Source organism: Henckelia pumila, chromosome 4 (assembly GCF_033568475.1).
Source record: "Henckelia pumila isolate YLH828 chromosome 4, ASM3356847v2, whole genome shotgun sequence".
Lineage (NCBI taxonomy): Eukaryota > Viridiplantae > Streptophyta > Magnoliopsida > Lamiales > Gesneriaceae > Henckelia > Henckelia pumila.
Window position 1 is genome coordinate 13,992,974 of NC_133123.1, and position 121,586 is coordinate 14,114,559.

At 36.7% G+C, this 121,586-nt stretch overlaps 6 protein-coding genes and 1 pseudogene across 8 annotated transcripts; 3 read left to right on the forward strand and 4 right to left on the reverse strand.

Moving 5' to 3' along the window:
• The first annotated feature begins 47,269 nt into the window (after positions 1–47,269).
• Positions 47,270–48,597, forward strand: LOC140864653 (uncharacterized). Its single transcript, XM_073268945.1, has 4 exons — positions 47,270–47,642; positions 47,763–48,014; positions 48,104–48,263; positions 48,349–48,597. Exons 1-4 carry the CDS (start codon positions 47,391–47,393, stop codon positions 48,525–48,527), a joined length of 843 nt encoding a protein of 280 aa, XP_073125046.1. The 5' UTR covers positions 47,270–47,390; the 3' UTR covers positions 48,528–48,597.
• A 143-nt stretch (positions 48,598–48,740) lies between these two features.
• On the forward strand, positions 48,741–52,374 carry LOC140864652 (conserved oligomeric Golgi complex subunit 4). The gene is made up of 2 exons (XM_073268944.1): positions 48,741–50,731; positions 51,651–52,374. The coding sequence occupies exons 1-2, from the start codon at positions 49,121–49,123 to the stop codon at positions 52,278–52,280; spliced, it is 2,241 nt and encodes a 746-aa protein (XP_073125045.1). The 5' UTR covers positions 48,741–49,120; the 3' UTR covers positions 52,281–52,374.
• Positions 52,375–65,032: 12,658 nt separating this feature from the next.
• Positions 65,033–66,172, reverse strand: LOC140860520 (uncharacterized; annotated as a pseudogene).
• A 13,153-nt stretch (positions 66,173–79,325) lies between these two features.
• LOC140860521 (putative UDP-glucuronate:xylan alpha-glucuronosyltransferase 4) lies at positions 79,326–80,928 on the reverse strand. Its single transcript, XM_073263529.1, has 2 exons — positions 80,478–80,928; positions 79,326–80,224 (listed from the first exon to the last, which is right to left on the reverse strand). Exons 1-2 carry the CDS (start codon positions 80,926–80,928, stop codon positions 79,326–79,328), a joined length of 1,350 nt encoding a protein of 449 aa, XP_073119630.1.
• A 1,335-nt stretch (positions 80,929–82,263) lies between these two features.
• LOC140862957 (mitochondrial Rho GTPase 1) lies at positions 82,264–98,841 on the reverse strand. 2 transcript variants are annotated; one of them, XM_073265991.1, is made up of 15 exons: positions 98,676–98,841; positions 98,255–98,551; positions 97,702–97,834; positions 97,435–97,584; positions 97,078–97,254; positions 96,688–96,939; positions 95,407–95,475; positions 94,065–94,120; positions 93,272–93,353; positions 92,341–92,552; positions 92,164–92,233; positions 86,462–86,574; positions 84,086–84,236; positions 83,448–83,634; positions 82,264–82,565 (listed from the first exon to the last, which is right to left on the reverse strand). In XM_073265991.1, the coding sequence occupies exons 2-15, from the start codon at positions 98,470–98,472 to the stop codon at positions 82,492–82,494; spliced, it is 1,944 nt and encodes a 647-aa protein (XP_073122092.1). In that variant the 5' UTR covers positions 98,473–98,551; positions 98,676–98,841; the 3' UTR covers positions 82,264–82,491. The 2 variants fall into 2 exon arrangements, with proteins under 2 accessions (XP_073122092.1, XP_073122091.1); XM_073265990.1 differs by having other exon boundaries at positions 98,255–98,479; positions 98,676–98,840.
• Positions 98,842–106,819: 7,978 nt separating this feature from the next.
• On the forward strand, positions 106,820–111,251 carry LOC140863708 (uncharacterized). The gene is made up of 6 exons (XM_073267316.1): positions 106,820–106,973; positions 107,090–107,114; positions 107,226–107,306; positions 108,250–108,436; positions 110,008–110,275; positions 110,817–111,251. Exons 1-6 carry the CDS (start codon positions 106,917–106,919, stop codon positions 111,021–111,023), a joined length of 825 nt encoding a protein of 274 aa, XP_073123417.1. The 5' UTR covers positions 106,820–106,916; the 3' UTR covers positions 111,024–111,251.
• A 1,921-nt stretch (positions 111,252–113,172) lies between these two features.
• On the reverse strand, positions 113,173–119,442 carry LOC140863081 (uncharacterized). Of its 2 annotated transcripts, none has more exons than XM_073266230.1 (8): positions 118,483–119,442; positions 117,845–118,195; positions 116,759–117,247; positions 116,536–116,592; positions 115,761–115,916; positions 115,194–115,410; positions 114,645–114,977; positions 113,173–114,132 (listed from the first exon to the last, which is right to left on the reverse strand). In XM_073266230.1, exons 1-8 carry the CDS (start codon positions 119,362–119,364, stop codon positions 114,017–114,019), a joined length of 2,601 nt encoding a protein of 866 aa, XP_073122331.1. In that variant the 5' UTR covers positions 119,365–119,442; the 3' UTR covers positions 113,173–114,016. The 2 variants fall into 2 exon arrangements, with proteins under 2 accessions (XP_073122331.1, XP_073122330.1); XM_073266229.1 differs by having other exon boundaries at positions 117,842–118,195.
• Positions 119,443–121,586: the final 2,144 nt, after the last annotated feature.

A 121,586-nucleotide genomic window follows, 5' to 3' on the forward strand; every position in this document is an offset into this window, starting at 1 on the left:
TGATATATCTTCCAACATGTTATTTTCGATGCATAGAGTCGATAAATCATTCAGTATCTCTGACTCATTGTGGTTCTCTCCGGCGTGAATTTGGACGTTGTGTGATCACGTGATTATTCTGTGTCCTGTGATTACGTGTATGTGTGTATTGAAATTGACAATTGACAATTCAATTCATTCGCCGCAGTAAGTTTTATGTTTTGCTTTCATTATTTATATTTATATTTATAATATAAAATAATTATTTGAGATCTATATATAATAATTATGATTAAATATATAATCATTTTTTAAAAAAATATTTGGGGCTCCATCCTTGACAATTGACAATTCAATTCATTCACCGCAGTAAATTTTATGTTTTGCTTTCATTATTTATATTTATATTTATATTTATAATATAAAATAATTATTTGAGCTCCCTTATATATAATAATTATGATTTAAATATATAATAATTTTTTTAAAAAAATATTTGGAGGCCCACCCAAATGTGGGGCCCTGGGCGTGTTCTCTGCCCGCCCTGGGCTAGGACCGCCCCTGACAGTTATCAACAAACTTGTGATTGCCAATATTGAGGTTCAGGAGGGAGGAGAAAGGAGTTTTGGAGTAACCATGACCAATGAATGATAGATATATACTTAGCCATTGTGGATCTTTCAATAATATCCTGGTACAAATCCATATTGTCTTAGGTACTTACACTTTAACAGCATCCTAATATAAAACAATTCGATTACTGCATTTTTTTTTTTACTGTAGTTCTCTTTCGAGCATACATTCTGAATGTATTCTCACAAACTCTACAAATGATATATCTGAAAGGAATATTGATTCTTGATAATCTTTACCTAAGTTTAAAAAGATTGTATATTTGAATTTTATCTTCTAGACAAAGATATGATATGATAGGTTTAATATTATGATATTATCGAAATTCTATGAGATAAATATTTACCTAGATTGATTATTATCTTGATAAGGAATTCATGAATTTTATGGTTATTAAATATTATCAAGATATATGTGTTTATGTGTAATAGAGTTATGTTCCTAATAAACAATTGTTTCTTTATTTGTGTATTACTCTACAAGGAATTCTTTCCACGCTTGAACTCTCATCTATAAAGAGGATTCATGCGCAAACAACCACAACACTTCAGACGAGCATTCACAAAGTATTCAGAAGGGAATCACGTTCGAGAATTCAAAGGTTACTGAAGAAAGTTTTTGCAGCCGATCGTTGTTGCTTTCCGCGTGTTGTCGTTGGTGATGAAGACATGAGAGACAATACTTATTGCATAGTGTTGATCGACGATTTTGCTGTTCTTCAGGTTTTGACATACGAGAGAGCTGCATATGAATTTTTTGATATTCTAATAGTTTTGGATGCAATTTGATTTCTCAACCTGTTGAGAAATTTAGTATTTACTGTTTTTCATAAAATCACAAGTATTGATTTGTAAGTCTAATATATATTTTTTTAGTGATTATTTGGCCCCAAAGAACCCGTACAAGTACTAGTTACTTGTACATAATTATCTCTAGTCTTATTTATTTTACTTGTTATTATTTTTATATTATTATTTTCTGCTGCATGTTGGTTCTGGTGTTATAACACCGTGTACAAAACGAACTCTACACGAAAAACTGGGCATATTTATACCTTACAATATCCCTAAAAAACTCAATATTATATATATATATATATATATATATATATATATATATATATATATATATAGAGAGAGAGAGAGAGAGAGACACACACACAAACATAAACACATATAATTAATTAACCGACAATTTAGTTACTATTGATTTCCCAAAAGTTTTCTCTAGTTTCACCCTACTATATAAATTATTAACATCTGGCTTGACTCCTCAAAATGGATTATAAATATTTGGGTTAACTCCTTTTAATGGATCATACCTATACATGCATTACCCCCATGATAGATCTAAGAGTTATAGTTTATCAATACATGCGGGGTCCATTAAAAAAATCATGGACCCCATATTTATTGATAAATATCAACCATTAGATGCATGTGAAGGCAGCGCCTGTATAGGTAGGATCTCACTTACCCAATAATGGATCATAAGTATCTGGTTTAACTCCTCATAAGGGTGTTCAAACTTCGGATAAAACCAAAAAAATCAAAAATCCAAACCGAAAAACTGAACAACGAACCGTGCCAAAAACCAGAATTTGAAATTCGTATATAAATGTTAAAACCAAAATTTGTTTGGTTTTGTTTTGGATTATATATGTCAAAATCGAATCGATCGAAAAAACCAAAATTTTATTAAATTAATAATTTTATTTATTTATATATTTATTTATTTATATTATATATTTTATTAGATGATATCTAGTGAATAAAAAATCAGTTTTAATAATTTTTAGTTGATTGTTGTTTATTTAAGTCATTTCGACTTTGAATTTAAAAATTTTGCAAAGAAATCATGTAAAATATTAACATATTTTATTTTACATATATTTATAATATTAATTAAAATAATAATATCAAAATCGAATTAATCGACCGAAATAATCGAACCGTTTTAGTAGAAAATCGAACCGAACCGAACCGAAGGAAACAACTTAGATATTGGATATATATTTCTAAACCAAAAACCGAAAAAACCAAAATAAAAATCAAAAACTGAACCGAACCGACCGATTAACACATTGAACTGCCCACATTGGATCATAAAAAATATCAAGATGTCATCAATATATTTGTTGGATTAATCTCATGAAGTACAACATGCATGGCTTAACTTTTATTTAATACTATAAAAGCACACTATGAAAATACCATGAAGAGTCCACTTATCATCTTGATCTTCTACTAGCATTGCAGTAGAGGTAGACTACACAGCCTTCGAGTTGTTCCTTCGCGTGCTTTCAATAAGAATTTTGGAGTGGAAATACTTTGTACTAATAGAATGACATTAATAATATGCTTTTTAGAATAAAATATTTCATTTATGTTTTTAAATAAATATATTTTTATAAATATTGAATAAAATGGGCTAATTGCATTCACACCCCCTGTGAAAAGTCTAAAAGGCATAAAACACCATGTGTAAAATTAATAACATGTTAGACCCTATGTTTTAAAAAAATAGCATAAAAACTCCTATGAGAGGGAATAAATATGTCCGAGTTTGTATAACATAGGGGTGAAATGTGCTACATTTTAAAAAATTGAGGGATGCATTAGCCTATTAATATTTCTTAGGGGGTTTTATGCCTTTTAGACTTTTCACAGGGGGTGTGAATGCAATTAGTTCATAAAATCGTCATGAATATGAATATAACATAGTAATTGATACTGAACTTTATTTTGTATTATATTATATTAATTATTATAATTATAATATTTTATTAGGTTCTTTAGGACTTGAAAATGAAAATTTTGATAATCCTGTTATTTTCTTTCTTGTTTGAATGCAAATAATTAAAATTATAATAAAACTTAAAAAAATTTTTTGTACGTTTAGTTAAATGTATAATCTCACTTATAAAGCTTGAAAAGTTTTAAGCTTAACCTCTATATTTTGATGCACTTTGCGCTTTCACCTTAACTTTTCTACGGTGTAGAACCTTTCACAAAAAAAGAAAAAGAAGACTCACTAATATAACAATTAACAAATAATAAGCTTTCTCAATTGAAAATTTTTTTAGTTATTATTGGAATATATTCTATATCTTGGAATATATTCTATATTATCTTCTGTATATTTTATATTTTGTATTTTCTTTTTATCTTTTAGGTTTTCTAGTTGTATATAAACTAGTCTTGTATTCATTCTTGAAAATATATCAAAACAATATTATTCCATCAGTTTCTACATGGTATCACGAGCCTCTGGCATACGCCACTAAAATATCCTTAACCCTAGCTGCCGCCGCCCTCACTGTTCGCCGAGCCGCCGCTGCCGTTTTCCATGGCCGCCGCCACCACTCCAGCTGCTGCCCCTACCACTCCGATCTCCTTCAATGCTGCTGCTCATGCGCCTTTGAAGCTCACCTCCTCCAACTTTCTTTCATGGCGTCTGCAGTTCACGACCCTTCTTACTGGTCATGATCTGCTTGGATTTGTTGATGGTTCTCATCTCTGTCCGGCCAAATTAGATACAACCGATACCACTTCAACGCTGAATCCTGCGTAAACCGCCTGGATCCACCAGAATCAACTGATATTGAATATTATCATTGGATCACTATCTCCGTCATTGATTTCGTTTATTGCTACTGCCAACACATCCGCAGATGCTTGGAACACCCTTGCCCTCACTTATGGCAAGCCCTCCCGTGGCCGCATAACCCAGTTAAAGACGCAACTTTGCAATCCAATCAAGGGCAACCAGTCCATCACCGAATTCATGCAGTTCATCAAATCCAAAGCTGATGAACTGGCTCTCATGAATGCACCTGTCGACATCGAGGATCTCACCATCAAAGTTCTTCATGGTCTGGATGATGATTATAAAGAACTTTCTCATGCTATTCAAGCCCGTGATTCTGCAATATCGTTTGAGGAGTTACATGATAAACTCCTAAATCATGAAGCTCATCTGGCTGCTCGCAGGGACCCCAGATTACACTTCCGGTCACCGCCAATCCGTCTGCCAGATTGACTGGGGGCTTCCGCCGTTCACCGCCCGTCGCGACTAACGCCCCCGTCGCGCACCACCAACCAATCCGCCACCCTGGCGGCTGGGCTTCCCGGCAGCCGCAGCAATCATCTCCGTCAGCAAACAGACAGCGTGTCCCTCGACCCTATCTTGGGCGTTGTCAGCTCTGCGGTTGTCAGGGGAATTCTGCCAAACGCTGCCCGGATTTTTAGTATCTACCAGCTTCTGCGGCACCTTCTGGGAAGTCTTATTCCGCCTCTGGTCCTTCTGCTTCCCCAGAGGCTTACTCGCTTGCACCGTCTTCTCCGTCTGACTGGATTTTTGACTCCGGTGCCACTCATCACGTGGCATCTGATCTTGCCAATTTCTCAATGCATGACCCTTATGTGGGTTCTGATGGTGTAATTGTTGGTGACGGTACTTGTAGCGACCCTACCCGGATCCACTACCTAATCAGAGTGATTAACGCAAGCAACAATAATTAAAGCGTTAAATAGTGGATAATTCCAAAGTACAACAAATCCAATCGGCAGAATACAACCGACGATAGAAACAGTGTATAATTCTTTATACAACCAAATCGAAATTAGGGTATCAGAATTCCTAACAAACTATCTCTGCACGATAGCAACCTCAACCGTGCTGGGAACCATCGAGACCGTCCAGCCTCAGACCTGACCCGCCACAAGGTGTCCCAAAATACGAAACATAAAGGGCGTGAGCGACTACGCTCAATACGGAAGCAATGATATAAATACAAATATGAGCATGCACATGACTTTAGAAATCAGGGTTAAATCACTTTACTCATGGAGCCTGGAATACACAGTACCGGGCTAGAGAGCGACTCCGCGTGGTACTCGTATATTCCCAAGACACGAATCCTCAGGAAGAATCACCTCGACTGATGGAAACTGTCATGACTCACATCATCCCGATGCAGTCTCCGTAAAAATATATGCATGTGCTAAAAACAGTAAAACATAGCCAATGCATCACATACATCATGCATCACACACATATGTATAAATATCATGCCGGCTATCTCGGTCAGTACTTACGTACCTTTAACACTGCAGGTCAACTTCTAGCACACCCGTCTAGGTCCAAAGCCTACAAGTCTGCTCTACTGCGTCTACACATGCAAAAGTCCATGCATCACTATAAACGCTCTAAAAGCCTTAACTAAGCTATTGCATACTCCTAAATATTTTTAGGAAGCCAAATTATACCTTCGTCTGTCGTCAGCCCACTGGTGTAGAATCGCCTCAAAACTTAGGCACACCTATGCTACAACGCCGGTATCTCTAGGCAACTTCCGGATTCCCAATAGGATGCCTAGAACTCTGTAGATCTAAGTAAGAAGGTTCAAAAACCAAAGGAAAAGAGGGGAAATCGGTGCACAGAATGAGGGCTCGGACCCCTTATTTATAGACGGCGATCGGAACGTCCGATCCCTCATTGGAACGTCCGATCGTGAACGGAGCGTCCGATCGTGACATCGGAACGTCCGATGTCACCTCACGTGCGTAAGCAGTGACGTCATCTTGCTGACATCGGTGATGACGCCAGCCCTAGCCAGAACGGAACGTCCGATCCTCCAATGGAACGTCCGATCCAGATCGGAGCTTCCGATCTGTGCTTCGGAGATTCCGATCCACTTCGGATAATTTTAGGCAAAAACCTTGATTAATTGCGGGTCACTACATTCTCCCCCACTTAAGAAATTTCGTCCTCGAAATTACATTTTAAGGAAAACATAGTACGCAAAAATCAATGCTCTTATTACAACTGAACAATATACATTCGATACAACAGAGTACAAAATCTTAAAACAACTCGGGGTCCGGCTAACATCCGACTCTCCAACTCCCAAGTAGCTTCCTCTGTACCTCTGCGTTGCCACTGTACCATAACCAATGGTATTCGCTTGTTACGAAGTACCTTGTCCTTCCTGTCAAGAATCCGCATGGGTTTCTCCACATACGATAGATCCCGATCTACCTTTACCTCGGTCGGATGCAAAATATGCGACTCGTCCGCCACATACTACCTCAACAAGGACACGTGGAACACATCGTGGATCTCTGAAAGATTGGGTGGCAAGGCCAGACGATAAGCAACATCCCCAACCTTCTCGAGAATCTCGAAAGGACCAATAAATCTTGGGGACAACTTACCTTTGAGACTGAACCTCATCACCTTCCGGAAAGGTGATACTCGCAAGAATACATACTCTCCTTCTTCAAAATGAAGTGACCTGCGGTGAGTGTTCGCGTAGCTAGCCTGTCGATCCTGGGATGCCTTAATCCTGCATCGGATCAATTCTACTGCATCATTCATCTGCTGAATCATCTGAGGACCCTCCACCTGCCGCTCACCAACCTCGTCCCAAAACAAAGGTGTACGACAACGACGTCCATAAAGAGCCTCAAATGGTGCCATGCCAATGCTGCTATGGTAGCTATTGTTATAAACGAACTCTAACAATGGCAAATGATCGTGCCATGCTGGGCCAAAATCCATTACGGTAGCTCGAAGCATGTCCTCGAGAGTACGGATAGTCCTCTCCGATTGTCCATCAGTCTCTGGATGATACGCTGTGCTCAAACTCAAAGTGATACCAAGAGCACGCTGAAAACTCCCCCAAAATCTTGAGGTGAAACGAGGATCTCTGTCGCTCACAATACTTAGTGAAATACCATGCAAACGGACAATTTCTTGCACATACAGCCGTGCCATCCTGTCGAAGGTGAAATTCCGGTTATATGGTAAGAAATACGCGGATTTCTACAATCGGTCAACAACAACCCAAATCGCGTCGCAATTCCTGGAAGATATAGGCAAGTGTGTAACACCCGATATTTTAAATACGTAAATTCGCATGCATAATTAGAAATTTTATTCATTTAGAATTTTAGATTTTTATGGGTTAAATAATTATGTGAAATTATTTGTGCATGTTTTAAGTTATTTTAAGCATTTAACCCATAATTAGTGATTTTCACGATTTATGGAAATTAATTGTTTTTGATCGCGTAGACGGGACCGTGGACGGACGAGATGACAACTTTCTATCCAAATTATTTTATGAGTCTTTTTAGAGCCCAAAAATATTATTTTGAGTTTTATTTCCTCAATATTTTTAGTATTTAATTTTATATAATTTTAGGAGTCCGTTTTATTCAAAATAAGCCAAAATAGTGACTTTTAATTATTTTTAAAATTTCCTTAATTATATATTTCGGGATTTTAATTTTAGTTATCAGATTTTACATCTTAATTAGAGTTTTTAAGTTATATATTTTACATTAAAAAAACCCTTATTAATATTTTAATTATCCTAAAAACCTACTTTTAATTAAATTAAAAACCTAAACCTATCCTACCCAAATCCCTCACCCGATCACTCTCACAGCCGCCACCCCTCTCCTTCATTTCTTCTTCGACCGATCAGCAGCCTCCAAGAAGGCTCCATAGACATTTTTCTTCGAAGCTTTAAGGTTGTTCGTCTTTCCGTCGTCCCGGATTCGTTCTACACGCTCCTAACTCTTCTTTTAACGGTGCAAGGCATGTTTTCTTTCGTTTTTAATGTGTCATATCAGTTTTTATGTGTGTGTGTGTGCGTGAGCATCAGATTTCTCCAACAATTTTCAGAAAAAACGAGAACAGTGCGGGTTTTATGCGTGTGTTCTTGCGTTTCTTGATCATATTCATGTTTTTTCTTAACCATGATTCGTACTATTGCTGGTCAAGGGAATTTAGGATGCGTGAGGGAGGCCTAGACTCCAATGGATCGAGTGGCTCGAGCCAAACGAGCCCAGGAAACCACCAAGTGTAGATCGGCCTCCATGGATGCGCAGCTAGGGTTCGAGGGAAGTGGGGTTCGGGCTTGGTTTAGGGCGTGCATGGGGTCAGGGCTAGGGCCAGGTCGGGACCGCCCAGACGTGGGCTACGTCTGGGCGGCGGGGCTCCGGCCAGGGGCGATCGGAGCTGGCCGGGAAGGCCTGCTGCTCTCGGCCGAGAGGAAGCAAGGGAGGGGGTCACGGGTTGGGGCTGGTTTCGGGGTCTGGGCCGGGTCTGAGTGGTCCGGGTCGGGTCAGTAGGGTAGTGGGTTGGGTTAAGTTGGTCCGGGTCCGGGTTGGTGGGCCATGCTCGAGTCTTTTTAATTTTAAAGTATTTGATGATTTAATTGGTTTTTGGGTCAATTAATTAGAAATAAAATGATTTGGGTTCCATTTAATTATTTGGGTTAAATTTAATTATTATTGGGCTTAATTAAATTAATTTAAATTAATCACTTAATTTTTATGGGCCTTGGGGCCCATGAGAGTTATTGGGCCAGTCTTTGGGCTTTTGGGCCCATTGGGCCAGAATAGGTCGTTATTGGGCCAGGAAGGTTTTTAATGGGCTTTAATTATTTAATTGGGCTTAGAATAATTTTTATTGGGCTTAAGTATGTTAATGAGCCAGATTTAAGTAAATGAGCTTGAGTGTTAGGGCCAGCAGTTCAGTACAATCCATGAGAAATTTGCATGTGTCCTGAATATATATTTAATTATTTTTATGCATTGAAGTTATTTTTAATATTTATATGTTAGTATGAAATTAAATTAAATATATATGAAGGACACACATTTTATTTAAGTACATGCATTCATGAAATAATTTTTATGCATGATTTAATGTTTAAGGTTGAGCAAAAGAAAATATTTTATGTTGGAAGTTGAAGTAGTGTGACAATTTAAGGGAGACTCGTCCCCATATGTGAACTATTGAAGGGCAGTTTACTGCCAATTTAAGAGGTGATTCGTCACCGCCACGTACGTTGGTTTCCACGCTGATCAGTATTTGATGTATGATTTAAGGTTACACTATGGATACAACCATACGATGTTAGAAAATAATTTGCTCAACAATGTTTATGTATTATGTATGATTATGATATTTAAGTTAATTTAAATTAGGTTATGTCATGATATTATTTTAAGCATGCTCATTCATGTATATGTTATGTATTAGTATTAAAGTGATTTAAATTATTTTAAATCCTTGTTATGTTAGCATGTTGGGCCTCTAGGCTCACTACACTGGTATAGTGCAGGTGAGTACGTAGAAGACGTAGTACCTACCGAAGGCGAGGACGTATGAGCAGACTGGCAGTGATCCCCGTGACCGTTGTCTGAGTCTTTATGCATGTCTCGAATTTTTAGCATGTTATATTTTAATTATTTTCAGTGGTTGTGATTTGGGATATTTTATTTTAAGTAATTTTTCAGTGCATGAAAAACTTTAATTTATTTCACTTTTGTCAGTATTTTATTTAACGCATGACTCAGATATTTATATTATGAAATGTTAAGTTTTCGAGTTGTTGCATTATTTTTATTCAAGTTATTTATTTTTAAATCTATTTATTCTGTGCATATATGTATGAGCATGTATGTACATATTTTTATTTAGAAAAAAAAAAAAATTTCCGCATATTTATTTATTAATTATAGAGTTAGGGTCGTTTCAGTTGGTATCAGAGCACGGTCCTTGGAGGGGTCATTACTGCTATGCGAGCTCAGAAATCCATGCTACCGGTCTGTAAGTTTTAAGTGTTTATAGTATGATTTACTTTTAAGGATTTAAGTTAGAATTAATTTTAAACCACTTAGTTATGCATGGCGATTTACGTAAAAAAATATGTGGTGGTGCAGAATGCCTCCCAGACCGATGAACAGACGTGGGGGATCTCCACCTCCACCTACACCTCCACCTCCACCTCCGCAGAACTCACTTGCAGCATTGGAGCAGGCCAATGCTACTTTTATGGCAGGAGTTACTGCTCTGTTAGAGCAGCAGGCTTCACGTCCCAGAATGTCCCATGAGGAGGACGTAGCTGAGCGGTTCCAGAAGAAGGGGCCGAAGGAGTTCCTTGGTACCACCGATCCATTGGTGGCTGAGGGGTGGATTCGTTCTTTGGAGTCCATCTTTGCATATATGGGGATCACAGATGCGGACAGGGTGAACTGTGCGACATATATGTTGAAGGGAGACGCAGCTCTTTGGTGGGAGGGTGCTGCCAGGGGAGTACACCTCTCTACACTGTCTTGGGCGGAGTTCAGGCGTGTCTTCTACGCCAAGTATTTCACGGAGGATGTGAGGAGTCGCATGATCCGGGAGTTTATGAGTCTCCGGCAGGGGGACAGGTCAGTGGTGGAGTACGTGAGCCAGTTCGAGAGGGGCTGTCATTTTGTGCCTCTGATTGCAGACAGTCCACCGGAGAAGATGAGGCAGTTTGTGGAAGGATTGAGAGCGGATATTAAGCACGACGTACGTATGATGGACGTCGCTACATATGAGGTGGCAGTTAGTAGAGCACTGAGGTCAGAGGAGGGTAGGAAAGAGATGCAGCGAGAGCAGCAGGGGAAGAGACAGTTTCAGTCGGGGTATCAGCGACCATCTTCGCAGCCTCCTGCGAAGAAGCAGTTTACTGGGCTGGCTAAGGGCCCGAATCCGCAGCAGCAGAGGTCACAGCAGCAGAGGGGCGGGGCCCCTAATGCTATAGGTTTTCCTACTTGCCTGAAGTGTCAGAAGATGCATTCGGGACCTTGTCTGTTGGGAGCAGGAGTTTGTTACCACTGCAGAGAGCCAGGGCATCAGATAGCTAACTGCCCGAGGAAGAAGAACACGGCTGGTAGAGTGTTCGTCATGCAGGCGGAGGAGGCAGACCCAGACACCTCCTTGATCACCGATATATCTTATCCCTAGAATTTTATAATTTTCCCTTTAGTTAAGAATCTCGTTTTCTTGAGAAATTGTTGTTATTTGGGTTATCTATCTGCATGTTAGAATAAGAAGCATGTTTTACTTGTGATTAGAATTAAGGGTTATTAGTGTCTTGTTGGGGAAAAGTTTAGTAGTGGCATGAAATTGTTGGGATTCTTCTGCGTGCAAGGAGAATTCTAGTTGGAGGTAACTCCACGTTTGCGTTGCTAGATTCAGGGGCTATGCATTCGTTTATCTCCCTAGAGTTCATCAGACGGATAGGCATCACACCGAAGATTGCCAACAGTGGTTATGATATCACTATGCCGTCAGGACAGATTATTACTACCTCTAGTGTCATCCGAGAGCTGGAGTTAGAGCTACAAGGACACTCCATTCGCGCAGATGTAGTGGTTTTGCCGTTAAGCGGCTTTGATTTGATATTGGGTATGGACTGATTGACAGTCAATGGAGCTTTGATTGATTTTCGTCGGAGGTCAGTGTCAGTGAAACCGTCAGGAGGCGACCCGTTTACTTTCCATGCATCTCAGAGCAGTGATTTTCCTCAGGTGATATCTCTTATTCAGGCGAGGAAGTTGTTGAGACGGGGTTGCCAGGAGTTTCTAGCGAGTATTGTCACGGCCTCAGAACCATCTAGCATATCATTATCAGAGATAGAGGTGGTTCGTGACTTTCCAGATGTCTTTCCGGAGGATGTTGCAGGAATTCCACCAGTGAGAGATGTGGAGTTCAGCATTGAGTTAGTGCCAGACACCGTGCCTATCTCTAAGGCACCATACAGACTTGCTCCTACCGAGATGAAAGAGTTGAAGGAGCAGATACAAGAATTATTAGAGAAAGGCTTTGTTCGTCCTAGCTTTTCTCCATGGGGAGCTCCAGTGTTATTCGTGAAGAAGAAGGATGACAGTATGAGACTGTGCATCGATTATCGAGAGCTCAATAGGGTCACAGTGAAGAATAAGTATCCACTGCCGAGGATAGAGGATTTATTTGATCAGTTGCAGGGAGCTTCAGTGTTCTCCAAGATCGACCTGCGATCTGGTTATCATCAGCTGCGGGTTAGAGATGCAGATGTGTCCAAGACTGCTTTCCGGACACGGTATGGGCATTACGAGTTCCTAGTGATGCCATTTGGGATGACCAATGCTCCAGCAGTTTTCATGGATCTCATGAACTGATTTTTTCAGCCGTATCTAGATCAGTTCATCATAGTCTTCATTGATGATATCTTGATCTACTCTAGGAGCATTGAGGAGCATAGACAGCATCTACAGACAGCCTTGCAGACTTTGAGGGAGCATCGTTTGTATGCCAAGTTCAACAAGTGCGAGTTTTGGCTCGAGCAGGTGGCATTTCTTGGCCACATTATTTCGAGAGATGGGATTGCAGTTGATCAGTCGAAGGTTGAGGCAGTGAAGAATTGGGGTATTCCGAAGAATGCTTCGGAGATTCGCAGTTTCTTGGGTTTGGCAGGATATTATAGGAAGTTCATCAAGGGTTTTTCCTCTATTGCAGTACCCTTGACTTCCTTAACCAAGAAGAACACGAAGTTTATCTGGATTTCAGACTGTGAGAGGAGCTTCGATCAGGTGAAGGAAGCACTCACTACTGCACCAGTGTTAGCGGTGACAGTACCACACGAGGAGCTAGTGGTGTACACCGACGCGTCTAAGCTGGGTTTAGGCGCAGTACTTATGCAGTGTGGCAAGGTTATTGCGTATGCATCGAGGAAGCTGAAGGTTCATGAGCAGAATTACCCGACGCATGACTTGGAGTTAGCAGCAGTGGTTTTCGCATTGAAAATCTGGAGGCACTATCTGTATGGCGAGAAGTGCAAGATTTTCACTGATTACAAGAGCCTCAAGTACTTCTTCACCCAGAAGGAGTTGAACATGAGGCAACGAAGATGGTTGGAGTTGGTGAAGGATTATGACTGTGACATTAGCTACCATCCGGATAAAGCTAATGTAGTAGCAGATGCTTTGAGTCGGAAGTCGTCAGTGGTATCATGTTTGACCGTACAGTTACCACTACAGAGCGAGATTCAGATATTTGACTTGGAGTGTTATTCGAGTGGTCATGCACCGAGCTTGTCAGTGTTGACGGTGCAGCCAGTTCTGCGAGATCGGATCAGGGATGGACAGTCTACTGATGAGGAGTTGCAGCGATGGAGACAGAGAGATGAGACCAAGGGTAATCTCCTGTATACAGTTGTGGATGACATTGTTCAGTACCGTGGTAGGATGTGGGTACCGAACGTCGATCAGTTGAGAGCTGAGATTTTAGCAGAGGCTCACACATCTCCGTACTCCATTCACCCCGGAAGTACGAAGATGTACAGAGATTTGCAGCTATTGTATTGGTGGCCCGGGATGAAGAGAGACATCGGGAGAGTGGTGTCAGAGTGCTTGACTTGTCAGCAAGTCAAGGCAGAGCATCAGCGTCCAGCAGGACTTCTTAGACCTCTTCCTATTCCGGAATGGAAATGGGAGAATATTACGATGGACTTTGTGGTTGGCTTACCGAGGAGTGCCAGAGGTTGCACAGCGATTTGGGTGATTGTGGATAGACTCACCAAGTCAGCTCATTTCTTGCCGGTGAGAACTACTTACTCATTGACACAGTATGCAGAGCTTTACATCAAGGAGATTGTTAGGTTGCATGGCATACCAGTGTCGATTGTGTCAGACAGAGATCCGAGATTCACATCCGCGTTTTGGAAGAGTCTGCACACAGCTTTGGGGACTAGACTTTTGTTCAGCACCGCATTCCATCCCCAGATAGATGGTCAGTCTGAGAGAGTGATCCAGGTTCTTGAGGATCTTCTGAAAGCTTGTGTCATCGATTTTCAGGGCTCGTGGGAGACTAGACTGCCATTAGTGGAGTTTACCTATAAAAACAGTTTTCAGTCGTCTATAGGTATGGCTCCTTATGCAGCATTGTATGGGAGGAGATGCAGATCTCCTGTGCATTGGGATGAGGTTGGTGAGAGGATTTTACTTGGTCCTGAGATTGTGCAGCAGACAGCTGACATTGTGACTCAGATTCGGGATCTCATGAGGACTACTCAGAGTCGTCAGAAGAGTTATGCAGATACTCGACGACGAGATTTGGAGTTCGCTGTAGGTGATCACGTATTCCTGAAGGTGTTACCTATGAAGGGAGTAGTGCGATTTGGCCGGAGAGGCAAGCTTAATCCGAGGTATATAGGGCCATTCGAGATCTTGGAGAGAGTTGGCACGTTGGCCTACCGTTTAGATTTACCACCAGGGCTAGCGGCAGTGCACAACGTTTTCCATGTATCCATGCTTCGGAGATATGTCTCCAACCCGTCGCATGTGTTGGATTTTGAGCCTCTTCAGTTGACACAGGAGTTAGCATTTGAGGAGAGGCCTATACGGATCTTGGCTAGGGAGGAGCGGAGGCTTAGGACGCGTGTCATACCGATGGTCAGAGTCCAGTGGCTGAATCACTCGGAGGAGGAAGCTACTTGGGAGACCGAGGCAGATATGAGGACTCGCTACCCGGAGTTGTTCGGGTAAGTACTTTAATTTCGAGGACGAAATCTAATTTAAGGGGGGGAGAATTGTAACACCCGGTATTTTAAATACGTAAATTCGCATGCATAATTAGGAATTTTATTCATTTAGAATTTTAGATTTTTATGGGTTAAATAATTATGTGAAATTATTTGTGCATGTTTTAAGTTATTTTAAGCATTTAACCCATAATTAGTGATTTTCACGATTTATGGAAATTAATTGTTTTTGATCGCGTAGACGGGACCGTGGACGGACGAGATGACAACTTTCTATCCAAATTATTTTATGAGTCTTTTTAGAGCCCAAAAATATTATTTTGAGTTTTATTTCCTCAATATTTTTAGTATTTAATTTTATATAATTTTAGGAGTCCGTTTTATTCAAAATAAGTCAAAATAGTGACTTTTAATTATTTTTAAAATTCCCTTAATTATATATTTCGGGATTTTAATTTTAGTTATCAGATTTTACATCTTAATTAGAGTTTTTAAGTTATATATTTTACATTTAAAAAACCCTTATTAATATTTTAATTATCCTAAAAACCTACTTTTAATTAAATTAAAAACCTAAACCTATCCTACCCAAATCCCTCACCCGATCACTCTCACAGCCGCCACCCCTCTCCTTCATTTCTTCTTCGACCGATCAGCAGCCTCCAAGAAGTCTCCATAGACGTTTTCTTCGAAGCTTCAAGGTTGTTCGTCTTCCCGTCGTCCCGGATTCGTTCTACATGCTCCTACCTCCTTTTTTAACGGTGCAAGGCATGTTTTCTTTTGTTTTTAATGTGTCATATCAGTGTTTATGTGTGTGTGTGCGTGAGCATCAGATTTCTCCAACAATTTTCAGAAAAAACGAGAACAGTGCGGGTTTTATGCGTGTGTTCTTGCGTTTCTTGATCATATTCATGTTTTTTCTTAACCATGATTCGTACTACTGCTGGTCAAGGGGATTTAGGATGCGTGAGGGAGGCCTAGACTCCAATGGCTCGAGTGGCTCGAGCCAAACGAGCCCAGGAAACCACCAAGTGCAGATCGGCCTCCATGGATGCGCAGCTAGGGTTCGAGGGAAGTGGGGTTCGGGCTTGGTTTAGGGCGTGCATGGGGTCAGGGCTAGGGCCAGGTCGGGACCGCCCAGACGTGGGCTACGTCTGGGCAGTGGGGCTCCAGCCAGGGGCGGCCGGAGCTGGCCGGCAGCAGGCCGGGAAGGCCTGCTGCTCTCGGCCGAGAGGAAGCAAGGGAGGGGGTCACGGGTTGGGGCTGGTTTCGGGGTTTGGGCCGGGTCTGAGTGGTCCGGATTGGGTCAGTAGGGTAGTGGTTCGGGTTAAGTTGGTCCGAGTCCGGGTTGGTGGGCCGGGCTCGAGTCTTTTTAATTTTAAAGTATTTGATGATTTAATTGATTTTTGGGCCAATTAATTAGAAATAAAATGATTTGGGTTCCATTTAATTATTTGGGTTAAATTTAATTATTATTGGGCTTAATTAAATTAATTTAAGTTAATCACTTAATTTTTATGGGACTTGGGGCCCATGAGAGTTATTGGGCCAGTCTTTGGGCTTTTGGGCCCATTGGGCCAGAATAGGTCGTTATTGGGCCAGGAAGGTTTTTAATGGGCTTTAATTATTTAATTGGGCTTAGAATAATTTTTATTGGGCTTAAGTATGTTAATGGGCCAGATTTAAGTAAATGGGCTTGAGTGTTAGGGCCAGCAGTTCAGTACAATCCATGAGAAATTTGCATGTGTCCTGAATATATATTTAATTATTTTTATGCATGGAAGTTATTTTTAATATTTATATGTTAGTATGAAATTAAATTAAATATATATGAAGGACACACATTTTATTTAAGTACATGCATTCATGAAATAATTTTTATGCATGATTTAATGTTTAAGGTTGAGCAAAAGAAAATATTTTATGTTGGAAGTTGAAGTAGTGTGACAATTTAAGGGAGACTCGTCCCCATATGTGAACTATTGAAGGGCAGTTTACTGCCAATTTAAGAGGTGATTCGTCACCGCCACGTACGTTGGTTTCCACGCTGATCAGTATTTGATGTATGATTTAAGGTTACACTATGGATACAACCATACGATGTTAGAAAATAATTTGCTCAACAATGTTTATGTATTATGTATGATTATGATATTTAAGTTAATTTAAATTAGGTTATGTCATGATATTATTTTAAGCATGCTCATTCATGTATATGTTATGTATTAGTATTAAAGTGATTTAAATTATTTTAAATCCTTGTTATGTTAGCATGTTGGGACTCTTAAGCTCACTACACTGGTATGGTGCAGGTGAGTACGTAGAGGACGTAGTACCCACCGGAGGCGAGGACGTATGAGCAGACTGGCAGTGATCCCCGTGACCGTTGTCTGAGTCTTTATGCATGTCTCGAATTTTTAGCATGTTATATTTTAATTATTTTCAGTGGTTGTGATTTGGGATATTTTATTTTAAGTAATTTTTCAGTGCATGTAAAACTTTAATTTATTTCACTTTTGTCAGCATTTTATTTAACGCATGACTCAGATATTTATATTATGAAATGTTAAGTTTTCGAGTTGTTGCATTATTTTTATTCAAGTTATTTATTTTTAAATCTATTTATTCTGTGCATATATGTATGGGCATGTATGTACATATTTTTATTTAGAAAAAAAAAAAAATTTCCGCATATTTATTTATTAATTATAGAGTTAGGGTCGTTTCAAAGTGGGTGACAAAGTCCATCGTCACATGCTCCCACTTCCACTCAGGAATATCGAGATTGTGAAGTAGACCTCCGGGTCGACGATACTCTGCCTTGACCTGCTGACACACAAGGCATCGAGACACGAACTGATAAACGCTGCGCTTCATTCCTTTCCACCAAAATCGAGTACGTAGATCCTTGTACATCTTCATGCTGCCAGGATGTACTGAGAACCTACTATGATGAGCTTGCGATAAGATCTCGTCTCTAAGTGTGGAATCATCAGGCACAACCACACGGCCAGAAAGATACAACAAACCATCTGCCTGAAAATGGAAACCAGCTGAATTCTCACCCTCAGTGAATCGGGCTAATCTCTGCATCTTGGGATCAACACCCAGTGCCTCACGAATACGTCTATACAAGGCTGGCTCGGCAAGCACAGACGCAACACGAACTCCCTGTTGTTCCTTCTTATGACAGAAAGTGAAACCCAAGGAACAACACTCTTCGACCATTTGTGACACTGCACTGGTACGAAGGGAACTCAAATAAATCTTGCGACTAAGCGCATCAGCAATCGGATTAGAATATCCTGGATGGTAATTGATTTCGCAATCATAGTCCTTCAGCAAGTCCATCCAACGACGCTGTCTAATGTTCAACTCTGCCTGAGTGAACAGGTACTTCAAACTCTTATGATCAGTAAAAATCTGGAATCGTTCACCGTACAAATAATGACGCCATATCTTCAGAGCAAAGACAATGGCTGCAAGCTCTAGATCATGTACGGGATAATTACCCTCGTGAGTCTTTAGTTGCCTGGAGGCATAAGCAATCATATGCCCATTTTGAGTCAACACACACCCCAAACCCTGAAGAGAAGCATCGGTGTGGACTACGAAACCACCAGATCCAGTCGGCAAGGATAGCACTGAAGCAGTCGTCAATCGACGTCTCAACTCACGAAAACTGTCTTCGCACGCGGAAGACCACTCAAAAGAAACATCCTTTCGCGTCAACTTTGTCAAAGGCCTGGCTATCTGAGAGAAATTCTCCATGAATCGACGGTAGTATCCGGCCAAACCCAAGAAACTACGAATCTCAGATGTTGTCGTTGGGCGCGACCAATTAAGAATATCCTCTGTCTTGCTAGGATCCACTGATACTCCATCTCTAGAAATGACATGACCAAGGAACACAACTCGATCAATCCAGAAGTCACACTTGCTGAGCTTAGCATACAACTGATGCTCTCGCAAGGTCTGTAAAACAGTACGAAGATGAAATGCATGCTCATCCATGCTACGAGAATACACAAGGATGTCATCGATGAATACTACAACGAACTTATCCAAGAGCTCTCGGAAAACCCTGTTCATCAAATCCATAAAAACAGCTGGAGCATTCGTCAGACCAAATGGCATCACTAAGAACTCATAGTGCCCATATCGAGTACGAAATGCTGTCTTCGAAACATCCTCGTCTCTAACTCGCAACTGATGATACCCAGAACGCAAGTCGATCTTGGAATAGACAGAAGTACCCTGCAATTGATCAAACAGATCGTAAATCCGCGGGAGAGGATACTTGTTCTTTACTGTCACCTTGTTCAACTGACGATAGTCCATGCACAAATGCATCGAACCATCCTTCTTCTTGACGAATAGAATCGGGGCTCCCCAAGGTGAAACACTGGGTCGAATGTAGCCCTTATCAAGAAGATCCTGCAACTGCTGCTGCAACTCTCGCATCTCAGATGAAGCTAATCGGTACGGTGCTCGGGAAATCGGCGCTGTCCCTGGCAACAAGTCAATGCCAAACTCGATCTCTCGCACAGGTGGTAACCCTGGAATCTCGTCGGGAAACACATCCGGGAACTCACTGACTACTGGTATCTCCTCCATGTCCGGACCCTCTAAGGATGCATCAATCGCATAGATCAGGTAGCCTTTCCCGCCAGACTCTAAAGCACGTCGGGCTTTCAGAGCAGAAACCACTGGAATCGGGGGTCGCGCTCCCTCACCATAGAAATACCAAGCATCCTCAGCCTCGGGGCGAAACTGGACAAATCTCTGGTAGCAATCCACTACCGCTCGATACGAAGTCAAAAGATCAATCCCGATGCTACCATCAAAGTCATCCATCGCTAAAACCGCCAGGTTAGCGCTCAACAGATGTCCCTCAAATCCCAAAATACAACCCAAAACAATATGCTTAGCTAAGACTTCCTGACCCATCGGAGTCGAAACCGCTAACAAGAAGTCTAAGGAAACAAAAGGTAATCTATGCCTCTTAACAAACCGAGCTGATATGAATGAATGCGAGCACCGGTATCGATCAAAAGATAAGCAGGAAAACCGCACAAACTAAAAGTACCTGCAATCATGTTCTCACTGTCTGCCTGAGCCTGCTCCTGGTTCAGCGCAAACACCTGCCCCTGAGCACGCGGGCGCGATGACTGTCCTCTCGAAGAAGACTGAGAATGATGTCGCTGCGATGGCTGCGACTGCTGACGCTGCTGCTGCGAAGGCTGCTGCTGATACTGCGGTGGCTGATAGATAGTGGTCTGAGAACCACCAACACTCCCCGAACCACTCACTGTACCGGCCAAAGTGGGACAATCCCTCTTCATGTGACCCTGCTGGACGCACTGAAAACAAACACCAGTGATATGAGGACACGGTCCTGGGTGATGCTTCCGTTTGCACTGACGACAACGTCGTGAATCACCAAAACGATGAACACCGCCAGATCCGGAAGAAGAAGAAGAAGTACCACCCTGTCTCTTAAAAGACTGTGCCCTTGGACCCAAAGAGCTAGATGGTCTGAATGCAGAAGATCCGAAAGTCCTGTTCCTCTGCAGACTGTCCTCTGCCTGGTGACAATTGTTCACCAAATTCTCGAAGTTCCTCTCTTTGCCCACGACAACCAACTGATGAATGTCAGGGTTAAGGCCCTGAAGAAATAGATCGTGCATCGTCTCTGAGCTACTCGCAATATGAGGACTGAAAGAAAGAAGCTCAAAGAATTTCTGCTGGTACTCATCAATGGTCATAGTACCCTGTCGCAAACTCAGCAACTCGCTCGCCTACGTCTGACGCAAAGCTGGAGGAAAGTAATGCTTCTCGAAGGAAGACTTAAACTCAGCCCAAGTAGCGGTACCCCTGGCGGCAATAAACGGAGTAGAAGTAGCTCTCCACCACCTCTTCGCATTTCCCTCTAGAACAAAAGCTAAAGTCTCCATCTTCTGGGCTTCAGTACACTGATACTCCCGAAAATAACTCTCCATATGCTCCAACCAGTCCTCAGCAACTACAGGAGCCTCGCCACCCACCAATGGCTTAGGAGCCATCTAAAGAAAACGATTCATACTAAAACGCCTATGATCCTCATGATGATGTCTATGGTGATGTCTCCTTGGTGGATCACCCCAACGACCACCGCTAGCCTGACTCTCGTAATCATGATCTGCCATCTGTCAATAAAAACAGATAACTCTTAAAATCCGCTTTACTAATTCCCAGTTGCAATGCGCTCTGATACCAATAAATGTAGCGACCCTACCCGGATCCACTACCTAATCAGAGTGATTAGCGCAAGCAACAATAATTAAAGCGTTAAATAGCGGATAATTCCAAAGTAAAACAAATCCAATCGGCAGAATACAACCGACGATAGAAATAGTGTATAATTCTTTATACAACCAAATCGAAATTAGGGTATCAGAATTCCTAACAAACTACCTCTGCACGGTAGCAACCTCAACCTTGCTGGGAACCACCGGGACCGTCCAGCCTCAGACCTGACCCGCCACAAGGTGTCCCAAAACACGAAACATAAAGGGCGTGAGCGACTACGCTCAATACGGAAGCAATGATATAAATACAAATATGAGCATGCACATGACTTTAGAAATCAGGGTTAAATCACTTTACTCATGGTGCCTGAAATACACAGTACCGAGCTAGAGAGCTACTCCGCGTGGTACTCGTATATTCCCAAGACACGAATCCTCAGGAAGAATCGCCTCGACTGATGGAAACTGTCATGACTCACATCATCCCGATGCAGTCTCCGTAAAAACATATGCATGTGCTAAAAACAGTAAAACATAGCCAATACAGCACATACATCATGCATCACACACATATGTATAAATATCATGCCGGCTATCTCGGTCAGTACTTACGTACCTCTAACACTGCAGGTCAACTCCTAGCACACCCATCTAGGTCCAAAGCCTACAAGTCTGCTCTGCTGCGTCTACACATGCAAAAGTCCATGCATCACTATAAACGCTCTAAAAGCCTTAACTAAGCTATTGCATACTCCTAAATATTTTTAGGAAGTCAAATTATACCTTCGTCCGTCGTCAACCCGCTGGTGTAGAATCGCCTCAAAACTTAGGCACACCTCCGCTACGACGCCGGGATCGCTAGGCAACTTCCGGATTCCCAATAGGATGCCTAGAACTCCGTAGATCTAAGTAAGAAGGTTCGAAAACCAGAGGAAAGGAGGGGAAATCGGTGCACAGAATGAGGGCTCGGACCCCTTATTTATAGACGGCGATCGGAACGTCCGATCTTTCATCGGAACGTCCGATCGCGAACGGAGCATTTGATCGTGACATCGGAACGTCCGATGTCACCTCACGTGCGTAAGCAGTGACGTCATCTTGCTGACGTCGGTGATGACGCCACCCCTAGCCAGAACGGAACGTCCGATCCTCCAACGGAACGTCCGATCCAGATCGGAGCTTCCGATCTGTGCTTCGGAGCTTCCGATCCACTTCGGATAATTTTAGGCAAAAACCTTGATTAATTGCGGGTCACTACAGCACTGGTCTTCCCATCACCCACATAGGTTGTCTCTCACCACCCATTAATCCTGCTTCTCATCAATTTCCTTATGCCTTGTGTGTGCCCTCAATTCAGAAGAATCTTTTATCAGTTTCACAACTGTGTAAATCTAATGACGTCCTGGTTGTTCTCTATTCCTCTGCTTTTCAGGTGAAGGACCGTCGCACCGGGGCAATTCTCCATCAGGGTCCACTTAAATATGGTGTCTACTCCTGGTCTGCGCCCACACCGTCTTCACCACTGGAATTTACCTCCTTTTTTGTGTCTCAGCCCGTCTGGAATTATCGTCTAGGTCATCCATCTGATCGAGTCCTACGTCAATTAGTAGTGTCTAAGTCATTGTCGTCCTTTAATTCTCCGTTGCGTCGTTTTAATTGTAACTCTTGACAGTGCAATAAAAGTCATAAATTACCTTTTCATGATTCTTCATTATCCTCTCAATTTCCTCTTGAACTTATTTTTTCTGATGTCTGGACCTCCCCTGTTCTTTCTAGTGATGGCTATAAATATTATGTTATCTTTGTTGATCACTACAGCAAATATATTTGGCTTTATCCCTTAAAACATAAGTCAGACGTTCTCCCAGTTTTTCGGTGTTTCAAGTCACTTGTGGAAAAACGTTTTGGTCGTCTCATTCTCACCCTATACACTGATAATGGTGGTGAATTCCTTGCTCTCAAAGACTTTCTTAGTCTGCATGGGATTTCTTATCTGACCACCCCTCCCCATACTCCTGAACACAATGGCTTCGCTGAACGTCGTCATCGTCATGTTGTTGAAACTAGTCTAGCACTTCTCCATCATGCGTCTGTCCCTACCAAATTTTGGCCTTTTGCCTTTGCCACAACAGTTTACCTCATCAATAGACTTCCTAAACGCAATTTGTCCTACAAGTCGTCCTTCGAACGCCTGCTCGGTGTCCCCCCAAATCTCTCTAAACTTCGTATCTTTGGTTGTCTTTGCTACCCATGGCTTCGCCCATATTCTTCCCACAAGATTATCCAACGCTCATCACCTTGTGTCTTCCTTGGTTAATCCCTCACACAGAGTGCCTACCTGTCTTTTGAGTTCTCATCTGGCAAAATCTTCGTCTCGCGTCATGTTGTCTTTGTCGAGTCTGAATTTCCCTTTGCCAGTGGTGGTTCTGGTGCAGGTTCATCTCCGGGAGTGCCGTATGATGTGCCGATGGAGGATTCCCTGGCTGCTGATCCTTCACTACCTTGTCCACTTGAGCCGTGTCTTGTGCCAAACACCTACACCTCTGCTACACCACCCCCAAACCCGCCTCCTATCACGACCGAACCTTCACCTCCACCCAACCAAACGGATGTCCCCCCTACCCAACCATCCAGCACCCATCATATGGTTACTCGCTCCAGAAACAATATCTTCAAACCCAACCCTCGTTTTGGCCTCACCGTTGTTCCTGACTTCACTACATCTGAACCAACCACACATAATTCCGCTCTCAAGGACCCTCGCTGGCGTGCAGCCATGTCTGAGGAGTTTGATGCTCTTCTTCGTAATCACACATGGGATCTTGTTCCCTTTGACGTCTCTCAGAATATGGTTGGCTGCAAATGGGTTTTTCGGCTTAAACGGAAACCGGATGGCTCTGTTGATCGCTACAAGGCTCTCCTTGTTGCAAAGGGATTTCATCAGCGTCCAGGTCTTGATTACTCTGATATTTCAGTCCTGTGGCGAAGCCCACTACTGTTCGCATTTTGTTGTCTATGGTTGTCTCTAATGAGTGGTCTCTTCGTCAAATGGATGTGAATAATGCTTTCCTGCAAGGTCAATTGGATGACTGTGTCTATATGGCTCAACCACCTGGTTTTGTTGATGATTCGCTACCCTCCTATGTTTGTAAACTGAAAAAGGCAATCTATGGTCTCAAATAGGAACCGCGCGCTTGGTACACTGCGCTTCGTCAGTTTGTCATTAGTGTTGGCTTTACTTGCTCTCTCGCTGACACGTCTCTATTTATTTATCATTCTGGCGATATTACTATGTATCTCCTTGTCTATGTTGATGATCTCATTCTCACAGGAAATAATTCTAGTGCTCTCCAGGGCTTCATCGATCTCCTAAGCCGTTGTTTTTCTGTCAAAGATCTGGGTTCCTTATCGTATTTTTTAGGTGTGGAGGTTGCTTCATATGCAGGGGGCCTTTGTCTATCGCAGAAAAAATATCTTCTTGATGTTCTCACCCGGATGAACATGACTGACTCCAAACCAGTTCAAACTCCGCTTGCCACGACTGCAGCTCTGCACCTGCAGGATGGCTCTTCCCCTGCTGATGCCACCCTGTATCGTCAAACGGTAGGGAGTCTGCAATATCTGTCTTTTACTCGGCCTGACATTGACTTTGCTGTTAACAAATTATCTCAGTTCATGCACTCTCCTTCTTCCCTACACTAGGGTGCAGTCAAACGACTCCTGCACTACTTAAATGGTACACGCTCCTATGGTCTTCTTCTTCAAAGGCATTCTTCTCCGACCTTGCATGCCTACTGTGATGCAGATTGGGCTGGTGATCCTGATGATCGCACCTCCACTGGTGCCTATATTGTGTTCTTAGGTTGAACTACCATTTCGTGGAGCTCCAAAAAGCAGGGGACTGTTTCTCGCTCGTCTACTGAGGCAGAATATCGTGCCATTGCATCTACAGCTGCTGAAATACAATGGGTTCGATCACTTCTTGTCTAACTTGGGGTTGCTGATGGCCTCTCTCCAGTCTCCATCTACTGTGACAACATTGGGGCCACTTATCTCTGTGCTAATCCTGTTTTTCATTCTCGCATGAAACATATTGCCCTGGATTATCACTTTGTTCATAAGCTGGTTCAGAGTAAACAAATTCGAGTTTCTCATGTATCGTCAGCTGGCTGATGCTCTGACAAAGCCGCTTCCTAGTGCTCGTCTACGTCTCCTATGTTCCAAGATTGGTGTCTCTATGAGCTCACCATCTTAAGGGGGCCTATTGGAATATATTCTATATCTTGGAATATATTCTGTAACGCCCACTGTATCAAAACGGGTCTTTTCAGCGTGCTTATGTCCTCACTCACACGCACCCTGGAAAACTTTCCAGGGGGTCACCCATCCTATAATTGCCCCAAGTCAAGCACGCTTAACTTTGGAGTTCTTATGTGATGAGCTTCCGAAAAGAAGATGCATCTTCTTGATATGAATAGTACATATGAAATCTTTTAAGCCCTCCTCGACCATGTAGTCCCATACCTACACAGTCTCAGAATCCCTCTCATTCCGGTACGGGATCGGTTCATTCATGTCTCCCTCCGCCTAGAAGCCTACCAGGAGCCGCTCATTGTCCGTGCAACCTCTTGGCACCCACGATCACTCCTTGCCTCTTCAGCCCCGGGTGTCACATGCCCACCAGCTTCCGCTTGGTTCGTCCCCGAACCATACCGTACTAAGAGAGGTCGGCTTTGATACCATTTGTATCACCTCACTGTATCAAGACGGGTCTTTTCAGTGTGTTTATGTCCTCACTCACACGCACCCTGGAAAACTTCACAGGGGGTCACCCATCCTATAATTGCCCCAAGTCAAGCACGCTTAACTTTGGAGTTCTTATGTGATGAGCTTCCGAAAAGAAGATGCACCTTCTTGATATGAATAGTACATATGAAATATTTTAAGCCCTCCTCAACCATGTAGTCCCATACCTACACAGTCTCAGAATCCCTCTCATTCCGGTACGGGATCGGTTCATTCATGTCTCCCTCCGCCTAGAAGCCTACCAGGAGCCGCTCATTGTCCGTGCAACCTCTTGGCACCGGCGATCACTCCCTGCCTCTTCAGCCCCGGGTGTCACATATTCTATATTATCTTCTGTATATTTTGTATTTTGTTTTTTTTTTTTATCTCTTAGGTTTTCTAGTTGTATATAAACTAGTCTTGTATTCATTCTTGAGAATATATCAAAATAATATTATTCCATCAGTTTCTACAGTTATATTTGGAGTGTCCTTATATGACATGACTAAAATTTTAACCTTTGAGATTCTCAATGCATGATATCAAATTTTATTAAAATATGAAGAACTCATATGATTTAAGGATGTGAAGATAGGATAAGAAATAATTGACATAAACATATATATATAAAAGCTCGTCTACTTGGATATCAGCATCCAAATCTGATTCTATATATCGGCCAATATTGTATAAGAAATAATTGACATAAACATATATATAGAAGCTCGTCTACTTGGATATCAGCATCCAAATCTGATTCTTTATATCGGCCAATATTGTAGGGGTGAACTGAAGATTTGATGACTCTTGAAACTTTATTATTTCATAATGAGTCTATACACTTTACTTTAATTAGAACTCTATATATATATATATATATATATATATATATATATATATATATATATATATATTCTATTTTTATTAGGATTCTATATTGATTATGTTATATAAATAGATGATGATAGGTTCAGAACATGACGTCTAACCCGTACGTTGAGGCCAACAACCCAGAATACAAATTAATGTGATGAACATATCTAATTAATAAAATGCATCCAAATACATCAATTCCACCGAATCTAGCCACCAGTGTTTCATCGTCAATACCCTAAGAAAGCAGGAACCAGTTGATAAACTCAAGGCTAACTCAGTTGAATTCCCCAACCACTCCTGTTGGGTCAGGAAACTACAAGGGCCCCCTTTGGATCAAAGCATTGAACAACTGAATGATCATGTTACTGCAGTGAGCGGGGTTAATCTCAGGGAGGAGGAAGTACAACTTTTTTCTGGCTACAAGGAAGACAGCCGGGGGGTTGTTCAAGTGTTGAAGGACACTAGGATTGAAGTTAATTTTTTATGTTATATATGTATCTGAACTTAATCTGAACCTTTTGAGTGTTACTCAGCTGTTGGAGAAAGGTCGATATAACGTGGATGAATGAAGAACAAGCTGCCGTACACAAAGTATGAAAATTTGAAACATAAAAATTGGGGCATTTTCAACATGTTGCTGTATTTTCAATGAATAAGAACACTATGGTGAAAGGTTTACCACGATTGAAAGAAAAACTTCCTACGTGTGTTTAGGGGTGCAAACGAACCGAATAGAGTCGAATAATGGTAAAATTTTAAGGCTCGAATTCGGCTCGATAAGAGTATATTCGAGTTCGAGCTCGATTCGAAGTTCGATAATTTCAAATATTTGGGTTCGAGCTCAGCTCGAAATGAAGTTCGAGTTCGAGTTCGGTTCGAAATATTCGAACCTATTTGTAAACTATTCGAATATTATGGTACGAAAAGTTTGAAATATATATATTTATTATATAATTATATTATATTAATTAAATATTAAGGTTCGCGAACTATTCACGAACTATTCGCGAACTATCGAACAGAGTAATTTTGGCTCGAGCTCGGCTCGAAAAAAAGTTCGAACATGTTCGAATTTGGCTCGAGTTCGATAAGCTCGAATACGAATCAAATATTTATCGAGCGGGCTCGTAAAGCTCACGAACATGTTCAGTTCGTTTGCACCCCTACGTGTGTTGCTTGTCAGTTTGGGAAACAAATGAGGCTTCCTTTTCAACAAAGTAAAGCCTGGAGGGCTGCACATAAGCTACAGTTAATCCACACAGATGTAGGAGGACCAATGAAAACACCATCTTTAAATGGCATTTCGTATTACATCGCTTTTATGTGTTGGATCTATTTCATGAAGTTTAAATCTCAAGTATCTGATATCTCTGGGAAGTTTAAGGCTTGGATTGAAACTCAAAGCAGTTGCAAAATGTTAATGATCAGATCTGACAATGGGACTGAATATATCTTGGTTTAATCAAAAAAAAGAGTTCCACCATATAGCAGCCCAGGTTTCCTGGTTAAAAATCAAGGTGAAATAAAGAAAGGAAACCCAGGCTAGTTATTAATTACCAAGGTATTAATAAAATCCTGTAATTTGATGGGTACTTCATACTAGTAGAGAACATATAATTAGCTGGGTAAAAAATGCTAAAGTGTTCTCAAAGTTTGATTGTAAGTCTGGATTTTATCAAATTCGGATGGAAAAAGGCAGTAAGAAATTCACAGTCTTCTCTACACCACAAGGACACTATATTTGAGAAGTTATGCCTATGAGATTGGCTAAAGAACCCCAGATATTTCAAAGAAATATGGATAATATTTTTAAAGATTATTTTAACTTCATGTTTTTTTATATTGATGATATTCTTATAACATCAAAAAATATAGATGAACATGTTAAACATTTAGAGATTTTCTCTAAAATTTGCAAACAAGGACTAGTTTTATCCGAAAAAAAAGCAGTCATAGCGACAAAAAAAATTGAATTCCTTGGCATCGAGATTGATGAATCTGGAATAATTCTACAACCCCATATTGTGGACAAGATACAAAATTTTTCAGATAAACTCAAATATGTAAAACAATTCTAAAGTTTTCTAGAAGTAGTTAATTTTGCAAGGATATTCATAAATAACCTGAAAATGCACAGGAAGGTGTTCAGTCCTTTATTGAAAAAGAATGTAAGTTTTATATGAACCGAAGAACATACTAAAAGGGTGAACCAACTAAAAGAGATACGTAAGAATCTTCCAAAAATGGCTATACTCGTGATGAGGATGATCTGGTGTTGTTTACGGACGCCAGCGACGAATGGTGGGCAGTTGTCCTTAGGGTGTTCATTCCGGCGGTTTGGCCCGGTTCTCCGAAAAGCCAAATCGAAAACCGAACCGAATTGAGCGGTTCGGTTCGGTTTTTAACCGAAATTATTTCGGTTTTTTGGTTAACCAGTTTTTTTTAAAAAATCATTTTTTTTAAAAAAATAAAATAAAATTTTAAACTAAAACTTTTTTTTAAAAAAAAAACTAAATATTTTTAGTTATTCGAATAATTTTTTGGAAAAAATTAATGGTTAATTCAAATATTTGTGATTTAATTCTTCGAAAAATATATTTGAAAATAACTGCACTGAGAACAAAAAAATTGCTAACGTTTTTAATATAAATAATAATAATTTATGAATTTATAAAAATAATATAATATATAATGCAAATATGTGTATATATAATATAATAAAATAACTTTATTAATTTTTAAGTATTTCTATTTGAAAAATCAATATTATTTAAAATTATTAAATCAATACATTTTCCTAGTTGAATCCACAATTCAAGTCATGTATGTTTGGCTAATTAGATAAATAATTAAATCAATTATGTTTTTTTAAAAGAACGAATTATGGCTTTTGTTCTTTCAGTTTTTCCATGAAATTAATTTTCTGAGCACACATTGATGTACATATTAATTGATTAGTAAAGAAATTCAAATTCAAATACCAATACAAAAAAAACGGTTTTCGGTACGATTCGGTTCGGTTCGGTTAACCACAGGAAAAAACCGAACGGAACCGAAAAACCGAAAATCCAAAAATCCGAAAACCGTACCGAATTATCGGTTTGGTTTTCGGTTCAAACCAAATTTTCGATTTTGGTTCGGATCGGGCGGTTATCCGAATCCTGAACACCCCTAGCTGTCCTTACTAAGCTCACTCCAAATGGAGAAATATCATGCAGATATTGTAGCGGTATTTTTACAGAATCTGAGGGTATCAGATGACATGTCAATGAAAATGAATTTTATGCAGTTAAAAAGACTTTTGAAAAATGACCATTATTTTTATTTGCTAAAAAATTTACCTTAAAAGTTGATAACACCCAGGTAAAATCTTTCCTAAGGAATAAGATTGAATCTAAACCTTGAAAGCCAGGTTATTAAGATGACAAACATTATGTCAAAATTATATTTTTGATATTGTTATTATTAAATCTCATGAAAATATTCTTGCAGATTTCTTAACAAGAGATGGAAGGCAGTGACGTGGATTCTATCATGAAAATGCAGAGGCATCTCAGGGAACAACGTGGGTTGCTTCAAACCGAGTTCAACCAACTTGACATAAATGTTAATATGGCCGGCAGGTTACAACAAGCTGATCGGATCAAAGTATCCAATCGAATCACATGATGTTTACAAGCTCAAACTCAACTATGGACTGCTGTTCAAGGGCCAATTATGCGGGCTATAGAGAAACCATTGGTATCTAAGAAGCAAGAAATGATAAAATCATTGGTTTTACAAGAAAAAAAAAATACATTCACTGGTTTTAGAACAAGCTATTGGGGATTCTAATACCCAAGAAATAAGTGTTAATATATCATCAGCTTTTGATGAATTGAACGAAGCAACAATTGATGAACATAGCTCATCAAGTAAACCCTCCGCCTCTGGGATAAAAGAGGAAGAGATCTGAAATGACCCGATATTACTACTAATTTTTTTTTAAATACTTTATTTTATTTCCTTACTTAAAAATATTAATAATATATATATATATATATATATATATATATATATATATATATATATATATATATGCCCATACATATATATAATATACTTAAAATAATTTTCTACAAAATAATAAACATAATATATACATAACATGCACTTTAATAAAATTAAATACTTAATCATATTTAAAATCCATGCATGAAAACTTCATAAAATAATTACGTAAAAATAATAATTCATCTTAAAATCTCATGCATACTTTTAAAATCCCAAAACCATGAAAATCCTTAAAAATAAATAATATTCATGTGAGGAATAAAATAATAATGTATAAAAATCTCTTAATAAATATCGTATCATAAGCGTGCGATGGTCACAGGTAAGCTAGCTGCACTGGATACTCAGACGTCCTCACCGCCAATAGGGATCACATCATCAACTATAAAATCATTTTCACCTATACACCATTTAAATCTAGTGAGCCTAGAGACTCAGCATATTCCATCCAGTAATAACAAATATTAAATAATAAAATCGCACACAAGCACATATCATATAAAAATATTATTTTAAAAATGTCTTATGCATGCATGATCTTAAAAACATATGCATATATACATATACTGCTTAATCATAAATATCATCAGCATAAACTTTATACTTAATACTTAACATAATATGACACGTCTTACATTCTTTAAACATCATAGGTTGTATCCATGTCGGTGGCTTTAATTTATAACGATTGATCAATCATAAAACCAACGTAAGTGGTGGTGAGGTTTCCACCTCTATGTTTCCACTTCACCAACACTCAATGTTGGATCCATAAGCTCATTTTATTCTTAAACAAAAAGATCACCAAGTCTGGGTATCCCGACCTCTAACCACATCACTTTTCACATTCACTTCAACTTCCTTAAAAAATTATTTTTTAACACTTAGGCCCATAATTAAATTACCGGAGCCCGAACTAAACTAACCCGGACCCAAACCAACATGACTTCACCCAAATAACATCAAACCAGACACGGGAAGACCCTGCCCGAGCCCTGACCAGACTGCCCGAAACCACCCTAACCTAGCCCTTCACAACGCGCAGCTTGAGCAGCTGTGGCGTTTCTGGTCGTTCTCCAACCTACATGAATATAACGAACCCAAATTCTCCAACTTACCTTCTGCTTGCGCGCACCCGTAGCAACCTCACCAATCACATTCGTTTTCCTTGCTCCGGCCACATTTGGACGGAGCTCCATTGCCCAGACTTAGCCAACATCTGGGTGGTCCTAACCTGACCAACTTGAGCCCAAACCATGCCCTATAAGAAGAGAACGAACCATTCTACCAGAACCCTAGACCTGCGCGCACACCATCCCATCTTCTACCCTTCCTGATCGACCTGACCATTAACAGCCCTTAGAGACTGAACCAAATCATTCTATAGACCCCTAAGGACCCTACCTTGACTCATGAACCCTTGGATCAGCCCTATTGACAGCCATGATAAAAAACTTGAATAAAAGTTGGCCATACAACATGAAAACGTGAAAACATGAATGAAGTTCATCTTTTTCTTGTTCTAAACCACATACAATTCATCAAACCATATTTTTATCATAAAATAACGTATATACGATTTAAACAGTGTGAAAGAATGGATTGAAACATGCCTTTGCGTTTAAAAACCTCAAAAAACCTTAATCGAATACGTAGAATGTTGCCCGTGACGAACAAAATGCCAAATCTCTTAATTTTTCTTCAAATCATGTGAAAGTGTGTGTAAAGTATGTGATGGCTGTGTTCTTGCTTCCTCTCCAAGTTTGAACGTGAAAATAAAGATTAATGAAGGTGGAAACTTAATTCTAGGTATTTATTTGCATAAAACATGAACTTAGACTTTTATTAAAATTCTAATAAACTTAGCCCATTAATAATCAACTTAAAATATGTTAATTTATGATTAAAAAGTATTAATTTTTGTAATAATAATATACTGGGTTTTTAAAATACTGAAAAAAACCCATAAAATAGCTTAATTAGGTGAAAATGGGATTTTAAAACTAAACATACATAAAGCCCATGCTTATCTTTAAAATAAGTCTTAAAATAATTATTTAAAACTTCCTAAAAATCCTACTCAAGAATTTTGATGAAAAACTTTTATCTCGTTCGTCTACGGTCCCGTCTACGCAATCGTAAATCAATTTTTTTTAAAAATCCATAATCCTCAACATACTTGAATTAAATATCATAATTAACTTTAAAACATATAAACACATTACATATTTCACATAAAAAATCATTTAACCCATTTTAATATATTTTTAAGATAATTAATTCCCTATTTATACATGCGGGTTTACGTAAACAAATTTCCGGGCGTTACAAGATCAATCTTAGACCCAACACGGACAAGGGCAAATGTAAGATTGATACTAATCCAGTTGTCATTTCTCCATTTCAGGTTTATCAACAAAAATAGGAGAAATTAAGTACAAGAAGAGAAATTAACTCGACTACTTGCAGGGTTGATGTTGCAGGAATATATCCAATGGTTTGGCTAAAAAATAATATCAATCCTAAGGATGTAAAGCTATGGTATGAATTTGGGGATTTAGCCTCAGTTTATGCAACATCACTAAGCTTCCCGGAGATTTCACAATTCCCGAAATGGATTCAGGAAGCAGTAAAAAAAACATGGACAAATAATGATCATTTGTCCAGATGAGATATTTTGGAGTTATATTTCTTCAGTGTAGCTCCAGAACCCACGGGGAAAGATTCACACGAAGCCTTTCATTTCATCAAGCTGAGAAAATCGGATTTAAACAATCAAATATTTATCAAAGATCCTATGGCTGAAGAAATACCACTGGTTTCTACGTTTGGAGAAGATGAAATCTCCACCCGAAGAGCATGAGGTATTTGTGTAAGTCCCGAGATTATTTAATTTTAATCCGAAAATATTTAACTTTTGAATATTTATAGTTTAGAATTAAATTCTAATATTCTTAAATTATTTAAGATTGAAATTGAATCAAATTGATTTTTCGGGGACTGATTTGCAATTATGCCAAAGTTCTGGGACTAAACTGCAATTTGGCTAATATATATCAATTTATCCACTTGTTTAGCATCATCACCATCGTGCAAATCATAAATAAGAAGAAGAAATCAGAACCTTCAGTACTCCACGCCATTTTCATAGTTTTCAACCTCCGATTTTTTGTGTTCCGGCCGTCAGAATTCAGTATTGAATATATATTCGCGATCAACTCGTCGAGAGCTACGTTTTGGTATAAGTTTACTTCAATTTTATCATATTTTATTTTGAAGTGAAAGATGTAATTTAGTTATTATTGATTATACATGTTCATGAGTTAGCCAAGATTATGTATTCGAAGACGGATCGAAAAAAGAATGTCGTTCGGATTTTTTATGAATTTTTGAAGCTATATTTGAACACTTTCAATTCTAAATGTTTGGTTTGGGCTTGTATAAGCTGAGGTGAATATGAATATGTATTTTTGTGCATTGGTATATTGAATTCGATATCATTCTGGTTACCAATTTTGTACCGTTATGCCGTCGGTTCAAGATTTTGATCAAGTTTGAGTTTAGATTGTTTGAGCTGGATAAGATATGAGTTGATTGCGGATACATGCAGCATATTTACACTTCATTTCAGATTGTATTGGAGTGTTCAAGATGAGAATTCATATTTCGTTTCGGTGAAACTTTGAACAAGATTTGAAGCCATTTTGAGTTGAAAGATTGCCATCATTTGGAATAGCTTTTGATATGAGTTCATTGAAGTTATGTTTTAGATTTGAAGCATCTCAAGAATCAAAAGAAAAGGTATAAATTTACAGCAATCCAGATGGGATAAAACACTCGAGATAGATATGATTCTCGAGTATTCCCTTTTGAAATCACATACGTATTTGCTCTTGCTTGCATGTTTATGTGACTTTATTTGATTTAAACGATCATTGTTGCTTTGACTGATTATGTGACTTTCTATTCAAGATGTTTTACAGATTTGTATTATTAAATGCATCAATATTATGTTGCATTCATCTTGAACACTAACTTGAAAAGCATAAAGGGTCGAATGACCTAGATTGCGAATGACGTTTGGAGAGGTGTAATTGAGTAGCACGGAAGATAGATTTACTTCCAGAGCTAGATGACTCAGCTTATTCATTAGTTATTATTGATTATACATGTTCATGAGTTAGCCAAGATTATGTATTCGAAGACGGATCGGAAAAAGAATGTCGTTCGGATTTTTTATGAATTTTTGAAGCTATATTTGAACACTTTCAATTCTAAATGTTTGGTTTGGGCTTGTATAAGCTGAGGTGAATATGAATATGTATTTTTGTGGATTGGTATATTGAATTCGATATCATTTTGGTTACCGATTTTGTACCGTTATGCCGTCGGTTCAAGATTTTGATCAAGTTTGAGTTTAGATTGTTTGAGCTGGATAAGATATGAGTTGATTGCGGATACATGCAGCATATTTACACTTCATTTCAGATTGTATTGTAGTGTTCAAGATGAGAATTCAGATTTCGTTTCGGTGAAACTTTGAACAAGATTTGAAGCCATTTTGAGTTGAAAGATTGCCATCATTTGGAATAGCTTTTGATATGAGTTCATTGAAGTTATGTTTCAGATATGAAGCATCTCAAGAATCAAAAGAAAAGGTATAAATTTACAGCAATCCAGATGGGATAAAACACTCGAGATAGATATGATTCTCGAGTATTCCCTTTTGAAATCACATACGTATTTGCTCTTGCTTGCATGTTTATGTGACTTTATTTGATTTAAACGATCATTGTTGCTTTGACTGATTATGTGACTTTCTGTTCAAGATGTTTTACAGATTTGTATTATTAAATGCATCAAGATTATGTTGCATTCATCTTGAACACTAACTTGAAAAGCATAGAGGGTCGAATGACCTAGATTGCGAATGAAGTTTGGAGAGGTGTAATTGAGTAGCACGGAAGATAGATTTACTTCCAGAGCTAGATGACTCATTATAATTTCACCAAAGTCAGGGGAATTACGATACTTGACGTCACCTCGATTGGGAGAGTTGGTGGTTTGATTGAGATTTTATTCCTCGGGATCCCAAGAACCAAGATTTTATTTTTATCAGACTTGATAGCCTATTTTAGAAACATGCATTGCATACATGTTTATATCTTGAATGTTATGTTGTTTATATTGGGAATTATATTCTCACTGGAGTTATCCGGCTATTGCTGTGTTTTGTATGTGTGCATGACAATAGGTGGGGCAGGATCGAGTCAAAGACGACCGAGATAGATCGAGATGAAGATTAGACGTGGTGACTCGGGTTTAAGCAGATGGCATGTTGTTATAGACTTTGAGAATTTGTTTAACATGTTAGAAAACAAAGAACTTTGTATATGTTTGTTTGTTGAATACTCGTTTATGATTGAGATTTCATGTATTCTAGATAACTAGATTGGGGTTTGAATGCATGTACATTATGTAGAATTATGTTGAAAAGTTTATATGATAGATTGTATCATTTTTCAGATTTGAAATGTTCTTAGTTTTAATTTTTATAACCGGGCACGAACCCTTTGCATGCCCTGTGAATGGGTCCGTGTACTCTAGTGATTTTGAAAGTGTACAGAAAATGAAGGGCACGGACCCCGTGCCAACTTCCGTGCACGGGTCCAAGTGGTTGAGATAAAAAACATTAACTTCGGAAATTTGGAACCTTGGGCACGGACCTGGGCACAGAAGGTGCACGAGGTCCGTGTAGAAAACAGAAACTTGGGATTTTAGTGTATCGATTAGCACGGACCCGAACATAGAGGTGGCACGGGGTCCGTGTACTTTGCAGCCTCAGATTTGGCACTACAGGTTAATGAACGGACCCATGCATGGAGTCCGTGTATATTAAAAAAATTAAAAATTTTGTTGTCTTGATTTTATTATCCCACATTAAATCATGATCAATGATTAATTGTAGCGACCCTACCCGGATCCACTACCTAATCAGAGTGATTAGCGCAAGCAACAATAATTAAAGCGTTAAATAGCGGATAATTCCAAAGTACAACAAATCCAATCGGCATAATACAATCGACGATAGAAACAGTGTATAATTCTTTATACAACCAAATCGAAATTAGGGTATCAGAATCCCTAACAAACTACCTCTGCACGGTAGCAACCTCAACCCTGCTGGGAACCACCGGACCGTCCAGCCTCAGACCTGACCCACCACAAGGTGTCCCAAAACACGAAACATAAATGGCATGAGCGACTACGCTCAATACGGAAGCAATGATATAAATACAAATATGAGCATGCACATGACTTTAAAAATCAGGGTTAAATCACTTTACTCATGGCGCCTGGAATACACAGTACCGGGCAAGAGAGCGACTCCGCGTGGTACTCGTATATTCCCAAGACACGAATCCTCATAAAGAATCGCCTCGACTGATGGAAACTGTCATGACTCACATCATACCCGATGCAGTCTCCGTAAAAACATATGCATGTGCAAAAACAGTAAAACATAGCCAATACAGCACATACATCATGCATCACACACATATGTATAAATATCATGCCGGTTATCTCGGTCAGTACTTACGTACCTCTAACACTGTAGGTCAACTCCTAGCACACCCGTCTAGGTCCAAAGCCTACAAGTCTGCTCTACTGCGTCTACACATGCAAAAGTCCATGCATCACTATAAACGCTCTAAAAGCCTTAACTAAGCTATTGCATACTCCTAAATATTTTTAGGAAGCCAAATTATACCTTCGTCCGTCGTCAGCCCGCTGGTGTAGAATCGCCTCAAAACTTAGGCACACCTCCGCTACGACGCCGGGATTGCTAGGCAACTTCCGGATTCCCAATAGGATGCCTAGAACTCCGTAGATCTAAGTAAGAAGGTTCGAAAACCAGAGAAAAAGAGAGAAATTGGTGCACAGAATGAGGGCTCGGACCCCTTATTTATAAACGGCGATCGGAACGTCCGATCCCTCATCGGAACGTCCGATCGCGAACGGAGCGTCCGATCGTGACATCGGAACGTCCGATGTCACCTCACGTGCATAAGCAGTAACGTCATCTTGCTGACGTCGGTGATGACGCCAACCCTGGCCAGAACGGAACGTCCGATCCAGATCGGAGCTTCCGATCTGTGCTTCGGAGCTTCCGATCCACTTCGAATAATTTTAGGCAAAAACCTTGATTAATTGCGGGTCACTACATTCTCCCCCACTTAAGAAATTTCGTCCTCAAAATTACATTTTAAGGAAAACATAGAACGCAAAATCAATGCTCTTATTACAACTGAACAATATACATTCGATACAACAGAGTACAAAATCTTAAAACAACTCAGGGTGCTCGGCTAACATCCGACTCTCCAACTCCCAAGTAGCTTCCTCTGTACCTCTGCGTTGCCACTGTACCATAACCAATGGTATTCGCTTGTTACGAAGTACCTTGTCCTTCCTGTCAAGAATCCGCATGGGTTTCTCCACATATGATAGATCCCGATCTACCTTTACCTCGGTCGGATGCAAAATATGCGACTCGTCCGCCACATACTGCCTCAACAAGGACACGTGGAACACATCGTGGATCTCCGAAAGATTTGGTGGCAAGGTTAGACGATAAGCCACGTCTCCAACTTTCTCGAGAATCTCGAAAGGAACAATAAATCTTGGTGACAACTTACCCTTGAGACCAAACCTCATCACCTTTCGGAAAGGTGATACACGCAAGAATACATACTCTCCTTCTTCAAAATGAAGTGGCCTGCGGTGAGTGTTCGCGTAGCTAGCCTGTCGATCCTGGGATGCCTTAATCCTGCGTCGGATCAATTCTACTGCATCAGTCATCTGCTGAATCATCTGAGGACCCTCCACCTGCCGCTCACCAACCTCGTCCCAAAACAAAGGTGTACGACAACGACGTCCATAAAGAGCCTCAAATGGTGCCATGCCAATGCTGCTATGGTAGCTATTGTTATAAGCGAACTCCACCAATGGCAAATGATCGTGCCATGCTAGGCCAAAATCCATTACGGTAGCTCGAAGCATGTCCTCGAGAGTACGGATAGTCCTCTCCGATTGTCCATCAGTCTCTGGATGATACGCTGTGCTCAAACTCAAAGTGGTACCAAGAGCACGCTGAAAACTCCCCCAAAATCTTGAGGTGAAACGAGGATCTCTGTCGCTCACAATACTCAGTGGAATACCATGCAAACGGACAATTTCTTGCACATACAGCCGTGCCATCCTGTCAAAGGTGAAATCCCAGTTATATGGTAAGAAATGCGCGGATTTCTACAATCGGTCAACAACAACCCAAATCGCGTCGCAATTCCTGGAAGACATAGGCAAGTGGGTGACAAAGTCCATCGTCACATGCTCCCACTTCCACTCAGGAATATCGAGATTGTGAAGTAGACCTCTGGGTCGACGATACTCTGCCTTGACCTGCTGACACACAAGGCATCGGGACACGAACTGATAAACGCTGCGCTTCATTCCTTTTCACCAAAATCGAGTACGTAGATCCTTGTACATCTTCATGCTGCCAGGATGTACTGAGAACCTACTATGATGAGCTTGCGATAAGATCTCGTCTCTAAGTGTGGAATCATTAGGCACAACCACATGGCCAGAAAGACACAACAAACCATCCGCCTGAAAATGGAAACCAGCTGAATTCTTACCCTCAGTAAATCGGGCCAATCTCTGCATCTTGGGATCAACACCCTGTGCCTCACGAATACGTCTATACAAGGCTGGCTCGGCAAGCACAGACGCAACACGAACTCCCTGTTGTTCCTTCTTATGACGGAAAGTGAAACCCAAGGAACAACACTCTTCGACCATTCGTGACACTGCACTGGTACGAAGGGAACTCAAATAAATCTTGCGACTAAGCGCATCAGCAACCGGATTAGAAGATCCTGGATGGTAATTGATTTCGCAATCATAGTCCTTCAGCAAGTCCATCCAACGGTGCTGTCGCATGTTCAACTCTGCCTGAGTGAACAGGTACTTCAAACTCTTATGATCAGTAAAAATCTGGAATCGTTCACCGTACAAATAATGACGCCATATCTTCAGAGCAAAGACAATGGCTGCAAGCTCTAGATCATGTACGGGATAATTCCCCTCGTGAGTCTTTAGTTGCCTGGAGGCATAGGCAATCACATGCCCATTTTGAGTCAACACACACCCCAAACCCTGAAGAGAAGCATCGGTGTGGACTATGAAACCACCAGATCCAGTCGGCAAGGATAGCACTGGAGTAGTCGTCAATCTACATCTCAACTCACGAAAACTGTCTTCGCACGCGGAAGACCACTCAAAAGAAACATCCTTTCGTGTCAACTGTGTCAAAGGCCTGGCTATCTGAGAGAAATTCTCCACGAATCGACGGTAGTATCCGGCCAATCACAAGAAACTACAAATCTCAGATGCTGTCGTCGGGCGCGACCAATTAAGAATAGCATCTGTCTTGCTAGGATCCACTGATACTCCATCTCTAGAAATGACATGACCAAGGAACACAACTCGGTCAATCCAGAAGTCACACTTGCTGAGCTTAGCATACAACTGATGTTCTCGCAAGGTCTGTAAAACAGTACGAAGATGAAAGGCATGCCCATCCATGCTACGAGAATACACAAGGATGTCATCGATGAACACTACAATGAACTTATCCAAGAGCTCTCGGAAAACCCTGTTCATCAAATCCATGAAAACAGCTGGAGCATTTGTCAGACCAAATGGTATCACTAAGAACTCATAGTGCCCATATCGAGTACGAAATGCTGTCTTCGAAACATCCTCGTCTCTAACTCGCAACTGATGATACCCAGAACGCAAGTCGATCTTGGAATAGACAGAAGTACCCTGCAATTGATCAAACAGATCGTCAATCCGCGGGAGAGGATACTTGTTCTTTACTGTCACTTTGTTCAACTGACGATAGTCAATGCACAAACGCATCGAACCATCCTTCTTCTTGACGAATAGAACCGGGGCTCCCCAAGGTGAAACACTGGGTCGAATTTAGCCCTTATCAAGAAGATCCTGCAACTGCTGCTGCAACTCTCTTATCTCAGATGGAGCTAATCGGTACGGTGCTCGGGAAATCGGCGCTGTCCCTGGAAACAAGTCAATGCCAAACTCGATCTCTCGCACAGGTGGTAACCCTGGAATCTCGTCGGGAAACACATCCGGAAACTCACTGACTACTGGTATCTCCTCCATGTCCGAACCCTCTAAGGATGCATCAATCGCATAGATCAGGTAGCCTTCCCCGCCAGACTCTAAAGCACGTCGGGCTTTCAGAGCAGAAACCACTGGCATCAGGGGTCGCTCTCCCTCACCATAGAAATACCAAGCATCCTCAGCCTCGGGGCGAAACTGGACAAATCTCTGGTAGCAATCCACTACCGCTCGATACGAAGTCAAAAGATCAATCCCGATTGTAAGGCCAGGGATTAATTAGAAATTAATCCGAATTTATTTAATTTTAATCCGAGTATATTTAATTTGGGAATATTTGGAGTTTTGGATTTAAATTCTAATATTCTTAAATTATTTAGGGTTGAAATTGAAGTAAAATAAGGGCCGAGGACCAAATTGCAATTATTGAAGAGTTGATGGACCAAATTGCAATTATCTTATAACTTATCAGATTTTAAGTTTATTAGTCAGCATGAAACGTGTACTTCATTAGATAATTCAGAATTATGAACAGAGGAATCGATTTCTTCTATTTTCTTTGAGTTCTTGATCTTCAAACCCTTATAACTTTTGCTCCGGGTATCCGATTTCGATTCCGAAAAGTGTTTTGGAATCCTTACAACGAGGGCTTCGATCTCGTATACGTTTTATGTTATGTTTTATGGATTTCGAAATTGATATGTGGCAAAGATCAGATTCTGAAATTTTGGAATTGTGCTTGGTGTTCTATCGTTTGAATATGCAACACCGGAATTGATGAGCTTATGTTATTGTGTCCAAATATGATCTCCAGCTTATGATTGTAGATTATAGCTATTTCAATGAAGATTTGAATGAGTTATATCAGCTGGTTTGTGAAATATATCTATAAGTTTGAATGATATTGAAAAGAGAAATGATTTCGAAGTCGGGATTACGTCGGTTACCGAATTAAAATCGCTATGTTGTTTAATCGAGTTTTGGAACTATTTTGATAGCCGAATTCTGAGTTGAAGTTGTTATTGAGATGTTATCAATGTTATAGTATTTTTTTTATTCAGTTTCAGTCAAGTTTGGAAGGCCAACAACACGAGACGCCGACTTTGAACTGAATAAAGTTGATTGAGGTTTGAAGTGCTTTTGATTGATGAAATCTTGATGGTTTTGACTCGTTTCTGAAATGATAGGTTGATATGAAGTTTGATATATGTGTTTTGATTATATCTTACAGATTTGAAGAGTTCAGAACCTCGATAAACGAAGGTATAATGACGACATCGCGAAGTAGGGACTTTGAAACTCAAGAACGATTATCTTTGAGTTGGCCTGCAAAAATCACATACTTGTTTATGTTTTTTTTTGATTGTGGTGTTGTCGATCCATCTCAGGTAGTGGATCTTTATATTCGAGTTAAAATGATGCTATATCGAATTGATTCTAAGCCAAGGTTGTGGTTAACCTTATTTACGAGTCGTTTACGAATTCGTTAGATGGATATCCATGTCAAGATCATTTATGATTCTTGATGGCTTCGAAGTTATATGAATCAATTCGTAGTTAAAGCGTTTGAGTACTCTATTTGTTGAATTGAGTTTTAAATAGAGTCGATATGATTTATTTAACGCTTTCAATATGTTGGTTATACTGAGAATTGTATCTCATCGGAGTTTATCCAGCTGTTGTTTTTTTTTTTTTGTATGTGTGCATGACAACAGAGAGGGCAGGAGCTGATCATCGACGTCATTGACAGCTGGGAGAGAGTCTAGCATGTGAGGACTCGGGTTGTAGAAAACGTAGTGAACTCTAGAAGCATGAAACTTTGGTTTAGATCATATGTATGAAGTTGGAATACTTGATGTCGTTTATCGAACTTTAGCGACTTGTTGTTGTAATAAAATGCATGTATAAATGCTTGAGGTTTTGTTTATAAGTTTATGCATATTTTGAAATTGATATATCATTTTTTGGAATGATTTTTGAGTATTGAATTGGAAGGAATCGATTTTGACAGAAAAATGTGTTCTGCAGAATTTCTGAAAAACAGGGGCCGCTCGATCCGTAGGAATTGACGGATCGAGCGAGCATGGTATTTTGACAAACAGAGAATTCGAAGTTGTGGCTCGCTCGATCCACAGAAGTTGACGGATCGAGCGAGGCCAAAATGTTTTCCATCCGAGAGCTGAGCAATTGTGCTCGCTCGATCGGGCATTTTTCACCGATCGAGCGAGGCACTGTTTATTAAAAAAAAAAAAAATTTTTTTTTTACTTGGCTCTTGGTTTCTTTAGTTGATGTTTAATGAATGATTATCTATTCATTACTTGCCCTAATTGAGATTAGCAACCCGAGGTCCCCACACCGATGATACCATCAAAGTCATCCATTGCTAAAACCATCAGGTTAGCGCTCAACAGATGTCCCTCAAATCCCAAAAACCCAAAACAAGACGCTTAGCTAAGACTTCCTGACCCATCGGAGTCGAAACCGCTAACAAGACGTCTAAGAAAACAAAAGGTAATCTATGCCTCTTAACAATCTCTCTTCATGTGACCCTCCTGGCCGCACTGAAAACAAACACCAGTGATATGAGGATACGGTCCTGGGTAATGCTTCCGTTTGCACTGACGACAACATCGTGAATCACCAAAACGATGAACACCGCCAGATCCGGAAGAAGAAGAAGAAGTACCACCCTGTCTCTTAAAAGACTGGGCCCTTGGACCCAAAGAGCTAGATGGTCTGGATGCAGAAGATCCGAAAGTCCTGTTCCTCTGCAGACTGTCCTCTGCCTGGTGACAATTGTTCACCAAATTCTCGAAGTTCCTCTCTCTGCCCACGACAACCAACTGATGAATGTCAGGGTTAAGGCCCTGAAGAAATAGATCGTGCATCGTCTCTGAGCTACTCGCAATATGGGGACTGAAAGAAAGAAGCTCAAAGAATTTCTGCTGGTACTCATCATGGTCATAGTACCCTGTCGCAAACTTAGCAACTCGCTCGCCTTCGTCTGACGCAAAGCTGGAGGAAAGTAATGCTTCTCGAAGGAAGACTTAAACTCAGCCCAAGTAGCGGTACCCCTGGCGGCAATAAACGGAGTAGAAGTAGCTCTCCACCACCTCTTCGCATTTCCCTCTAGAACAAAAGCTAAAGTCTCCATCTTCTGGGCTTCAGTACACTGATACTCCCGAAAACAACTCTTCATACGCTCCAACCAGTCCTCAGCAACTGCAGGAGCCTCGCCACCCACCAATGGCTTAGGAGCCATCTGAAGAAAACGGTTCATACTAAGACGTCTATGATCCTCATGATGATGTCTATGGTGATGTCTCCTTGGTGGATCACCCCAACGACCACCGCTAGCCTGACTCTCGTAATCATCATCTGCCATCTGTCAATAACAACAGACAACTCTTAAAATCCGCTTTACTAATTCCCAGTTGCAATGCGCTCTGATACCAATAAATGTAGCGACCCTACCCGGATCCACTACCTAATCAGAGTGATTAGCGCAAGCAACAATAATTAAAGCGTTAAATAGCAGATAATTCCAAAGTACAACAAATCCAATCGGCAGAATACAACCGACGATAGAAACAGTGTATAATTCTTTATACAACCAAATCGAAATTAGGGTATCAGAATCCCTAACAAACTACCTCTGCACGGTAGCAACCTCAACCCTGCTGGGAACCACCGGGACCGTCCAGCCTCAGACCTGACCCGCCACAAGGTGTCCCAAAACACGAAACATAAAGGGCGTGAGCGACTACGCTCAATACGGAAGCAATGATATAAATACAAATATGAGCATGCACATGACTTTAAAAATCAGGGTTAAATCACTTTACTCATGGCGCCTGGAATACACAGTACCGGGCAAGTGAGCGACTCCGCGTGGTACTCGTATATTTCCAAGACACGAATCCTCAGGAAGAATCGCCTTGGCTGATGGAAACTGTCATGACTCACATCATGCCCGATGCAGTCTCCGTAAAAACATATGCATGTGCTAAAAACAGTAAAACATAGCCAATACAGCACATACATCATACATCACACACATATGTATAAATATCATGGCGGCTATCTCGGTCAGTACTTACGTACCTCTAACACTGCAGGTCAACTCCTAGCACACCCGTCTAGGTCCAAAGCCTACAAGTCTGCTCTACTGCGTCTACACATGCAAAAGTCCATGCATCACTATAAACGCTCTAAAAGCCTTAACTAAGCTATTGCATACTCCTAAATATTTTTAGGATGCCAAATTATACCTTCGTCCGTCGTTAGCCCGCTAGTGTAGAATCGCCTCAAAACTTAGGCACACCTCCGCTACGACGCCGGGATCGCTAGGCAACTTTCGGATTCCCAATAGGATGCCTAGAACTCCTTAGATCTAAGTAAGAAGGTTCGAAAACCAGAGAAAAGGAGGGAAATTGGTGCACAGAATGAGGGCTCGGACCCCTTATTTATAAACGGCGATCGGAACGTCTGATCCCTCATCGGAACGTCCGATCGCGAACGGAGCGTCCGATCGTGACATCGGAACGTCCGATGTCACCTCACGTGCGTAAGCAGTGACATCATCTTGCTGACGTCGGTGATGACGCCAGCCCTAGCCAGAACGGAACGTCCGATCCTCCAACGGAACGTCCGATCCAGATCGGAGCTTCCGATCTGTGCTTCGGAGCTTCCGATCTACTTTGGATAATTTTAGGCAAAAACCTTGATTAATTGCGGGTCACTACATTAATTTGCCATAAAATAAGATTAGTAACCCGAGATCCCCACAATTTGGGTCTGTCTTACTGAGATGGATAAAGTTAACCATGACAATAAACTACTGCATTTGCGAAAGAACTCTTCGAAAAGATGAGAAATCTTCTTTGGAACAACAAGCTTCCAGGGAGTAAAGAAACTCGCCGAAAGTTCTGCAACATGGCTCATGTGGGAAGATGGTCAGAGGTTATCTGCCCAGAATGCCCAAACTAAAAGGAGTCTGAATTTGGAAAAAGCTTCCGACCCCAAACAGATCGAAAAGAATTTTTCGAGGCAAGCAAAGGTGGTCAGGGACCATCAAAGATGCGTTTTTCCCGGGGACCATTGCAAAAGCAAAAGATGCCCCGACAACAATAAAGCAGACGTGTGAGGAAAATAAAGCCAAAAGGAAAAGGAAGGCACGTGACTCCTCCATTAGCAAAAGATGCCATCAATAATAGTATAAAAAAGACAAGAAAGATAGTTATAAGATTCCCTGAAGTTTCTCGGTGAAACGAGTGGAACCACGACTATAAATACAGACATTCAAGGAAGCTGAAAACATCAATCATTCCTTTCAGTTTTCTTACAAATAAATTGTTGTAATATTTTTTTCTAAGTTTGTAATAAATATTTCAAGTTTTTATGTATTTCAAGAACAAGACTACCATGAGTAGCTAAAACAAGTTATCTCCTCCTCTTAAAAGGAGTTGATTTATGTAATAATATAATGTCTGAATAAATTTCTCTAAAGCTCTTGTTCTTCTATGCTTATATTTTATAATTAAGCTTTTATACCCTAGGACTTAAGGTAGAAAACGAATTAAGACTGTGTAGGGTGTCGTTGAAGGAACTTGCGTCAGAAACCATCTGTTGCGACAGCGTGGTGTGAGGAGCACTTCGCAAAACTCGACATGTATGACCCGAAGACATTTTGGTCAAAAAGGTATTCAAGATTAATTCATTATACGAAAGCATGTTGGACCCTAATACATAGTATATCGGATGAAAACCTTGCGTAACCGTTAGTCATGCATGGCCTGTACTGGTTCGATATGTAAAACAATGTCACGTACAAATGATTAGTTACTAATTAAATTATTACTTCAAAATTAGGAACATAGAGTGAAAACAAAGAAATTGGTGTGTAAGAAGTTAAGAAAAACAAAAAATGTTTGATAAAAAAAGAATTTTAAATAATTTGCCCCTAAAAAAAAATAACCAATCAATATTTACATTTTCAAATAATCGCTCGATTCATGGTGATGTTCACGCTCGCTAATTACTGTGTAAATCCGAGGAACCCTCGAGAGAACACACGTACTGGTCTAAATCCCCACCAATCTACGACAGCCAAACTTGTCCTCATCTTCCTTATCCTTAATCGCCTACCCATTCCACCACTGCGTCTGCCACGCACACCCCCCCCCTCTGTGTAATCCTCCGGCCAACAATGGCGGCAGCTACCCTCAGCCTTCCGAAGCTAATCCCCACCCACCCCATCACCAGAAGGCTACCACAAATCCATCCCAAATCACTGCCTACTCCAACCCTCGACACCAATCCACAATCGCAAAACCAAACCCACTCCAAAGATTTATGCTTGAACCCCGAAATACTCCCCCATCAGTCATTCTTGTTTCAACTCAAATCGGCTTCTCTCCCCCTCACAGCACTCGCATTGCCTTTCCTTTTAGAACCCCAGGCATGAATGTCGTGTTCTTGAATATGCACAGTGTGTGTGTGTGTTTGTGTGTATAATTTTTCTTTTTCTTTGTAAATGCGTATAATAATGTACATGTATATGCATCAAATAATTAAACAGGATGCGGCTGCTGTTGGAGGGGAATTCGGGATTCTTGAAGGGAGATCGTTTGCTCTGATTCATCCTATCGTGATGAGTGGGCTGTTTCTGTATACTCTGTATGCTGGATATCTCGGGTGGCAATGGAGGAGAGTTCGCACCATTCAAGATGAGATTAATGTGCTGAAGAAGCAAGTGATCAAGCCTGAGGATGGAGACCAAGCACCCCCCGAGCCATCGCCTCTCGAGGCCAAGATCCAGCAACTCACTGAGGTTTGGTTAATTGATCAAGACACCAATTCCTCAATGTACATGTTGTTTTGGAATTTGGTTAAATTGATGAATTAGTACCGATAATCCAGGAAAGGAAGGAGCTGATTAAAGGGTCATACAGAGACAAACACTTCAATGCTGGCTCCATATTGCTGGGATTTGGAGTGTTTGAAGCAATCTTTGGAGGGGTCAACACCTGGTTCAGGACTGGAAAGCTCTTCCCCGGACCTCATTTATTCGCCGGAGCAGGTGCGATCTAGAGACGTACACTTGAGCTCTTACCTCTTGTCCTTACCCTGTTTGTTGTTCTTGTGTTGTTTATGAATATGATCAGCTATAACGGTTCTATGGGCGGCGGCGGCATCGTTGGTGGCTCCGATGCAGAAAGGGAATGAAACGGCCAGAAGTCTTCACATTGCTTTGAATTCTTTGAATGTACTCCTCTTCGTCTCCCAGATTCCCACTGGAATCGACATCGTCTTCAAAGTTTTCGAATTCACCACTTGGCCCTGAATTAATATTTTGTGTGTTCACAATCAAATCTTGTTGCAGATTAATGTTCAATCTTCGATTATTTGATTTAGCCATCTCTCGTCGATTTATATATATATATATATAGAACAGCGACTCGGCACACCCAACACATGTGTATCTAAAATATGAATAAGAATGAAATGCGTGGTTGTGGAATGAAAGTAAGATGCAAATTTTGGTGACGGGTCGTAGAGTATGATCAGATATAAGTAGTGAAGATTATGAAATTTATTTTGCAAAGAGAAATTATGTTTAAATATTTTTAAACAGTACACGGTGGAAGCAAGATATAAAATTGCGGAGACATGAAATGTCGGTTATGACTCATGGCATCAAGAACACGAAATAATTTCATTTAAAAGACAATTCTTTTAAGAACATTTTTTTTGGACCAAAATTTTAGGAACAATTTAAAAGATATTTTGTAAATTATGATATATCACTATTTTATCTTTAAAAATTTACTATTTTTGGAATTTTTTAAAATGTATATGTAGTATCTGTGCTTGATTTTGCTTTCAGAAGAACTTTGTTCCGAAGAGTCTACGAGTCGTCTACTTGCGATACGACTCATGGCATCTACACCGATGAGTGAGGCGGACGCCGACGCTTCTAGCGGCGGCGTCGCCACCATCAATTCGTTGTCAGTAGAATTCGGCACGGCGGAAGCGCTTGAACACGTGCGGAAACTGACGGACGTGGGAGCCATGACGCGTCTCCTTCACCAATGCATTGCCTATCAGCGAGCCCTAGATCTGGAGCTTGAATCTCTACTTTCTCAGCGCTCCGATTTGGATCTCCAGCTCTCGAATCTCCACAAATCGACCGAGGTTTTGGAGATAGTGAAGGCTGACTCTGAGTACATGCTCTCCAACGTCTCCTTCACCTCCGCGCTCGCCGATCAGGTGTCCGCCAAAGTCCGCCAGCTCGACCTCGCTCAATCGAGAGTTCAAGACACGCTCTTCAGAATCGATGCCATCGTCGACCGATCCAACTGCCTGGACGGCGTTCACAAATCTCTCCTCGCCGAGGATTTCGAATCCGCGGCATCGTTCATCCAGACATTCCTCCAAATTGATTCCAAATTCAAAGACTCCTCAACCGCGGATCAGCGCGAGCAGCTCCTCTCCTACAAGAAGCAATTGGAAGGCATCGCCAAGAAGAAGCTTTCCTATGCGGTAGATCAACGGGATCATCCCACTATTCTCCGCTTTATCAGGCTCTACAGGCCTCTCGGTCTCGAAGAGGAAGGCTTACAGATTTATGTTCAATACCTGAGAAAGGTAATTTCCGTGAGATCGAGAATGGAATTTGAGCAATTGGTTGAACTTATGGAGCAATCGAATAATAACAGTAACGTGAATTTCGTTTCTTGTTTGACGAATTTGTTTAAAGACATTGTGTTGGCTATTGAGGAAAATAATTCAATTTTGAGTGATTTGTGTGGTGAGGATGGTATTGTTTATGCCATTTGCGAGCTCCAGGAGGAATGTGATTCGCGGGGTTCTGTCATTTTGAAGAAGTATATGGAGTATAGGAAATTGGCCAAATTGACATCTGAGATTAATTCATATAAGAACAGTTTGCTCTCTGCTGGGGTGGAAGGGCCAGAACCTAGAGAAGTTGAGCTGTACCTGGAAGAGATACTGTCATTGACCCAATTGGGTGAAGATTACACAGATTACATGGTTTCAAAAATAAGGAGTTTGACCTCTGTGGATCCAGAGTTAGGACCTCGAGCTACAAAAGCTTTTAGGAGTGGGAATTTCAGTAAAGTTTCGCAGGACATAACTGGTTATTATGTGATCCTGGAAGGATTCTTTATGGTGGAGAATGTGAGGAAAGCAATTGAAATCAATGAGCAGGTGCTCGATAGTCTTACCACATCTATGGTCGATGATGTGTTTTATGTGCTGCAGAGTTGCTGCCGAAGGGCTATTTCTACCTCCAATATTAACTCAGTGATTGCCGTGCTGAGCAGTGCTGTGAGTTTACTTGGGGGCGAATATTGTGAGGCCTTGCAACAAAAGATGAAGGAGCCTAATCTTGGGGCAAAGCTTTTTTTGGGTGGTGTTGGAGTGCAGAAGACAGGAACAGAGATTTCCACTGCCTTGAACAACATGGATGTCAGTAGTGAGTATGCCTTGAAACTTCGCCACGAGATCGAAGAGCAATGCGCTGAGGTACACACAGACTTTGTTTTCCTTTTACTTGTGCTTTTTTATTTTAAATGCCTGGAGTTTTTAAGAAGTTTGGATTTGTTATGCTATATGCTCCATATTTCTGATTTCTGAAGTTATATGGGAGACTATTACAGAAAACTACAGTCAGTGATAAATGTTGGTTGATATACTCGATTTGACTATAAATACCTCACTTGCATTTGGCCTGCAGATTTCTGCTGCTAGCATTATCTTTCAGAATATAGTTTTCAGTAACTTGATGGCCAGAGTGTGAGCAACAATGTATAGGAATGCCTTTAAGGTTTTCAATTTTGTTTGTGGTTAGGATCTTTGCCGGTCATGCTACTCTATCTTGAATAGCTAAATAGATTGTATTTCAATTAAAGAAATTGCTACGTTTTTTTGAAGTACTTTGTTTTGAATCCATGCTTTTGAACATGGAGAAAATGGTTCAAATTTGTAGATGATTAATAGTTGTGATTAGAAACTTCCGTAGAAATCATCATACTTTATTGTTTTTTAAGTTGTATTCAAATTTGAATGCATGGGCAAGATTTTCGGCCCAGACACAGCAAGAATTTCTCGTGTAGCGATTTGTGGCAGGGTAGCATCAATATGACAATATCCTCTTATTTTGACTGTCCAATGTTCATGATTTTTGTTGTAGATGAAATATTTTTTGTTGTTTATACTGAATGTATGCTTTCAAACCCTGGTGGGGTGGCCAACTCCCACTCCCCAGTATACCTTCCTAATGTTAAATAATTATGATGTTCTCAGGGGACATGTGTGAATGCTTTTTTTGGCCAAAATGTATGCCTTAAAAATCATAGCCCATAGGATTCCTGTTCTGTGTTTTCTCCACCATCTTATTCTTGGAAATATGTTGAAAGGACTAACTTCAGTTCCCTTGCATCAGGCATTCTCTGCACCTGCAGATAGAGAGAGAGTTAAATCTTGCTTATCTGAATTAAATGAAATGAGCAACAATTTCAAGCAGGCGCTTACGGTAGGAATGGAGCAACTTGTGTCATCCGTGACACCCCGAATCAGGCCAGTATTAGACAATGTGGCAACAATTAGCTATGAGCTTTCCGAGGCAGAATATGCTGACAACGAGGTGAACGATCCCTGGGTGCAAAGGCTTCTACATGCTGTTGAAACCAACGTGGCATGGCTTCAGCAATTGATGACGACCAACAATTATGACTCGTTTGTACATCTTGTCATCGACTTCATTGTGAAAAGGCTCGAAGTCATCATGATGCAAAAACGATTCAGTCAACTAGGTGGCCTTCAGCTCGATAGAGATACCAGGACCCTAGTCAGTCATTTCTCGAGTATAACCCAGAGGACTGTTCGAGACAAGTTTTCTCGTCTCACGCAGATGGCTACCATCCTAAACTTGGAAAAGGTCTCCGAGATTCTGGATTTCTGGGGAGAGAACTCAGGTCCCATGACCTGGAGACTGACTCCGGCCGAGGTTAGACGAGTATTGAGTCTAAGAGTGGATTTCAAAGCTGAAGCCATAGCAGCTCTCAAATTGTAGCCCCAGCCCTTTGGCTTTCTTTCATCTTCTTTGTATTCTGTACAAGTGTAGCGATTAAGTTTTCAATCAATACTAATCATGATCTTCTTGTTTCTTTTTAACTTTTTGGAGATATATATAAAAAATACGTTATAGCGATTATGAATTTTATTTGATATCTTTTAACCATTTTACTTTTTTTAGATGAAAAAATTGCGTGGCATTAACATAGGAGTGACTTGGTTGAGTTTTTCTTTTTTCAAGTAAACCTTGGTTGAGTATTTGAGTTCCTAAGGATACACATTATGTTGAAGTTAAATAATTTTTCTAATATTTTATAGTTAAAAACTGTACCATAATTAATGAGAAACACTGTCATGTAAAAAAACAAAAACTCTTGTTTGACCTTTTTTCCGGACAAATTGAGATATTGTGTGGGAGGAAACATGTTTTTTTTTTGTCATATTTAAATTTAATTGAAAATATTTGGATTTGCTATTATATCTATTAAATATCTAAATGTATGAATAAAATTTATTATTACTACTAGTAGAAAGATGCACACACACTAAAACAATGATCAAATCAAATAATTTTTACAGAAGAAAATGACGTGAAAGAGAAAGGTAATCGGTTTTTTCAATTTTGAATTTTGAATTTTAAATTTGAAGTTGAACGTGATTACGTGGAAGGATGTGTATTATTCTGACCATTTTGTCTAGATATAATATGAAGTAGAGTGTGATTTTTTAGGGTATACTGGTAATTTGATTTTGGTGTAAGCAAATCGAACCAAATCGATTTCTATGTGGGGCTGAAGTTTATAAGATTATTATTATTATTATTATTATTATTATTATTATTATTATTATTATTATTATTATTATTATTATTATTATTATTATTATTATTATTATTATTTATTTATTTATTTATTTATTTATTTATTTATTTATTACCTATCTAAATGTAAGAATAAAAAGACAAAGTTTTACAATTGTGAATTTACAACTTTGTCTTTTTATTCTACAAAATTTTATGTAAAAGTAAATACATATAATGATATAAATGTAAAAGTTAAATATTGGGTGAGATTTATTTTCATTTAATTTACTAAATAAATAAAATAAACTAAATAAATAACTAAATAAATAAAATAAAAAGAAATATTTTTGTGTGGGATTTATTTTCATTTAATTAACTAAATAAATGAAATAAAAGGAAATATTTTTGTAAAGAAATCAATTTTGGAAAAAGAAAAACAAAATCTATTATTTATCACATATCTAAAAGTGTGAGTAAAAAGGCAAAGTTGTAAATTCACACCTCTCTAAAAGTGAATAAAAGGGCAAAGTTTTAAAATTGTAAATTAACAACTTTGACCTTTTAGTCTACACAATTTTATGTAAAAGTAAATACATATAATGTATAAATGTAAAAGTTAAATATTGGTTAAGACATAAAAGTAAATGTATAAGTTTTTATATAAATAAATGCAAAATACACGACTTACTAATTATTACACATTAAATGCATTCATTAATGAGTATTAGTGGGTTGGTTAGAATAAATAAATCAAAAAAATGTTATAATATAATGTGTCTAAAATAAATTTCCATTTGATAGGATCGAAAACGGTGTGTAGAGGGGGGGTGAATATACACTTTTAAAATATTTTGAGCTACAATATTTTGGTTCTTGAAATATTAAGCACCAATGAATTATATCGAGTTTGGTTTCAAAATCAAGCGAAAAATACTCACAATAATCATTCGTAGAAACCGATTAAACATTTTGTAAGACATTTTGAAACAATGCAAGTTGAAATAATGAAAACGATTTGGTTGAAGTATTTTATCAAACACTTTGTATGCTATGAAGAACACATAAAATGTTTCAACAATGCATCTTGAAAGTCTTTAGCATAAGTAAAATAAATGTGATAAATAGACCCGAATGTGTTTATGGATGTTCGGAGATTATAACAACTCCTATGTCACCACTTATTCCTCCTCGGAAGGATATCGCTAGAAGACTTTGATTTATACAACTCATTTGTACAAAACCACTCAGGTTTAGGACTTACCCTGTCAGTTGTCACGCCCCGAGCTCAGACCCGCGCTTGCGCAACTGCACAATGGGCCCCTATAGCAACTACTTCGTATTCTCCTCGCTTTACGAAAATGATTAACCCAAGTTGATATAGAAGTCAATTGTAGCCCATTTTCAACTCATTTTAAACATTTAATTTTTTCTATTTTGGACAGAGGTCTCACAATCACCCCTCATTCAGAATGTGACGTCCTCGTCGCGTCGCGGCCTGACCTTCGAACCATCAGCACCGGGAATCTAGAGGTGGCTCCTATGGGTTCAAGAGATGGCTCCTGTCATGTAGCACTTTGCTTCGCATTTTCAAGAGGTGGCTCCAATATACGCAACACTTTATCCCGCATAGAACTTATTTCTTGGGGTTTCTGCTGGTGACCGTCTCTGATACCATTCTGTCATGCCCCAGGCTCAGGAGCGCTCTTGTGCGACTGCACAATGGGCCCATATAGTAACTACTTCGTATTCGTTCTCGCTTTACGAAAATGATTAACTCAAGTTGCTATAGAAGTCCATTGTAGCCCATTTTAAACTCATTTTAAACATTTAATTTTTCTCATGTGGGACAAGGGTCTCACATACCCGCTGACTAAACAAGAACTCCTAGCCACTCAATTGATTGTAGGCCGCAACCTCATAATTCGCAAAATGTTTAACGTTTTTATGCCAAGACTACAAACACAATCTTTAACGTCTTTGTTTTAAAACTCTCACTCAACTATTCAATGAAATACATCTCTCTTGTATATGTGAGTGAGTTGGGTATGAAGAACTACACTGTTAAAGCTCAAGAAATCTGCCGATTTTTTCTTCACACCAAGGGCAATGCTCTCAACTAGCTGATTTCTTCAAGTCAGCTACCCAGGCTTTGAATCTCCTTGCAAAATCTTGTGTTAGATCTTCAAGATGTTGTATTTATAAGCTCCAAAAATGATATAGTCGTTAGACATGAAAATAGAGCCGTTAGAATGCTTTTGTACTGTTTCTGGAGCGTTAAAATGAATTCCACTAAACTGGTCTTGATAAACTGAAATTGGTGCGAAACGGATACTGTAGCAGTTTGGATACTGTAGAAATTGCGGTAGTAGTTGAGCAAACATCAGTTTGGATAGGTAGACTGCTCTTGGCCAAATTCAGTTTAGTTCGGTAGACTGATCTTGGAGCGAAACTGATCTTGCTAAATTGAAATTTGGTGCAAAACAGAATTTGGAGCAGTTTAGGTGTTGTAGCAGTTGAGAAAACTCAGTTTCGTAGTAGTTGAGCAAGCTTGAGTTTCGTTGTAGTTTAGCGAGGTAATCTGGATTGTTAATCTAGATATTGTTTTGAATGATCCATTGGTATTTGGGAAAAGTGATAAAAACAAAATTTGTAGCCGTTGATCTTAGCTTTCCAACGTCACCATAATCAATCAATTTGAAGTTCATATGCAAAATTTATGCTTGAAATGTCAAAGCTGCTCAAAATTCAGTTGAACAAAAAATCAGTTAAGTGCATATGGTTAGTTTAGTATCATATCTCTTGATTCGTTGATTTTTTGGCAAAGTGATAAACATAAAAGTTGTAGACATTTCTCTTGTATTTTCATAGAATCATGAATCACTAGATTTGGATTTCATATGAGAGAGTTGTGCTTGAAATACTAGACTGTGCCAGAAATTTTGCTTTCCAGCATTTCAGTTCCAAACCCACAATATCAATGCAGTTTAACAGCTTCTTAGGATCCGATTCCGTCTTCGACTTGTGAATATGATTTGTAGATGGTCTTATCTTTCTAAATCAGGGTGAATCGTTCCATTCGGGTAAACGAGCTGTAAGATATGACCAAAATACCAGAACTGCTTGAAGAAAACTGATTTTGTTTTTCTTCTAAACTGATCCAATTTAGTTTGGTATTGCGATGTCAGTTTGACCAAGATAACATTTGTTTTTGCTCAACTGACGTGAAATAAGATATGTTTCAAATTGAGTTTTCTATGCATTCGTTTTAGCGGCTAAACTTTTACATCATTGAGCTGTGAGATATCTGTGAAATACTAGAGCTCGCCAGAAAATCAGTTTGGCTAATTTCGAGTTTAGACTTTCATCTTGAGTCTAACAACTTCACACTAGAGTAAATATGTTAAAAACACAATAACAAGCTTTGTTATCATCAAAATCAAGATTACTTGTATTCCAAAACCCAACACCATCATTTCAGGTTTTTGGGTGGGATTTATTTTCATTTAACTAAAAATAAATAAAAGGAAATAAAAGAAAATACTTTTGTAAAGAACAATTTTGAAAAAATAAAAACAAAAGGTTATAACTTCCCACAGTAATTTAAAAAAAATAAAATTAAATTAAAACTTAAAAATCATATATATATATATATATATATATATATATATATAGATGAGCCTTTTATATTTATGTATAGATTTGAAGAGGTTCTACAAACTTAATATTTACATCATCCTAATATTAGTCATTTTTTAATTGGCTAAAAATAAATATTGTTTGCATCTATGAATAATGTAGCATGCCTTTTTTTCAACCAAAATCAATTAAAATAAATATTTGTGTAAATAATTTCAATAGAGAAAAACAAAAAGTTAAAACTTCCAATTTTAATTTAAAAAAAGGCCAAAATTAAAAAAATATATTTTTGACACCTTGATATTTTTGTATAGATAGATACAAAGAAGAAAAAAATATTAAATAATAATAATTATACAAACATAATAATTATATCGATCTAATATTACTCACTTTTTATTGTCTAAAATAAATATTTTCAAATACATAAACAATATAAAATGTAATTTTCCTACAAAAATAAAAATTTTCAAATTGTAAATGAAATGGCAAAATTTTCAAATTATGAAATAACAACTTTTACATTTTTATTCTATAGTTTGTATATATAATTCATATTTTAATTAATTACTAATATAATTGATCCAGTATTTCATTCAAACTAATATCTCAATTTTACATTTTTATTCTATAGTATTTTGTATTGGGTTGAAAAATAGTTTGTGATATAAATGTAAAATTGAGATATTAGTTTGAATGAAATACTGGATCAATTATATTAGTAATTAATTAAAATATGAATTATATATACAATGATATTTTTAAATTATTAAATGCTAAAAATAATAAACAATGCTATGTTTAAATTATAATAATAACAATAATCATAAAACGGAGAAGAAATGATATTTTAATAGTAAAAAAAATTATCAAATAAAACCAAATTTAGGATAACTATTCCTAATTTTTTTTAAAATAAAATTAATTGAATGATTAATGGTCTCTATTGAACTCTCATAACTACAACATTAATTGAATATATATTTCATCCCTATACATAATTTACAATATTTTTTTCTCCCATAATTATTCTTTCTTTGACATCTAATCCATTTTATTTTGTGGTTGTCATGGACGTTTTTTACTTAAAAGAATTGACTTATATTAATTTCTTGAATAAGGTGGGTAAAAACCATAAATTAGTTCTATAATTGGCTTCTAAGCTTAAAAAATGGTATTTTATTTATTTTTCCATCGACTACCATCGTTACTTAACATGAAGGTTTAATTTAATTTATTTTCAAAAAAAATTATTTACGGTATGCAATTTATGAAGATGTGTAAGTGATAATGAAATGATAATCAGTCTTAAAATTGACATGTTTAGTTTTTTTAATGACTAAAATTATTCAGAAAAAATTATGAAAAAAAATCTGAGATACACAATTAATAATAAATTTTAAAATTAAATTCTAAAATTTTACACATGATTTTTTGAGTTCCATAAAAGAACTACTTCAAAAGTTTAATCAAGATTTACAGCTATAAAAGATGTGTTAAAAAAATAATACGAATAGTGAACATCATCATACATCATATTAGGACTAAATTTTATAATTTAGGTAACATTTATATTTTGTATGAAATATTGAACATTTTTTCAAACTAAAATATTATGATATATATTAAAGAGGTGGATTTTAATTCCAGGAAATAAATCCTAAAGAAAATGATTATAACTTTAAGTAAATGACCCACAAATTATAAATAGATTATATGTACTCACGTGCGACACATGTACTTTTCACTAGTAGTAATAAATGTGATTGAAGTGTTTGAATCCTAGTCCTCAAATAAGTAGATGTGTTAAAATGGGCTAGATTCGTCGGGTTGGTCCGTCTCGTCATACAAAATAGTTGGGTTGGGTTAGAAATTTCTCAACCCATCTAAAAAGTGGGCCGTCCCGCCCCGTTCCATCTAATAGTGGGTTGTGAGTTGACTCGCTCTGCACCTATAATTATATGTTGGTTGAGTTGATGTTTTTTTTCCAAACCGCATTAAAGATGGGCTGGCCAGTCTCGTCTAATGATGGGTAGGGATGTAAACAAACCGAACGGTTCGCGAGCTATTCGTAGCTCGGCTCGGCAAAAAGCTCGTTCGATAAGCTTATCGAGCCGAGCCCGAGCTTGATTTTGAGCTCGACAATTTTCACGAGCCGAGATTGAGCTTAAAGATGTTTGGCTGGTAAGCTCGCGAACATGTTTGTTAATAGGCTCGGGATCCCGAGCTCGGGCTCAGTAAAAGCTTTTTTGATTCTTTTTATTGGCGAATTTCCTTCAAAGAAGATAGTATTTCTAAATAGGAAACTCGTTTAGGAGGCTCGCTAGTATGGGCTCGAGCTCAGCTCGTTTAGGAAGCTCGCTAGTATGGGCTCGAGCTCGGCTCGTTTAGGAGTCTCGAGGTCTCCAGCTTGGGCTTGGCTCGTTTTGGAGGCTCACGAATATGTTCATTTAATTTATGTGGTTTTATCTAGTTTGAGTTTGAGTGGACAAATAAAAATATTAATATTAATGCAAATGACAAGATTAAAACATAATACTTTGTTGAAATAAAGATGAGTTTATAATATATAGGATGTAGCCACAATTTGTATTTTTTATTTTAACTTTAAAATCATTGTATTAAAATTCTCTTAAAAACACAATAAATAAAATATTTATATGTGTATATTACTAATGAATGACAATTTAATCAATACATTTTTAAAGAGCTGAAATAAAAATTTTATTTAAAATGTCTTACGAGAATTAGAACTATATGTGATAGATGAATGATATTAAAAATTTTAGTTAAAAGAAGTTGTGAAATTATCTAAATTAAATTTGTTGAGTTATAACTTGTTAACTCAATATATGTATATATATGCACAACATTTTAAAAAAAATATATAATATTATTAAATAAAATATTTCATATATAGGTAGATCGTATCACAAGTAATGCTCATTATAAAAAATAATAATGTGGTGATTTTTTAAAAACATTTTAAAATACTATGTAGCATAGGATAGTGCACATTGAACTTGTATAGATTGAAAGCAGTCGAAGGATTGTGGGTAAAATTTGCATCTAGAATTTGATCTATAATAAATTCGAAAATTTCAAGATATATCATGAATTGAGCAGTTAGTAATGATGATTTAAATCCATAAAGATCGAAAACTTTGATAAATGAAATTGGTGGAGTTTTCGAATTGGGCTGTGTTGGAGGTTGAAGTTTTGGATCATGGTAAACTTATAAATCAAGTTATAGTCAATTTGATCGAAAAATTATAATCGAAAAAAAATCAAACTCGAGCTCTGTTATATATATGTCTGAGCCAGAAAACGAGCCTGAAAGCGAGCTCGCTAATAAGCCTGCTTAACGAGCTCACTTAATGAGCCTAAGCTTCCTTAACGAGTCTGAGCTTCCTTAACGAGCCTGCTAACGAGCCTTGCTTAACGAGTCCGAAAACGAGCTCACTAACGAGCCTGAAAACGAGCTCTTTAACGAGCCTGAAAATGAGCCAAACTTAATCCAAGCTCGTTTAATATGATAAACGAGCCGAGCTTGAGCTCTTTTATATATACTGAACGAGCCGAGAAAGCTCGGATCGAGATCGAGCCGAGCTCGAGCCCTTATTTCTGTCAAACGAGCCGAGCTCGAGCCCGAGCCTGATACTGTTCGGCTCGACTCGGCTTATTTACATCCTAAATTGATGGGTTGGACGAGTTGTGTGCCGATGCGGCCCACCGGCCCATTTTGAGACGTCTACAAAAGCATGCAAGTTTCTCAAAAATTGCAGTATATATTTGTATGTCATGCTTTTTAAATACGAAAAATAAGTTGTTGCATTTTGGGATCATTACCTATACCTATTGCCCATTGATCTAGATTTAGTGTTGAGTAAAATTATAAATTTCTAATGATGTTCTTTTTTTCCGGTTAATTTTAAATGACAGATGCTCAAGATGTTCATGTGAAAATGATTTTTTAGTCTGCTAAACAAGTCCTTTTTTGTTGGTTTGGCCCAATAACTTTATTATTATATTATTTTAATTTGGTCTAACCGTTGGTGTGACATCAGACTACAACTGTAGCGACCCAACCTGGATCAACTACTTACTCAGAGTTAGAACATAATTAAGCATGCATTTAAAATAAATTATTGCCGAAGACTTAAATATAAGCAGACCGACAGAATAAAACCAATATACAACTCAATCGAATTAATAAGCCTAAAGGGCAAAAACCTACAGCTAATGCTGCTGTCTTCACTGGTCACTGGCTACTCCAAGCTCCTAATGCTCAACCCTGCACCTACACCTGCCCCATCGAATGGGGTGTCCAGACATACAGAAAATACTGGACGTGAGCTCTAAGCTCAATACAAAATCAATGATATATACAATATATGCTGTAGTGACCCTGCATGGTATCACCTACTAACTGGCAACTAATAGCATGCATTAAACTTAATACAACAAAATAACTTAACAGAGTAAGACATGCAGAAACAAAACCATTATATACATATCAGCTTAGTAACATAATTCAGGCTTAATACTATAGTGATACAACCAAATCGAAATCTTAAACAGTAAACATTATACAGCTATATCGAATCCTGCTGTATAATAAAATCCTCAAGGCTCCTGCTCCCTAGTCCTGCCTTGAACTACCAGCTCCGTCCATCCTGCGACCTGCCCCATGGAATAGGGTGTCCAAGATAACAACTAGGACGTGAGCGCTACGCCCAGTACATAGACATGAGTAAACATATGTATATAATGCATGCAACATGATGTCTGGTAAAAGATCATCTGAAAAGTCATGCTCAGAACCGGCGCCACATGAGTGCTGCCACCGCACGGATCAACCTCTGGGTGCAACCACACTCGTCTAGTACACCAGAGTAGACAGACATAAATGCCCCCGCCATCGCGGTACTCTCAGTGACAGACTATCGAGTATAGAGCTGAGCGGCTCTATAATCAGGTATAACAAGGTATAGGCTCAACGTGTATATGCACATGACATATGAATATAGAAAACGGTAAATCATATCTCATGCCATATAATAATGCCAAATAAATGCAACATATAAACATGTATACTCGCTGGCAATCTCAGTCAATGTGTACGTACCTCTAGGCTAGTTCAAGTATAATAGGATCCTAGGTTCCAAGCCTATATTCAAAAGTTCACCGTATCACTACATAAATTCTATAAGCCTTAACTAAGCTAATAAGTACTCCCAAAACTTAAATAGATTCCCGGACCATACCTTCGTCCGTAGTTAGCCCTTTGGAGTTGCTAGTCCCGGATGACTATAACCACACCTTGGTTATTCCAGAACCTCTATTATAACCGATAGGGCCCTCAAGTGTATATCTCACACTATATAACTGTAGAAGGAAACTCGGGAATTCGTATTTGAAAATGAACTCTGAACGGCCCTATTTATAGCCAAATTTCTCGGCCAGGATCGGAACTTCCGATTTCAGGATCGGAGCTTCCGATCCAGCTCATTGCGTGCATGTCTGCCGATCTACGATCGGAGCTTCCAATCTGCTCTATGATCGACACTTGTCAAAACTCGCGACTGAGTCATCGATCATTTCTGGCAGCTGGGGATCGGAACTTCCGTTCCAGGATCGGAGCTTCCGTTCCGATCGGAGCTTACTATCTAGGATCGGAGCTTACTATCCGGGATCGGAGCTTACTATCCGGGATCAGAACTTACTATCCGGCCCAAAATTAAAAGGCTCAAATTTTACTTCTGAAGTCCAATAACACTCCGAAATTGGTTAAATACCAACCCTTAATCATGTTTAACATATTATTATCTTAAAATGGTATCTGGGTTACTACATATGCAGCACATAAGTGTATTTAAAACGAGGGTAAAAACAGTACTCAGAGGCGCCATGAATATACAGGGCAATATCGAATAGCAAGTCCGCGGTGCCGCTCCTATATTCACCTATCAACTACAGCGTTTGCCCCACTGTCGTGGTCGCTCCTAGTGATAGCAAAACCCAGGGGCTGAGTGTCCCCAGACATGAATCCATAAGGAGTAACTCATCACCGATGAAAACTGTCATGACTCACATCATACCAGATGCAGTCTACCGTAAAATCATGCATGTGCTAAAGCAATAAAACATGGAAAAACACATAGCACATGCTCATGCAACACATATATCATATATCATGCTGGTCATCTCAGTCAGTACTTACGTACCTTACTACAGGTAGTCCTAGCAGTCCCGCTCTAGGTTTCAAGCCTATCATTGACTCTACAATGCAAATACCCATGCATAATTCATTATGCTCTAAAAGCCTTAACTAAGCTATTGCATACTCCTAAATAATTTAAGGAGACCAAAGCTATACCTACGTCTGTCATCAGCCCGCTGATGGCGACCATCCCGTAACTAGTGGCACACCCCTGCTGCAGCTCCATAGCCTTGAGCACGGCTCCACTACACGAGCACTGCTCCGCTACTATGTCAGACACTGTCTGACTATGCTAAAATATATTTCCTACTCCAACTCTAAAATAAAAGTACCCAAAGCCCTAAAATAGAGCCACGTGGGCGAAGGAGAGGAAAATGGTGCGAGTTGGAAATGAGCTCCTCGGCCTCATTTTATAGACGAGGGTTCGAACCGTCCGAACCTGCCTTCGGTCCGTCCGAACTCTGCATGCGTGACAAGTGTCACCTGAAATCACTTCGGACCGTCCGATCGGGAATTCGGATCGTCCGATCCCGATATTACATCATCCACGATGTCACTCCTCTGGACACCTGGCGAAGCTACAGTTCGGACCGTCCGATACAATACTTCGGATTGTCCGAATTCCACCTCCAGCCAATCAAATAATTTCCTTATCTTATCTTATCCGAGGGAAATTGGAGCGTCCGACCACTCTTCAGATCGTCCGAAATTCACCCTCCAGAACATCTTCATGCCCTCTGAACTTGGACACTTCGGATCATCCGATCCCAGGTTCGGAGCCTCCGATCCTGCCTAAGACTCGGAACTTTCCCGGCTATTTTGAGTGTCCAGGATCCATTTCTGGACTCCGTTACTCCGTTTGAAATCTCCTTAATCATGATTTACTTAATATAAACATGATCACTTGATTAATTGCTCATTAATTGTACAACAACAGTACGATGAAAATAAAATCGAAAGACAAAACAATTCAAATTTAATGTATCAAAACAAAAAAAAATTAAAAATATTATGTTGTTGGGTTCAAATATCTCTACAGTATATAACATATAATCTATGATAATGATAATATTTTATTAGAAAAAAACATCAGTTATTTTCTATATAAAAAAAATGAAACTATTCCTATGAAAAATATGTATTAGTTAAATCATGGGAAAAATGCTTCAAATGCAAAATAGTTTGGAACTATGGAAGACAACGCTAAAATGGCTGCAAATGCAAAATAGTTCGAAACTAGGGAAGACAAACGCTCCACAGAACATGTACGTACTCAGAGTCGGCCTTCACTATCTCCAAAACCTAGCTCGGTCGATTTGTGGAGATTCGAGAGCTGGAGATCCAAATCAGAGCGCTGAGAAAGTAGAGATTCAACCTCCAGATCGCTGATAGGCAATGCATCGGTGAAGAAGGCACGTCATGGCTCCCACGTCCGTCAGTTTCCGCCGTGCCGAATTCAACTGACAACGAATTAATGGTGGCGACACCGCCGCTAGATCCACCTCACTCATCGGTGTAGATGCCAGGAATCGTATCGCAAGTAGACGACTCGTAGGCTCTTCGATTGGAACAACTAACTTCTTCTGAAACCAAAATCAACCACAGATTTTCACGTACTACATATAAATAAATTTTAAAGTATTCCAAAAATAGTAAATTTTTAAAGATTCATGAAATAGTGATATATATATCATAATTTACAAAATATCTTTTAGATTGTTCCTAAAATTTGGTCCAACAAAAATGAAAGTATTTTTGTTATTGATGCCGCGCGTAACCGACATTTCATGTCTACACAATTTTATATCTTTCACTGTGGTACGTACTGTTTACAAATATTTAAAAATAATTTAATTAGTTTTTCTTTGCAAAATAAATTTCATAATCTTCACTACTTATATATATCTTGTCATATTAATTCTTCGACCCGTCGCCAAACTTTGCATCTTACTTTCATTCCACAACCAAATTGTGCCCTCTAAAAAAATGTTGCATGCACGTCATTCTTATTCATATTTTAGATACACATGTGACGTCGAATCACTGTTCGATATTGAAATAATCGAAGATTGAAAATTAATCTGCAACAAGATTTGATTGTGACACACAATTAATATTCAGGGCCAAGTAGTGGATTCGAAAACTTTGCAGACAAAGTTGATCCCAGTGGGAATCTGGGAGACGAAGAGGAGTAGGTTCAAAGAATTCAAAGCAATGTGAAGACTTCTGGCCGTTTGATTCCCTTTCTGCATCGGAGCAACCAACGCCGCCGCCGCCACCCACAGAACCTGATCATATTCATTAACAACACAAGAACAACAAACAGGGCAAGGACAAGAGGTAAGCTAAAGTACTGTATGTCTAGCATGCTCTACATGGCACCTGCTCCGGCGAATAAATAAGGTCCGGGTGAGAGCTTTCCAGTTCTTAACCAGATGTTGGTCCCTCCAAAGATTGCTTCAAACACCCCAAATCCCAGTAATATATATGGACCCAGCATTCAAGTGTTTGTCTCTGTACGATACTTTAATCAGCTCCTTCCTTTCCTGGATTATCGATAGCTACTTCAGTTTAACCAAATTCCAACACAACATGTACATTGACGAATTGGTGGATATATATATTGACGAATTAATTAACCAAAATTACCTCAGTGAGTTGCTGGATCTTGGCCTCTAGCTGGGAGTGTTCTTGGTCGTCTCCATCTGCAGGCTTCATCACTTGTTTCTTCAGCACATTAATCTCATCTTGAATGGTTCATGCGAACTCTCCTCCATTGCAACCCGATCGAGATATCCAGCATACAGAGTATACAGAAACAGCCCACTCATCACGATCGGATGAATCAGAGCAAATGATCTCCCTTCAAGAATCCTCAATTCCCCTCCAACAGCACCCGCATCATGTTTAATTAATTATTTGCATGCATGCATATACATGTACATTATTATACGCACGCATTTACAAAGAAAAAGAAAAATTGTACGTACAAACACACAAAAAAATTAAACACTGTGCATGCATATTCAAGAACACGATCGACATTCATCATTCATGCCTGGGGTTCTAAAAGGAAAGGCAATGCGAGTGCTGTGAGGGGGAGAGAAGTCGATTTGAGTCGGAACAAGACCGAGCGCGCCTTCTACAGTCCGAAAAGTTGCGTCTTTTTCTGGGCTTTTTCTGTCATGGGTTGCATCCTTACGCCATAAATCGTGTATTTTGGAGTCATAGTATATATATATGACTGTTATAACGCAGAGATATAATCCAAAAACATCTGAGAACATCAAATGATTGAATATCAGATTTCTCTGCAAATTCTTCCCTCTCTCTCTCACAAAAGAAAAAGTTGATACATATTTTAGTTCGACGAAGATCGAGATATTTGTTGTTCTGCTATATCTCGATTGAATAGTTGTTGTATCTTAGAGACGATTGCCGTCAACGTTGAGCACTGTTAACGAGAAATTTTGTCTTGCGGATAAAGAGATTATCTCGCCTCGACTAGTTGCTGCTTTTATTGCTTTTGTTGTACAAGTTTCTTCAGAATTCAGAGTACATCCTCATAACAATCGCAAGAAAAAATTTTGTATTTCTCGGATTCTGAAGATGTCTACTGTTTCATTCACTCCGCTCGCTTCCGCCCCTACACATGAAGAAAAGCCGCCAAAGTTTTTTGGTGCCGACTTCAAACGTTGGAAGTAGAAAATGCTGTTCTATTTGACAACATTGAATCTGTCCAGATTTCTCAAGGAGGATCCCCCTGTCGTCATTGATGGTGATTCTGACACCCAAATGAGGACCGCAGTTGATGCATGGAACCACAACAATTTTCTGTGCAGAAACTATATTCTGAATGGCCTTGATGACACTCTCTATAGTGTCTACTCCTCAGTCAAGACGGCCAAGGAACTCTGGGATTCCTTGGAAAAGAAATACAAAACTGAAGACGCCGGTATAAAGAAGTTCGTGGTTGGAAAATTTTTGAACTTCAAAATGATAGACTCAAAAACTGTGATGAGTCAAGTGCAAGAGATACAAACCATCTTGCATGACTTATTGGCCGAAGGGATGAAAATCAATGAACCATTCCAAGTCGCGTCTATCATTGAGAAGTTGCCTCCGATGTGGAAAGACTTCAAGAACTACCTTAAGCAGAAACGTAAGGAGTTGAAACTTGAAGATCTAACTGTGAGACTTCGCATCGAGGGGGACAACAGGAATACTGAGGCCAAGTCAAATAAAAAGATGATGAAAACCGAGGCCAAAACAAATCTGGCGGAATCTAGTACGAGTCACAAGAGGAAGCGCCTCCATGATGGAAAGTAAAGATGAGGCAATCGAAGCTTTCAAGAAATATAAGACTGAGATTGAAAATCAACAAAGTTCAAAGATTAAAATGATTCGAAGTGATCGAGATGGAGAGTATGTGGCTCATTTTGAAGAATTTTCCTCAACTTCGGGCATCATTCATCAAACGACAGCCCCTTACTCACCTCAATCTAATGGCGTTGCATAACGCAAGAATCGAACATTGATGATGCCTCTATATTTTTAGATCACTACGTGTGTTTTCTCGAGTGTTCCTATTTACACGTGTAAACATTACACTGAATTGAGCGATTATTTATCTATTATCTATTACTTTTTTTAAAAAAAAAACATTCTTTTTTAAAACACTATTATCTATTAATATTAGGAAAAACTGAAACTTTGGTTTGTATGTTTGTCACTTTTCGATTTTAGTCCTCTATATTTTTATATTTCACTTTTAGTCCTGCATGCTTCGATTTTTTGCAATTTTGGTTCTTTTTATTCGAAAATGCTTACGTGACACTGTACACATCAGCTCCACATCAGCATTGAATTGGTGCCACGTTAGCGCCACGTCGGAAAAAGGACTAAAATTGCCAAAAAATAAAGATAACGGACTAAAACTAAAATATGAAAATATAAAGGACTGAAATCGCAAAGTGACAAACATATAGGACCAAAAAAACAATTTTTCAATTATTATTATTATGTAAAAGACCTTTGGTTGGTCTCTTGGTATGCATACAAAAATATATAATAAATATTAAAAAAAAATACACACACCATAAACCGCTTATCTCCGCTATTTCAATTTTTTCATTTAGCTATTTCTCTCATTTTTCATCTCAATTTTTGTATTTAATATATATTACATTCGTTTTATTTGATAATTTTAATTGAAATATAATTTTATTATAAAAATAAATTGTTTAGGACGCTTGCTTGCTCTAATAAAAATAAAGGTTTTTTCGGAACTGGTTCCTCTAATGTGCCTATTAAAACAGCACACGGTATTGTGCCATTAAACGACACCGCGTGCTATTATTTATTTATTTCTTTTTCATTTCCTTTGTTTGCATTGTACACATTCCTTCGCAAATCTCAACAAATTTTCATGCCAAACTTTAATTTTCTCTTCCCCTGATTTAATCGAATATCTCACATGGAATCCAATTCAATTAGGAATCTCCAAGAAAACCCTTCCACAAGCTCGCTTCCTCATCTGGTTCTAATCCCAGTCAAACTTTGAAACCCCCCATCTAGATTTTGAAAACCAATTCTGGTTTCAGAGGCCAGAAAGTTGGCCTCGATTCGTCCCTCACCTTAAGGGAGTGTTTGCAATCACTAAAAAAAGTGATTGTTAGCTTTTGGCTTAAAAAAATCATTTTTGTGTGTTTTTTAAACCTAGATTGTGTGTTAGCTTATGCTTAACTTAATTGAAATTCAAAATCTAGTCATGTGGTGATTTTGATTCTTCAAAAGTGATTCTAATAAGAAGGTAATTGTTAAAATCACTCTAATCACTTATTTATCAAACACTACCCAACTTTGATTTTTAGATTTTCAAATATGTTTTCAAACACTACCAACTTTTGATTTTTCTTAACTTTTTTATAATCTATAAATTAATCACTTCTATAAAAAGCACAATCTATTGCAAACACTCCCTAAATGACGTGATGATTTACTTGTTAATTGTTGAATGCTGATCTAAAATCGTTTTCTCTATATTAAGGGAGTGTTTGCAATAGATTGTGCTTTTGTAGAAGTGATTAATTTATAAATTATAAAAAAAGTTAAGAACAATCAAAAGTTGGTAGTGTTTGGAAAACAAATGTGAAAATCTAAAAATCAAAGTTTGGTAGTGTTTGATAAATAAGTGATTAGAGTGATTTTAACAATGATCTTCTTATTAGAATCACTTTTGAAGAATTATAATCACCACATGACTAGCTTTTGGATTTCAATTAAGTTAAGCATAAGCTTACACATAATCTAAGTTTAAGAAACACACAAAAATAATATTTTTTAAGTCAAAAGCTAACAATCACTTTTCTTTAGTGATTGCAAACACTCTTTAAGTTTTTCATGAAATTAAGATTCCAGAATTTCAATGAATCCAGTCATTTGGGTTCAAACTTGCCTACGAGATTTGGGTAATTATTTTAATTGAAACACAAAAAAGTAAAAAGAAAAAGAAAAAAAGAAAGAGAAAACAAGATATGGTGTCGTTTGATGGTACAGTACCGTGTGTTGTTTTAATAGGCACAGTAGAGGATCTGGTTCTGGTATGTTTGGACATTGACATGTATTTATAAAACCACATTGAAATGTATTTATAAAACGATTTTATAAAAGTGTTTGTTAAAATTTTTTTATAAAATATTTTAAAAATTATTTTAAGAACAAATATATGTTTATAATAAATATTCTATAAAAAAACATTTGAACATCTCAAACGCAGTGTTGAAAAAAAAATTATATTTATCTTTTATAGTCTCATTCTAAAAATATTTAGAAACACATCTCAAAATCTTCTTAAAATACTACACTTGAAGAACACTTTTTAAAAAATATTTTTCAAAACATTTTTCAAAAAAATTTCACACATACTTTAACTTATTTTCACTTATACAAAACTAAATATTTTAAAGTATATGTTCAAATGAAACCAAAATACTGATTTTTTGTTTTTGACTTAGAAAAATATTATTATAATTGGATTTCGAACTTGAGAAACTATCTTAAATTTGAGATTTTGATGTCAAATAAGCTCCACGTCATAGACAATATTGATTGATTTTAATGTTGTTTTACCTAATCTTTGTTCAAGATTTGTAAGATTAATATCATACATTATTAGACTTGTCAAAACGGGTCAGGCTCGTCAAGCTAGCCCGTCCTACCATGAAAAAATGGTAGGTTGGGTAACGGTTTTACTAGTCCGTTTGGAGGCGGGCCTAAACAGGCAACTCAAACGGGCCACGGGTTTAGCTGGACTGCAACGGGGCGGACCAACCCACTAGTTTTTTAAACAAATAAAAATTTCAATTTTTTTTAAAAAAATTCGGCATAAAAACACTCATTTTAATTATTTTTTTTGAAAATTTATAATTAGTATTTAATCTGTTTTTAATATTTACATTATTTTTTGTTATGGTTAAACATATACTTATGTTATTTATATTATTTAGAATTTGGATATGTGATTTTTTTTATACAAAATATAATAGCTAATTTCAAAATTTAATATGTTTATTTGATTGTGACATTTATTATTTATTATCGTGTAAAATTATTAATATATTTTTTCAATTTTAAATACCATAGTGTTATTATTTTTATTATTTTCTTTTTTTAAAAATTTTCGGCCCGCAATGCTTGGCGAGACGGGTTTGGTTTGGGGTTTTAGTGGCCTGTTTGGAGGCGGACCTAAACGGACCTATCCAAAAGGGCCACATGTTTGGGCGGGTAGGGACGGACCGGCCTGTTTGATGTATCTATATATCATAATTTTATTGAAATATATTGATTTATCATTTTATACTATTTATCTTTCCTAATTTCATGTATGAGTCTAACAATGTCTAGTAGATCGAAGCAAATGAGAAAACCAATCAAACTGCAAATGGTAAATTGCCAATGAATTGTTTCTGTTATAGATTTTAAACTTATGACACAATAGAAGACATTTGGAGACGTGGAAATGTCCGGACATTTTATATATACTAATCACCGCAGCACACGCGTTGCGTGTGTAACATAATATATATATAGTGTTGGACACCATAAAAGAACTCTATATATATATATATATATATAAAACTTGTGGATAGAAAATCTAATTTTATAAAATAATTATGTTTTTTTTTTTTACGGTCGTTGAGTTTTTTTTAGTGGAGAAGTTTTGTATAAATTTATTTAAGAGACTTTTCTCAAAAAAAAAATACTTAATAGAAGGGCAAAATGGGAAATAATTTTTGGTGTGTTCATGTCATACCAAAAACAGTTTTTTTAATGCCCTCAACTATTATATATATAGTGTTGGACACCATAAAAGAACTATATATATATATATATATATATATAACTTGTGGATCGAAAATCTAATTTTATAAAATAATTATGTATTTTTTTTTTACGGTCGTTGAGTTTTTTTTAGTGGAGAAGTTTTGTATAAATTTATTTAAGAGACTTTTCTCAAAAAAAAAATACTTAATAGAAGGGCAAAATAGAAAATAATTTTTGGTGTGTTCATGTCATACCAAAAATAGTTTTTCTAATGCCCTCAACTATTATAAAATAGTAGAAATAAAAAAATTCTTATTAAAAAAATTACTTGTTATTGCAGGCGTGCGGCTTGAGCTATATGCCTGTGTGCGTTACGAAGAAGTCCATTTTATTTAAATGGAAAATAAATGAATAGTGGTAAAATAATAATGAGTTATATAAATATTTGGTTTGTGATATATTTGATAAACTAGTCACATGCAAGTGCATTGTATGTGAGAAAACATAGGAAGTAAAACTAACGAAAATAAGACAATAAATAAAAATAATCATAATAATAAAATATTTATGAATCAAATTTGGACATTCACACGCGATACTACCAATAACAAATCACTTAAATATTCAAAGTTTATCCTTTTTCACCCCAACCACTTTAACATCTGATCCATTTCTTTGTATAATTATGTGTCTTTTTCATTGAGTAAACACATCCAATTTTTCGTCATTTTCGATATCAATGATTTCATTTTTTTTTTTATATCTACACATTATCTTTCTTGTTTGTAGATTTTGGTGAATCTCTTTTTTTTTTTTCTCTTCGGTGTCTTTTGCTCTCTTGAAGTTTTAGTTTCGAAGCTTTTTTTTGCAACAGTTTTTTCTACCCTTCCACTCCAATACAGAGAAGCTTCTTCTTTTTACCAAGTTCTTTATCCATCTTGAAAATAATATATGCTCTTTTTTGATTGGGTGGTCAAGAGTATTCGTTATTTTTGTTTCATCTTGATCTTGTCATCATTTATTTTCAATGTATATTATATTATATAATCTGTAAATATGAAACTTGAAATTTGTATTTTACAATCATGTATACATTGTTGAGCAGATCAATGTATTCCTTCATCGAGAAACCTATATAATCTGAAATCGCATATTCAAATAATGTAATATTTGCTGATGTGTCATAGTCTTACACCGTCTTTGTTAACCTATATCTATAGAGTTTCAGTTAGCATCAAAGTATAAATATATATTTAAATAATTCCAATAATTTTGAATATGATTACCATGGCACAATTTGAATTTTAACATAAATACCACAATTGAGAAACCGATTACCTTGGAATCATTTGAGCATTTTGCATTTTGCAATTGATACAACTGACTACTTGGGTTGTTTTAATGATTGTTTGAGATAATTGATACATATTTCATGTCATGGTTTTGCTTTATTTTCAATCTCACATATAATTACTTTAAAGTAACAATACATGAATTAATTGTTTATGCGAACATAATTCATATAACTCTACTTATAAGAAATATACATTATTTAAATTTATTTTGTAAACTAAACATTGTATTTGTATTTGCTTCAAAGAAGTATTCTCATCTAGGGGTGGTTTTTCGTTATACCTTACTATAAATATTGGTATGAAAAAAATTCATACCGATACCGATAGTAAAATTTCGAAACTTTGGGACGAAAAAAATCCATATTGATATCGTATAGATACCGAAAAAATGTATGTATATTGAAAAAATTTCGGTACGGTATGCTAAAATTCCGGTATTTTGGTACGGTATGCCAGCCCTATTCTCATCCAACAATTGCTCTAGTATGATCTCATTGCAATCTGTACATATATATTTTTTGCTTAGTAGCAGAAAATTACTTTTAATGAAAAAAGAACGATAATTTTATACACACCATAAGTTTATATTTTCTGTTTCGGCACAAATTGGGTTTTGTAGTATTTCCGTTGCCAGTGTTGATTGCAGTTGAGTTAATCCTGGATTATCAAGTAGACAATGATATATCCAATTTATTCAAGAAATTGACACAACAATATCACAAAAACTTATAAGACATCTATTTTTATATACTCTGATTCTCTTTCAAAAATATACTGTTATATAATCTGATTCTCTTTCGAAAATTCTTTGCTTCTGGAGATTTGTGTGTCAGTAAATAGTACAAACAATTCATGCGGCATGATTTTCCGAGTATAAAAGAACTGATGAACTATGTTTGTTATTTGAAATTTATAACAATAGTGTTTTCGATAAAAAAAAAAAAAAAAAAAAAAAAAAAAAACATCCTTGCTGCTATCTCTTCTAACAACTGCGAATACAGTAAACATTTTATTTAAATTAGTTTTTAAAGAATCGATTTGCATTTAACACGATCAAACTTAGAAAATGATCACTCAAATTAGAATACACGGTAACACTAAGATATCTTTCGTATAATTTTTAAATAATTCAATGTCATTCAATCACCTCGTTGAAACTAAGTTATTGTTTCAACAATGGCCGGAAAACATGTATAGGATAACATAAATTTTTTTATTAAAACATGGCACACATTTAAAATTATAATTAAAATAAATTAAAATTTTGATTCAAACAAGCCGGTTAAAAAAAATTAATATTATTTTGTTTTGGATACACTTTTTTATCAATATTAATTTAATTATGAGATATAATAATGGTAAAATGAGAAGAATCATTGTTTTAAAATCAATAATTATTTGTATATTGAGATAATAAATATATTTCAATACATTTTTTAGTTAATCTTAATCTTAATATTAATATAAATTAAAATTTGAAAAACAACCATTTATTTTTTGCATCAAAATCATAAAAGTCTATCGTATAAACTAACACTAAATTATCCGCATAATTATATAGCACATGGAAGAATAAGTACGAAAAAATTGAAAAGCGTACCTGCCTATTTCAGGTGAATAATATATTTCACCGAGGAAAAATCTGTTGGATTCTGAGTAGTATGATGTGATTGCAGAATAATACTCACATTCTTAAATTTAGAAATGTTTGGTGCCATCCATTTTCACCGCTTGGGAAAAGAATGTGATATTGCAAAGGATCGTAACAACCAAAATAATGTTTTATTCTGTGTTTTTGTCCATCAAAATCATGAAGTTTTTTTGTTCCTGTCACATGGAATATTAGGATTATTTCTCTCAATCCAAATAGCAACAACTTGATCAGTTGTAGGATTGTTGTAACAAAGCTAATCTAATTCAGCATTATTGCATATTTGAAGAGTTACATCTTCAATAGAGGGGAAATCATTTATCCGACGCAACTATTCAACATATGTATCTTCACAAATATCAACATTTTCAAATATAGAGATGTAAACGAGACGAGCCGAGCCGAGCCGAGATTTTGAATGTTCAAGCTCGGTTCATTTATAAACGAGTCGAGCCCGGGCTTATTTAACGAATATATTCATGGCTCACGAACTTATTCGAGTTTTATCGAGCCTAAACGAGCTTAATATATTTAAACTATAAATTTAAATATTCATTAAATTAATTAAAAACTAAATTATATATTTGAAAAAAAATATAATATTATTATTAAAATTTGTAATTTTATTCTAATAAATTAATTTTTATAGATTTTTCAATATTTTTCATAAGTAAAGTGTAAATTTATAAATTAAATATTAATACTTTTATTTTTTCCGTCTAAGAGATGACTTACGAGCTTGTTAACCAGCCTGTTAACTAGCATGTTCACAACCTAACGAGCCGAATATTGTAAAGCTCGAGCTTTGTTCGTTTACTTAACGAGCCTCATTAAACGAGCTCGAACGAGCTTTTAACGAGCCGAAACCCGAACAGTTCGCGAATTGTTCGTCTCATTTACATCCCTAGTCAAATATGCTCATCATATTAGCCAATTCATTGTTATTATCCCAAAAATACAATAGAAATTGAGATGGTTTTTTCTCACGAGGAGTCAAAGATAGGAGTGTATGAAACACAAGTCCTAATACTCTAAATGTGTAGATTCCACGACTTGAATAAGCAAAATTAGTATCTACATTAACACCAAAAGAAGTTAATGAAAATATAATGTTATACAATCTTATCTATTCTGGAAAATTTCTGTTTTTGGGGATTGTGTGTCAATAAATAGTACAAACAATTCATGCGGCATGATTGTGTTTGTTAATCTAATTTTACCATTATCACATCAAAACGTAGGGTTCTGAAATTCAAACATTTTTGCCTCATAGTGATGATACACGCCATTGAATTTATATCACTTAACTCTATCGTTCCTACATATCATAAACAAGGAAAAAGATAAACTATATGTTATTCAAGAATTCAGAAAGCATATATAAATACATATAAAAATATTTTGAAGAAGTTGAAGTATTTAACATCGTTTGGTTTGAGTGATAGGATAAGTAATACATAGATAAGTAATATAATGTTAATTAAAAATAAATAAGAAATAATATTTAATACATTATTTGATTTGATGGATAGATATAATTTATTTGATTTAATTGATATAAAATTAATAATTAATAAATAAATAAATAATATGACGAGAATAACGTGGAGATTGAATGTGATAAGTTATACATAGATTAATAATACATCAAACCAAACAATGTCAGTTGCCTACCTCTGGAGTATTTTCAGCAATTGCGTATTCAGTTAATGTAATTGAAACATGAAATTTAAAAGCTGATGCAATTGATTATTTAACAATATATGAGATTGATCATAAAAAAAGAATTGAACAATGAATTTGTTTGCATACAATCATCAACATGCGCGAAAGTATCCCGTTGAATAATATATTGTCAATCAAATAAATAACATGAGTTTGAAATTTAAGCTATAAAACCATGAAGCATGTTAATTTGAATACTTTTATTATTGGTTTATTAGTTACATAAAAGAACTCGACTATTATTTATTTAATAGTATGAAAAAAACAAAGTTCACCGTTTTTTTTTCCTCGACTCCGATGCATCTTGAATCCGTTGAACCTGCTACAACGAAAAATGATAGCAACAACCAGCAAAAGATATTAGACATGCAGATATCTTTTGAGTGAAAATTATGATATCCAAACCTTTTCGGAGAAAAAATTGATGGTTTCGGACCCGTGATGAATTCTTTTTTAACTTACTTTTTTTCTCTAACACATTCCATCTTCAAGTTAAAAAGCCAAAATTGTTTGACGAATAGACAAAAATAAGTTAATTTGCAATTATTTAATTAGCACATTACTAAAGCATGAATGTCCGAAACAATGAATATTTTCGTATATTATTAAAAAAACCGTACATATGATATATCTATAGCATCAATTAATTAGCACATTACTAAGGCATTAATTGTGCAAATATTATGGGCCGTTTTACATGAACCAAGGGATGAGGAACCGTTTGATCCACTAATTGAAGTTAAAGTCATAATAAAAAAATATATAAATTAATCTGTTTGATCCACTAATTGCAATTAAAGTCATATTAAAAATAGGCATGAAGTCATACACATTTTTACTTTTATATCTCTATAGAAATATGCTATGTCTTACACCTATTTACTTTTATATCTCTGTGCATATGTATTAAGAATACATTGAAATGAGAGGACTAAGTTGCTAATTCACAATCGTAAAACTTTGCTCTTTTATTCACACTTTTAGATAGTTAATTGATAATAGATATATCCCTATGTATTAAGAATACATTGAAATGAGAGTAAAATGGCAAAGTTGTTAATTCACAATCGTAAAACTTTGCCCTTTTATTTACACTTTTAGATAGGTAATAGAAATAGATAGATTATATCCCTATAGAAATATGCTATCTCTTATACCTATTTATTTTTATATACTTGTGCATATGTATTAAGAATACATTGAAATGAGAGAAAAAGGGCAAAGTTGCTAATTCACAATCGTAAAACTTTGCCCTTTTATTCATACTTTTAGATAGGTAATAGATAATAGATAGATAGATGATGTGGAAATATACCCATAGATTTAGGATCCTCTTATAGTAATTTAAATTGAATAATTTTTATGTGGAAAAGTATATGTTTCCATCAGCTTAGGTTGCACTATAGAAAACAATATTTTTATAATCGGATCAATGATTGAATAGTTTTATTTTTATTTTTTTTAAACGGTTCAATCGATCGAACTGTTATACTCGGATAGTCGAAAAATCGTTTATATAATATAATATAATAAATAATATATTTTAAATTTTAAAAACTTAACATATGTATATAAATATACAAAAAATATATATATTTATCATGGATTGAAAACTAAATAACTATATAAATCTATTCAAAATATCAATTATAGTCATATATTTTTTAAATAATAAATTATAAAAGTTTAGTATTACTAAATAATATTTTTAACGAAGTATAAATTTCAAATAATTATACACATATATATAATAAAATATTAAATTTAAGGTTTTAATAATATAAATTTTAAATTTTAAAAAATAAAAAATAAATAAATTGGAAGTTGAACCGGTTTTTCGATTTCTGATCGTCTCTGGCCCAGTTTGATCATTAAAACGATTTTTGGGAGTGTTTTGGACCAGACATGTGACCGATTTCCGGTCGAGCCGATGAACTGACCGGTCCGGTCCGGTTGAAAACACTGATAGAAAGTTATAATTTTTAATTTTAAAGGTATCGACGGAACATATATAAGACAAATCCAAAAGTTTAATATGCCGATGTTGTTTGATAACATCAGAGACAACATCAATCAAAGCTTAATAATTTATAGTTAAAAACTGTACCATAATTAATTAGTAACATGACTGTCGTGTAAATAACAGAAACTCTTGCGAGATGTTTTTACGAGACAGATTGAGATATTGTGTTGAAGGGTAAAAAGTTGCCGCCACAAAAACATATTCAGTTTATCATTATCGCGGATTGAGAATCCTACGACGATGATCAAGTGTGACTCGGACGCCCCAATTTCTCCTCCATCAACCTTTGCACCCTCCTAGCTAGGAATTAATAATATGTCAGTTTTATCTTGAAATTAGTCATTGCCAATTACTGATCTTATGCATCTTTAATTTGCTGCCTCTGAATGGTGTAGAAATGCTCGATCATGTCCAACAAATCCAAGACGGAATTAAGCTCATTATTCCTATCCAGCTGACCAATAATATTTTAATTCTCTGGGTCAGATTCAGGATTTGACGACTACATTGAGTTGCACATTTTTTGTGTGTGGATTAAAATTAAAGTTGCGTCAATGGTCATATCAGTTTAAGAACCAGGTTTTGTATTTGTAAGCTCACATTCCTTCAACAACATTCAAAGTGATACAATAATAAATATCTTGACTTGACTCACTTGAGCATCCGTCATTTCACGTATATATATATATAAGTACGTGTTTATATTATTGTATACAATCATCATGTTCCTTTTTCACATTTAAATCTATACGTAGTTGAAAATATATGAATCCTTGTCCTCAAATAATCATGTGAGTTTCCCTAAATTGCAGTATATTTATTACTCCAAAAAATAAAAATAAAAACAAAATTGCAGTATATATTTGTATGTCATGCTTTTTAAATACGAAAAATAAGTCGTTACATTTTGGGATCATTACCTATACCTATACCTATTGATCTAGATTTAGTGTTGAGTAAAATTATAAATTTCCAAAGATGCTCTTTTTTTTCCCCGGTTAATTTTAGATGACAGATGCTCAAGATGTAAATATGATTTTTTAGTCGGCAAGTCTCTTTTTTTGTTTTGGCCCAATAACTTTATTATTATTTTGGTTTAATTGTTGGTGTGACATCATACTACATTACTACGATGAAAATAGGACGAAAAGCAAAAAAAAAAATTCAAATTTAGTGTAACAAAAGAAAAAATTTTAAAATATTCTGTTGTTGGTTTCAGATATCTCCACACTATATAATATATTATCTATGATAATGATCATATGTTCTTAGAAAAAAAACATAAAAAACAATGAAAGTATTCCTATGGAAAATATGTATGAGTTAAATCATGAGAAAAATGGCTCCTAGAGTCTGTGATTTTGATCTTCCAATGACCATCAGGATAACTTCCATTCCTAGCCATTTCTCTGTACATTCTCACATTGGCCTCCATTTGAGGACTCAACTCACAATGGCTCCTAAGTTCATCTGACATCTCATCGTAAATTTGCCACCACATACGGTGCGCCGAGTCGCTTCCGAACCGTTGATTTTCCAGTACATCCCAGTTACAATCATAATCTTTGTAGCAGATCCATGGCTTCAATCCTAAGTAATGCAAAGCATAAGCATCATCAGGGATGTCTCGGTTCCCGTCTAAGATCGCGATGAAGTCCTTGAGAAAATTCAGCTTAGTTGGCAACCTATGCCACCACATGAACATGTCATTAAGAAATCCTTGATCCCCTCCATTGTAAGACACTACTCTATACCTTTGCTTCATTAAGGCCTCGAACATGCAAGTGGATGGCTCGATCAACATGAATCCGGAGTTGAAGACATGCCTGCTGTTCCCTGAAGCGGATAGTTGAGGGTACGCGAAGAATCCATCGGTGTTGCGTAGGATGATGAAGTCAGAATCAATGAAGATGAGCTTGTCATATTCCACAAGTTGCCATATTCTGAGTTTGCTGTAGTTCCATTCGTTGTATGTCCCTTTCTGTGCATAAGGGCTGTGTATTCTTTGGATGTGCTTGATTTTCCATCCTGCTGATTTCAGGTCCTTCAAAGATTTCTTGGAAATGAAATCATCAACTAGGAGGATTAGGTCTCTTGTTGTGTTGGATTTGATGATGCTTTGTGCTAAAGTTATTGCACCACATACATAGTCTTCCGACGAATGAATCACACTTACATATGCTTCTTTCGACTCGCGCGACGCTGTCCAGATCACAATGATCAGTGGCAACAAGATAAATCAACATCAGCTAGCAATGAAATTTAAGATTCGTAGATCACAAAGGATTTTTGGATTAGCTGGTCAATCGTTATGTAATACTCGGTAAAGACTATGCTACACCGGCAGAAATACTCCACGTCAAGCGAAAAATATTTGATATATATATATATATATAGCCATAACTAGCAAGTGCATGGAAAGATAAGAAATCATGGCCAAAAGAAAGAACATTACTTGGTTTTAGGTGTGGAGGGGCAAGTTGACATGAACCAACTGGCATGAGCACCTTTTGTTGTAACCTTGTCAAATCAGGCTTATAAATCCAATAATTTTCTTCATGCCACAATAGATCATCACATCTAAATATCTCCAACAAGGGGCCACAAGATCCAATAAACACTACAAAAACTTGCCCATTTTTCTTCCTCACACTTCTGACCAACAAGTTAGCCACAACTAAGTTCACTTGCAACCTTAAAACGTCCTCGAAAGTCTTGCTATGTTTCCCACCTCCACAAGGAACGTTAGCCACAACCAAGTTCAAGTCCTTGTGTGCTTCGAAATTCGGCATCGGGATCTCGGGGCAATCAAGTGAGTCCCATGGCAAACTTTCATCAATCCATTGAGGAAATAAGTCGCTCCATTTTACGTTCTTGGAAATTTTCTCGAAATGCACATCGACCATGTTCACTTCTTGATCTCCATGTATCGTTTCTTCGCCTAATGACTGATTTGTAGCATGAACCAACCCGATTTTCATTCTTTTGTTACCCATTTTTCTTGACACCATCTGGTACCATCTTGGTTTTCTATTTCTTGTAGGAAAGGTTTTTAAAGTTAGGGACTTATTGTTTGGTTGTTCTAAACAATTTTGGTGAATTCTTTCATGGTATAGAATGATCAGAAAGATTAGAGATAGCGACAATGTGAAGAGAGAAAAATTAAAGAACTTTATTCTTGTCATTTTTGTAGTGCATATGATACAAGCTAGGCTTTGAACTTGTGGTTTAATCTTGTGTGAAACGGTTTGAAGTATATATTTATGCATGGGATTAATTTACTTTGTTTGTGAGAGCCATGTGAAATGTGTGCCAAATATTTTATTCAATTCCCAAAATTGTGTGTGGATTTAATTAGTTGGTGATGCAAATGGAAATCAGAATTGTCTTCGTATGTCAACAAATATCCACAATTGATTAGGGATACGATCAATTAGTACATAGGATTGTTATCTAACACAATGTGTCCTTTCGGGTAAGTTATTAGGATACTAACGAAATTGTATCAATATATTATTTTTATGCTTGCCTCAAAAGAAAATTATATTTATGCTCATAATGTTACTTAAAATTTATAAGGCAGATACATGTGGGAATACCATATTCGTACGAATTTATTCATGCTGTCACATGAGAAACGTCTCAAGCATTATTCCAATGACTACAAAAAGCTCACGTCTACCTTTTTTTTTTTTTTTTATATATATATCATACAATATACGAATCCATGTTTTCTTAGTTTAAGACTTGAAACACTATCCATATAATAGCATTGATTGAAACACCCCATTCAAACAATAACTCCCAGTCTTATTTAGGTGAGTAGGTTCGAATCCCAGAGCTTATAAAGCAACACCACCAAATTCAATCCATGGCAGGTTGTGATTGGTCAAAATCAGTGAGCCCCATGTGTGGGACACGTTGCCCATGGGCAACATGAACAAAACCTCTCATGAAATGCTGATGATAGAGTTTCTTGAAATAGGCTAGACTGGACGAACCAAAACAATGGTTCCTTTTACTTGTTCAACTTCCCCCACCCCGTTTTTGCGAGTAGAACTCGACCAGTATTATGATGACAATAAAGCTAAAAATACAACAAATATATCATGCATCGATATTAATACTATTTTTCTTGCAATAGATCAGCTCATATCTACAATACAGGGCAAAGGCAATTCAAAATTTACATATTTGCTAAATATTTTCAACATTTTTTCTTCGGATGTCAACAAAACAAAAACACAGTAACATTTTTCATTCTTTGTCGCAGAAACGTTCAGAGATGAAGTTAATAAAACCAAAGTGACATGATCTAGTTTGATAATAATTTTGATATCACAACAAATAAGCACAAATTAAACTGAAGTGGTTCAAAAAGAACCACACCCTAACTCTAGAAGATAAATAAAAACCAACCTACCTACAAAAAAACATAGCCAACCCATCAGAATCAGATGTCTTCTTTACTAAGTAGATGAATTCCTTCTTGCAGCATAAACACGATAAGCAGCCAACCCAACAACAGCCACAGCAGCTCCAACTGTAAGATTTGATAAAATCAGCAACAGTATGATGAATAAAATAGTGCAATTCAGAATTTTGAACAACAACGCTGCAACTTACTTAAGAAACAGAGAAGAAGTTGAATAACATACAAATATTATGATCGCAATGGCGATATCACAATCCAGAAAACAAGTAAATTGTCAATTCCAAACTCCCTTCTTCCTTTGGAAATATCCGAGTTAATAATGCATCCCACAACTTATGACACGTTAGTCCCCAGCCCCCTCTCAAGCAAGAATAAAACAATTGATGAAAAATGCTAAACCCATTAATAGGGCACAGAATGGTTCAGTCATTAAAACTATGTTTGCATTCTGTCATTCTCCTTCAATTGGATTTGTTCAGTCACAAATCATTCAAAAAAGATGAATGTGCGAACATAAAGCACAACATTAAAACACATGACAACAATTAGTAAAAAAGTTTATAATGGTCTGAAATGCAATTGAATTAAGGCTCCCATAAATTGCGAAAAGCACAAAAGAAACATAGGTGGTATTCGATCAGGCCTACTCAACTCCAAATTTTAAAAAACAAAACTCAAAATGATTTTTGAAATACCGTATGAAAATAAATTTTGGAAGTTGATGTGATCTGCAAAGAGAGATATAATGTAATGATTACAAAATGAAAAAGTAAAATAGTATAATTACACTAGTATAAGTGTTAACTACTAAAAATAAGAAATAGTTGTGCATGTATTATATTTTTTATTGTTGTTATGAAATATAAATGAACATGTAGGGTAAATATTTGAGTAAAGATACATGGAGGGAGATGTTTGAAATTTGTAGCCAACAGTGGTTGGCTCTGGAGTTCAACCAAAAAAGAGCCATGATACTCTAGACCAAGATACCTGAGACAAACATAAGGGACCGGTTAATCAGCCTATGATACTGCTTACGGCTTTTCCCTGCTACCGTCTCAGGAATGCTCAAATGAGGGTGTTCTGCTGCCCTCACAATCCTCTGAAATATGTTACTCAAATCTCCGAGCTTTGTGCTCAGGGGTATAGGTGCCTCTACCCCCATATCTTGGCTTACCTTGGAAGGAAAAAAAAAAAAGAAACAAGAGAAAAATTATAAACTTCAGAAAACCATATTAAAAAACAAAACAACAATTTAAATGTGCACTAGGCTGTTGACCCGTCCATATCAGCTAAAACCATGACTTCTAAAGAAACTCAGTTTCTACAACTTGAGGCATACTAGAGAATCCATACTAACAAACTTCAAAAGTTCTGGAAACAACATTTTCTTGATTTGTTACTTGTTGCCAACGAACACTATGGATAGAGAAAAGAGAGAACAATGGGTCAACACTGGGCATATTTTACAAAATACTGGTTATACATTCCATGGTTTACTACACAGATGAAGCCCTCAAATTTCATATATTATGCAAAGTACAAGCTCTACAAATAGACAAACACCCAAAAGGAAACAAAGAGGGTTGAATTTGAACTCAAATTATGCTCATTGTAAAGAATATTACCCTTGTAGAATCTTGAATCTCTGTCAAATAGGGGTCAAGGTCATCCTTGGCAGCCACAATTAGGCACGGCACCTCATACCCAGTGGCTTCCCCTTGACCAGCAACATCCACAAGCATCTCAGTGGCTTTCTCCCACGAAGGTTCACTAGAACTACAGGGGAAAGATCACAAATTAACAACGTAGAGAATAGCTGTTTGAAATAGGGAAAAAGAGCGGCAATGCTAAGATAAAAGAAAAAACAACAAACTTTTGTGCTGATAAATAGGTGAATCCGGTTGATCGTCAACATTAGGGTACAAAGCAAATCAAGAAACTAGAGGGTTTTCCAAGTCCATATATAGAACTTCTAGGAATTTTATCCAACCAATTATGGACAACTAACACACCAACAGTTCAAACAAAACACAAGTTCAAATTCACACAGAGAGTACGAATCAATTCAAATTTTCACGTTCAACTTGACGGACATTATACAGATCAAATAATATATTTTGAATTACATTGTATCTTCACACGATATAATTGTATTTAGTTAATAGTATTTATATCAACATATGTTAGCACATGTATAAAGTTGATAGTCATATAACACAAACCAAGAGAGATTGACTGAGGTTAAGCCTGTGTAGGTATATTCTGTAATGAGCATAGATCTTTGTGGTCAAACCACGTAAAACGTATAATACTTTCTTTGCCATATTATTCCAATTAAAAATTCAACGTGGCATCATAAAAGAAATCCCGATCTCGAGTTTTGCCTCATGCTGTCTAAAAAAATCTATCCATGTAGGTAAAAACTGTCTGGACCAATAACTGCATAGCGGATAAGAACCATGGTTCTGACTATCTAATTTTCATGGTTACAAGTAGAACAGCCATAATTTTACTGTCTATAGGTTTGATTAATCCTTTCGTATGCAAAAGTATGAAGACCGTATTGCTATTCGATGAATGATCTAAATCTGCCTGCATATCTCTCTAGGGTGTGTTGGAAATTTTTAAAAAAAGTATCATGAAATTAAGTTGTAGTTTAGTTATAGTAAATATTTCTTACCATGGTTATTTTAACCAATTTCAATTATGCATAAAGGGCATGATTTAATCCAAATCAAGAGAGGTTAATAAAGTTATAATTCTAATCCTCTAGTCATTATGGCATGGATGTAGATTTCATGGCTGAGCCACGTATGACCTTTGTCGTATCGCGTGCTCTAATCATTATATTTGTGCTTTTCCAAATTCAATATTTATGTGTTACCATCTATTTCAGTGTTTCACCAAGTAAAATCTTTTCTTGGTTCTGACGACTAAAGATTTATGTTTTGCTGCTTGCTTTTTTCTTTTTCTTTTTTTTTTTTCTGCTTTCTGTGTTGAAGTCTATGAGCTAGAGTGTATTGTTTCCTTATTTGACAGTATCAAGAAAGTAACAAATGGAACCTTAACATGCCTGTAGAAAGAAAGCAGAGCACAAACTTAAATACTTGATAAGATTTAGTTTAGCACGAGCTCAATGCTTAAATGTTCAATAACATTTGATACAAATTCAAGTTAGAACTCTGTAATACAACTAATAATCGACCGACTTGGTTAGTCTAGTACCCACCCTCGTCAATCAAAAATGCATAAAGTAAAGAAACCAATTCTGGGATGAGTTAACTGATATGAAATGGCATAACCTAGAAAACCCAAAATAACATGATGTATTTTCAACTCATCAATATCTTCAGGGTGAACAATAGTCACTTTTTCGTCCTATCAGATATCCAAATCATATTCATGTCAGGCTATACTAGCACACAACGAGAACTCTATATACGACATCCAATTGTCAGCAAGAATACACAAGAATCCAGGAATGGAAGATAAACATCATAGAGATACCGGTGGGATATCTAGATAGTTAATTTCAACTGGGCTTCACAAGCAATGCAGTCTCAAATACAAATGATGGAGAGGATTCAAAAATCTTTGGCAGTTTTTTATCGTTTAAACTTATATTCTTGGTCTTCTACGTATTTTAACCTTAAATTTTTTGCGATGCTTCCCGTAACTTTTCTGAAACCAAGTTTACACTACAAAAAACTGAGGATGAACAATGCACAACCATCGACGCCAAGGGTTTGGGTCATAGCCCATAAGTAGAAGCTATATTTGACGCTATTGTATATAAGCTACTGCTCCAGTAGATTTACTGTAAATTACTAACAACCAAGTACTCTCTAACAGAAAACATGAGGGGCATGGGATACAGAATGGAATACAATTTCTGATGTTGAAAGAAAAAAAGGGTGTCCAAAATGGCTTGACACAAAGGCAGTTTTCCACGACATTCCATCAAGATATTTCTGGTACCAGTGAAAGAAGAAATCGGCTACCTGTCATGTACAAATACTGCAACATCACAAGCTGCCAAAGAATCCTTTGCAGATAGTAAATTTTTCACTTCTTCCTCTGGAATCTCTCGTAATACAAGGATCTTTTTAAGTCCCTGCCAACATAAAAAATCATGCCTTCTTAAAAAATCCAAGTACCTCCACCAAGAGAAAGTAGACTAAGACATCCTGAACTCATCAATCGAAAAGGAGCACAGAATGCATTCTCATGCCATATTCAGACTTTAGGAGACAAAAACAAAACCTTCTAACGAAGGTCCCATTCAATGAACCATAAAATAAATTCTTAAAAATGTCAAAATATTTCCACCAAGAGATACAAGGCTCAGATGAAATCAACACCCAAAATAACTTCAGGATCATTTTCTTCTGCTATATTAGGATAAAGAGAAGAATGTATGATGTCGCAACCAAGAAACAACCACGAAATCAGTGTGCTACTAGCATCAATCAATTCAGAAGTGCTTTTTATCAATGCAATGTTCTGATTCAATAAGCAGCTATTTATATCTTTACTTTCCAGTTAGAGTAAATGGGGATTATATCTTCACTTTCCAGTTAGAGTAAATAGTTGCATGAGGAAAAATGGGGATTATCTTTCCAGTTAAAGAGTAAAATCCCCATTTTTCCTCATGCAACAATTGTTCATTCACAAGTTTTCAAATCCCATCTGCGGAAATCCACATAAAATTTTGATGGTAGATTATAATATGAAACAAAGCGTAGAAAATAATATATTTCTTATCTTTTCCAACTGATTACAATGTAACATATAAATAAGAGCATAATCTTCTAAATCTAGTAATGAGATCCCTACAAATCTGGGATAGAATATTCACCATACAAATAACATAATCTGCAGGATTTATCTACCATAATACAGAATTAATTCAAATCATATATTATCTACAGAATCTGACACTCCCCCTCAAGCTGGTGAATGGATATCGCCCATTCCAAGCTTGCTAACAATATCTGTGAACAATCTACTAGATAGTGCCTTTGTGAATATATCTGCCAACTGATCCTTGGAAGAGACGAATGGAGTACATATTAATCCACTTTCCAATTTCTCTTTGATGAAGTGTCTATCGACTTCAACGTGTTTCGTACGGTCATGTTGCACTGGATTGTGAGCTATACTAATGGCTGATTTATTGTCACAATATAACTTCATGGGTGAGTTCCACTTAATTCTCAAATCATCAAGAATGATCTTCAACCATAGCAATTCACATATTCCTAAAGCCATAGCTCGAAATTCTGATTCTGCGCTTGATCTTGCAACCACATTTTGCTTTTTACTTCTCCACGTCACTAGGTTTCCTCCCAAGAATGTGCAATAGCCGGAAGTGGACCTTCGATCATCCAAGGAGCCTGCATAGTCGGCGTCTGTATAGGCTTCAAGAGTCATAGCATCCCCTTTTTTGAATAATATGCCTTTTCCTGGGCTGCCCTTAAGATACTGCAAGATCCTGTGGACTGCCTTGAGGTGTTTTTCTTTTGGACTTTGCATATATCTGCTAACTACACTTACAGCATACGAAATGTCTGGTCTAGAGTGAGTTAAATATATTAACCTCCCAACCAGCCTCTGATAAGAGCCTTTATCTACCACTGGGTCATTTGGTGCATCACATAAGCCGTGATTGACTTCAATAGGGGTGTCCACCGGCTTGCAGCCCATCTTTCCTGAGTCCTTCAACAAATCCAGCACGTATTTTTGTTGGGAAATGAATATTCCATGCCGTGAGTTAGCCACTTCAATTCCTAGAAAGTATTTTAACTTCCCAAGTTCTTTGATATCAAACTCTTTGAGTAGGCGCTGCTTTAGTTCCTGTATTCCTTCTAAATCATTCCCAGATACTATCATATCATCAACATACACCAGCAGAATAGTCACTCCCCCTGAAGCCGAGTGCTTCACAAACAAAGAATGATCCCCTTGGCTTTGTCTGTATCCCAAGGTAGTCATGGCTTTAGTGAGTCTTCCAAACCAAGCCCTTGGTGATTGTTTAAGGCCATAAAATGCCTTCTTCAGCCTACACACCATCCCTTTTTTAGATTCAAAACCCGGTGGGATCTCCATATAAACTTCTTCGGCTAGGTCACCATGAAGAAATGCATTCTTAACATCAAATTGTAACAGATTCCATCCAAAATTTGCTGCTAATGACAAAAGGATCCGCACTGTGTTCATCTTTGCAACAGGTGCAAAGGTTTCCCAATAGTTGAGTCCATATGTTTGGGTGTATCCTTTCGCAACTAGCCTCGCCTTATAACGTTCAACTGTCCCATCTGATTTATATTTGACAGTGAATACCCATCGACAACCAACTGGTTTAACCTTGTGTGGCAATCTAACCAGTTCCCATGTTTTGTTTCTGTCAAGAGCTTCCATTTCTATTTTCATGGCATCCTCCCACTTCTTGTCTCTTAATGCCTCTGATAGATTTCTCGGAATGGATATGTTGTGAAGATTGGTCAATAAGGCTTTATGGCTTTGGGACAGGTTTTGGTAGGTCATAAACTGGTGTAAGGGATGTTTAGTACAGGTTCTGATTCCTTTTCTTAATGCGATTGGCAAGTTCGTGTCCTGGTCAACATCATCTAAGGTCTTAGAATCTGTTAAGAGTTCAGGTTCAACAATTGGTTCACTCTCGACTATGGCTTGGTTTTTTTCAGCTGGTAGCTTGGAAATTGCAGGAACTCGTGCGAAGTTCAGAGGTGGTGGTGCTACTGTAGAGGCTGGAAATTTCTTCCTGGAATAGGTTTTGAGTGGCTGTGTTTGGGTTTCTTGTTCCTTATCCGCGATCATATCACTATGTGGAGCTGATTTGGCAGTTTGATCAGGAAGTATAGATGGTGGGCTGTAGTAGTGGCAGTGTGCTAGAGTCGAAGGGAAGATCAAGTGAAAGACTTATATCCCCTCCATCTCTATCTGTTTTGTTTTCTGGAAATTTTGAGGGAAAATAAGACTCATTTTCCACAAAGGTTACATCAGCGGAAACAAAAGTTTTTCGAGTGGAAGGATGAAAGCACTTATATCCCTTTTGAGTAGAGGAGTACCCGATAAAGATACATCGAAGAGCTCGAGGGTCGAGTTTTCCTCTATTTTGGGAATGTATATGAACGAAGACAACACTTCCAAAAATTCTAGGAACAAGATTATTAGACGCAGTAAAATGAGGAAAAAATTTTGTGAGAATTTCTATTGGGGTTTTAAAATCAAGAATACTAGTGGGAAGTCTATTAATAAGGTGTGCAGCGGTAAGAACAGCTTCTCCCCAATATTGTTTAGGAACATTTTTGTGGAATAGTAATGCTCTTGTGATATTTAGGAGGTGGCCGTTCTTTCGTTCAGCCACGCCGTTTTGTTGTGGTGTATTGACACAAGAGGATTCACGCAAAATGCCTTCTTTTTGAAAGAAAGAAGAAAGGGACATATTAAAGTAATCTTTGGCATTGTCAGACCTAAATCTTTTAATTCTCACATCAAATTGCGTCTTAATCATATTATAGAATTTTGGAAAAATAGTGCTAACTTCAGATTTATTTTTCAAAATATAAATCCACGTCACGCGAGTGCAGTCATCGATAAAAGACACAAACCACTTGGCACCAGAGATATTGGGAACACTAGAGGGACCCCATATATCGCTATGAATTAAAGAGAATGGAATAATAGTTCTTTTATTGCTTGCTGGAAATGAAACACGTTTGTGTTTTGCAAATTCACAGTCATTACAATGAAAAGACTCTAATTTATTTTCTTTAAACCATAAAGGAAACATTAGCTTAAGGACCCTAAAGGAAGGATGACCTAAACGATGATGAAAAAGCCAAATTTTATTTTTAGTTGACAAAATAGACTCAGAAAAGAATGATGCGGATAAGGATCTCTCCACCCTAGTTCCTCCACTTTGACTTTCTAGATAGAAAAAACCATTCCTCTCATTAGCACGTCCAATCATCCTCTTCATTTTCAGTTCCTGAAACTCACAGTGGGAAGAGAAGAAGGTTACACAACAATTGGAATCCATGGTTAGTTTCTTAATGGAGATTAAGTTTGCAAAACAACTTTGGAACATGGAGGACATTTTTAAGAACAAGGGATGGGCTTATATAAATATCACCTTGACCAGCAATGGTAGTGAAAGATCCATCAGCTAAGGTGATTTTCTTATGGCTAGAGCATGGTGTATAGGTAGAGAAGGATTTGGAATTATAGGTCATGTGATCAGTGGCTCCGGAATCGATTATCCATAACTTTGGAGAAATCTTTTCAGAGATATTAACAAAGCAAGAAATAGGACCGATACCTGAAAAAGCCAAGGAGCTAGTACCTGACAAGGAGGGTTTCTCAAGTGACCCTAAGAAATTTTTCAACGCCTTAATCTCCTGCTCACTTAATCTTGCAGCAAGGTTTTGTGTGCTTCCTTCATTGTTTAATGGTGCACTTACCATATGTGCCTTTCCTCCTTCATCAATGTTTCGATCAGGCCTACCATGTAGCTTCCAACACTGATCTTTGGTGTGACTATTCTTTTTGCAGTAAGTGCAATATAGAGATTCACGACCGTTGAATCTTGATTTTTTGTGTTGATTGTTGAACTTGTATTCCTTTATCCCAACCGTTTTAGCAACAAGTGCAGATCCTTCCTCTCCGCGGGTCTCGAGCATCACCCGTCTGCGGCCCTCTTCTGCCCGAATGGTCGAGATTGTTTCATTTAAGGAAGGCAGATCGGCCTTCCCTAAAATTTGCACTCTGACTGCATCGAACTCCATGTTGAGGCCAACCAAAAATTCATAGGTTCGTTCCCTTTCAATAAACTGCTTTAAGACTGTAGCATCTGATGCACAAGTCATCTTAATGCACTGGTATTGATCCAGCTCTTGCCATAGTCCTTGTAAGAGATTAGCGTACTCTGTTGTGGTCTGATTTCCTTGCTTTGTTGTTGCGATCTTTGACTTAACTTCATAAATCTGGGCTGCATCATTAGCCCTGGAGTAAGTCTGTCGCATGGCCTCCCAAATTTCTTTGGCTGATCCAAGGAACATGCATGTATCACTAATCTCAGGCAGCATCGAATTCCATAGCCAAGACATTACCATGGAATCTTGTTCATCCCAAGATGCATATTTGGGATCCTTCTCCGAAGGTCCAGTACCTGTTAAATGATCCAGCCGTCCTCGACCTTTCAGAAAGGTCTTGACAAGTTGGGACCATTTCAAGTAATTTTTTCCATTCAATCTATGAGCAGAATGAAGATTTTGTAACTCCCCTGTTGCCGCAATATGTTCGACGGTGGCAGCATCAGATTTAGGACTAGTTACGGTACTATCGGACATTTTACTGGAGATGGATGAAAAGTGGCTCTGATACCAAAACAAAGCGTAGAAAATAATATATTTCTTATCTTTTCCAACTGATTACAATGTAACATATAAATAAGAGCCTAATCTTTTAAATCTAGTAATGAGATCCCTACAAATCTGGGATAGAATATTCACCATACAAATAACATAATCTGCAGGATTTATCTACCATAATACAGAATTAATTCAAATCATATATTATCTACAGAATCTGACAATATGTTTAAAGCATGTGCAGGTCAAGACTATCAAGCTACCTTGTTTTATGTTTTAATGAATCTGAGAAATGACAAGATGGGACGTACCGATGGTAGATCAACCACGTTAATAGTGTATTTGTCACCGGTGGTGGAAACATACTCTTCAGTGAAAGGCCTACAAAGAAAAGCCATAGCATAATAATCACATCTCATCGACTAAAAAATGCAGCAAAATGAATCCTCACAAAGAAATTGTTATAATCGTGGAAGACAAAAACATACTTTCCAATAAATGAACTCAGCAAAGCAGATTTCCCTGCTTCCTTTGGCCCAAAAACATAACACAGATGAACATTTCTTTCTGTTTGCTGCTTTTTACGATCTAATCGCCTTCTCCGAGTTACTCGCATTGCAGATGAAGGATCACCACCATATCCAATATATATAAGTGTCTCGATGCAATGAATTGGGTCCAGAAGCATCATAAGTGCCCACTGCAAACTTGTATATCAGTGTCAGAGAAATTTATAGGCACAAATGAATAGAGCATATTTCTTTTGCAAATATAGGACAGACTGGTCAGCTAACAGCAAGCTTTAGCATTAGTTTTAATGATGAAAGTACATGACAGAAATTATTCAATAGACATACCAAGTAATTTAACAAGTAAACATCAATTAGCCATTATCACATGGGTTACACTAGGTTAATTCAGCAAATCATAACAGAAAGAGGATATCAAGCAATCATGAAGAAGAAGCTCAAGCATTTCTTTATCGTAATGCACTTCAACGTCATACTATAAAGGCTGAAAAATCACAGACCACACTTGGAAACACTTATAAGGGTGAAAGCAAAATATTGTAGACGGACCTGAGCCTGGAGTTGACAACAAATACTTAAGGCCATTTGAATCGACAAGCTCAAGATAAGCTGGGGTAGATCAAACTTAGTTTGTAAAAGCTAGGGAAAAGATAATTCAAACCATTTTTTTTTCTTAACAGAAGCTGTCATAAATTCTCTAGAGTTTGGTGGTGGCAGGGATTGGATGTCTTTTGTAAAATGCATGAACACAAATGAGATCATGGATATTCCTCTCTCAACTAGGTTTATGAAATAAGGAATGCTTATCAAGGCCAGACAGCTAACAAGTAGTAAAATTGAAATATGACAAACATGGGCAATAAAAATACACTGAATGAACTTCACACACCATTGCCAAAAATCCATCCAGAGATAGCCATCCCAAAGCAGTCCTCTCTGCAGCATCCTCATATGGAGCTTTGTCCCAAGGACTAATTTCCAAAGTAGAAAAGGAAACATTAAGGCGAGCAAAAAAAGAAAGGTCATGTAACCCAACAAAACAGATGCATAAAAACATTTAATTGGTCAAGATTCAAGATTGATCAAGCGAAAAGGGAAACAGAAGCACAAAAACTTTCGATTGGTCAAAATTCAAGATTGAACAACAGTTATGTGCGCAAAGTGACCTACGTGAGCTATTTTTTCACAAACTAATAAACAGCCAGAAGTCATTGCCTACTAGTTGCATCTAATCTATTGATCAATACATTTTTTACAAAAAAAAAAAAAAATTAAGCTTGATGTAGGAAAATCCTCAGAAAATAAAGTTAATAGGCTTGGAAAGTAAACCTTGCAGAACATGACTCGATGAATTATCCATTAAAGGAAACAAAAGAGCCATTGAACACTCAAGCCTACAGTTATACGAGAGAATTTCCGCTCAGGGAAACAAAGAAATATAGTTGTTTGTAGTTGTCCTTGGAGTGTCTGAATACATTTGAATCTGCACCCACTTGTTCAAAATTAACTTGGCCTTGAGTACGACGACAGACATAAATGCATAAAAAATTTCCCTTCTCATTTTAGCAGTTCATCACAGATATCATTAGACTGTTCGATAGATTCATTTGGTTATGATTTCCAGAACATACAGTAAAAGGGAAGTAACGAAAATGTGAATATTTCAAACAAAATTCCATTACTTTTCTGGTGCGGTAGAAAACAAATCATCAAGCTCAGCAGATCGAAGAGCTCCATCCTTTACAACATAGAAACCAAAAATCATGTCAACATACAGCATGAAATAAGAATCGAATAAGAAAACAAGCAATTGAATCACATTGATGATTGTCAGAAAATAATACAGATCGGAGCAAAATACAGTATCAAATTACCTAAAAAATAATTAACCTTAACATACCCTGAAAGTGAAGTCCTAACTACAGCCGGTTGAGGAATAACAGCAACAACACACTGTCACCTCTTACTTAAACCAGTAAAACGAAGTTTGATGTTGCGGCGTTTCATTGTGTTATAAAATCATGGCTAAAAATCTCCCCTTAGTTGAACCATCTGATAATCCCACTTACACCAATTCACATGTAAACCTGTTGCGACCACCTGTGAACTCCATTATCTGTTGTTTTCTCCAAAAATGATGGTGTGTCCCTAAATCGTCATCCCTATCCTGGTGGCTCATCCTATACACTACCTGTAAGGAGGATTCTAAATCTAAAAAAAACTACACAGACAAATATATCTAACTAATCCCAAAAACCTTTATGTTAGCTCCTATAGTGATGTCAACCATTCTCTGGTTTACTTCTCCTATCACTACAAACCATCTCAGCCAAATATATCTCCTTCTCCAGCTGCTTAATGTGGGCAACTACTTAATGATAGCATGTTTGAATCTTCCATGGCTGCAGATCATCATCCATCTTATTTGAATCTTGCAGAAGAGTATCACTCATGAAAATCAAACTTTATATTCGAACCAATTTTATGTGACAAAAAAAATTAATGAAGCAAATGTCATTTTTATATGGTGAAACTTCATTTGTTGAGTTTGAATTTTTTTTTTTTTCCAATATGTCTTTTTATATGTCTGCTGCCTTTTGGGCAAGGCAGCGCCCCTTTTTGGAGGCATAGAGCCTTCAAGTCATTTTCTGAAATCACAGAAACTAATTAATCTCTTACACTTAATTAATCACCTCAAAATGACAAAAAATACACATCTTTCCAAAGAGGCATTCAGGTAAATATCCATGGATGATTGCTTTTCCCAATGATAAATCATCAATCCAGCCCCATTTTTCCACATAAAATAACAAAGTATATTTCGATATCTCAGTCCCCAACCTTTAAAAATTCGCTCAAATTGAATAGTGTTATACGACGCATTAACAAGGAAAAATTCCAAAGAAGTCAAACTGATCACATAAAGGACAATATCATCAATTAAAATAACTCGGTGATCAAAAAAACATTAAATCAATAGTAATCAGAATATTATAGTTACCAGCAAGAAGAGACTTCACTTACACAATCAACATCATATGTGAAGAAAATTTTTTTGAGAAAATCCACAGCTTCATTAGTCAGCTCCACACTCTACAAAGATGGGAATCAAGCATTAGAAAACAAAACAAAAGTAATAATGAAAAATAAAATAAAATAAAACAAAAACAATACACTGCATAATAAAAATTATCTCAGGGAAACAGAACAGGATAGGAAATTCAGAAAACCGTGAACTCACCAGAAAACGAAAATCAGAATGAATATCAGAACACTTCAGAAAGTTGAACTTCAGTTAGTGTTGTTTTTGTAAAGGTTTTATTATGAATTGAAAAAAGTCAAAGATCAATTGATAGGAACTTGAGTAATATGGTGATCTTGTTTGATGACTCCTAACAAACTTAGCTACATTATTTATCATTCCTTGGGCATGACAAACAATAGGAGATTGAGTAACATGGTGATTTTGTTTGATGACTCCTAACAAACTTAGCTACATCATTTATCATTCCTTGGGCATGACAAACAATAGGAGAAGAAAATGCATCGTCATAAGAATGTAACACAGAGTTGCAGCGCAGCCAATTGAAAGTCAATGCAACTAAATTGCAGGAATTGGGAAAGCGAAACAACCTTAAGATTGTTTCCTCTTTGGCATCATGCATATACAAGCATATAGTGGAGATTTTATCCAAAAGTAAAGTCTATCCCGATTTGATTTCATTTATTTAAAAGTAGAGATATTAAAAATTAGGAAACTGATTCATAGCAAAAGAGGTTACTTTGGAATATAAAAATGTAAATATTCGTCAATTTAAATGAATAACCCTCAACTGCAAACCTACCAAAGAGACTTTGGTTGCTATAAAAAGGACATTTAATTACAAATGAAGCCTCACAATAAAGTTCAAATTTAAAAAATCCATCAACTCAGGGAAGACTTTTCAAGAATAAAAAAACTTTAGATTTCATTCCAAAAGTTGGCCTTTGAAACTCCAACAGGAAAGGCCATTATAACCACATATTAGATACTTCTAGACTACATTGTTCCAGCTCTCCTCTCATATGTTCAAGTTTGCTATGGCTGCCATATAAAAAAAGAAGAAACAATGAACCCACTCACCAGGAATGACTCCTCCACGTTCTATTGACACTGGATTCAACCAATCAAATTTTTTTTAAAAAAAAATGTTAAAAGCACTTTCAAATTTCAAATGCGACCTATTAAACGAAGGCATCACCAGGTTCTTTCATGTTTTCACGTGTGACCCACAGAAATTCATGCTAATATCTTATGATTAATACCTGGTCCGGATATCTCTTTATTGGAGGTGGCAACTGATCATCCCGAAGCTTAATCTCATTGTTATATCCGAATTTTCTAAGGACAGTCCAGGTTGTCTCCAATCGCCCCTTCTCAATAAAAAGTGCATGGAGAAACAGGAAGCCAGTCAATGTAAGACCACGGTCGTCGACACCTTCCTGCAACTTCTCTCGTACAACTCTCTTAACACCAACTATTTCAGACGGCTGCAGTGGAGCATTGAAACACTTCACCTGCACATATGCTACTAGGTCATTTAACTCTACATAAGAAACAATGAAACTTATACATGACGCCATAAAGCTAGTTATCCTTAATCAGAAACAACAGTGAGACATAAGTAGAATTTCACAGCATCCAGAGAAATTGACCTGGAAGTCATTTAACTCTGAATCACTGAGGGCGCCATCCCTGTCATTGTCACAAAGAATAAAAATCCTTTTCAAAGCCCGCACACATCTTGGCTTCAAAACTTGTTGTTCCTGATCAAACAAAGGGGCAGTCGGGTGCAGTACTGCCTTCTGTGCATAGTAGAACACCTCAGGAATCTGCCAGAAGAAAACAACCACCATAAATGTGAGTGAGAGAGAGAGAGAGAGAGATAAACCTATCACTAAACTCCAAATATTAGCAGATATGATAGTTTATTATTTGGTTGAAAAACAAGAGCATATCAAAATAAAATATCTTAAGAAGGAAAAAAGGAGATGCCAGCATTAAATATTAACCTGGATATGGTTTACTGCTGAACATTCGATACAAGTTTCAATCTCCCGGAACTGTTGCATAATCGGTGACATAACCTGCTCCAGACTAACAGGCTGTTGATCGCCTCTCTTATCTAGCATGCAACCCACAACAATAACCGGCACTTTAACCTGTAAAAATCCAAATGTTTACATGCTCTTTAAACTGACGAAAGACACTGCTCAAAATGTTAAAAACTCGTCTAACTCCTGCTTAATTAGTAAATTATACGAGCATGAGAAAGTTACCTCTAATCGTCTAAGTTCAGGAAGCCAAAATGAACTCAATCGATCCAATGTTTCAGGTCTATCACACGCGTAAGTAAGAACAACAGCATCAGCTTTTGTTAGTTGTTCAACAAGCTTTCCTCTATGCTCAGGACTGCATTCCCAATGGTATGATTAAGAAAGTCAATTTTTTTATCAGGTGGGCAGAAGATAAACAAATATACGACGACAACAGAAGGGCTAAAGATACATTAAACAAAAATTTAGACTAACTTCAGGAGATAACCAAAACAAGAAGATAGTTCAAACACGACTAAAAAAGAGATATACATTTTAAAGATAAATAAACTCCGAAAAATGATGGCTCGCACCTGCATCATTAACATTATAGGACTACATTCACACAACAAAATCTGTTCAATTTCTTGCCTAAAAGTGAGAAACATTCAAACATATGTGAACCAAAACATTGTTGAAGGATTTGGGGACAATTTCAATTCTTCAAATTCCAACACTACCAGCATAAGATAATGCGAACAAGATGTGTGATAGACAATCAAGCCTAATTAAAGACCTTGATGAAGTGTCGAAAATGGTGACTGGGACACGGTCCGGGTACAAGTCCTCCGGCAGCCTGGTTGGTGGTAGCACTGGAGGGATACTTGTGGGAAAGTTCTCAGCCGCAGCTGTGACTATCAAACTCGATTTTCCAGTCTTGGCGTCTCCAGCAACAACTATTCTCACCCCTGCAGCATTGCCTGCCGCACCAGAAGCTGAAGAACCTCCCGTCATTCACCAACTGCGCCCGATCAAATGACAAAAAAGATTAAAGAAAAAAGAACTGTGATTGATCGGACAGCTTCCGCCAATCCTGGGGAACAGAATTAAGGCAATTGAAAAATATATATATACACAGACATACAATAAACAAGAAAATGAGATACATCCCCACTACTGCTAGTGCAGAACATGCATAAAGAGCATAAATTTGTTACCTTGCAGAAGGGGCAAGAAAAATAATATCTTGAGAGAGAATCAAATTTCCAAATTGCTTGTTCAATCAATTTTAGGGTTTAAGCAGCGGAGATGATAATTAAAAAATAAAAATAATTTTATTTTATTAGGAAAAAACCGGATCCAACGGTGGGGATAATCGAGCCGAAGGACATGAGATTGAAGGCAAAGGCTGTATGTGGCGGCTCACACCAATTGCAAATCCATCCCCAAAACCCTCAATTTAACTACAAATAAATAAATAATAATAATAACTAATTCCTTCAAAAAATAATAATAATAATTAAACATTTCTAGTTTTTGTTTTTTTTTTTTCGATAAACATTGATAGGTCATGGATTATTTTTTATAATTTAGTCTGTTTAAGAAAATTAAAATGGCCATGTTTGTTATTATTTGTATGAGTATCTTTTTTAATGTGTCGCGTGTTTATATAAATTAAATATTTATTTAAATGTTATATTTTATTATTTTCAAAAATTTAAAAATATAGATAATGAAGTTTTAGATTCAAAAACAAAATAATTTCAATATTAAAAAATCGTCAATAAAATTATATAATGAGGATGGAGTTGTAACTTTAAATAAGATTATATCATATAAATTAGCATAAGGTCTCAAATTTAAATATAAATATATATATATACTAACATTGATTAACTGACTAGTTTGCTGAATGGACTTGGTCAATATGAACTACACATAAGTCATTTTATTCAATATATCTCACGCAGGGCCGTCTCCAGAAAATTAGAGACCCTAGATTAATTTAAGATCTATATAATTTTTTTATTAAATAAAAAAATATTACAAAAAAACTAGTAATAAATTAACATAATGATCGCTAATATATAATTTAATAAATCTATTCTTTTTCTCTTTGAACTTCTAGATTCAAATTTTCTTTTACCCATCATAATTCACAATGCAAATTTAACAAAACAAATAAAATAATAATTTAAATAATAACAAAGATTGATTGTTGATACGAGATTTAATATAAACACAACATAAAACATATTTTAGATTGTAATAAAAGATTAAAAACTCCTTTTATGTACCGTCAAATTTTCCAACAAAAAAGAACCAATACCATAATAAATTATAATAATAAAAGAATTCAAAATTTTTGAAACTAAAAATAATGACATAAACAATTGTATCAAAAGATTTAAAAAAAAAAGAAGCTAAAACTAAAAAAAATGTATAATACAAACATAGTAAAAATCATCGTACTAAGGAAACATAAGCAATTTTTTTTGTTACAAAAAAGCTAACAAAACAAATATGAATTATAATTTTAATACTAAAATATGCAAGGAATTAAAATCCCGAAGACCAAAGTCCACAAAATCAAATAATTAAAAACCAAAAAAAATTACCAACATACAAGATAAATCACATTCAATAAAAAATGACACTATAATTGACCCACTTTGAGCAACCTTACTCACTTGAATGGATAAATTTATCGAAAAAAGATTTTGTATCCTATAAAAAGAGTTTTTTTGTACACAAAAAAAAAGGATCAAAAGCACAAAAATTAACTTTTCAAATTCTACAAAATATTTAGATGTCCATGTCTCATCTAAATTTTGAATGAAAAAAATATAAAAATATATATATATAATGTAATTTTTTTTAAAAAAATTGAGGCTCCACTCTAGGGGAGGCCCTAGGCAACTGCCTAGGTAGCCTTTCCCTAGGGCCGGCACTGATCTCACGTCACTTTTCACGATGAAAAGTTGTGCACTCCTAACTTGGATAATAGCATGTGAAAATAAGACGACAATAATGATTTAACGAAGATATCAGCTAATCAAAATTTGATAAATCTTGCATCACTCAACTACTCTTGGTAAAATCTTATTTTGCACCAATTCACAATCTGTCTATGTATTTCTACACTCGTTAAAAATGGAGTTGGAAGCTTATGTTGTAGAACATGAACTATTATGTGAACTTTCCTTCAAATAAAAAATAACATAACCTAGGCCTATAAAATTACAGTTTCCTTAAAACATATTCGTCCTCTTCCGGATGTGCTCGGAGGATCACGACGGACGTCTGTTTCCCAGGATACAACTGTAAAACCCTGTAGTCACCTAGCACGAAAGTACTACACCGACGAACTGAAATTATACCGTAACGATATCACGTAAAATGTAATTTAGTAGTTCGTAAAATATCAAAACAACGAACTCAAAAGCTAGAGCGAGCTACTGCATGCACGGACAAAATCAATATTCAAGGTAAGCAGAGCACTCAAGAGCTGAAATTCCATATAAGCATGAGTGCAGCTGCTCAGAAATAACGAAGATAGCAGTAGCAGTAGGCATGTGTACGAGCAAATTTTTGGAGTGCACAGCTGCTTGGGGATGAAGAAGATAGCAGAATAAGCAGCGTGTAGAAATTATCAATTATATTTCGTTAAGAATATCATACTTACACTTTCATAATATAGGCATTCGGACGCACATGTATGGAGAGTCATCAAACAACCGAGCAGTTGGACAATAAATATGGAGGGACATGTGCCATTATAACCAAGAACAAAACGTGTGAACATGTATATATTCAAGGAAGGCGGCGGCCTACAACCATTAAATTCCATTCAATTATTTCAACAATCCCCCACATGAATGGAAATTGAAAGATAGACGTGATAACATTCAACATTTGAAATCCTGCATAGGATATGTAGGTGTTACCCTTTGAACCTTACTTTGTGAAAGCATAGCAATTCACTGGTTGACGGTAAACGCGATGTATTTGAACTGTACATCCGTTCATGTAAACTAAGATATACTTCACACAGGAATCTTCTTGATACAATTCAGTTCTCATGATCGTGTTCGTTTTGACCATGAACACTTGCCTGGTTCTGTGAGAGGGTCTAAAATTGTGCCTTACAATTCCTTCAAAGTTGTTCCACTTCTCTCTCACATAGGTGATTCTATGTTTAATTCCATCAGGATCATTAAAAGCTATATGTTTATCCTCTACATTCACTGTTTTAAAATATGAATAGACTGGAGATTAACCCCCACAGTGATCAACCAAACTAGTGCGGTTAGGTTGTCCCATTGGACCTATTTCTTGGGATCTCCAGTCATCGTAGGTTGGGTTTTCCTTCGCACCAATTTATTCTTTAGGCTTCAGTCTCATTCATTTTGACGATTTTTGAACTAACTCTTTGTTTAACCCTTTGGTTAACGGATCCGCTATATTATCCTTTGATTTTACATAATCAACTGAGATAACTCCAGTTGAGAGTAGTTGTCTAATGGTATTGTGTCTACGATGTATATGTCTAGACTTACCATTATACATATTGTTTTGTGCTCTTCCGATTGCAGATTGGCTATCACAATGAATGCAAATAGCCGGTACAGGTTTTACCCATCCTGGAACATATTCTAAGAATAGACGCAACTATTCAGCCTCTTCAGCACACTTATCAAGTGCTATAAACTCAGATTCCATCGTGGATCTGGCTATTACATTTTGTTTAGAAGATTTCCATGCAATTGCTGCACCTCCTAAAGTGAACACAAATTCACTTGTAGATTTTGAGTCTTTCATCTCAGATATCCAGTTTGCATCATTGTATCCTTCAATAACAGCGGGATATCTAGTATAGTGCAGCCCATTGTCACGAGTGTATCTTAAATACCTTAGCAATCTGATAATTTCTTTCTAGTGGTCAGCTCCTGGATTACTCGCGAATCTGCTCAATTTGCTTACAGCATAGGCTATGTCTGGTCGTGTACAACTCATTAAGTACATCAGACTTCCAATGACTCGAGAGTATTCTAATTGGGAGATACTCTCACCCCGATTTTTAGATAGATGTTGACTTGTATCTATTGGAGTTCTAGTCAATGTAGAGTCATCCTTATTGAATTTTTCAAGAATTATATCCACATAATGTGATTGACTTAGAACCATCCCTTCGGATGTTATATGGATTTTAATTCCAAGAATGACTTTGGCTAATCCCAAATCTTTCATGTAGAATTTTGAGTTCAACAATTTCATAGTGGATTGAATCATCTTATCATTACTTCCGATAATAAGCATGTCATTTACTTAAAGACATAAAATGACATATCTATTTTCAGTGTCTTTAACGTATACACATTTATCACATTCATTGATTTTAAATCCACTTCCTAGCATGACTTTATCAAATTTTTTATGTCATTGTTTTGGTGCTTGCTTTAAGCCATACAAACACTTTACCAATTTACAAACCTTATTTTATTGCCCACGTGCAGAAAATCCCTCAGGTTGTTCTATGTAAATTTCTTCTTCTAAATCTCTATTTAGAAAAGTAGTCTTTACATCCATTTGATGTACTTCAAGATTCCGCAAAAACGGCAATTGCAAGTATCACTCGGATTGAAGTTATTCTCGTCACTGAAGAATAAGTGTCAAAGTAATCAAGTCCTTCACGTTGACGGTAACCCTTGATTACCAATATGGCTTTATACTTATCTATTGTTCCATCTGATTTCATCTTCCTTTTGAAAATCCATTTTGAACCTAGAGGTTTACTTCATGGAGGAAGGTCCACTAGTTCCTATGTATGATTTTGCAAAATAGATTCTATTTCAGAATTTATAGCCTCTTTCCATTGAGGTCCTTCAGATGAATTCACAGCTTCATTGAAGCTTTGAGGTTCACTTTCTATCATGAAAGTGATGAAATCCGGACCAAAGAATTTCTCAATTCTAGCTCTCTTGCTACGTTTAGGTTCAACCTCATGGTTAACCTCTTGTTCCATTGTCTCGTGAGATCTTTTGGATGAACCTGGTTCTTCCTTAGATTTGTAAGGAAACACATTTTCAAAAAATGAAGCATTTCTTGATTTCATTATTGTATTCTTATGAATGTCATGTATTTGTGATTCATATATAATAAATCGATAAGTGCTACTGTTGTGTGCATATCCAATAAAAATACAATCAACAGTTTTAGGTCCAATCTTGACCTTTTTCGGAGTAGGTACAACTACTTTAGCAAGACACCCCCACACTCGCAAATATTGATATGAAGGTGTTCTTCCTTTCCATAACTCATATGGACTTTTATCTTGCTTCTTTCGGGGTACCTTATTTAAAAGATAATTAGCTGTTAGTACAGCTTCTCCCCACATGTTCTGTGATAAACCAGAACTCAATAACAGTGCATTCATCATTTCTTTCAAAGTGCGATTTTTTATCTCTGTAACACCATTTTGCTGAGAAGAATAAGGTGCAGTTCTTTCGTGTCTGATACCATGTTGAGCACAAAACGCAGCAAAAGGTGATTCATACTCACCTCCACGATCACTTCTTAGCACCTTAATTTTCTTATCAAGTTGGTTTTCAACTTCACTTTTATAGTGGACAAATTTTCCAATAGCTTCATCTTTACTTTTAAGAAGATACACATAACAATATTTTGTGATATCATCAATAAAAGTAATGAAGTATTTATTTTCACCACGTGTTTGCACTCCTTTTAAATCACATATATCAGTGTGAATTAAATCAAGGGGTCCATTGTTTCTTTCAATGGATTTGAAAGATGATCTTGTTAGTTTTGTCTCAACACAAATTTCACATTTGTGGTTTTTATCAATATGAAATGTAGGTATGTTTTTCAAGTTAATTAATCTACGAATTGTATCATAATTAACATGTCCGATCTACCATGCCACAAATTGAAAGACTCGAGCAAATAAATAGAGGCATTCACTTTATTTATTTTCGGCTTAATCGCCATTACATTGAGCTTAAACAAGCCATTACAAACATAACTCTTTCCGACAAACATTTCATTTTTAAACAAAACAACTTTGTCTGACTCGAAGACAATGCGAAAACCATGCTTGCTTAAAAGCAAACCGGATATTAGATTTTTTCGAATCTCCGACACATACAACAAATTGTTGAGAGTCACCTCTTTCCCAGACGTCATCTTTAAGATCACTTTTCCTTGTCCTTTGATCTCAGAGGTAGCAGAATTGCCCATAAACAATTTTTCACCATTCTCTGATTTATCAAGAGTAGCAAATATGTCCTTGTCATAACAAACATGACGGGTGGCACCAGTGTCAATCCACCATTCTCTTGGATTTGATCCAACCATATTCACTTCAGAAATGACAGCACATAGGTCCATGTTTAAAACTTTAGATATGTCTCCCATGAGATTTGTCTCACGGTTTCTTTTCGGTTTCTTGCATTCAAAAGATTTGTGGCCTGGACCGCCACAATTATAGCACTTACCAAAAAAACTTCTTTTTGAATGTGTCTTTCTTTGGACCCAACTTGGATCCTCCAGCAGCAAATTTCTTTGCCTTTGAGCTTTTCTTCTGCTCAACAATATTAGCCTTAGCGGCACTTGGAGAATACAATCGTTTTTCAAAACTCTTGTTGTCTTCCTCGATACGAAGTCGAACAATAAGTTCTTCAACATTCATCTCCTTTCGTTTGTGCTTCAGATAATTATTGAAATCATTCCAAGCCGGAGGCAACTTCTCAATAATAGCTGCCACTTGGAAAGTTTCACTAAGCACCATTCCCTCCACGTGTATCTCATGCAAGAGCACTTGTAGTTCTTGAACTTGATTGATCACTGATTTAGAGTCAATCATCTTATAGTCCAAGAATCTACCAACAATAAACTTTTTAGCTCCGGCATCTTCGGCTTTATATTTCCGATCCAAAGACTCCCATAACTCTCGGGCCGTCTTTTTCTCACTATACACGTTGTATAGTGAATCAGCCAAACCATTCATTATATAATTTCTACACAAGAAATTTGAATGGTGTCATGCATCAACTGCACTAGTAGTCTGCACATCTCCCTCAACAGATTAGGGAGCATCCTCAGAGAGGAACTTTGCTAGATTCAAAGTCGTTAGGTAGAACAACATCTTTTGTTGCCACCTTTTGAAATTCAAGCCTTCGAATTTCTCCTGCCTGTCAGCATAGCTTAGAGTCATCGTAGCAGCAGCACCAGGAAGAGTTACCTTTGGAACATTTGAGTGAATAGAATAAGCTTCCATATATGAACTTGATTCACGTAACCAAATGACGAAGAAAGTCTGTTTTAAGTTTCACTGTTTTAAGTTTGTAGAACATGAACTATTACGTGAACTTTTCTTCAAATAAAAAATAACATAACCGAGGCCTGTAAAATTACAGTTTTCTTAAAACAGATTCGTCCTCTCCCGGATGTGCTCGGAGGATCACGACGGACGTCTGTTTCCCAAGATACAACGGTAAAACCCTTTAGTCACCTAGCACGAAGATACTACACCGGCGAACTGAAATTTTACCGTAACGATATCACGTAGAAGGTAATTTAGTAGTTCGTAAAATATCAAAACAACGAACTCAAAAGCTAGAGCGAGCTACTGCATGCACGTACAAAATCAATATTCAAGGTAAACAGAGCACTCAAGAGCTGAAATTCCATATAAGCATGAGTGCAGCTGCTCAGAAATAACGAAGATAGCAGTAGCAGTAGGCATGTGTATGAGCAAAGTTTTGGAGTGCACAGCTGCTTGGGGATGAAGAAGAGAGCAGAAAAAGCAGCGTGTAGAAATTATCAATTATATTTCGTTAAGAATATCATACTTTCACTTCCATAATATAGGCATTCGGACGCACATGTATGGAGAGCCATCAAATAACCGAGCAATTGGATAATAAATATGGAGGGTCATGTGCCATTATAGCCAAGGAACAAAACATATGAACATTTATATATTCAAGGAAGACCGCCATGCCATTATAGCCAAGGAACAAAACGTGTGAACATGTATATATTCAAGGAAGACGACGGCCTACAACCATTAAATTCCATTCAATTATTTCAACATATGTATTGCTATTTGGCTTATTGCCATATGCGAGTATGCCAATATTACATGTTTGAATTTTGATAGGTAGAATCCGTTGTAATACAATCGACGAGGGTAGGTCTAAACAGACGGAAATGGGCTTTCGATACTGTGAATTCGGGTCGAATTGGGTCGGATATCGCTTGTTAATGAACCCGACCCGTTGACCACCTCCCTATTTAAGAAACTATCTCAGAAAATAAAATCCTTGTATATATATATATACAGAATTTGCGAGGCACCGTATCATCAGCTCGTTATTTCACGACTGAGGTCTTGCAATTACAATACAGTTGTTGGATCAAATTCCGAAGTGAAGAAGATGATGTCCGGCAACTATACATCCATTCACAATCAAAACCTCTCCGGATCTGTTCCGGTCGGTATTTACTTCGTTTACCTCACATATCAAGTTTTTTTTTTCTTGCGCCTGATTTGCTGTTATTTCGTGTTATTAATCAATTAATTGATTTCGGAGGAGGTGTTTTTTTGCAGGCAGTTGCCGATCCAGCTGTTATTGGTATAATTTTGATAATTTTTGGGCATTTAGCTCGTATGATTACTGTCACCCGCGGATTCAATTTACTTTGCAGTTAATACGTGTTTTTTTTCCCAATGATATTGCATCCAGAATCGAATCTCCAGACATTTCCGCCTGTAGTTCCTCAGGGGAAGATATCTGGCGGCTCACGACCCCCTCGTGACGCTGACGGTATATTTCTTCTCTAATCATCTTTTGTGTCGGCTAAGTAGGTTTATTGATCTGATACGTGATCAGTGTGAAGTTTTTTTTTTTCTGCGCATTGAAAGAGTACAAGTGTTGTACAATCCTGGTCATAAAGAGCTCAATTAGATGTGAATTTTCAGTTCACTGGATGAATTTATTTTGCAAGCTTTTTATATTGTTTTTAATTCATTAAAAAATTAAAGCGCTTGCCTTGGGGAGTTGATCCCAAAATGGTAGTAGCGATTGGAGAGAATATATGAGCCAGTTATACTTTTGTGAGGTGATATTTCTAGTTTTGTGTAGCCTCTCAGGCTATGCACTATGCAGTGGGTTTCAGTTGTTTGGGGTGCCAAGGGAAATTATCTCTCTTTCTAAAAGATAAGACTCAATAGAAAAATGGGGTAGTTATACTGTTGTTTTGTAGCAGAGACGAGTCGACTCAAGTTGTGTGGTTTGTAGCAGAAACAACTCAAGTTGTGAGTTATCTCACAACTCTCACCTGAATCATGGTTGGCTAAGGGTAAATCTTTGTAAGTTAGCTAATTGGATTGGATTTTGAGTACCTTTTAATAGGGCCTGACTCGCGAGTGTCACATTTTGAGGCACCTGGATAATAGTTGGTCAAGGTTAAATGTACTAAGGTTTTCTAAGTGGATTGAGTTTTAGGTATTTTTAATCACTTCTTATTTTGTGGACCCGTACATATTGAGTTTTATGGTTTTCTTTTTAACTGTGAACGTTAAAGCGGTGATTATCTTGTGAAGAGAATCTCCATAATCACTTATTTTTAGAGGTTGCAAACACTACCTTAGTATTCCTCGAAGCACTTTCTCATTCTTTGTCATATTGGTTTGACTATATTTCTTATTTTTATTGTGCTGCTTTCATGGTCTTTGAACATCAAATTGTAATTTCCATTGTTTTTCAGACACATTTTCCAAATCTGCATCTGGTTCTGATGAGCCCCAGCAAACTTCTTGGTTTCAGTCTTTCACAATTGCTGCATATAGGCCTTATTTTGATGTTGACACATCTGATGTTCTAGAAAGGATGAAATATTCTCTATTTCCTTTCAATGGAAGCTTCAATGAGAAAACTGCCAACCAACCAGATTTGTAAGTTTATCTACTAGCTTAATGTCTGGAATCACCAGTAGTTTGGGCTTGAATACTTGCAAAGTTTTTTTTATTTTAGAGTTAGAAAATCATTATCGAACTTATTCCAGTGAATATATTAATAAAGTTACTTTAATATTCACTTCTATGTTAGGGGTTCTCTGTTTGCATGATTGAATGCTAGTCCAGTTCATCAACCCAAAAAATACAATTGTTAGCTAAGGCAAATCTGCACCTCAAGTGGCATCTCTGTAACCGTATATGCATGACACTGCAACCTCATTATAAACTGTCTCCCTCTCTCTCTTCACACACACACACACGTAATGGTTAGTAGTACATTCAGGTTATGAGGGAAACAAAGCTAACCTGAACGAATTCACTTATGAGAAAGATGAAAATCTGAGACTCCAATCTGACTTTGTGTGGGGACATTGGCGTATACTCATATTTCCTGATAATCCCCAATTATCGCATTTCCTGCTGAACATAAAACCACGGGGAGAATATGGAAAGGAAGTTCTTACGAGGGTCACATCCCTGTTCCTCTGGGGAATAATATGAGCCGATGGTGTATTTTCTAGCAGGCCTTTGTAAACATGGTCTTCTCAAATAGAAGTCTTCTTGCTGCTCTGAGGGATGAGTGCCATTTATCATGGTCTTTGATCAACAAAATAAATATCAAGCATGGCATTAATATTTCAATTTGGTGATTTTTGATTAAGATATTCAGGTTCTGCTGTGTATGCATTTCTTTGTTTGTTGGTTGTGCACTTGTGCTTCTAGGTTGCAATGTTACTGATTTTTGTTCTTGTATGTTTCCTCTTCCTATACCTTTGGTGGAAATTCAAATCCTGTATCACCCATGCAAATGAATTTAATTATTTTAGAATGCTACACTTATATCTAACGTTCTTGTTAGCACCAGGAGACGTAGAGCACTTTTATCTTCGTTTTTATTGTTTACCCTTTTTAGTATGCGTTAGGCCATTATGATGATTGTGAGTTGGAAATAACGATTCATATTCCCCTTACACCTATCAAAAGTGAAAAGATTGTGACCCTAGAAAAGTTTGGTGGCGTAAATATCCTTGGCAGGACATATTAATTTGGCCTTGTTTTTCATTCTCATGTGAGGCTACTGAGGGCGTAGGCAACTTGATGGGTGTGTATTCAACAAGAGGGTGCCAATTTTGTATAACTGAAAAGTTGAGTGTATATTTGACACCTAGTAGATATAAAATAGCTTGTGTATAACAGAAAATGACATTGACACTATAATTGATAGTGATGCAAACTTAGCATATTTTTTATCACCGTGTGAAGAATTGTTTTGAATTTTGAATTTTTTACATCTTATTTAATTCATATAAGCTGGCAATTCAGTAATGGCATTTAAGGGTCATATCAGCCTGTATTATTCTTTTCCTTATTTTTATTCACGCACTAATTGGAAACTACATCAGTTAAATTTAAAAAAAACAGCGTATAAAAATTAAAACATGTTTTATTTGTTGTCAGTTTGCTTGCTTTCAAAATAAGCGTCATTATGAATCTGTCATGGTGTTCAGGTATGGACCTTTCTGGATCTGCACCACCTTAATATTCGTGGCGGCTTCCATTGGTACATTTGTCACCTATATAACACACAAACTGCAAAAAAAGGAATGGGATTATGATATTAATCTGGTTACGTGGTCTGCGGGTTTGTTCTATGGCTATGTTACTATAGTGCCTCTACTCTTGTATGTAGTCCTCAAATACTTCTCAGCTCCATCTGGTTTTGCCCAGCTGCTTTGTCTCTATGGCTACTCTCTGTTTGTCTTCATTCCTGCTTTGGTAAGCTTAAAGCTACATTTTTTTCCTCATGGTTTAACACTTTTGTGCTCTCAATGCATGATCTTTCTTACGCATTATGATTTACCTCCATGCAACCAATGTTGCTGTTCTGTAGTAAAGTTTTGAGTCCTTCAAACTATTTATACTTCCTTTTACTTCTAAGTATGTAATTTTGTTGTATAGTCTAAATATTTGAGCAATTTACGTTACATATTCGATGCTTTTCACTCTGGCCATTTCAATTCCTGTTTCACGATCAGTCGACGGTAAATCATCTGTTCAGTGGTTTACAACGTTCCCAAAATTCCATCATCTGGACCGCGTGAAGTATTTCTCGTGACTCTTTTAAAGAATTTATTGATCTGCAAGAAAATTCAGTTGGCGGTTAGATGGAAAATATCGTTCTTATCTCCATCAAAAGCCAACTTTTGAATTTTATTAGTTAAAAATTAAAATACTCTGCTGAGATTAATCTAGTTTTCAATGCTAATGTAGTAACTCAACCTGACGTGTTCTAATTCTTCTAACTTCTTCAATGCAGTGTTTGTCTGTTGTTCCGTTTGAAATCTTCAGATGGGTCGTAGCTGGTGTGGCGGGTTTAATGTCTGCTACATTTGTTGCTATTAACCTCAGAAACCACATCAAGTCTGCAGGTGAAAGCTGGGTTTTGATTGTAGCTGCTATATTCTTGTTGCAGCTAGCTCTTGCTTTGGTCCTCAAGTTCTACTTGTTCAACATCACCATATAACCACGAGCAATTGTAGCCATTGGTGGTATCAACGAGGTACTGATCTGCAGTGATCATGGTCCTTTTTTTGGATCAAATATATATAGATATAGCTTCATCGTGTTATGAAAACCATTTGTATTCATTCAATCTTTATGATTTGTCATTTATAATTGTAAAATCGGTATTCTTTTTCTATGACATTTGAATCTGGAGAGGTCTGATACGTGCGTCGAATTTAATCGAGTATGTCTTTGGTTCGGATGAAGATTTTGTAGTATTTTTGGTATCTTTACCTCTCTTCATTGATGTCACTTCCAAATTCCTATTTGAGACTTTAATTCAGATTAGCATAATGCTAAGGATAAATCCAACATACATATATCGATATTTACATAATGTAATTTTGTGTTGAATTTTTTGTGATATAAAATTAATTTACATATATTAATGTACATGTGGTATCATTCTTCATACTATGTTATGAGCCTGGAAAGAATCACGCAAGTATTTCTCATTCAAACATTAAGTTTTTGATCGATATTTGACCTTTTCCTTCGTGTCCTTTAAGGTAGGTGGTTTTGCGCTTTGCATCCTAAATTTTCAAGTTCACGATGCAATGTTAATACCTTAATCAAGAGTGTAAATTAACCAATAATTTGGAAAATAATATTTGTTTTTTTTCGTATTGGCTATTTCAATATTTTTCAAACATATTCATTTATTTAACATTGTTATTACCTATTGAATTATGTTGAATAAAATCAATCTTTCGACATAGTCGCACATTGATTTTGTCATTATCATTATTCAATATTTGAGAATAACAATCTAAATTGGCAAATACAGCCAAATCCAATTCCGATATGGTTGAATGCCGCAAAGTCCAACCACGCCAGTTAATTGAAGGGTGTGGATTGCTTTGCAAAACATGCATTAGCCATCTCGATCAAACTCGGAACAATAATCCGAAAGTGTTGAAATTTGATCCCAACACTACAAGAAGAATCAGTTCTGAATACTTGACAGAAAACGATCTAATTGTGCCACAAAAAGATTTTAGTTGTAGTTTTGTAATTACTATCGAACATTGATTGTACATACTTTCCCAAATGCCTAAATTTGAAATTTTCTGTGGAATAAAATCGATCATTCTTGGTACAAGGACTAACACAGATTGTTCGAAAATAATAACATAACCATAACATTTTGACTTAAATAAGGATCAAAATATTTGTCTACAATGAGTCGGTGCCCCCACATCCGAACTCAGCTGCACGCTTAGCAGCACTCATCACCAATATCTGGAATGCTTTTTTTTGCTAATGTTCAGAAATTTTTAACCAATCCCTTTTTATCCAATGAAAATGCAGAGTTATTAAACGGGACAAAAATATTATTACGATAAAACTTTTATGGGCTTTCAAAAATTTCATTCCTAATTATTTCTAAAATCATTCCACAGCTTTCTGTAGACAACATTTTTACCATGGTTGAGAGCCAAATCGAAGAAAAGGATCTCACTGGTTAATAAAGGATAAAGATAATTTGGTAACTCATATATATATATATATATATATATATATATATATATATATATAAAGAGTAATTTTCAGCTGCCCAACCATTCCTGCCCACCTGGTCCCCGACCACCGGGTTTTAGTTGTTTTTTTTTTAATTTTTCGCATAACTAAAACCCGGTATCGGGGACGAGTTGGGCATCATTGGTTGGACAGCTGAAAATTTCTATATATATATACATATATATCTTAAAATGTGTAAACAAAATAAGCATTTGCGATTGTAGGATGAAAAGCCACACACCTTCACTTTTCACCAAAATTAACAAGATGAAACAGAAAATAAGCAGCAACCTCAGAAGATGATTCTTTCTTCTTGTCACTATTAGTAACATCAACATCACTGCAAACTGCTTAAATCTACCTCTCCATAATTTTTGTTCAGCGCGCATTTTTTACTCATGTCACCATTTTCGATTCCGATAGCTGCTTTTGTATGTTTCACACACACACACACATATGTATGCACAATTTTGAACCTAAAATACACACTGACCATTAGAAGAATAACTCAGAAAACAAATATCAGCAAGATATTCCATCAACAAACAATATACATTTCAATAAGCTATCATTCCAGCAATTCTGATCACATAAAAAAAGTATTTGCAGTTGAAGGAACAGTTTGATTGCACACAATATATAGAGAATAGGAGCTAGTGTTATAGATTTCGATACTAACCAAATTTGGTTTGCCAGAACCTTGAGAAGCAGGGGCCAATCAGCCCTTCATCCAACAGTGTAGATCTTCTGCGAAAGGAAAAATATGAATTCCTTATTCCGTTACAAATCAAAATTGCAAATTAGCGCGGAAGGATCAAATCCTGAGTTGTAATATCATATAGAGGAAGGAGCACTTTTTAAGCACTTGGTATAGCTTACCTTCATTAAAATTGAGAGGGGAGATCTGACAAAAGGAACACAAGACAGAAAAAAAAGAAAAGAAAAAAGAAACATTGTGTTACTGTGATCAATAGAAATCACCTATAAACTGATTCAAGATTCCGTTTCAATTTCCTGAGAGAAAAAGTAGTCACGAATGATACAAAATTTGGTATTTGCCCGAAGGCTACTTGTACAAAAACTATACACTTTTGCAATGAAAAACAGTACAACCACCATTTACTATACATTGTATAGGAGAGGAAGCCTCGTGAAATAAGAATCTCTAAATAATAAATCGAACAAAAAAAAATCTAGAAAAATTATGGAAGCTCCTTAACTTTGATCCAACTGTATGATCTCCCCAACACAAGCACTGGTACAAACAAGTATATTTTGACTCCAAAATAGTATCCCCGTTTTCGTTGTGATGTATCAACAACAGGTCGGAGGGGTGTTAAACTGCGCAGCTTGCCGTATGACTTGCTAGAACAGTGATTTAGCAGCACATTGGAGATATGGGTCATTGGTGTTTCATGTACTGCTTGTTTTTTATGGACCAAAGCGTAACCGTGGCAACTTTGGAGGAGTACAGCTTATCAAATTTGCCCACAAATTTGCAATGGTGACAAAGTAGCACTCATCTCCCCACTTTATGATCTTCACTCCTGGTTTAGATATAAAGGAGGAAATTAAAAATCACACACTGAACAGCATTGAAAGATATTCACAAAATCAGTGATAGATCATATAAATGTGACCAACTGCAACACAGTCATTGGTGAGGTGAAAACAGAAAATTGGCCATCAAGGGAAACCAATACTGTCAACAATATAACATTTATTTTAAATTTTCTTTTTCTTCTTTGTTCTCGAAAGCCTTTTGACATCAATTCTATCCATACACATAATTTGAGATTTAGGTTCTGGTAAATGTTTTGAAAGTTGTCGTTTCTGTTACATTTGAGAAATTTTATACTGACTTCTTCCAATTACTCGAAATTTTGGGTCTTGAAGATGCTTCAATGTTTTCTTTGAAGAAAAAAAAGCTCATATAGAATCACAAATCAAGAGACAAACATTCATCTGTATCTGCTGATAAAGGAGAGCCAGTTTCTGCAAACATGCAATGAGTTTTTGTAAAAGGAGAAGGATTGAGTTGTCATTAAAAAATGTCTACCTGGTGCCACTCCCGCCGTTAGCATTGATAGTCCACATAATGAATCTTTTTCCATGAAAACATAGTTTTGAAGTGCAGTTGCATCAAGACCACGGATGTCTTTAATGGACTTGAATAACAATGCATCCTCTGAAGCAGTAGATACTTGTACACTAGAAAGGGCTTCTTCAAGTCCAGAATTTGACCACAGAGCATGGCATTCCCTTAGAAGAATGTATATGCTAGAGAAATCTATGGAACATGATATTGTCCAAGGCTTAAAAAGCTTGGCCGAAGCTCCGAGAATCACTACCACTCTGTAGATCTGTCCAAGTTCTACAATAAAATTTCTTCCTGTAACAGCAACAGTTTCAGAGAGGGTTAAAATGGCAAAGTAAATATCCATACAAATAATATCAGCGGCATTCATCATCTTTCTTCTACGCGTAAGAATTGATATTACTGTCAATATGAATAAACTTACTTGAAACCAAAATGTATTCATTACAGAAAATATCAATAACGTCAAATGGATCCTTGCAACAAGATTAAGAAATAGAGGTTTGATACCTTGTGTTTCAGCTAGTAACCGACTCTGAATATGCTTCTCTGTTGCTTTAGCCCAAATTGAGGCACCTTCTTTTAATTCTTGGGCACATACGGAGATTATGTCAGACCATACAGAAATATACGTGGTTTTTTCCTCAGATGTCCCTAACGTCAAAATCTTAAGCATGGAGCTTGTATGTCTAATGAGTTCCATAGCATATTTCAGATCCTTCTCCACCTATGCCCAGAAAAGTATTTCGTAAGAAATAAAATTGTTATTTTCCATGCGTGCAGAAAGAAATATGTAATATAGTTAAATTGAAAAGTCAATCAGTCAATTCTTAACTGAATAGAGATAAACTGAAAAATCTCTCAACTATAACGGAAGTGGAAAAGCAAAAGAAGAAACTGAAACAATCTGTGACACAATAAAACTATAAAAGGATACTTCAATCAAAAAATAATTTCCCATGAGTGGCTAAGATAATATGCCTATTCTAGAATATATATATCCGTAAATCTTATTCTATCAGCTTTTCAATACTATACATAAAAAAATATGTACGAAACTCTGAATTAACTACATACCCGTAGTAATTTTTCTGATAAATGATACTCTGACTCCAGTATTTGAAATTGTGGCTCGACCAAAATTTCGATGAGCTCGCTGAGATAACTATGGGTTGAGGCTTGATCCTGCTTATCAAAGAGGTGATCCATTTGTTCAAGTTCCTTGCAAGCCATCTATACAAGGTTTCAACACAGTTAGAGTTAGAATGGTGAAGTTTGATCCGATTATATTTAGTTTCTAATGTTCAGCGAAATTATAGCATCGCACCACTGATTATCAGATAAAAGAATAAACATTTTTATCTAAAAATTGTCACATGTCATCGACACATAGCCAGCCACTTTAAAACACTAAATTCTCTTTTTCCTTTTCTTTGGGAAAAAAAAAAAAGACACTCTTTTTAACATCACTAAACTACAAAAAACATGAATTAAAAATTGAAACAACTCTCAGAAAGGTTGTAATTAGTTTATTCTTTATATACATTAACTCACTACTGTATTAGTACAAACACACTATCAAGCTGACTTGGCATCATGAGATCCAGTAACAAATGTATTTTGACAAATAGGAGATATATAAACAACAACCAAACTTCAAGAAAGTTCGAAAATTATCACCAATCATAGAACCAAAGTATTGTAGTAATCACAGTCGCATGGTTGCAATTTGCAATGTACAACTACTATAGGAACAAATCCGTCTTTCTGACGAAGATCCCAGAAAAAACATAAAAGTTCATAATGGCAATAGAAGCCTATGCTACGAGGTGGCAAGCACTCAGATTATTACCTGGAACTCTCGGGTAAGATCTGCAAAGCTTGCATCTTCACTATTACCTTGAGATTGCTAGTAACACAGAGAGGAATACAGAAAATTAGCATTAATATAATAGGATGCACAAATATGAACGAGTTGCATCGAAATCAGCGGGAAAGTTTATCTAAAAACAAACTATCAAACTCATTCACAGTGACAAGAATATCGAAAAAAGTTTGTTGACACTCATGCATACCTTTAGGTGTTCGGCATGGTTTTTAGAAACAACGCATAACACTTCCTTTAATTTAGAATAAAACTCCAAATGATTGTTCAGCTTCATCTTGAAAGAAGTTTGTAGATACGCATCCCCAAAGCTATAAGGAGATGTCTTGTTGTCCCCACTCCCCTGTGAGAACGAATCCTTAAAATCCCAAGAAGTATCATCAAGATGATCACCATCATTCCCTAGGTTGGAGCTGGTCATTGAACTGGAGAGGTTCAACTCGACCGTGATTGGTTCTTGGGTAGTGTTTAAAGAAGTCTTCTCAGTTTGGTTGTATAAACTTGATATCAGATCATTGATAGAAATAACTGATTTAGAAATATGATTATCACTCTCAGGATTAGACTGGTGCACAAAAGCATCTTGAGCATCTAGATAACCATCACTTTCTGGCTCTTCATTGCCAAAAATAGACATGGGGAGCGCGCTTCTGTGAACATTTAAGTTTGTATCCTTCCTCTAGAAAGTAAATAATCAAAATCAGCAGAAGAAAATCATGAAGAAAGAAAAATTCAATTTCCTTTTTGTGAGGAATAAATGTAAGTATGCCATGAAATAACCTCGACTAGTAGATGAGCCGATCTTTTTTCTAAGTTAGAGAGTGCAAAACCTAAAAAAATAAGGTGTGCATTCATACGATCAAATAAATTCTAAAGTGCGTAAAGAAGTTTTTTTTTTTTTTTTGGATGAGAAACGATAATATAAAAGTGTGTAAAGAAGTTGAAAAACACACACCAACCATCTTTAAACTAAGAAAGACTGAACAACAGGATTGGATTACAAGGAAATATGTGGATGGCAGCAATGAGATTGCAGATGAAGGGTAAAATCAATTTTATCGGTTGCTTTTTCATTCACAGCTCAAGTTACTAACTCAAACATCTAAAAACCTCAACTGGATTTTTCTATCAGGTTTGATATGTCTTCGAAGGAAAAAATAGCATATTTTAGATTGTTTCATGGTTTGTGAAACAAACTAAAACTTTACAAAACACTATCCTGTAATACAATAGTCCGCCAGTCACGAATAAAAGGGACACACGAGTGACTAACCACCTGCTCTGGCTTAGTTTCTGCGAAGGCACCAGTAAACTCTCCAAAATCTTCATCAAAATCAGAACTTTCAACATCTGCGCTGGGATTCAAGATAAGTTCTGTATCATTTTCCTTGATTTTTGAATCATAATTGCTCACTTTGCTTGGCTGGGTACTGATTAACTCTACATCCTGGGAACCATGAGAACCAGCAGTTGATGCGGCAAAAGTGTCTACAAATCTGGTTGACGCAGCAAATAGGTCTATAGATTCCTTCGCAGGCTCAAACCAATTGTATATTTCATTTGAGCTACTCACACTTCCAGGTGAGAATGCATCAATTGCAGAAACATCGTGTGGAGTGAAGTCAGCCTTGGAACAAAGCAAAACACATTTAGTTAACCAAATGAGAGCCACTGCATCTTATGAGTTCACTTCAATATGTGTAAAGATATTGACAGCCGGAGCAAGTAATGATCCAATCACGCCATAATTGATTCTATTTTATACAAAAACGTTAGTATCACAAAAAAGTGCGGATCTTGGCCTTCCAGTACATTTAAAATCACATGATTCCAATATAAATGACGAGAAATTAACAATTACTATCTCAACAGAACTTCAGTTTATTTGTCAACATTACAGGAATCACTCATTACCTGATTACTCAAATCTACAGTCTTGGGTTCTGAATATGCATCTTGAAATTCCCATCCATCGTCATCACCATCATCATCAGGCGGAGGAGCATGAGCTGCCAAACTTGACGTACGATCATTCACATCCAAATCGGGACCAGATGTTTTGACGTTTGGATTTGATGCGTTTGAGTTAGAGCTGGATTCATTCAAATCCAGACTCCACGTACCAAGCAGGTCATATTTATGATCCGGATCAAACCCCTTTGCCTCGAAACTGAACTCGTTATTACCATTCTGTGTGAGGTGACTCTGATCACTTCTGTCTACCTTCCCATCAATGTGAATATTTTTCGAACCAGAAGAGTCCGATCTTGCCACATTCAGATCTGAATGGGAATGAAATCCATTCTCAACCAAAATCGAATCTTTTTTAATCAAATTGAACCTATCTGCAGACTTGGAATCAGGCCCATTTTCCCCATTGATCTCCGAAGAGCGGGTGAACAGATTACCAGCACTGAGATTCTTCGAGTTCGAAGCATTATTCGCAGTAAAAACCTCATTGGAGTTTGCCGCACTAACATTGCTTCTCCCTAGATTGAAATCCGCAGCATCCTTACCTTGTCGCCCTTCTTCTTCCTCAGCATCCCCAAACAACGAAAGCGGCAACGCACCACTCGGCTTCACCCATCGAGGCGTCGGCGCCAATGGAGAATTTCCTTTGCCAGTAAAGGAATTGATAGGAGGATCGGCGAATTGAGATTGCTGCGGAGATTTGACGAAATCGCCCCACTCATCATCGTCGGCAACTGGATTGGATCGAGAATCCAGGGCGGCGAGAGGGTGGCTGGGGCGGAAGGAAGAGAAAGCGAATTCTCCGAAGGCGAAGTCCCCCGCCATTGCCCAAACGACGAGGACACGGAGAAATGCTTTCAACACAATTATGCGCGATTGCGTTTCACGCGCCTCGGCTTATATTCTATGCATACCTTCCGTAGATTCATTTTCTAGATTTTCAGAATCCCATATTTGAATTTTGATATAACCAAATTTGTACAACAATTTTTATATCACAAAAAATTCAATATAAAATTTTAATTTATCAAAACTCACGATACATTGAATGCAAAATCTCACGATATAATATCAAAATCTCACGAGATAATAACAAAATATCACGACATAATTGTTGTAAATATCGTTGTACGATATATTAGTTGTACCTCTACAATTATTCTACAATTTCAAAATAAAAAAAAAATCCCATCAATTACATTAATTTTTCTGTTGCCCAATGTCAATCCATTTCATAAATATATTCATAATAATTATGATCGGTGATCGTGACACACGAATTGCACATACATATATTCAATAAAGTTTTATAAAACTAAAAAATAACAGAAGAAAATTTATTATTTGGTGTAATTTTTATGGTTTTTTTTGGTTGAATAATTTGTAGATAGCTGAAAGAAAACAATTGGATAAGTGTTTGAATTTTTTTAAAAAAAAATAATTGTAAAAAAGATAAATTGAGGGAATATAAATTTTAAATTAATCAGTAATATATTTTTATATTTAATAAATAATTAATACTTATGTGCATGTGTTGCACGCGCCTGACGGTCTGTATTTTTTTTAAAAAAAATTGTAAAATTAAAAAAATACGAAAAAATAATTTTTCATTTATAATCACCAAAACACAACATATACATCAATTTTTTGGTTTAGTCTATGTCAGCACATAGGCACTGTCCATGTGCTGCATCCAAGGGCTCAATTTTTTTACATTTGAGATGTTAATGTGAACATCTCAAATGCAAAAAAATGTGGGCAGTTGGATCCCCATTCAGACACTGTCAGAATGAAGTAGCATAGACTAAACCAATTTGGAGGCAAATGACATTTTTTTTTTTGAAAAAAGACGTCAAAAATCATAAAATGAATATTATTTTGGTAAATAAAAAAACATACAAAAAGAAATTAATCATATAAAATGAATAATATGTCCAATAATTTTATATCAAAATCGGCAAACAAGAATCTCACGGAGTTTTAATGACTTTTAGTGACTTTTTAAAATGATACACTTTTGTGGAGTTGATGGATTTTTATTAACTTTTATAGAATCTCACGGATTTATAAATAGATTTCCGTGGATTCTTTGTAGACTTTTGCAGGACTTTTATAGAGATTTGTAAACTTTTCATACAATTACATTAATTTCTATATTTAATATATCTTATTATTTTTATTTTTTTCTTTGAAATAATAATTATTTGACATAAATAATAATTTTATTTGAAATATATTTTTAATTTATTGATGAAATGGATTTCATTTATTTAAAATGTGTATATATATATATATATATTAATGAAACAAAAATATAAACTAAAAACTTTGCGATTCTGTAAAGTTATTTTTTAAAAAAAAAACATATGATAACTTATAAATTATTTTATCAATTATATCATAAAAATTTATTTGTAAATTTTTATTTTTTATCATGTTTGTTATCCGCTATTCAAATATTTGAATTAAATCATATTATAATTTTTTGAATCATATATTATTATCAGTAAATATTAAAATTATTGGTATAAACCATAAATTAAAAAGCACAAAATATTTCGAAAATTTCAAATTTTTAAATAATATTTTTTATTTTGATTTTAGGAAAAGAACGAATATATATATATATATATTAATTTATTTTGAATATGAGAGAAAGTGTGATAGAGAGGAGTGAGATAGTGAGGGGCGAGGAAATGTGAGAACAAGATGAAAATTAGAAATCCATCCAAATCTTTGAGTTAGATCAAAGACTTTTTTTTACAAAATATAGTTGTACCTTAAGGATTAATGTTTGTATGTCTATGATTTTCATAGAGTTATTAAAGTTCATTGACATTTTGAATAACACTTAGGGGGTGTATTCAATCCGGAGAATTAATGACTTTTATGGATTTTAAAAGTCTAGTGGTATTCAATCATGACTTTTATAAACTCTATAGAAGTTTTGTGGCATTCAAAATAATTTTTTTTAGAGTTTTAAAAGTCAAGTGATATTCAACCTTGACTTTTAAAAACTCTATAAAAGTCTAGTGTTATTCAAAATG

Coding starts and splice junctions, on each gene's coding strand:
- LOC140862957 (XM_073265991.1), bottom strand. CDS start 98,472: ATGACGGGAGGTTCTTCAGCTTCTGGTGCGGCAGGCAATGCTGCAGGG. Junction 93,354..94,064: donor TTTTCTACCGCACCAGAAAA/GTAATGGAATTT, acceptor TTTGGAAATTAG/TCCTTGGGACAAAGCTCCAT. Junction 92,553..93,271: donor TGGATGGATTTTTGGCAATG/GTGTGTGAAGTT, acceptor ACAAGTTTGCAG/TGGGCACTTATGATGCTTCT.
- LOC140864653 (XM_073268945.1), top strand. CDS start 47,391: ATGGCGGCAGCTACCCTCAGCCTTCCGAAGCTAATCCCCACCCACCCC. Junction 47,643..47,762: donor CTTTCCTTTTAGAACCCCAG/GCATGAATGTCG, acceptor ATAATTAAACAG/GATGCGGCTGCTGTTGGAGG. Junction 48,015..48,103: donor AGATCCAGCAACTCACTGAG/GTTTGGTTAATT, acceptor CCGATAATCCAG/GAAAGGAAGGAGCTGATTAA.
- LOC140860521 (XM_073263529.1), bottom strand. CDS start 80,928: ATGGTCGATGTGCATTTCGAGAAAATTTCCAAGAACGTAAAATGGAGC. Junction 80,225..80,477: donor CCCTCCACACCTAAAACCAA/GTAATGTTCTTT, acceptor TGATCTGGACAG/CGTCGCGCGAGTCGAAAGAA.
- LOC140864652 (XM_073268944.1), top strand. CDS start 49,121: ATGGCATCTACACCGATGAGTGAGGCGGACGCCGACGCTTCTAGCGGC. Junction 50,732..51,650: donor TCGAAGAGCAATGCGCTGAG/GTACACACAGAC, acceptor CCCTTGCATCAG/GCATTCTCTGCACCTGCAGA.
- LOC140863081 (XM_073266229.1), bottom strand. CDS start 119,364: ATGGCGGGGGACTTCGCCTTCGGAGAATTCGCTTTCTCTTCCTTCCGC. Junction 118,196..118,482: donor CTGTAGATTTGAGTAATCAG/GTAATGAGTGAT, acceptor CTTTGTTCCAAG/GCTGACTTCACTCCACACGA. Junction 115,917..116,535: donor ATCTTACCCGAGAGTTCCAG/GTAATAATCTGA, acceptor AACCTTGTATAG/ATGGCTTGCAAGGAACTTGA.
- LOC140863708 (XM_073267316.1), top strand. CDS start 106,917: ATGATGTCCGGCAACTATACATCCATTCACAATCAAAACCTCTCCGGA. Junction 108,437..110,007: donor ACTGCCAACCAACCAGATTT/GTAAGTTTATCT, acceptor CATGGTGTTCAG/GTATGGACCTTTCTGGATCT. Junction 110,276..110,816: donor TTGTCTTCATTCCTGCTTTG/GTAAGCTTAAAG, acceptor TCTTCAATGCAG/TGTTTGTCTGTTGTTCCGTT.